General features: G+C 49.7%; 5 protein-coding genes and 1 pseudogene across 12 annotated transcripts; 1 reads left to right on the plus strand and 5 right to left on the minus strand.

Moving 5' to 3' along the window:
- Positions 1-3,905: 3,905 nt before the first annotated feature.
- APOBEC3F (apolipoprotein B mRNA editing enzyme catalytic subunit 3F) lies at positions 3,906-19,569 on the minus strand. Of its 5 annotated transcripts, none has more exons than XM_073006712.1 (7): positions 19,199-19,563; positions 16,745-16,898; positions 14,618-14,897; positions 14,296-14,410; positions 10,282-10,438; positions 7,472-7,751; positions 3,906-6,070 (listed from the first exon to the last, which is right to left on the minus strand). In XM_073006712.1, the coding sequence occupies exons 1-7, from the start codon at positions 19,213-19,215 to the stop codon at positions 5,361-5,363; spliced, it is 1,713 nt and encodes a 570-aa protein (XP_072862813.1). In that variant the 5' UTR covers positions 19,216-19,563; the 3' UTR covers positions 3,906-5,360. The 5 variants fall into 5 exon arrangements, with proteins under 5 accessions (XP_072862813.1, XP_072862815.1, XP_072862812.1 ...); XM_073006714.1 differs by having other exon boundaries at positions 3,906-7,248; positions 19,199-19,560; XM_073006711.1 differs by lacking the exon at positions 19,199-19,563 and adding an exon at positions 18,796-19,190.
- Positions 19,570-27,858: 8,289 nt separating this feature from the next.
- APOBEC3D (apolipoprotein B mRNA editing enzyme catalytic subunit 3D) lies at positions 27,859-40,056 on the minus strand. Of its 2 annotated transcripts, none has more exon segments than NM_001345951.1 (7): positions 27,859-28,307; positions 28,531-28,810; positions 30,865-31,021; positions 34,738-34,852; positions 35,060-35,327; positions 37,460-37,616; positions 38,912-39,160. In NM_001345951.1, coding segments are annotated over 7 exon segments (1,113 nt in total). In that variant the 5' UTR covers positions 38,929-39,160; the 3' UTR covers positions 27,859-28,188.
- A 19-nt stretch (positions 40,057-40,075) lies between these two features.
- APOBEC3C (apolipoprotein B mRNA editing enzyme catalytic subunit 3C) lies at positions 40,076-46,072 on the minus strand. Of its 2 annotated transcripts, XM_073006522.1 has the most exons (5): positions 45,873-46,072; positions 44,363-44,519; positions 42,389-42,668; positions 42,030-42,169; positions 40,076-40,608 (listed from the first exon to the last, which is right to left on the minus strand). In XM_073006522.1, exons 1-4 carry the CDS (start codon positions 45,887-45,889, stop codon positions 42,051-42,053), a joined length of 573 nt encoding a protein of 190 aa, XP_072862623.1. In that variant the 5' UTR covers positions 45,890-46,072; the 3' UTR covers positions 40,076-40,608; positions 42,030-42,050.
- A 2,109-nt stretch (positions 46,073-48,181) lies between these two features.
- On the plus strand, positions 48,182-88,257 carry LOC140709173 (uncharacterized; annotated as a pseudogene).
- Positions 68,015-78,882, minus strand: APOBEC3B (apolipoprotein B mRNA editing enzyme catalytic subunit 3B). 2 transcript variants are annotated; one of them, XM_073006523.1, is made up of 9 exons: positions 78,701-78,882; positions 78,443-78,521; positions 76,914-77,070; positions 75,077-75,356; positions 74,755-74,869; positions 70,040-70,193; positions 69,155-69,449; positions 68,626-68,741; positions 68,015-68,344 (listed from the first exon to the last, which is right to left on the minus strand). In XM_073006523.1, exons 2-9 carry the CDS (start codon positions 78,448-78,450, stop codon positions 68,330-68,332), a joined length of 1,140 nt encoding a protein of 379 aa, XP_072862624.1. In that variant the 5' UTR covers positions 78,451-78,521; positions 78,701-78,882; the 3' UTR covers positions 68,015-68,329.
- A 369-nt stretch (positions 88,258-88,626) lies between the features above and the next one.
- On the minus strand, positions 88,627-99,527 carry APOBEC3A (apolipoprotein B mRNA editing enzyme catalytic subunit 3A). Its single transcript, XM_073006715.1, has 6 exons — positions 99,425-99,527; positions 94,327-99,314; positions 91,759-91,912; positions 89,770-90,064; positions 89,239-89,354; positions 88,627-88,957 (listed from the first exon to the last, which is right to left on the minus strand). Exons 2-6 carry the CDS (start codon positions 94,353-94,355, stop codon positions 88,943-88,945), a joined length of 609 nt encoding a protein of 202 aa, XP_072862816.1. The 5' UTR covers positions 94,356-99,314; positions 99,425-99,527; the 3' UTR covers positions 88,627-88,942.
- Positions 99,528-140,223: the final 40,696 nt, after the last annotated feature.

The following is a 140,223-nucleotide window of genomic DNA, read 5'->3' on the forward strand; positions in this document are numbered from 1 at the left end:
CCCCTTCTACAAAACAACAACTTCTTTCCTTCCTAGGCATGGTCGGATACTTTCACCTTTGGATACCTGGTTTTGCCATCCTAACAAAACCATTATATAAATTCATAAAGAGAAACCTAGCTGACCCCATAGATCCTAAATCCTTTCCCCACTCCTCTTTCTGTTCCTTGAAGACAGCTTTAGAGACTGCTCCCACACTACTCTCCCTGACTCATCCCAACCATTTCCATGACACATAGCCTGAAGTGAAGGGCTGTGCAGTCGGAATTCTTACACAAGGACCGGGATTCTTATACAAAGCTACTGCGCCCTGTAGCCTTTTTGTCCAAACAACTTGACCTTACTGTTTTAGGCTGGCCATCATGTCTCTGTTCAGTGGCTGCTGCTGCCTTAACACTTTTAGAGGCCCTCAAAATCACAAACTATGCTCAACTCATTCTCTACAGTTCTCATAACTTACAAAATCTATTTTCTTCCTCACGCCTGATGCATATACTTTCTGCTCCCCGGCTCCTTCAGTTATATTCACTCTTTGCTGAGTCTCCGAAAATTACCATTGTTCCTGGCCCAGACTTCAATCTGGCCTCCCACATTATTCCTGATATCACACTTAACACCCATGACTGTATCTCTCTGATACACCTGGCATTCACTCCATTTCCCCATATTTCCTTCTTTCCCGTTCCTCACCCTGATCACACTTGGTTTATTGATGGCAGTTTCACCAGGCCTAATCACCACTCACTAGCAAAGGCAGGCTATGCTATAGTATCTTCCATATCTATCCTTGAGGCTACCACTCTGTCCTGCTCCACTACCTCTCAGCAAGCCAAACTCATTGCCTTAACTCAGGCCCTCACTCTTGCAAAGGGACTACACATCAATATTTATACTGACTCTAAATATGCCTTCCGTATCCTGCACCTCCATGCTGTTATATGGGCAGAAAGAGGTTTCCTCACTACGCAAGGACCCTCCATCATTAATGCCTCCTTAATAAAAACTCTCCTTAAAGCCACTTTACTTCCAAAGGAAGCTGGAGTCATTCACTGCAAGGGCCATCCAAAGGCATCAGATCCCATTGCTCAGGGCAATGCTAAAGAAGCAGCTAGAGTTCCAACTTCTGTCCCTCATGGCCAGTTTTTCTCCTTCTCATCAGTCACTCCCACCTACTTGCCCACTGAAACTTCCACCTATCAATCTCTTCCCACCCAAGGCAAATGGTTCTTGGACCAAGGAAAATATCTCCTTCCAGCCTCATAGGCCCATTCTATTCTGTCATCATTTCATAACCTCTTCCATGTAGGTTACAAGTCACTACCCCGCCTCTTAGAACTTCTCATTTCCTTTCCATTGTGGAAATCTATCCTCAAGGAAATCACTTCTGTGTTCCATCTGCTATTCCATTACTCCTCAGGCATTGTTCAGGCCCCCTCCCTTCCCTACACATCAAGCTCCAGGATTTGCCTCTGCCCAGGACTGGCAAGTTGACTTTACTGACATGCCCCAAATCAGAAATCTAAAATACCTCTTGGTCTGGGTAGACACTTTCACAGAATGGGTAGAGAGGCCTTTCCCACAGGGTCTGAGAAGGCCACCATGATCATTTCTTCCCTTCTGTTAGACAGAATTCCTCGGTTTGGCCTTCCCACCTCTATACAGTCTGGTAATGGACCAGACTTTATTAGTCAACTCACCCAAGTGGTTTATCAGGCTCTTGGTATTTAGTAGCTCCTGGTTTTACCTCAAATCACCACCCTTAAGTCTCTCTTGAAGTGGATGGAAGATCTTCAGGGGCAAGGTATCCTCCAATACTTTCACCCTGATGAAGTCCTACTCTTTATTTTTATACTCACTCTTATTCTGGTACCCATTCTTATGCTGCCCTCTACCTCTCCCCCGCTATCTCCACCACACCATCAATCTCACTCTCTCCTAGCCGTTGCTAATCCTTCTTTAACGAACAATTGCTGGCTTTGCATTTTTCTTTCCTCCAAAATCACCGAGGCATCGACTTACTCACTGCTAACAAAAGAAGACTATATATTTTTAAATGAAGAGTGTTGTTTTTACCTGAATCAATCCAGCCGGGTATATGACAACATAAAAAAACTCAAAGATAGAGCCCCAAAACTCACCAACCGAGCAAATAATTACATTGAATCCCCTTGGACACTGTCTAATTGGATGTAGTCCCAATTCCTAGTACTTTAATACCTATTTTTCTGGCCAGGTGCGGTGGCCCATGCCTCTAATCCCAGCACTTTGGTGCTGAGACCAGCTCAGTCAGGGAGACCCTAACCCAGCGGCACTAGAGGAATTAAAGACACACACACAGAAATATAGAGGTGTGAAGTGGGAAATCAGGGATCTCACAGCCTTCAGAGCTGAGAGCCCTGAACAGATATTTGCTCACATATTTATTAATAGCAAACCAGTCATTAGCATTGTTTCTATAGATATTAAATTAACTAAAAGTATCCCTTATGGGAAATGAAGGGATGGCCCGAATTAAAGAAATAGGTTGGGCTAGTTAACTGCAGCAGGAATATGCCTTTAAGGCACAGATCGCTCATGCCATTGTTTGTGGCTTAAGAATGCCTTTAAGCTGTTTTCTGCCCTGGGCAGGCCAGGTGTTCCTTGCCCTCATTCCCATACACCCACAACCTTCCAGCACAGGCATTGGGACCATTACGAACATATTACAGTGCTGCAGATGCCCCGTCTCTACTAAAAATACAAAAAAATTAGCCGGGCGTGGTGGCGGGTGCTTGTAGTCCCAGCTACTCGGGAGGCTGAGGCAGGAGAATTACCTGGACCAGGGAGGCGGAGATTGCAGTAAGCCGAGATTGTGCCACTGCACTCCAGCCTGGGCAACAGAGTGAGACTCTGTCTCAAAAAAAAAAAAAAAAAAAACAACTATTTTTCTCCTTATTTTATTCGGACCTTGTGTCTTCCATTTAGTTTCTCAATTCATACAAAACCACATCCAGACCATCATCAATAGTTCTATACAACAAATGCTCTGTCTAACAACCCCACAATATCACCCCTTACCCCAAAATATTTCTTCAGCTTAATCTCTCCCACCATAGGTTCCCACGCTGCCCTAATCCTGCTCAAAGCAGCCCTGAGAAACATCACCTATTATCTCTCCATACCACCCCCCAAAATTTTCACCACCCCAACACTGCAGCACTATTTTGTTTTGTTTTTCTTATTAACATAAGTAGACAGGAATGTCAGGCCTCTGAGCCCAAGCTCAGCCATTTCCTGTGACCTGCACGTTTACATCCAGATGGCCTGAAGCAACTGAAGATCCACAAAAGAAATGAAAATAGCTTTAACTGATGACATTCCACCATTGTGATTTGTTCCTGCCCCACCCTAACTGATACAATATAGTCTCCCTCGCCCTTAAGAATGTACTTTGTAATATTCTCCCCCACCCTTAAGAATGTACTTTGTACACCTAGCCCAAACCTATAAGAACTAATGATAATCCCACCATCCTTTGCTGACTCCTTTTTCGGACTCAGCCCACCTGCACCCGGGTGAAATAAACAGCCTTGTAGCTCACACAAAACGTGTGGTCTCTTCACATGAACGTGCGTGACACTGACCTCAAGTGATCTGCCCACCTCAGCCTCCCAAAGTGCTAGGATTACAGGCGTGAGCCACCAGGCCCGGCTGAGATGATTAATTTAAATGAGACTTGTAGTGTGGAGACAAGTTAACTTGGCTGGGGTCCATAAAGGAGGTTGACCAGGTGTCATGGCTCATGCCTTTAATCCCAGCACTTTGGGAGGCCAATGTGGGCAGTCAGGAATTTGAGACCAGCCTGGCCTCAAGTGTACATGGTGCTGTAGCAGGAACGGATGCAGACAAAACCTCTCAGACACCGGTTTTAGGAAGGAAGAGGCTTTAATCAGCTGGGAGCATCGACAGACTTGCATCTTAAGATCCAAGCTCCCTGAAGAAGTCTCTGGCCCTTTTAATGGCTTACAATTCTAAGGGGTCCACATGAAAAGGTTGTGATAGATTGTGCAAGTGTGGGCTGTGTGACTGGGGGCTACATGCATCAGCAGTGGGGGCTAGCAGAACAGAACAGAGAGTTTCACAACGCTTCCTCATATGGTCAGGTCAGGAGTTGATCTTTAACTACCAGGCCCAGGTAGCAGTGCCAAACAGTCTGGCCATTGATCTTACTTCTGCTTCTTTCTAACTTTTTGCTTCCTTCTGAAACAGGAGACAATGAGAGAGGTGGTCTCCTTCCTCAGTGAAACCTCATCTCAACTAAAAAATAGAAACATTAGCAGAGAGTGGTTCTGGGCATCTGTAATCCCAGCTACTCAGGAGGCTGAGGCAGGAGAATTGCTTGAACCCAGGAGGCAGACGTTGCAGTGAGCAGTGATCCTGCCATGGCACTCCAGCCTGGGCAACAGAGTGAAACTCCATCTCAGAAAAAAAAAGAGGTTGTGTATGGTGGCTCATATCTGTAATCCCAGCACTTTGGGAGGCTGAGGAGGGTGGATCACCTGAGCTCACGAGTTCAAGACCAGCCTGAACAACATGGAGAAACTCCATCTCTACTAAAATTACAAAATTTGCTGGGCATGGTGGCGCAAGCCTGTAGTCCCAGCTACTCAGGAGACTGAGGCAGGAGAATCACTTGAACTTGGAAGGCAGAGGTTGCAGTGAGCTGAGATTGTGCCATTGTACTCCAGCCTGGACAACAAAAGCAAAATTCTGTCTCAAAAAAAGAAGAAAAAAAAGTTGATATTTGGAAGCAGAGATCCCAGAGGTGCAGGTGCATAGAAGAAAGGCCACAGAGGACACAGCTGGAAGACTCCCTGCCAGCCAGGAGGAGCGGCCTCCAAGCAAACAACCCCACCCATCCCTCGAACTTGGACCTGCAGCCTCCAGATCTGCGAGAAAATAAATGCCTGCCGTGTGGACACCTGGCCCAGGGCATCTTCTATGGAGGCCACAGCACGAAGGGGTCATTTTTATAGAGTCTCATTCTCTAATAACTTACATCTGCCTTGAAAATGTCAAGTCAAATTTAAAGTGTGGAGAAGAGTCTCTAAATCTCACATTTCATTTGCAAAGAAAGAACTGTAATTTGGGACATACACGCAGTCCAGGTGGTGTTCAACCTTGTCGGGAGAACAGAGATGGCAACAGGTTTTATAAAAAGGAGAAATGGGCTAAGTGTTGTGACTCACACCAGCAATCGCAGCAATTTGGGAGGCCAAGGTGGGCAGATCACCTGAGGCCAGGAGTTTAAGACCAGCCTAAGCTGGGCCTGGTGGCTCATGCCTGTAATCCCAGCACTTTGGGTGTCCCAGAAGGCTGGATCATGAGGTCAGGAGTTCAAGACCAGCCTGGCCAAGATGCTGAAACCACACCTCTACTAAAAACACAAAAATTAGCCAGGCATGGTGGCACGTGCATGTAATCCCAGCTACTTGGGAGGCTGAGGCAGGAGAATAGCTTGAACCTGGGTGACAGAGGATATAGCGAGCTGAGATCACACCACTGCACCCCAGCCTGGACAACAGAGCAAGACTCTGTTTCAAAAAATAAAATAAAAATAAGACCAGCCTGCGCAACAAGATGAAACCCGTTTTTATGAAAAATACAAAAATTAGCCTGGCATGGTGGTGCACGCCTGTAATCCCAGCTACTCGGGAGGTTGAAACAGGAGAATCACTTGAACAAGGGAGGAGGAGGTTGCAGTGAGCCAAGACTGGTCCATTGCCCTTCAGCCTGGGCGACAAGGCGATACTCCATTTCAAAAAAAAAAAAGGAGAAACGTTCTCTTGCCCTTTGGGAAAGCCCGTGGGCACTAGGAAGGGTTGGGAGCTGGGAGGTTCCATTGCTGAGTCGCTGCTTTTGGAGCAAGGAGTCCAAGACTTACAGCCATTTATCGCAGAAGCTATGGATAAAGCTGGTTTCAGGGTACAACGCACAGTTTCAGGAGTCAGGCTTGCAGAGAAGTCCATTTCGGGAGCAATGGCGTGTGGCCTGACTGCTTTTCCTCCCTGGCTCCTGGCCTCTGTTTTAGCTGGGTAGGACATGAATGACCCAATTCATAGGATGAAATTTACAAAGGATGTTTCTCAAAACTTCTGGTATTCAATTTACATATATTCACGCCCATTTAGGTTGAGTTTATTTATGAATTTATTTTCAGGCAGGGTCTCAATCTGTCATGCAGACCAGAGTTCAGTGGCGCAATCTCAGTTCACTGTAGCCTCCACCTCCCCAGCTCAAGCAATCCTCCCACTTCAGCCTCCCAAGTCACTTAAACTACAGGTGCATGCAACCACACCTGGCTATTTATTTATTTATTTATTTATTTTTGTAGAGATGGGGTTTTGTCCTGTGGACCAGGCTGGTCTCGAACTCCTGGGCTCAAGCAATTCTCCCACCTCTACCTCCCAAATTGCTGGGGGATTACAGGCGTGAGTCACTGCAGCCAGCCTATGTTGAGTTTAATAAGATTTGTTTATGTGGCCGGGCGGGGTTGCTTATGCCTGTAATCCCAGCACTTTGGGAGGCCGAAATGAGCAGATCACCTGAGGTGAGGTGTTCAAGACCAGCCTGGCCAACATGGTGAAACCCAGTTACTACTAAAAATCCAAAAAAAAAAAAAAAAAAAAAAAAAAATTAGCTGGGCGTGGTGGCAGGCATCTGTAATCCCAGCTATTCGGGAGGTTGAGGCAGGAGAATCGCTTGAACCTGGTAGGCGGAGTTTGCAGTGAGCCAACATCAAGCCATTGTACTCCAGTCTGGGCGACAGAGCGACACTCCGTCTCAAAAAAAATAAAAAGTTGGTTATGCTGGGGAGATGGGAAAAGGCAGGTTAGGGGCACACAGGCTCAGGGAACGGGGTCTTAGTGGGTGGATGGGTAGCCATGGAGGCAGAAAGGGGCCTCTGAAGGAAGATCCTGGGAGAGCGGGGAGGAGGCGGTGAGGCAGGGGAGCACTGTGGAATGGCCCTGAGGGCAGGAGGGGCTCAGGGTGACCAGCCAGAAACAGAGCTGGTCCAGGGTGGAGGGGAGGCCCGCGCAGCATGAGCAGGAGGCTAGAGGAGACAGACCATGAGGCCTGGGGAGACCCCTCACTCGAGAATCTCCTGCAGCTTGCTGTCCAGGAATAGAAAGTTGTATTTTAGTCCCTTCCAAGGCTTGAACGGCTCATCACCATTGTACACAAAGTTTTCCCAACAACATTTAAAATCTAAGAAAAAACGAGGAGAAAGCAGTGAGGACCCAGCAGGCCTCTCTCCAGGCCCTGGTCCCTCCCCTCCCAGGCCAGGTTTCCTGGCTGCCAGTTACAGTGGACGCTGGCCCCATCCCTGCAGGCTTCCCGGGGACACTGCCCCGCCCCACAGCATTGCAGCCCCACCTGCCCCTCATGCTGTCCCTCCCGCACCCACTCTCCTCAGTCCCGCACATCTCACCTTCGTAGCCCATGATCTCCACGGAGGCCCCTTGCTCACTCAGGCTGCGGAGCCCCTGCTGGTAATCTGTATGCCAGAAGTAGTAGAGGCGGGCGGTATAGATGGTGAGCTTCACATTACTGTGCCGGGCCAGGAACTCGGCCACCTCCCCTGCACAATCTAGGCAAGGGCTCCAAGATGTGTACCAGGTGACCTGGTAGTCTGTGTTAGGAGACAGTATGTCCTCGCAGAACCAGGAGAGGAAGCACCTTTCTGCATGACAACGGCTCTCAGGATCAACCTGGGGAAGGAGGAGGAGGAGGGCAGGGGGAGCTCAGACCAGGAGCAGGAGGAGTGCAGGGGTGGGGCGATGGGAGCAGAGGGCGGGCCTGGAGCCCCAGGGCATTTCCTTATTTATTTATTTTTGAGACAGGGTCTCTCTCTGTTGCCCAGGCTGGGGTGCAGTGGTGCGATCTGGACTGACTGTAGCCTTCACCTCCCAGGCTCAAGGAATCTTCCCACCTCAGCCTCCTGATTAGCTGGGACTGCAGGTGCGTGCCGCCACGCCTGTCTAATCTTTTTGTAATTTTTGCAGAGACAGGATTTCACCATGTTGCCCAGGCTGATCTTGAACTCTTGGGCTCAGGCTGTCCTCCTGCCTCACCCTCCCAAAGCTCGGACTATGAGCGTAAACCACATGCACTGCCTTATTTTCTTTACTTTTCATTTTTCTGGGTACATAGTAGGCCCTAGGGCTTTTTATTCATAGAATTTCCCTTCTTCCATCCTTGTCCTTCCTTTTTCTTTATTCTTTTTTTTTTTTCCCGATACGGAGTCTTGCTCTGTCGCCCAGGCTGGAGTGCAGTGGCGTGATCTCCGCTCACTGCAAGCTCCACTTCCCGGGTTCATACCATTCTCCTGCCTCAGCCTCCCAAGTAGCTGGGACTACAGGCGCCCGCCACCTCGCCCGACTAATTTTTTGTATTTTTAGTAGAGACGGGGTTTCACTGACTTATCGAGCATGGTGTCAATCTCCTGATCTCGTGATCTGCCCGCCTCAGCCTCCCAAAGTGCTGGGATTACAGGCATGAGCCACCGCACCCGGTCCTTCCTCTTTATTTTTTTGAGAGATGGAGTCTTGCTCTGTCACCCAGGCTGGAGTGCAGTGGCAAGATCTCGGCTCACTGAAACCTCTGCCTCCCAGGTTCAAGCAATTCTCCTGCCTCAGTCTCCCGAGTAGCTGGGACTACACAGGCGCACCCCCACACCTGGCTAATTTTTGTAGTTCTAGTAGAGATGGGGTTTCACCATGTTAGCCAGGCTGGTCTCAAAGTCCCAACCTCATGATCCTGCCCCCTCAGCCTCCCAAAGTGCTGGGATTACAGGCGTGAGCCCCCGCACTCAGCCCCTTCCTTCTTTATTTTATTGAGTCTTTCCCTGTCTCGTCACAGGTCACGTGTGATTTCTGGCATCCTGTTCCCCAGGCATCCATTAACCAGGCATCCTCAGCCCCTGCTGTGGCCTGGCCCTATGGGGGTCGTCCTTGTTCCCTGTCTGCCTTCTGCTACGCAGGTCATTGGACCAGCATTGCTCATGGAGTTGAAGGTTGGCCAAAGGGGCTACTGAGCACTTGAAATGGGGCTCTGATTAGAAACGTTGGCCTGTGAACAATACACAGTTCATTTCAAAATCTCATTGGGAGAATAGACAAACTTTAACTCTCTCATGAGGCATTTTATATTAAGTATATGTTGAAATTGTATGTGAGATAATTGAGCTAATGTAGACATTAAAATGTCTTCCACCAGTTCTTGCCGCCTTTTTAGCGTGTGGGGACTTCACTTGTGCTTCACTCCTGAGTCCGGGGCGTTTCTGAGGCCAGCACTGCTGTAGGCCAGGCCTGCCCAGAACACAGGCGGCTCCCTCCCTGAACACACTCTGAAAAGTCTCCTGCCTGGGCAGTGGGGGCTGCAGGGGTGGGTGGGACATGACAGGGTGGGTGGGAGGTCAGTGGCCCCTGTGGGGGCGGCACGGTGAGGAGCAAGGGTTCACCATCCTGTGATGATGTGTCCTTGACATCGAGGAATCAGGGCAGAGGCGGGGGCGGCCCCACCAGCCCAGCAGTGACTGGCCCAGACACAGTGCCAGACACCACAGCCCCCGCTTCCCACAGCTGCTGTTTCCCGAGGACTGCCAGACGCACAGCTCCATGACAAGATTTTGGGAAAGGAAGTCAAGAGTGAGGGTGCTGGGCTCTAAGCAAAGCCTTTTGGGAAGAGACAAACCCCCTCCACCATCCGATCCCAGGAGAGACAGGGAGGAAGATCTGGGCCACGGACATAAAAATGTGGGAGGAGGTTGGGCGCGGTAGCTCATGCCTGTAATCTCAGCACTTTGGGAGGCCGAGGGGGGTGGATCCCGTGAGGTCAGGAGTTCGAAACCAGCCTGGCCACCGTGGTGAAACCCCATCTCTTCTAAAAATAGAATAAAAATTAGCCGGGTGTGGTGGCGGGCACCTGTAATCCCAGCTACTCAGGAGGCTGAGGCAGGAGAATTGCTTGAACACAAGAGGCAGAGGTTGCAGTGAGCCAAGATCGCACCATTGCACTCCAGCCTGGGCAATTGAGCGAGACTGTCTCAAAAAAAAAAAAAAGAAAAAAGAAAAGAAAAGAAAAAAGAAAGAAAAAAGAAAAGAAAAAGAGAAAGAAAAAAAGAAATGTAAAAGGAAAGTACACACAGGAGAGCCCGTGCCGGGCATGTCACTTCTTGTGGTTTCTGCGTTCCCAGCTACTTAGCTCCTATTTGGGGTGTAACTAGGACTTTGGTGCTACCTGGTTTCGGAAGACGCCCCTCTTCCAGGAGACAGTTGAACACTGCTTTATAATTTCCATGGTGAAGCACAGCCAGCTTTCGTTCCGACCATAGGCTTTCCGTAGGTTTTTAAAGTGGAAGTAGAATATGTGTGGATACATTGCCTCCATTGGGTTTCTGAAGGCACAAGACAGAAACCCCAATGCAGAGACCCCCCCCCCCCGGAGTCCTGGGGGCTGATGCCCACTGAACACCACTCCCTGGACTGCCCTGGGCTCTGGGCCTCCCCCATCCCTCCACAACCCTGAGAATGTCTGCTGCTTTCCCAGGCAGGAAGACTGGGACAGAGAAAGAGGAGGGGATGATGGCAGGGGCAACAGGGCCGGAGTGACCTCTCCCAGCTGGAACCCCAGCTCTGGGGCTACCAATGGACACCCTTAACCTCTCCATTTTTCTGCCACACTTCTCCCAACCCATTAGGAAAATGCAACAGACAATAAAACTCTTCAACCTCAAATAGTTGCTTGAACATTTCAGCTCAATTCCTTCCTCATATTTCACCTGTCCAATGATGATTATTATTTTTACATTGGGATCACACCAAATACTCTCTTTTTTTTTTTTGAGATGGAATCCCGCTGGCATCCAGGATGGAGTGCAGTGGCGCGATCTCGGCTCACTGCAACCTGCACCTCCCGGGTTGAAGTGATTCTCCCGCCTCAGCCTCCTGAGTAGCTGGGATTATAGGCTTGTGTCACCACGCCTGGCTGATTTTTGTATTTTTATTTATTTATTTTTACACGGGGTCTCACTCTTTTCACCAGGCTGGAGAAGAGTGACGCAATCTCGGCTCACTGCAACCTCTGCCTCCTGGTTTCAAGCGATTCTCCTGCCTCAGCCTCCCAAGTAGCTGGGACTACAGGCACGTGCCACCATGTCCGGCTAACTTTTTGTATTTTTAGTAGAGACAGCGTTTTACCATGTTAGCCAGGATGGTCTTGAACTGCTGACCTTGTGATCTGCCCACCTCGGCCTCCCAAAGTGCTGGGATTAGAAGCGTGAGCCACCGTGCCCAGTACTAGTTTTTGTATGTTTAGTAGCGACCGGTTTTCATCATGTTGGCCAGGCTGGTCTTGAACTCCTGACCTCGTGATCTGCCCACCTCAGCCTCCCAAAGTTCTGGGATGACAGGCGTGAGCCACTGTGCCCCGCAGGCCCAGGCCACTCTCGTAAGTGCTGCATATGTCTGAGCTCATGGCACGTGCCTGAGGCCTGCAGGGGCCATCCCTATTTTACAGAAGTGCCAGAGGCACAGAGAGGCAGGGTAACCTGCCCAGGCCACAGAGCTGGGGATGGATGGAGCTGGGGCCCCTTTTCATGGCAGCCCTGTCCAGCCTCTGCATCACAGGCCCTGTAGCAGGGAGCTGTCGGGAACCGGGTTCTCTTCTTACTAAACTTTAAAATAAGAGCATTACTCCTGATCATCATATTTTTTCCTACATTCCATGTTACAGGGGTCATTCTAAAAGGCGAATGGTGCTTACGGAGGAGGAGCCTGTGTCTGGGGTCATGTGCATCCTCCTCTGCTCACACTGGAGGCATCTTTGGAAGAAATGACATATTTTCTGGTACGGAGACCATTCCCACCCCCACACCCTCTCCTAAGACTTTGTGTTGAAACAAAGTAAATCTTACAGAAATTTCATCAAAGTGCTGAGAACAAAATGCCGGATTGCTCCAATCATCCTTTGGTTCAATTCTCCCAGTTCCTGAGCTCAGGAATGGTGGGAAGCACACAGAGGGAGCACCCTCCCAGGGTGGGGAGCACCAGCCCGGTAGTGATTTTCTGGGGAGAGTCTCAGCAGGGGGCCTGGGCTGGGGCAGGTGGGGGAGGCAGCCCATTCAGAAGCTGCAGACGGGTGGGCACATAGCAGGGCAAATAGCATGGCTGGGAGTGGGAGCAAAAGAGGAAGCAGAGGGCAGAGAGCCTAGGGCTGGGGCTGGGGCAGGGGGAGGCCAGGGCTGAGGCCCAGCAGGGCCACCATGCGGGAAGGGGCAGCAGAGGCCCCGCGGGCAGAGCGGACAGTGGTCCCTGATCTGGGGCTTCATATGCAGCCTCCTTGGCAGGCTTGTCCTGGCCCTGATGTTAGTCCTGGGCTTGGGTTCTATTTCTATCTTCCAGGGCCCTTGTTCCAGGAGGCACCTGCGCTGTGAGTGACCTCCCAGGCCCATCTGAGTGCCGGCCTCACTCCATGCTGCCTTCTCACCTGGATGGGAGGACCTCCAGAGGGACCCCTGGATCTTGCCCTCAGGAATCATCCCAGGGACGCCCCCCACCCAGCAGCTATGTGGTAGGGAGGGAGAGTGAGGGGCAGGTGTCTGCCTCCCCCCATGCCCTCACACTCAGAGGCCGCCATTGGAGGGAGGAATAGCTGGTGGGGGGGCCTCAGATGTCCCCCCAGGATGTCATGCGTGTTCCCACACTGAGCTCCCTCCTTCCACATCTCCTGCCCAGAGTTGTTTCCTGGCTGGCTGAGCTCTTTTCTATATGTGATGAAAGGGCAGAGCCTGGTGTCCCTGGCCACCTTGTCTAGCAGTTTGCTCTTCCGGTCTAAGACCCAGGTGCTTAGTTCCCGTCTCTCCCAAGGGCCTTAGATCATCTCTTTCTATGGCCTCTCTGGTCCCTGGTTGCCTTTTTCTATTGTGCTTCCTGGAAAGCTCCTGGCATCTCAAGCCTCCCATTATCCAAGCCTACTCTTTTGTAAAATCTCACTCAACACCTGGCCAACATTGCAAAATCCCATCTCTACTAAAGATACAAATATTAGCCAGTGTGGTGACCTGGGAGGTTGAGACAAGAGAATTGCTAGAACCTGGGAAGCAGAGGTTGCAGTGAGCTGAGATCGCACCACAGCACTCCAGCCTGGGCGACTGAGGGAGAGGCTGTCTCAAAAAAAAAAAAAAAATTTATTCACATGGGACCTTGATCACTGAGTGTTTGGCTCTTTCTGCATCTCCATCCTGTGGGGGGGATTTGAGAAGTGATAGGTGTGAGAAGGAGGCCGGGCTGCGTGCTGTTGGGTGGGGAAGCCATGGGGTGCGGCCCAGGGTGCAGCAAGGTCTGAAGGGAGGTGCTGTGAGGGTCAGGACAGGACTCCTGGGAGACAGACACACAGAACGGGGATCCCTGCACACACCACCCAAGCTTGACCCAAAGCCCCCTGGGTCGTTGTCATGGGCTAAATTGTATCTTCCCAACATTGATATGTTGAAGTCCTCATCCCACCTCCTCACAGGATAACTGTATTTGGAGACAGGTCCACCAAAGTGGTGATTAAATTAACTCATGGTCCTTAGGGTGGGCCCTAATCCTGTCTGACTGGGGACCATAAACAAGGAGGACATTTAGAGGCAGATAGACCCCAGAGTTGCAGGTGCACAGAGGAACGGCCAGAGAGGACAGGGCCAGGAGGAGCGGCTGCAGAGGACACAGCCCCGCCCACCCCTCCACCCTGGACTTGCAGCCTCCAGATCTGTGAGAAAATAAATGCCTGCCTTGTGGGCGCCCGGCCCGGGCCATCTTCTATGGCAGCCGAAGCCTGAAGCTCTGTTTCCACAGTGGCGGCTCCTTCTCAGGGGCTCAGGTCAGCCTTGAAGGATGTTGCTCAAAGCTTCTGGCTGTCGGGCTTGTGAATATTCATGCCCACTTATGTCCAGTGTTATGACAACTTCGGTTATGCCAGGGAGATGGAAGGAGCCAGGTTGGGGATCCCAGGCTGTGGGGAGGGCGGCCTCGGGGGTGGATGGAGGTCGCTCTGGAGGCCGAAGGGGCCTCTCACTCACAGGAGGGGCACAGGAAAGCAGTGGGGAGGCAGGGAGGTGGAGGAAACACGAGGAGTTGGGGTGAGGGGGTGTGACCATGAGGGCAGGCAGGGGGCAGAAGGGAGAGCAGGAGGGCCTGGCCAGGGGAGGCCTCAGGAGGATGAGCAGGAGGTGAGAGGAGAGAGACCATGAGGCCAGAGGGAGACCCTCACCTGAGAATCTCCTTTAGCTTGTGGTGCAGGAATGCATAATTGTCATCGAATTTGTCCCAAGGCATGAATGGCTGACCTTCATTGTACACAAAGTTTTCCCAGCAGTATGCAAATTCTGACATGAAGAGGCGGGAAGCAGTCAGGCTCTCCCCTGACCCTGGTCCTGCCCTCCCAGGCCTTGTCTCCTGGCTGTCAGTTGTGGTGAGCACCGGCCCTGACCCTGCAGGCTGCCCTGGGACACCCCCAGCCATGGCATTGCAGATCCATCCATCTCTCATGCTGTTCCTCCCGCTCACACTCCCCTGACCCCACCTCCTCTCACCTTCATCGTCCATGATCTTCACGCGAGCCCCTGCCTGACGCAGCCTGCAGAGCGCCCTGCGATAATCTGTTTCCCAGTAGTAGTAGAGGCGGGCGGCGGAGATGGTCAGGGTGACATTGGGGTGCTCAGCTAGGAATTCGGTCACCTTCACCACACAGTCCGGGCAGGGGTTCCAGGATACAAACCAGGTGATCTGGAAGTGCTTGTAAGCAGGCAGCTGGTTGCCACAGAACCAAGAGAGGAAGCACATTTCTGCGTGGTACTGAGGCTGGAAATACACCTGGGAGAGGAGCAGGGGCAGGGGATGCTCTGAGAGGGGGAGCAGGAGGAGAGGGCAGGGTTGGGGCAGTGGGAGGAGGGGCCAGCACAGGAGTCCAGGGGATCTTGCCATTGAAGCTCCTTTCCTCCATCCCCCTGTTTAGTTTGAGTGATTGTCTGCTCCAAAGCTCATGTTCAGTGTTAATTGCTATGGTAATGGCCTTAAGAGGTGGCACCTACAAGCGGCTATGAGGCTGTGGGGACTGCACCTTTGTGGGTGCCACTGCTGTGGTTATTCAAGGGCGACTTTAGCCCCACTTTCTGTCTCTTGCCCTCTAGCTGGAGGGGCAGTGGGTCAGACTAAACTCCTGCTTCCTCTTGTCCCCGTGGCATGGAGCAGCAGTGACCCGACATCCCAGGCCACTCTATCTGGAGCATTCCCTGAGCTTCTGGCAACCACCTTCACCCCCAGGTGACTGTGCAGCTCGCAGGCCCTGGAAAGTCGCTGGTGCCTTGACAGTGGACTTCCCAGCGTCCAGAACTCGAGCCGGCACATTTCTATTCATTGTGAACGTCCCTGTCTCAATCCTGCTGTTGAAGCAACACAAGGTGCACCAAGACATGTGCTTCCCTTCGTTTGGAAGTTTTCCCAGCCCTGTTCACGGCCTTGTGCGTGAATTCTGGCATCCATTCTCCCAGGCATCCATTCACCAGGCATCCTCAGCCCCTGCTGTGGCCTGGCCCTCTGGGGTCGGCCTTGTTCCCTCCCTGCCATCTGCTGGGGAGGCCACTGGACTTGCGCTCTCCCATGTGTTGGGGGGCACTGGCCAAGGGGGTTACTGAGCACTTGAAATGGGACTCTGATGAGAGACCTGGGCACCTGAAAAATACATCATACACCGCTCATTTCTCTTTTTGTTGTTGTTGTTGAGACATGGTTTCACTCTTGTTGCCCAGGCTGAAGCGCAGTGATGCAATTTCAACTCACCATAACCTCTGCCTCATGGGTTCAAGCGATTCTCCTGCCTCAGCCTCCCAAGTAGCTGGGATTACAGGCGACTGCCACCACGCTTGGCTAATTTGTTTGTATTTTTAGTAGAGATGGGATTTCACCGTGTTGGCCATGCTGGTTTTTGAACATCTGGCCTCTGGTGATCCACCGGCCTCAGCCTCCGAAAGTGCTGGGATACAGGCGCCAGCCACCCCGCTAGCACGGCTTACACGGCTCATTTCAAAGACTCAGCATGACAAGAAAAAGAAACTTCATTAGCTTGTTAAGAATTTTATGTTAAATAATGTTGAAGTAATGTTAGCTACATTGGATTAAATAAAATATTAAAATTAGGCCGGCAGTGTGGCTCACACCTGTAATCCCAACACTTTGGGAGGCTGAGGCAGGTGGATCACCTGAGGTCTGGAGTTCAAGACCAACCTGGCCAACATGGTAAAATCTGGTCTCTACTAATAATACAGAAAAAAAAAAAAAAAAAAATTACCCGCGCATGGTGGTGGGCACCTGTAATACCAGCTACTCAGGAGTCTGAGGCGACAGAATTGCTTGAACCCAGGAGTCAGAGGTTGCAGTGAGCTGAGATTGCGTCATTGCACTCCAGCCTGAGCAACAAGAGAGAAACTCTGTCTCAAAAAAAAAACAAACAAAAAACAAAGCCTTTTGTGCAGAGGCAAACCCCCTCCACCATCCGATCCCAGGACAGTCCAGCGGGAAGGTCAGGGCCACGGACTTGGAAAGTGTGGGAGAGAAGGGCACCCTGGACAGCCCGCCGCCGGGCATTTCACTCGTCAGTGCGTGGTTTGCTTTCCCAGCTGGCTTAGCTCCTGCCTGCAAAGTGATTGGAGTCCGAGTGGTACCTGGCCTCGAAAGATCTTTGCGCCCCAAGTGGGCATTGAGGGGCCCCTTGTTTTCACTTCGTAGCACAGCCAGACGGTATTCCGACGAGAAAGGATGGGTCTGTTATTAAAGTTGTAGAAGAATGTGCCTCGATACATTCGCTCCACTGTGTTTCTGAAGACACAAGAGAGAAACCAGCCAATGCAGAGAGCGCTCCCAGGAGCCCTCCGTGCTGATGTCCGCTAAACACAGCTCCCTGGACGGCTCTGGGCCTCCCCCATCTCTCCACAGCCCTGAGAATTTCTGCTTCCTTCCCAGGCAGGAAGACCGGGGAGAGAGCAAGAAAAGGGGGTGCTGGCAGGGGCAGCAGGACCGGGGTGACCTCTTCCCGCTCAGGGCCCAGCTCTGGTCATTCCAGGGGTACATTCCCCCCTCCCCCCGTATTTCTCCCACCCACTCTCCAATGCATTAGTAAAATGCAAAAGAGAATAAAGTTATTGGCTGGACATTATGGCTCATAACTGTAATCCCAGCCTTTTGGGAGGCCGAGGTGGGCCGATCATTGAGGTCAGGAGTCTGAGACCAGTCTCACCAACATGGTGAAACCCAGTCTCTACTAAAAACACAAAAGTTAGCCAAGCATGGTGGCGGGTACATGTAATCCCAGCCACTCAGGAGGCTGAGGCAGGAGAATCACTTGAACGTGGGAGGCAGAGGTTGTAGTGAGCTGAGATCGTGCCATTGCACTCCAGCCTGGGCAACAAGAGCGAAAATTCATCTCAAAAAAAAAAAAAAAAAGATGAAAAAATATTTTTTTAATAATAATATTTTTAGGCCGGGCGCGGTGGCTCAAGCCTGTAATCCCAGCACTTTGGGAGGCCGAGACGGGCGGATCACGAGGTCAGGAGATCGAGACCATCCTGGCTAACAAGGTGAAACCCTATCTCTACTAAATATACAAAAAACTAGCCGGGCGAGGTGGTGGGCGCCTGTAGTCCCAGCTACTCGGGAGGCTGAGGTAGGAGAATGGCGTGAACCCGGGAGGCGGAGCTTGCAGTGAGCTGAGATCTGGCCACTGCACTCCAGCCTGCGCGACAGAGCAAGACTCCGTCTCAAAAAAAAAAAAAATAATAATAATAATAATAATAATAATATTTTTAAAAAATCATAGATTTTAACCTTTCAGCCAGTTCCTTCCTGACATTTCACCTCAGTATATCACTATTTTTAAATCACGGTAGAACTGAATTCTGAGGCCCAGGCCACTCTTCTAAGTGCTGCGTGGGTATGAGCTCATGTGAGGCTGCCCTAGGCCTGCAGGGGCCATTCCCATCTTACAGAGGAGGGGCCAGAGGCGCAGAGAGGTGGGGTAACCTGCCCAGGCCACAGAGCTGGGGATGGATGGGGCTGGGCCTCTTATCAGACGAGCCCTGTCCAGTCTCTGTATCACTGGCCCTGCAGGAGGGAGTCATTGGGGACCGGGCTCTCTTCTTACTAATTTAAAATAAAAGCATTTCTCCTGATCATGGAGGCTTTTTTCCCCCATATATTCCACGTTTTTTGTTTTGTTTTTGTTTTTGTTTTCTTTTGAGACTAAATTTCGCTCTTGTTGCCCAGGCTGGAGTGCAATGGCATGATCTCGGCTCACTGCAACCTCCGCCTCCTGGGTTCAAGCGATTCTCCTGTCTCAGCCTCCAGAGTAGCTGGGATTACAGGCATTCACCACCGCACCTGGCTAATTATGTATTTCTAGTAGAGACAGGGTTTATCCATGTTTGTCAGGCTGGTCTCGAACTCCCGACCTCAGGAGATCCACCTGACTCGGCTTCCCAAAGTGCTGGGATGACAGGCTTGAGCCACCGTGCCCGGTCACTATATTCCATGTTACTAGTGTCATTATAAATGGTGAATGCTGATTGTAGAGGAAGAGTGTGTGTTTGGGGTCATCTGCATCCTCCTCTGCCCACAATGGAGACATCCTTGGAAGACATGATTTATCTTGTGCTTCAGAGACCATTCCCTCCCCACACCCTCTCCTAAGACTTGGTATTTAAAGCAAAGTAAATCTTACAGAAAATCCATCGAAGCTCTGTGAACAAAATTCCACATTGCTCCCATCATCCTTTGGTTCAATTCTCCCAGTTCCAGAGTTCAGGAATGGCGGGAAGCACACAGAGGGAGCACCCTCCCAGGGCAGGGAGCACCACCCCTGCCATGACTTTTGGGGAGAGTCTCAGTAGGGGGCCTGGGCTGGGGCAGGTGGAGGAGGCGGCCCATTCAGAAGTAGCAGTGGGGCGACCACAGAGCAGGACAAAGAGCCTGGCTGGGAGTGGCGGGGGCAGGGGAGTCAGAAGGGAGGGAGCCCAGGGTTGGGGCTGGGGCCGGGTGGCGGCGGGGCAAGGTTGAGGCCCAGCAGGGCCACCAGGGAGGAAGGGGCAGCAGAGAGGCCCAGCGAGTCGAGCAGGCAGCGGTACCTGAACTGAGGCTTCATCTTTGGCTGGCCAGTCCCGACTATGATCTTTGTCTGGAGCAGGAAGGTTTCACTTTCTGCTACAGGCTCCCGGTTTTAGGACAGCCCTCCTTTAAGTGACCTCCCAGGGTCTCGTAGTTATGGCCCCTCCCTCTTCCTGCTCTGGCGCTGGAGTGGGAGGCCCTGGGATGCTTTATCTTCCTCAGGCTCTCATCCTCTTTCTGTTTTTCTCTGGGGTCCTCCCCCTGGCAGAGGGACCTCTGATAAAGACAGGCCGCTCTGTGTGGCAGGACCCAAGGTAACTGCAAAGGGAAAGAGAAAGTCTTTGCAGCCAGAGACTGGGAGGTGGGTCCACACCAGGCTGAGCTAGCAGAGCACAAGCCCCTCCCCTGGTGGTCCCGCCCAGCTGGAGCCACTTCTCCACCCTCAAGACAGACAGGCTGATGCCTCTGCAGGGACTCCTGGATCCTGCCCTCAGGGATCGTCCCAGAGATGGTCTCCATCCAGCAGCCATGGGGACAAGGAGGAAGAGTGAAGGGTCAGGCGTCTGCCTACCCCCAGGCCTTCACACTCGGAGGCCACCATGGGAGGGAGGGACAGCAGGTGGGTGTGGGCCTCAGATGTCCCACCAGGATGCCATGTGCGTCCCCGCACTGAGCTCTTTCCTTCCTGCTTCTCCTTCTTCCCCATCTCCTGCCCGGAGTTGCTCCCTGGTAGGCTGAGCTCTGGCCTCCTCTTGTCCCCATGCCATGGAAGGGCAGCAGCTGGTGTCCCAGGCCAGCCTGTCTGGAGCCTCCCTGTGGGTCTCACAGCTCCCTTCCCCTGGTAGTGTCCTCCCATGGTGCAGAGACCTAAAAATTACACAAAGTATACATTTGGATTTTTATTTGCTTGCTTTTGTTTTTTGTGGTTGTTTTGTTTGTTTGTTTGTTTTTTGAGACGGAGTCTTGTTCTGTTTACCCATGCTGGAGTGCAGTGGCATGATCTCAGCTCACCGCAACCTCCGCCTGCCAGGTTGAAGCGATTCTCTTGCCTCAGCCTCCCATGTAACTGGGATTACAGACCGCCACCCCTATGCCTGGCTAATTTTTGTATTCTTAGTAGAGACAGTGTTTCTCCTTGTTGGTCAGGCTTACAGGCGCCCACCATTATGCCTGGCTAATTTTTGTGTTTCTGGTAGAGACAGGGTTTCTCCATGTTGTTCAGCTGGTCTTGAACTCCCAGTCTGAGGAGATCCACACACCTCGGCCTCCCAAAGTGCTGGGATTACAGACGTGAACCACCGTGCCTGGCCACAGTGTATAAATTTGGAAAGGAGACTTTATTTCTTGTTAAGAGTGACCTGCAGGTGGCCATCCTGCAGCCTGGGAAGAACAGCCTCTGGGAAACAGCAGAGACAGACATTTAGAAGCAGGAGGGGTTGGGGCAGGAGCTTTATGCTGAAGGTGTTGGCTAAACATACATATTCAACAGGCTACAGGAGGAGCTATGAATATTCATGTAGATGGCTGCAGTCCGTGCTTGTTGAACAAACATGTGTGTAACACATGATCCCAGGCGGGCATGGTGGCTCACACCTGTAATCCCAGCACTTTGGGAGGCCGAGGGAGGTGGATCATCTGAGGTCAGTGTCAGGCCTCTGAGTCGGAGCTAAGCCATTGTTACCCCTGTGAACTGCACATATACATCCAGACGACCTGCAGCAGCCAAGAAGTCTGGAGCAGTCGAAAAACCACAAAAGAAGTGAAACAGTCAGTTTCTGCCTTAACTGATTAAACAACCTTGAGACATTCCACCGTTATGACTTGCTCCTGCCCTGCCCAACTGATCAATCGACCTTATGACACTTTTCCTGGACAATGGGTCTCATGGTCTCCCCACCATGCACCTTGTTACCCCCTCCCCTGCTGTCAACAGATGACCACCTTCGACTGTAACTTTCCGCTGCCTACCCAAGTCCTATAAAGCTGCCCCGTCCTATCTCCCTTCGCTGACTCTCTTTTCGGACTCAGCCCTCTTACACCCAAGTGAATAAACGGCCTTATTGCTTACACAAAGCCTGTTTAGGTGGTCTTCTATATGGACACGTGTGACAGTCAGGAGTTCGAGACCAATCTGGCCAATATGGTAAGACCTCGTCTCTCTTAAAACTACAAAAATTAGCCAGGCATGGTGGCGGGTGCCTGTAATTCCAGCTACTCAGGAGGCTGAGGCAGGAGAATCACTTGAACCTGGGAGGTGGAGGTTTCAGTGAGCCGAGATCGCGCCACTGTCCTCCAGCCTGGGAGACAGAGTAAGAGTCCATCTCAAAACAAAAAACAAAAAAACGAACAAAACAAACAAACAAAAATCTAAAAAAAAAAAAAAAAAAAAAAGCCACCGTAAATCCCTCCTCACATTGTGGTGGAGACAACATTTAAATGTACTACAATTAAGCCTGTATGTCAAAAGGTCCTTTCAGAACATGGAGGCACCGAGATTTGCCAGGTCTGTAAACCACGCAGAACCAGTCCGTGGTCCATGGTCTGTGTCCATGGTTTCTGATCTGGAGAAAGTCACTGAAATCAGTCTCTTGTGCAGGGAAAGCAGGAATGAGGGCTGTGGAGCAGGGGCTCTGTGGCTCCGTGTCAGGACGCTGGATGAGCTGTGATTGTTTTCATCTTTATCTGGAGGCAGTGCTTGTTTAGCTGCTAGAGCAAAAGAAAAACTCTGTGGCAGGCAGAACAGAGTTTACTGTTGAAGTGTGGGCTGTGTGACCTCACCCTTGCCTGGCACGGCCTGAGGTCCTGGTTGTGATTTGGTATCTTTTTGCCATGAAGAGTCTGTTCTGGTTCTGCCCGTCTTACGATTCTGTTTTAACATTACCGCTGGTCAGTTTTTTCTAAACTGCAAAAGGGCGGGGTGATAATGAGGCGTGCCTGACCTCCCCTCCCATCACACCCAGGAACTCAGTTTTAAGGTTTTTCTGAGATACCCTTGGCCACTAGGGACCAAAGCTAGTGGGGGGATTGGGGGGGCCAAAGATTTTAGTTTTACTTCATAGGCCTGAAGACTAAGCTCTGATTTGTTTGTATTTAATCTTGCCCAGAATCCTATCTAAGGGATCTGGGGACTCATGCCTTACAAACCACACATCCTCGTCAGATGGGTTCTATTTTTATTTTATTGTATTGTATTTTAATTGAGGCTGAGTTTTGCTCTTCTTGCCCAGGCTGGAGTGCAATGGTGCAGTCTCGGCTCACTGCAACCTCCGCCTCCCGGGTTCAAGCGATTCTCCTGTCTCAGCCTCCCAAGTAGCTGTCATTATAGGTGCCCGCCACCACGCCTGGCTAATTTTTGTATTTTTAGTCGAGACAGGGTTTCACCATGTTGGCCAGGCTGGTCTCAAACTCCTGACCTCAGGTGATCCACCTGCCTCAGCCTCCCAAAGTGCTGGGATTACAGACATGAACCACCGCGCCTGGCACAGATGGGTTTTATTTAACCCTGTATATTGTGAGTTACTTTCCAATCTGACTCAGGCACAACATTATGTGACAAAGAAAAAAGAGAAAATATTTTACCCCAAAACATGTTTCTTTGCCATATCGTGAAAAGGCCCTGCAAAGTGGTCCTTCGTGGGGGAAAGTTTGCATCTGTGAAGAGTCTCTATTAATATAGCTGGATCTTTTCTTCTAGGCCCTCCCAGTCCTAAACAGATTAATTAATTGCACCTTTTTTTTTTTTTTTTTTTTTTTTTTTTGAGACGGAGTCTCGCTCTGTCGCCCGGGCTGGAGTGCAGTGGCCGGATCTCAGCTCACTGCAAGCTCCGCCTCCCGGGTTCACGCCATTCTCCTGCCTCAGCCTCCCGAGTAGCTGGGACTACAGGCGCCCGCCACCTCGCCCGGCTAGTTTTTTGTATTTTTTAGTAGAGATGAGGTTTCACCATGTTCGCCAGGATGGTCTCGATCTCCTGACCTCGTGATCCGCCCGTCTCGGCCTCCCAAAGTGCTGGGATTACAGGCTTGAGCCACCGCGCCCGGCAATTGCAACTTTTAAAGACCTGAATGGGACACATTTGTCATCTATTGTCTCTAAGGGCAGCCACTATGAGACTTCAAAAGAACCTTGGTCTCCACAGTCTTTTATCTTAACCTGAACATTTCCTTTCTGTGGATGCCAGGTCTCTAGACAAACTCACCCAATCGTCAACCAGAAAATGTTTCAATTTATCTGTAGCCTGGAAGAGCCCCAGCCCTCCTCCCCTCACTTTGAGTTGTACGACCTTTCTGGACCAAACCAATGTATTTCTTTTCTTGTCTTTATTTTGAGACGGAGTCTTGCTCTGTCACCCAGACTGGAGTACAGTGGCGTGGTCTTGGCTCACTGCAACCTCTGCCTCCTGGGTTCAAGTGATTCTCCTGCCTCAGTCTCCCAAGTAGCTGGGATTAAATGTGCCCGCCACCACACCTAACTAATTTTTTGTATTTTTAGTAGAGACGGGGTTTCACCACGTTGGCCAGGCTGGTCTTGAACTCCTGACCTCGTGATCCACCTGCCTCGGCCTCCCAAAGTGCTGGGATTACAGGCATGGGTCACCGTGCCCAGCTTCTGTATTTCTTAAATGTATTTGATTGATATCTCATGCTTCTCTAAAATATATAAAACCAAATTCTTATCTAAGGGGTCTGGGGAGTCATGCCGCACCCCTACCACCTTGGATACATGTTCTCAGGGCCTCCTGAGCGCTGTGTCACGGCCCATGGTCACTGGTATTTGGCTCAGAACACATCTCTTCAAATATTTTACAGAGTTTGACTCTTTTCGTTGACAGGCCCAAGACCCAGGTGCCTACTCCCTGTCTCCTCTGAGGGCTCGAGCTTCCGGTTCTCTAGCCCCTCTGGTTCCTGGTTGCCCTTCTACTTTCTGTTCTGCTTTCTCGAAAAGCTCTGGGCATCTCAAGCCTCCATGTGGTACCCAATTCTACTTTTTACTGAAAATCTTACTTAAACACCAACTTGATCACTGATCAAGTTTTCTTGGCTCTTTCTCTTTCACATTCCCTAGGCTGTGTCCTAGCCCAGTGGTGCACTGTTGGGAGGGATTTGACAAAGGAGGGGCATGAGCAGGAGGGAGGGCTGGGTGCTCTTGGGTGCAGGAGGGTGGGCTGGGTGGAGCACCAAGGAAGATCTGGGTGGAGGGGCTGTGAGGGTCAGGTCGAGACTCCCCTGGGAGACAGACACACAGGACAGGAACCCCTGCACTCCCCACTCAGGCCCACCCACATGACTGCAGCTTGTTGCCGTGTTGCCCTGTTTCTCCCAAAAATCAGTATATTGAAGCCCTAACCCCTCTACCTCAATGTGTGCTTGTATTTGGAGACAGGTCCTTTTCAACAGATGATTGATTAATTAATTAATTAATTAATTTTTTTGGAGACGGAGTCTTACTCTGTCACCCAATCTGGAGTGCAGTGGCACCATCTCGGCTCACTGCAACCTGTGCCTCCCTGGTTCAAGCGATTCAAGCCTCAGCCTCCGGAGTTGCTGGGATTCCAGGTGTCCACCACCACACCCAACTACTTTTGGAATTTCAGTAGAGATGGGGTTTCACCATGTTGGCCAGGCTGACCTCCATCTCCGCCACCTTGGCCTCGCAAAGTGCTGGGATTACAGGCATGCGCCACCACACCCAACCCAAATTAATTAATTAATTATTATTATTATTTTTTATATGCAGTCTCACTCTGTCTTCCAGGTTGGAGTGCAATGGCACGATCTCGGCTCACTGCAACCTCTGCCTTCCAGGTTCCAGCGATTCTCCGGCCTCAGCCTCCCGAGTAGCTGAGATTACAGGCGTCCACTATCACGCCCAGCTAATTTTTTGCATTTTTAGTAGAGACAGGGTTTCACCATGTTGACCAGGCTTGTTTCAAACTCCTGACCTCAAGTGATCTGCTGGCCTCAGCCTCCCAAAGTGGTAGGATTACATGTAGGCATGAGCCACCACGCCCGGCCGAGATGATTAATTTAAATGAGACCTCTACTGTGAGCACAAATTCATTTGGCTGGTGTCCATAAAGGAGGAGGTCTGCCGGGTGCTGTGGCTCTTGCCTTTAATCTCAGCACTTTGGGAGGCCGAGGTGGGCAGTCAGGAATTCGACACCAGCCTGGCCAACATGCTGAAACCCCATCTCTACTTAAAAATACAAGAATTAGTGGAGAGTGGTTCGGGGCGCCTGTAATCCCAGCGACTCAGGAGGATGAGGCAGGAGAATTGCTTGAACTTGGGAGGTAGAGGCTGCAGTGAGCAGTGATTGTGCCATTGCACTCCAACCTGGGCAACAGAGTAAAACTCCGTCTCAAAAAAAAATAAAAGATCAGGTACGGTGGCTCATACCTGTAATCCCAGCACTTTGGGAGGCCAGGGAGGGTGGATCACCTAAGCTCACGAGTTCGAGACGAGCCTGAGAAAAATGGAGAAACCCCCTTTCCTACCAAAACTACAAAAGTAGCCAGGCGTGGTGGTGCATACCTGTACTCCCAGCTACTCAGGAGGCTGAGGCACAAGAATCGCTTGAACACTGAAGGTGGAGGTTGCAGTGAGCCAAGATTGTGCCATTGCACTCCAGCCAGGGCAACGAGAGTAAAACTCAGTCTCAAAAAAAAAAAAAAAAAAGATGATATTTGGAGGCAGAGAGACTCCAGTGGTGCAGGTGCACAGAGGAAAGGCCACAGAGGACACAGCCAGAAGGAGGAGCAGCCTCAGAGCAAACAACCCCACCCACCCCTCAAACTAGGACCTGCAGCCTCCAGATCTGCGTGAAAATAAATGCCTGCCGTGTGGACACCTGGCCCGGGGCATCTTCTATGGAGGCCAGAGCATGAAGGGTCATTTTTATAGTCATTCTCTAATAACTTACATCTGCCTTGAAAATGTCAAGTCAAATTTAAAGTGTGGAGAAGAGCCTCTAAATTTCACATTTCATTTGCAAAGAAATAATTGTAATTTGGGACATACACGCAGTCCGGGTGGTGTTCACCGGAGGTTGCCGGAGAACAAAGAGACGGCAACACGTTTTATGAAAAGGAGAAATGGGCTAGGCGCTGTGGCTCATACCAGCAATCCCAGCAATTTGGGAGGCCAAGGAGGGCGGATCACCTGAGGTCAGGACATTAAGACCAGCCTAAGCCAGGCCTGGTGGCTCACACCTGTAATCCCAGCACTTTGGGTGTCCCAGACGTCTGGATCACCAGGTGAGGAGTTCAAGACCAGCCTGACCAAAATGCTGAAACCCCATCTCTACTAAAAACACAAAAATTAGCCAGGTGTGGTGGCATGCACATGTAATCCCAGTTACTCGGGAGGCTGAGGTAGGAGAATAGCTTGAACCTGGGCGACAGAGGTTGCAGTGAGCCCAGTTCACACCACTGCACTCCAGCCTGGGTGACAGAGCAAGACTTCGTCTCAAAAAAATAAAATAAAAATAAGACTGGCCTGGGCAACATGATGAAACCTGTTTTTACTAAAAATACAAAAATTAGCCCGGCATGATGGTGCGCACCTGTAATCCCAGCTACTCGGGAGGCTGAGACAGGAGAATCACTTGAACAAGGGAGGCAGAGGTTGCAGTGAGCCGAGACTGCGCCATTGCACTCCAGCCTGGGTGACAGGGCGAGACACCGTTTCAAAAAAAAAAAAAAAAAAAAAAGGAGAAACGTTCTCTTGCCCTTTGGGAAAGTCCATGGGCACTAGGAAGGGTTGGGAGCTGGGAGGTTCCATTGCTGAGTCGCTGCTTTTGGAGCAAGGAGTCCAAGACTTACAGCCATTTATCGCAGAAGCTATGGATAAAGCTGGTTTCAGGGTACAACGCACAGTTTCAGGAGTCAGGCTTGCAGAGAAGTCCATTTCGGGAGCAATGGCGTGTGGCCTGACTGCTTTTCCTCCCTGGCTCCTGGCCTCTGTTTTAGCTGGGTAGGACATGAATGACCCAATTCATAGGATGAAATTTACAAAGGATGTTTCTCAAAACTTCTGATATTCAATTTACATATATTCACGCCCATTTAGGTTGAGTTTATTTATTGATTTATTTTCAGATGGGGTCTCAATCTGTTGCTCAGACTGGAGTTCTGTGGTGTGATCTCAGTTCACTCCAGCCTCCACCTCCCCGGCTCAAGCAATCCTCCCACTTCAGCCTCCCAAGTAGCTTAAACTACAGGTGCATGGAACCACACCTAGCTTTTTTTTTTTTTCTGTATTTCTTTTGTAGAGATGGGGCTTTGTCATGTGGCCCAGGCTGGTCTCAAATTCCTGGGCTCAAGCAATTCTCCCAACTCTGCCTGCCAAAGGCATGAGTCACTGCGGCCAGCCTAGACTGAGTTTAATAAGATTTGGTTATGTAGCCGGGTGGGGTGGCTCACGCCTGTAACCCCAGCACTTTGGGAGGCAGAGATGGGCAGATCACCTGAGGTCAGGAGTTCAAGACCAGTCTGGCCAATGTGGTGAAATCCAGTCACTATTAAAAATACAAAAAAAAAAAAAAATTAGCTGGACGTGGTGGCAGGCACCTGTTATTCCAGCTACTCAGAGGCTGAGACAGGAGAATCACTTGAACCAGCTAGGTGGAGTTTGCAGTGAGCCGAGATTCAGCCATTGTACTCCAGTCTGGGTGACATAGCGAAACTCCGTCTCAAAAAAAAAAAAAAAAAAAAAAAAATTTTTTTTTTATTATGCTGGGGAGATGGGAAGAGACAGGTTAGGAGCACCCAGGCTGGGGAAACAGGACTGGGGAGGTGGATGGGTAGCCATGGAGGCAGAAAGGGGCCTCTGAAGGAAGAGCCTGGGAGAGCGGGGAGGAGGTGATGAGGCAGGGGAGCACAGTGGAATGGCCCTGAGGGCAGGAGGGGCTCAGGATGACCAGACAAAAGCAGAGCTGGTCCAGGGTGGAGGGGAGGCCCGCGAAGCATGAGCAGGAGGCTAGAGGAGACAGACCATGAGGCCCGGGGAGACCCCTCACTGAAGAATCTTCCATAGGCGTCTTTCCAGAAATTGAAAGTTGGTGTTTATTCCCTTCCAAGGCTTGAACGGCTTATTACCATTGTACACAAACTTTTCCCAACAATATTCAAAATCTGAGAAAAAATGAGGAGAAAGCAGTGAGGACCCAGCAGGCCTCTCTCCAGGCCCTGGTCCCTCCCCTCCCAGGCCAGGTCTCCTGACTGCCAGTTACAGTGGACGCTGGCCCCATCCCTGCAGGCTTCCCGGGGACACTGTCCCGCCCCACGGCATTGCAGCCCCACCTGCCCCTCATGCTGTCCCTCCCGCACCCGCTCCCCTCAGCCCCCCACATCTCACCTTCGTAGCCCATGATCTCCACGGAGGCCCCTTCCTCACTCAGGCTGCGGAGCCCCTGCTGGTAATGTGTACGCCAGAAGTAGTAGAGGCGGGCGGTATAGATGGTGAGCTTCACGTTGCTGTGTGTGGCCAGGAACTCGGCCACCTCCCCTGCACACTCTGGACAAGGGCTCCAAGATGTGTACCAGGTGACCTGGTAGTTTTTCTTAGGAGACAGTGTGTTGCCGCGGAACCAAGACAGGAAGCACCTTTCTGCATGACAATGGGTCTCAGGATCAACCTGGGGAAGGAGGAGGAGGAGAGCAGGGGGAGCTCAGACCAGGAGCAGGAGGAGTGCAGGGGTGGGGCGATGGGAGCAGAGGGCAGGCCTGGAGCCCCAGGGTGTTTCCTTATTTATTTATTTTTGGGATGTGGTCTCTCTCTGTTGCCCAGGCTGGGGTGCAGTGGTGCCATCTGGACTGACTGCAGCCTCGACCTCCCAAGTACAAGGAATCTTCCCACCTCAGCCTCCCGATTAGCTGAGGTTGCAGGTGTGTGCTGCCACGCCTGTCTAAATTTTTTTTTGTAATTTTTGTGGAGACAGAGTTTCGCCATGTTGCCTTGGCTGTTCTTGAATTCTTGGGCTCAAGCGATCCTCCTGCCTCAGCCTAGCAAATTTCTAGGACTATGAGCATAAACCACACGCACAACCTTATTTTATTTCTTTACTTTTCATTTTTCTGGGTACGTAGTAGGCCCCAGGGCGTTTTATTCATTGAGTTTCCCTTATTCCATTCTTCTCCTTCCTTTTTATTTTTTTGTTTTTATTTTTTACGAGATGGAGCCTTGCTCTGTCATGCAGGCGGGAGAGCAGTGGCGTGATTTCAGCTCATTGCAACTTCTACCTCCTGGGTTTTTTTTTTTTTTTTTTTTTTTGAGACAGACTCTCACTCTGTCGCTTAGGCTGGAGTGCAGTGGCGCAATCTCAGTTCACTGCAACCTCCACTTCCTGGGTTCTCCTGCCTCAGGCACCCAAGTAGCTGGGACTACAGGCGCCCGCCACCACGCCTGGCTAATTTTTATAGTATTAGTAGAGATGGGGTTTCACCATGTTAGCCAGGCTGGTCTCAAACTCCTGACCTCATGATCCGCCGGCCTCAGCCTCCCAAAGTGCTGGGATTACAGGCATGAGCCACTGGGCTCGGCCCCTTCCTTCTTTATTTTATTGAGTCTTTCCCTGTTTCATCATGCCCTCAAGCGTAAATTCTGGCATCCTTTCCCCCAGGCATCCACTAACCAGGCATCCTCAGCCCCTGCTGTGGCCTGGCCGTGTGGGGTCTGTCTTGTTCCCTGTCTGCCTTCTGCTATGGAGCTCACTGGACCAGCATTGCTCATGGAGTTGAAGGTTGGCCAAAGGGGCTACTGAGCACTTGAAATGGGGCTCTGATTAGAAACGTTGGTCTGTGAACAATACACAGCTCATTTCAAAATCTCATTGTGAGAATAGACAAACTTTAACTCCCTCATGAGGCATTTTATATTAAGTATATGTTGAAATCATATGTGAGATAATGGAGCTAATGCAGACATTAAAATGTCTTCCACCAGTTCTTGCCGCCTTTTAAGCGTGTGGGGACTGGAAGCACTTGTGCTTCACTCCTGAGTCCTGGGTGTTTCTGAGGCCAGCACTGCTGTAGGCCAGGCCTGCCCAGCACACAGACAACTCCCAACGCAAACATACTCTGAAAAGTCTCCTGCCAGGGCGGAGGGGACTGCAGGGGTGGGTGGGACACGACAGGGTAGGTGAGAGGTCAGTGGCCCGTGTGGACAAGATTTTGGGAAAGAAAGTCAAGAGTGAGGGTGCTGGGCTCTAAGCAAGGCCTTTTGGGAAGAGACAAACCCCCTCCACCATCCGATCCCAGGAGAGTCAGGGAGGAAGATCTGGGCCATGGACTTAAAAAATGTGGGAGGAGGTTGGGCACAGTGGCTTATGCCTGTAATCCTAGCACTTTGGAAGGCCAAGGGGGGCGGTTCACGTGAGGTCAGGAGTTCGAAACCAGCCTGGCCACCATGGTGAAACCGTGTCTCTACTAAAAGTAGAATAAAAATTAGCCGGGTGTGGTGGCGGGCACCTGTAATCCCAGCTACTCAGGAGGCTGAGGCAGGAGAATCGCTCGAACCCAAGAGGCGGAGGTTGCCTGGGAGAGACTCTGTCTCAAAAAAAAGAAAAAAAGAAAGACATGTAAGAGGAAAATATACACAGGAGAGCCAATGCCAGGCACGTCACTTATTGTGTTTTCTGCATTCCCAGCTGCTTAGCTCCTATTTGGGGTGTAACTAGGACTTTGGTGCTACCTGGTTTCGGAAGACGCCTGTCTTCCAGGGGACAGTTGAGCGCTGCTTTATAATTTCCACGGCGAAGCACAGCCAGGTTTCATTCCGACCATAGGCTTTCCGTAGGTTTTTAAAGTGGAAGTAGAATGTGTGTGGATACATTGCCTCCATCGGGTTTCTGAGGGCACAAGAGAGAAACCCCAATGCAGAGACTCCCCTCCTCGGAGTCCTGGGGGCTGATGCCCACTGAACACCACTTCCTGGACGGCCCTGGGCTCTGGGCCTCCCCCATCCCTCCGCAGCCCTGAGAATGTCCGCTGCTTTCCCAGGCAGGAAGATTGGGAGAGAGAAAGAGGAGGGAATACTGGGGATACTGGCAGGGGCAGCAGGGCCAGGGTGTCCTCTTCCAGCTGGAACCCCAGCTCTGGGGCTACCAATGGACACCCTCAACCTCCCAGTTTTTCTGCCACACATCTCCCAACCCATTAGGAAAACGCAACAGAGAATAAAACTCTTCACCCTAAAATAATTGCTTGAACATTTCAGCTCAGTTCCTTCCCCACATTTTACCTTCTGATGATGATGATGATTTTTACATTGGGATCACACCAAATTTATTCTTTTTTTTTTTTACATAGGGTCTCACTCTTTCACCCAGGCTGGAGTGCAGTGGCACAATCTCGGCTCACTGCACTCTCCGGCTCCTGGTTTCAAATGATTCTCCTGCCTCAGCCTCCCAAGTAGCTGGGAATATAGGCGCCCACCACCACACCTGTCTAATTTTTTGTATTTTTAGTAGAGATGGGGTTTTACCATGTTAGCCAGGATGGTCTTGAACTCCTGACCTTGTGATCCACCCACCTCGGCCTCCCAAAGTGCTGATGACAAGCGTGAGCCACTGTGCCCTGCCCTAATTTTTGTATTTTTAGTAGAGATCAGGTTTCACCATGTTGGCCAGGCTGGTCTTGAACTCCTGATTTCGTGATCTGCCTGCCTCGGCCTCCCAAAGTGCTGGGATGAGAGGCATGAGTCACTGTGCCCAGCCGGCCGAGGCCACTCTCCCAACTGCTGCATATGAGCTCATGGCATGTGCCTGAGGCCTGCAGGGACCATCCCTATTTTACAGAGGAGGTGCCAGAGGCGTACAGAGGCCAGGTAATCTGCCCGAGCCACAGAGCTGGGGCAGCAGATCGAGCTGGGGCCCCTTTCCATGCCAGCCCTGTCCAGCCTCTGCATCACGGGCCTGCAGCGGGGAGCTGTCGGGAACTGGGCTCTCTTCTTACTAAACTTTAAAATAAGAGCATTACTCCTGATCATCATATTTTTTCCTACATTCCATGTTACAGGGGTCATTCTAAAAGGCGAATGGTGCTTACAGAGGAGGAGCCTGTGTCTGGGGTCATGTGCATCCTCCTCTGCTCACACTGGAGGCATCTTTGGAAGAAATGGCTTATTTTCTAGTAGGAGACCATTCCCTCCCCCACACCCTCTCCTAAGACTTTGTATTGAAACAAAGTAAATCTTACAGAAATTCCATCAAAGCACTGAGAACAAAATGCCTGATTGCCCCAATCATCCTTTGGTTCAATTCTCCCAGTTCCAGAGCTCAGGAATGGTGGGAAGCACACAGAGGGAGCACCCTCCCAGGGTGGGGAGCACCAGCCCGGCGGTGCCTTTGACTTTCCGGGAGAGTCTCAGCAGGGGGCCTGGGCTGGGGCAGGTGGGGGAGGCGGCCCATTCAGAAGCAGCAGTGGGGCGACAACATAGCAGGGCAAAGAGCCTGGCTGGGAGTGGGAGCAGCAGAGGAAGCAGAGAGTAGAGAGCCCAGAGCTAGGGCTGGGGCGGGGGGAGGCCAGGGCTGAGGTCCAGCAGGGCCACCAGACAAGATGAGGCAGCAGAGGCCCTGTGGGCAGAGCACGAAGTGGTCCCTGATCTGGGGCTTCATATGCAGCCTCCTTGGCAGGCTTGTCCTGGCCCTGATGTTAGTCCTGGGCTTGGGTTCTATTTCTATCTTCCAGGGCCCTTGTTCCAGGAGGCACCTGCGCTGTGAGTGACCTCCCAGGCGCATCTGAGTGCCGGCCTCACTCCATGCTGCCTTCTCACCTGGATGGGAGGACCTCCAGAGGGACCCCTGGATCCTGGCCTCAGGAATCATCCCAGGGACGCCCCCACCCAGCAGCTATGTGGTAGGGAGGGAGAGTGAGGGGCAGGTGTCTGCCTCCCCCCATGCCCTCACACTCAGAGGCCGCCATTGGAGGGAGGAATAGCGGGTGGGAGGTGACCCTCAGATGTCCCCCCACGATGCCACGCGTGCTCCCACACTGAGCTCCTTCCTTCCACATCTTCTGCCCAGAGTTGTTCCCTGGCAGGCTGAGCTCTTGTCCCTATGTCATGGAAGGGCGGATGCTGGTGTCCCCGCCACCCTGTCTTGCAGTTTTCTCCTCTGGTCCAAGCCCCAGGTACTCAGTTCCTGTCTCTCTCAAGGGCCTGAGCTCCCTTTCTATGGCCTCTGGAGTCCCTGGTTGCCCTTTTCTATTGTGTTTCCTGGAAAGCTCCTGGCATCTCAAATCTCCCATTATCCAAGCCTACGCTTTTGTAAAATCTCACTCAACACCCTGGCCAAGATTGCAAAACCCCGTCTCTACTAAAAATACAAAAATTAGCCGGCTTGGTGGCATGCACCTGTAATCCCAGATACTTGGGCGGCTGAGACAGGAGAATTGCTAGAACCTGGGAGGCAGAGGTTGCAGTGAGCCGAGATCGCACCACAGCACTCCAGCCTGGGCGACTGAGGGAGAGGCTGTCTCAAAAAAAAAAAAAAAAAATTTATTCACATGGGACCTTGATCACTGAGTGTTTGGCTCTTTCTGCATCTGCATCCCTGTGGTGGGGATTTGAGAAGTGATAGGCATGAGCAGGGGCCAGGCTGGGTGCTGTTGGGTGGGGAAGCCATGGGGTGCGGCCCAGGGTGCAGCAAGGTCTGGAGGGAGGGGCTGTGAGGGTCAGGGCAGGACTCCTGGGAGGCAGACACACAGAACGGGGATCCCTGCACACACCATCCAAGCTTGACCCAAAGTCCCCCTGGGTCATTGTCATGGGCTAAATTGTATCTTCCCAACATTGATATGTTGAAGTCCTCATCCCACCTCCTCACAGGATAACTGTATTTGGAGACAGGTCCACTAAAGTGGTGGTTAAATTAACTCATGGTCCTTAGGGTGGGCCCTAATCCTGTCTGACTGGGGACCATTAACAAGGAGGACATTTAGAGGCAGATAGACCCCAGGGTTGCAGGTGCACAGAGGAACGGCCAGAGAGGACAGGGCCAGGAGGAGCGGCTGCAGAGGACACAGCCCCGCCCACCCCTCCACCCTGGACTTGCAGCCTCCAGATCTGTGAGAAAATAAATGCCTGCCCTATAGGCACCCGGCCCGGGCCATCTTCTACGGCAGCCGAAGCCTGAAGCTCTGTTTCCACGGTGGCAGCTCCTTCTCAGGGGCTCAGGTCAGCCTTGAAGGATGTTGCTCAAAGCTTCTGGCTGTCGGGCTTGTGAATATTCATGCCCACTTACGTCCAGTGTTATGACAACTTCCGATATGCCAGGGAGATGGAAGGAGCCAGGTTGGGGATCCCAGGCTGTGGGGAGGGCAGCCTCGGGGGTGGATGGAGGTCGCTCTGGAGGCCGAAGGGGCCTCTCACTCACAGGAGGGGCCCAGGAAAGCAGTGGGGAGGCAGGGAGGTGGAGGAAACACGAGGAGTTGGGGTGAGGGGGTGTGACCATGAGGGCAGGCAGGGGGCAGAAGGGAGGGCAGGAGGGCCTGGCCAGGGGAGGCCTCAGGAGGATGAGCAGGAGGTGAGAGGAGAGAGACCATGAGGCCAGAGGGAGACCCTCACCTGAGAATCTCCTTTAGCTTGAGGTGCAGGAATGCATAATTGTCATCGAATTTGTCCCAAGGCATGAATGGCTGACCTCCATTGTACACACAGTTTTCCCAGCAGTATGCAAATTCTGACATGAAGAGGCGGGAAGCAGTCAGGCTCTTCCCTGACCCTGGTCCTGCCCTCCCAGGCCTTGTCTCCTGGCTGTCAGTTGTGGTGAGCACCGGCCCTGACCCTGCAGGCTGCCCTGGGACACCCCCAGCCATGGCATTGCAGATCCATCCATCTCTCATGCTGTTCCTCCCCATCACACTCCCCTGACCCCACCTCCTCTCACCTTCATCGTCCATGATCTTCACGCGAGCCCCTGCCTGATGCAGCCTGCAGAGCGCCCTCCGCCAATCTTTACCCCAGTAGTAGTAGAGGCGGGCGGCGGAGATGGTCAGGGTGACATTGCGGTGCTCAGCCAGGAATTCGGTCACCTTTGCCACACAGTCCGGGCAGGGGTTCCAGGATACAAACCAGGTGATCTGGAAGTGCTTGTAAGCAGGCAGCTGGTTGCCACAGAACCAAGAGAGGAAGTACATTTCTGGGTGGTACTGAGGCTGGAAATACACGTGGGAGAGGAGCAGGGGCAGGGGATGCTCTGAGAGGGGGAGCAGGAGGAGAGGGCAGGGTTGGGGCAGTGGGAGGAGGGGCCAGCACAGGAGTCCAGGGGATCTTGCCATTGAAGCTCCTTTCCTCCATCCCCCTGTTTAGTTTGAGTGATTGTCTGCTCCAAAGCTCATGTTCAGTGTTAATTGCTATGGTAATGGCCTTAAGAGGTGGCACCTACAAGCGGCTGTGAGGCTGTGGGGACTGCACCTTTGTGGGTGCCACTGCTGTGGTTATTTAAGGGCAACTTTAGCCCCACTTTCTGTCTCTTGCCCTCTAGCTGGAGGGGCAGTGGGTCAGACTAAACTCCTGCTTCCTCTTGTCCTGGTGTCATGGAGCAGCAGTGACTCGACATCCCAGGCCACTCTATCTGGAGCATCCCCTGAGCTTCTGGCAATAACCTTCACCACCAGGTGACTGTGTAGCTCGCAGGCCCTGGAAAGTCGCTGGTGCCTTGACAGTGGACTTCCCAGCATCCAGAACTCGAGCCAGCACATTTCTATTCATTGTCAATGTCCCCGTCTCAATCCTGCTGTTGAAGCATCACAAGGTGCACCAAGACATGTGCTTCCCTTCGTTTGGGAGTTTTCCCAGCCCTGTTCACGGCCTTGTGCGTGAATTCTGGCATCCATTCTCCCAGGCATCCATTCACCAGGCATCCTCAGCCCCTGCTGTAGCCTGGCCCTCTGGGGTTGGCCTTGTTCCCTCCCTGCCATCTGCTGGAGAAGCCACTGGACCTGCGCTGTCCCACGTTGGGGGGCACTGGCCAAGGGGGCTACTGTGCACCTGAAACGGGGCTCTGATGAGAGACCTCAGCACATGAAAAATACACCATACACTGCTCATTTCAGTGTGAGAAGAAAAAGAAACTTCACTATCTCACAAATAATTTTATGTTAATCAGTGTTGAAGTAATATGTTAGCTACATTGGATTAAATTAAATATTAAAATTACTTTTACCAGTTTTTGTCACCTTTTTAGCGTGTGGGGACTGGAAACACTTGTGCTTCACTCTTGAGTCCTGGGTGTTTCCGTGGCCAGCACCGCTGTAGGTCAGGCCTGCCCAGCACACAGACGGCTCCCTCCCCAAACACACTCTGAAAGGTTTCCTGCCTGGGCGGAGGGGGCCGTACGGATGGGTGGGACAAGGCGAGGAACTTAGTGTCCTGAGTCAGGGTGGCAGGGTGAGGAGTGAGGGTTCACCATCCTGTGATGATGCATCTTTGCCATGGAGGAATCAGGGCAGTGGCCGGGGCAGTCAAGCAGGAAGGTCTGGGCCACGGACTTAAGATATGTGGGAAGTGGAGGCCGGGCGCGGTGGCTCACACCTGTGTTCCCAGCACTTTGGGAGGCCGAGGTGAGCGGATCACCTGAGGTCAGGAGTTCAAGGCCAGCCTGGCCAACATGATGAAATCCCGTCTCTATTAAAAATACAAAAAATTCGCTGGGCATGGTGGCAGGCACCTGTAATCCCAGCTATTAAGGCAGCTGAGGCAGGATAATCGCTTGAACCCAGGAGGCGGAAGTTGAATGAGCCAAGATTGAGCCATTGCACTCTAGCCTGGACAACAAGAGCAAAACTCTGTCTCAAAAAAAAAGAAAGAAAGAAAAGAAAAAAAGAAATGTGGGATGTGGCCAGGCACACTGGCTCACGCCTGTAATCCCAGAACTTTGGGAGGCCAAGGCAGGTGAATCACCTGAGATTAGGTGTTCGAGACCAGCCTGCTCAACATGGTGAAAACCCATCTCTACTGAAAATAGTAAAATTAGCCTGGCGTGGTGGCGGGTGCCTGTAGTCCCAGCTACTCAGGACGCTGAGGCAGGAGAATCGCTTGAACCCAGGAGACAGAGGTTGCAGTAAGCAATCTCAGGAGACAGAGATCGCACCACTGCACTTCAGCCTGGGCAACAGATGGAGACTCTGTCTCAAAATAAATAAATAAATAAGAAAGAAAGAAAAAAAAATAAATGTGGGAAAAAATATACAATTGAGAGCCCGCCACCGGGCATTTTACTTACGTGTTTCCTGCATTCCCAGCTGCTTAGTTCGTACCTACGATTCGACTGAAATTTGGGTCGTACCTGGCCTGGAAAGACCCCTGTGTCCCAAGGGAGCTTTGAGGGGTCCTTCTTTATTTTCACTTCGTAGCACAGCCAGGTGTAGCGCCGACCATAGAGGATGGGTTCATTTTCAAAGTTGTAGTAGAATGTGCGTCGATACATCCGCTCCATCGGATTTCTGAAGGCACAAGAGAGAAATCGGCCATGCAGAGAGCCCTCCCTGGAGTCCTCGGGGCTCATGTCCACTGAACACAGCTCCTGGGATGGCCCTGGGCCTCCCCCACACCTCCACAGCCCTGAGGATTTCTGCTACCTTCCCAGGCAGGAAGACTGAGGGGAGAGGAAGAGGAGGGGATGCTGGCAGGGGCGCCAGGGCCGGGGTGATCTCTCCCAACTCGGGCCCAACTCTGGCCTTTCCAGGGGTACATTTCCCACCCTCTCAGTATTTCTGCCAACCCACTGCCCAACTCATTAAGAAAATGCAAAAGATAATAAAACTCTTCACCCTTAAAAAATGGCTTTTAACCTTTCAGCTCAATACCTTCCTGATGCTTCACTTTGCATGTTAACATTATTTTAAAATCATGGTTGAACCGATTTCTGAGGCCCAGGCCACTCTTCTAAGTGCTGCGTGGGTATGAGCTCATGTAAGGCTGCCCTAGGCCTGCCGGGGCCATTCCCATCTTACAGAGGAGGGGCCAGAGGTGTAGAGAGGTGGGGTAACCTGCCCAGGCCACAGAGCTGGGGACAGATGGAGCTGGGGCCCCTTTCCAGGCCAGCCCTGTCCAGTCTCTGCATCACGGGGCCCTGCAGGAGAAAGCTGTTGGGGACTGGGCTCTCTTTTCACTAAATTTTAAAATCAGAACATTTCTCCTGATCATTGCGTTCTTTCTCACATTCCATGTTACTGGTCATGTTCTAAAAGATGAAGAGTGACCTTGGAGTGGAACCTGTCTGGGGCCACCTGCTGACTGTGGAGTCATCCTTGGACGATATGATTCATCTTGTGCTTCAGAGATCATTCCCTCCCCACACCCTCTCCTAAGACTTTGTATTTAAACAAAGTAAATCTTACAGAAAGTCCAATAAAGCGCTGTAAACAAAATACCTGATTGCCCCAATCATCCTTTAGTTCAATTCTCCCAGTTCCTGAGCTCAGGAATGGCGAGAAGCACACAGAGGGAGCACCCTCTCAGGGTGGGGAGCACCAGCCTGGCGATGACTTTCAGTGGACAGTCTCAGCAGGGGGCCTGGGCTGTGGCAGGTGGGGAAGGTTGCCCATTCAGAAACAGCAGTGGGGCAACCACACGGCAGGGCAAGTAGCGTGGCTGGGAGTGGGGATAGCAGGGAAGCCAGAGGGAAGGAAGTCTGGGGCTGGGGCTGGGGCAGAGGGAGGCCAGGGCTGAGGCCCAGCAGGACCACCAGACAGGAAGGGGCCGGAGAGACCCGGGCGGACTGAGCGGGTAGCGGTACCTGATCTGTGGATTCATGTTCAGCCTCTTAGATACGCTTGTCCCAGTCCCGCTCTTTTTTTTGAAGCGCTGTGGTTTCACTTCCTGCTTACAGCGCCCTTGCAGTTGGGCAGCCCTCCTTAAAATGACCTCCCAGCCAGGCACGGTGTCTCATGCCTGTAATCCCAGCACTTTGGGAGGCTGAGGCAGGCGGATCACGAGGTCAGGAGTTCCAGACCAGCCTGACCAAAATGCAGAAACCCCGTCTCTACTAAAAATACAAAAATTAGCCGGGTGTGGTGGTGGGCACCTGTAATCCCAGCTACTCAGGAGGCTCGCTTGAACCCGGGAGGCGGAGGTTGCAGAGAGTCAAGATCGTGCCACTGTACTCCAGCCTCGGTGAGAGAGCGAGACTCTGTCTCAAAAAAAAAAGTGATCTCCCAAGGCCTTGTGAGTCTTGGCCCCTCCCCCTTCCTGTTCTGGCGCTGGTGTGGGAGGCCATGGGATGCTTATCTTACTCAGTCTTTCACCCTGTTTCTGGTTTTCTCTGGGGCCCTCCCCTGTGTAGAGGGACCTGTGACAAAGACAGGCTGCTCCTTGAGGCAGGACCCAAGGCCATTGCAAAGTGAAAGAGAAAGTCATTGCAGCCAGAGGCCTGGAGGTGGGTCCACACTAGGCTGAGCCAGCAGAGCAGACGTCCCTCCCCTGGTGGTCCCACCCAGCTGGAGCCTCCTCTGCACCATCAAGACAGACAGGCTGATGTCTCTGCAGGGACTCCCAGATCCCGCTCTCAGGTATCAACCCAGAGATGCCCCCCACCCAGAAGCCATGGGGACAGGGAGGGAGAGTGAAGGGCATGGCATCTGCCTCCCCCCAGGCCTTCACACTAGGAGGCCACCATGGGAGTCAGGGACAGCAGGTGGGTGTGGGCCTCAGATGTCCCACCAAGATGTCATGTGCACCCCCAAACTGAGCTCTTTCCTTCCTGCTTCTCCTCCTTCCCCATCTCCTGCCCGGAGTTGCTCCCTGGTAGGATGAACTTTTACCCTCTCTTGTCCCCATGTCATGGAAGGGCAGCGACTGGTGTCCCAGGCCAGCCTGTCTGGAGCCTCCCTGTGGGTCTCACAGCTCCCTTCCCGTGGTAGCGTGCTCCCATAGTGCAGAGACCTAAAAATTACACAAGGTGTACATTTACAAAGAACACTTTATTTCTTGATAAGGGTGATAGCCTGCAAGGTGGCCATCCCACAGCGTGGGAAAAGCAGCCTCTGGGAAACACCAGATACAGACATTTAGAAGCAGGAGGGGTTGGGGCAGGAGCTTTATGCTGAAGAGATTGGCTAAACATACATATTCAACAGGCTACAGGAGGAGCTATGAATATTCATGTAAGTGGTTGCAGTCCAGGTTTATTGAACAAATATACGTGTAACATATGATCCCAGGCGGGCACAGTGGCTCACACCTGTAATCCCAGCACTTCGGGAGGCCAAGACAGGCAGATCACCTGAGGTCAGGAGTTCGAGACCAAGCATGGCCAACATGGTGAGATCCCTTCTCTACTAAAACTACAAAATTAATCAGGTGTGGTGACGCATGCCTTTAGTCCCAGGTACTTGGGAGGCTGAAGCAGAAGAATCGCTTGAACTCGGGAGGCAGAGGTTGCAGTGAGCCGAGATTGTGCCGTTGCACTCCAGCCTGGACAACAAGAGCAAAACTCTGTCTCAAAAGAAAAAACAAAGGTTGATATTTGATATTTGGAGGCAGAGAGACCCCAGAGGTGCAGGTGCATAGAGGAAAAGCCACAGAGGACATGGCTGGAAGAGACTCCCTGCCAGCCAGGAGAATTGACCTCAGAGAAAACAACTCCACCCACCCCTCGAACTTGGACCTGCAGCCTCCAGATCTGCGAGAAAATAAATGCCTGCCGTGTGGACACCTGGCCTGGGGCATCTTCTATGGAGGCCACGGCATGAAGGGGTCATTTTTATAGAGTCTCATTCTCTAATAACTTACATCTGCCTTGAAAATGTCAAGTCAAATTTAAAGTGTGGAGAAGAGCCTCTAAATTTCATATTTCATTAGCAAAGAAAGAATTGTAATTTGGGACATACACGCAGTCCGAATGGTGTTCACCATGTCGGGAGAACAAAGAGACGGCAATTATAGGAGAAGAAACGTTCTCTTGCCCTTTGGGAAAGTCCATGGGCACCAGGAAGGGTTGGGAGCTGGGAGGTTCCATTGCTGAGTCGCTGCTTTTGGAGCAAGGAGTCCAAGACTTATAGCCATTTATCGCAGAAGCTATGGATAAAGCTGGTTTCAGGGTACAACGCACAGTTTCAGGAGTCAGGCTTGCAGAAAAGTCCATTTCGGGAGCAATGTGTGTGGCCTGACTGCTTTTCCTCCCTGGCTCCTGGCCTCTGTTTTAGCTGGGTAGGACATGAATGACCCAATTCGTAGGACGAAATTTACAAAGGATGTTTCTCAAAACTTCTGGTATTCAATTTACATATATTCACGCCCATTTAGGTTGAGTTTATTTATTGATTTATTTTCAGGCAGGGTCTCGATCTACTCTGCCCAGACCGGAGTTCAGTGGTGCGATCTCTGTTCACTCCAGCCTCCACCTCCAGGGCTCAAGTAATCCTCCCATTTCAGCCTTCCAAGTAGCTTGGACTATAGGTGCATGCCACCACATCTAGCTTTTTTTTTTTTTTTTTTTTTTTTTTGGTAAAGATGGGGCTTTGTCATGTGACCTAGGCTGGTCTTGAACTCCTGGGCTCAAGCAATTCTCCCACCTTTGCCTCCCAAAGTGCTGGGGAATTACAGGCGTGAGTCACCATGCCCAGCCTAGGTTGAGTTTAGTAAGATTTGGTTATGCTGGGGAGATGTGAAGAGCCAGGTTAGGGGCACGCAGGCTGGAGGAACAGGGTCTGAGGGGGTGGATGGGTAGCCATGGAGGCAGAAAGGGGCCTCTGAAGGAAGAGCCTGGGAGAGCGGGGAGGAGGTGATGAGGCAGGGGAGCACTGTGAAATGGCCCTGAGGGCAGGAGGGGCTCAGGATGACCAGACAAAAGCAGAGCTGGTTCAGGGTGGAGGGGAGGCCCACGTAGCATGAGCAGGAGGCTAGAGGAGACAGACCATGAGGCCCGGGGAGACCCCTCACTGAAGAATCTCCCGCAGGCATCTTTTCAGAAATCGAAAGCTGGTTTTTAGTCCCTTCCAAGGCTTGAATGGCTCACCATCATCGTACACAAAGTTTTGCCAACAATATTTAAAATCTGAGAAAAAACGAGGAGAAAGCAGTGAGGACCCAGCAGGCCCCTCTCCAGGCCCTGGGCCCTCCCAGGCCAGGTCTCCTGACTGCCAGTTGCAGTGGGCACCAGCTCCGTCCCCACAGACTCCCAGGGGACACTGCCCCGCCCCATGGCATTGGAGACCCACCTGCCCCTCATGCTGTCCCTCCCGAACCCGCTTACCTCAGCCACCCCACATCTCACCTTCGTAGTCCATAATCTCCACAGAGACCCCTTTCTCACTCAGGCTGCGGAGCCCCTGCTGGTAATTCGGACACTGGGAGTAGTAGAGGCGGGCGGTATAGATGGTGAGCATCACATTGTTGTGCCTGGCCAGGAACTTGGCCACCTCCCTGGCACACTCTGGGCAAGGGCTCCACGATGTGTACCAGGTGACCTGGTAGTCTGTGTTAGGAGACAGTATGTTCTTGCAGAACCAGGAGAGGAAGCACTTTTCTGCATGACAATGGGTCTCAAGATCGACCTGGGGAAGGAGGAGGAGGAGAGCAGGGGAGCTCAGACCAGGAGCAGGAGAAGTGTAGGGGTGAGGCAATGGGAGCAGAAGGTGGGCCAGAGCCCGGGGGCGTTTCCTTATTTATTTATTTTTGAGGCAGGGTGTCTCTCTGTTGCCTAGGCTGGAGTGCGGTGGTGCAATCTGGGCTGACTGCAGTCTTGACCTCCCAGGCACAAGAAATCTTCCCACCTCAGCCTCCCAATTAACTGGGACTGCAAGTGTGTGCCGCCACACCTGCCTAATTTTTTTGTAATTTTTGTAGAGACGGGGTTTCACCATGTTGCCCAGGCTCATCTCAAACTCTTGGGCTCAAGCGATCCTCCTGCCTCAGCCTCCCAAAGCTCTGGGACTATGAGGGTAAACCACATGCATGGCCTAATTTTATTTCTTTACTTTTCATTTTTCTGGGTACATAGTAGGCCCCAGGGTGTTTTATTCATTGAGTTTCCCTTGTTCTATCCTTCTCCTTCCTTCTTTATTCTTTTATTTTTATTTTTTTCTGAGATGGAGTCTTGCTCTGCCACCCAGGCTGGAGTGCAGTGGCACAGTCTTGGCTCACTGCAACCTCTGCCTCCCAGGTTCAAGCGATTCTCCTGCCTCAGCCTCCTAAGTAGCTGGGATTATAGGCATGCACCCCCACACCTGGCTAATCTTTGTATTTTTAGTAGAGATGGGGTTTCATCATGTTAGCCAGGCTGGTCTCGAACCCCTGACCTCATGATCTGCCTGCCTCAGCCTCCCAAAGTGCTGGGATTACAGGCATGAGCCACTGCACCGTGCCCGGCCCCTTCCTTCTTTATTTTATTGAGTCTTTCCCTGTCTCATAGACTCATGTGTGAATTCTGCCATCTTTTCTCCCAGCTATCCATTCACCAGGCATCCTCAGCCCCTGCTATGGCCTGGCCCTCTGGGGTCTGCCTTGTTCCCTGCCTGCCTTCTGCTGAGGAATCAGGGCAGTGGCAGGGGCGGCCCCACGAGCCCAGCAGTGACTGGCCCAGACACAGAGCTGGACACCACACCCCCTGCTTCCCACAGCTGCTGTTTCCCGAGGACTACTGGATGTACAGCTCCATGACAAGATTTTGGGGAACAAAGTCAAGAGTGAGGGTGCTGGGTGCTAAACAAGGCCTTTCGGGAAGTAGCAAAACCCCTCCACAATCTGATCACAGGAGAGTCAGGGAGGAAGATCTGGGCCACGGACTTAAAAAATGTGGGGAGGAGGCCAGACATGGTGTCTCACGCCTGTAATCCTAGCACTTTGGGAGGCCAAGGCTGGTGGATCACTTGAGGTCAGGAGTTCGAAACCAGCCTGGCCAACATGGTGAAATCCCATTTGTACTAAAAATACAAAAAAATTAGCTGGGTGTGGTGGCAGGCACCTGTAATCCCAGCTACTCGGGAGACTAAGGCAGGAGACTCGCTTGAACCCGGGAAGCAGAGGTTGCTGTGAGCTGAGATCGCGCCACTGCATTCCAGTCTGGGTAACAGAGCGAGACTCCATCTCAAAAAAAAAGAAAAAAAAAAAAGAAAAAAGAAAAAAAAAAAAGACATGTGGCAAGAAAGTACACACAGGAGAGCCCGTACCGGGCACGTCACTTCTTGTGTTTTCTGAATTCCCAGCTGCTTAGCTCCTATTTGGGGTGTAACTAGGACTTTGGTGCTACCTGGTTTCGGAAGACGCCCGTCTTCCAGGAGACAGTTAAGTGGTGCCTTATACCTTCCACGGTGAAGCACAGCCAGGTTTCGTTCCGATTGTTGGCTTCCCGTAGGTTTTTAAATTGGAAGTAGAATGTGCCTGGATACATTGCCTTCATCGGGTTTCTGAGGGCACAAGAGAGAAACTCCAATGCAGAGACCCCCCGCCCGGAGTCCTGGGGACTGATGCCCACTGAACACCACTCCCTGGACGGCCCTGGGCTCTGGGCCTCCCCCATCCCTCCGCAGCCCTGAGAATGTCCGCTGCTTTCCCAGGCAGGAGACTGGGACAGAGAAAGAGGCGGGGATACTGGTAGGGCAAGCAGGGTCGCAGTGACCTCTCCCAGCTGGAACCCCAGCTCTGGGGCTACTAATGGGACACCCTCACCCTCCCAGTTTTTCTGCCACACATCTCCCAACCCATTAGGAAAATGCAACAGAGAATAAAACTCTTCACCCTGAAATAATTGCTTGAACATTTCAGCTCAGTTCCTTCCTCACATTTCACCTGTCCAATGATGATATCACACCGAATTCCCCAGGCCAAGGCTACCTTTATTTATTTATTTTTTTTAAGATGGCATCTCGCTCTGTCCCCCAGGCTGGAGTGTAGTGGCACAATCTCGGCTCACTGCAACCTCCGGTCCCCGGGTTCAGGGATTTTCCTGCCTCAGCCTCCCAAGTAGCTCCCAAGTAGCTGGGATTACAGGCGCCTGCCACCACGCCTGGCTAATTTTTCGTATTTTCAGTAGAGACGGGCTTTCACCTTGTTAGCCAGGCTGGTCTCGAACTCCTGACCACAAGTGATCCACCCGCCTCAGCCTCCCAAAGTGCTAGGATTACAGGCATAAGCCACCGTGCCCTGCGTAAAATAAGAGCATTTCTCCTGATCATCATATTTTTTCTACATTCCATGTTACAGGGGTCATTTTAAAAGGGGAATGGTGCTCACGAAGGAGGAGCCTGTGTCTGGGGTCATGTGCATCATCCTCTGCTCACACTGGAGGCATCTTTGGAAGAAATGACTTATTTTCTGGTACAGAGACCATTCCCTCCCCCACACCCTCTCCTAAGACTTTGTATTGAAACAAAGTAAATCTTACAGAAATTTCATCAAAGTGCTGAGAACAAAATGCCGGATTGACCCAATCATCCTTTGGTTCAATTTTCCCAGTTCCAGAGCTCAGGAATGGTGGGAAGCGTATAGAGGGAGCACCCTCCCAGGGTGGGGAGCACCAGCCCGGCGGTGACTTTCTGGGGAGAGTCTCAGCAGGGGGCCTGGGCTGGTGCAGGTGGGCAGCAGTGGGGCGACCACACAGCAGGGCACGGAGCCTGGCTGGGAGTGTCGGCGGCAGGGAGACAGAGGGGAGGGAGCCCAGAGGTGGGGCTAGGACAGGGGGAGGCCAGGGCTGAGACCCAGCAGGACCACCAGGCAGGAAGGGGCAGGAGGGGCCTGGCAGACAGAGCGGGCAGAGGTACCTGATCTGTGGATTCATGTTCAGCCTCTTAGATACGCTTGTCCAGTCCCGCTCTTTTCTGAAGTGCTGTGGCTTCTCTTCCTGTTTACAGAGTCCTTGCAGTTGGGCAGCCCTCTTTAAAGTGACCTCCCAGGGCCTTGTGAGTCATGGCCCCTCCCCGTTCCTGCTCAGGCACTGGTGTGGGAGCCCCTGGGGTGCTTTACGTTTCTCTGACTCTGGCCCTTTTTCTGGTTTTCTTCTGGCCCCTCCCACTGGCAGAGGAACCTCAGACAAAGACAGGCTGCTCTGTCTTTATCTGTCTTGGGCAGGACCCAACGGAATTGCAAAGAGAAAGAAAGAGAAAGAGAAAGGCATTGCAGCCAGAGCCTGGGAGGCGGGTCCAGACCAGGCTGAGAGAGGGGCAGGTGCCCCCTTGCCTGGTGGACGGACAGGCTGGAGCCCCCTCTCCACCGCCCCCTCCCCAGCCCTAATGTGCGCCCAGAACTTTGAGCAGCACCTCCCTGTTGAGTGAGGGAGGTTTGGAGACTCCAGTGGGGAAGGAGGTGTGGACTCCGCACAGCACAAGTGAAGGCTTAGGTGTGCCTCAAGTTCCCAGCTGTGTGCTGGGTCCATTGCACGCCTTCCCTCTTCCAACCTCCCAGCTTCCAGAAGGTGGGGCGCAGGTCAGCCCCTCAGAGGTGTGGGCGGAGGCTTACCCAGGTGCTGAGGCAAGAGACTGAAGGCACAAACTGTTTCAGTATAGTAAAGAATATACTTACAAGGCCGGGCGCGGTGGCTCAAGCCTGTAATCCCAGCACTTTGGGAGGCCGAGACAGGCGGATCACGAGGTCAGGAGATGGAGACCATTGTGGCTAACACGGTGAAACCCCGTCTCTACTAAAAAATACAAAAAACTAGCCGGGCGAGGTGGCGGGCGCCTGTAGTCCCAGCTACTCAGGAGTCTGAGGCAGGAGAATGGCGTAAACCCGGGAGGCGGAGCTTGCAGTGAGCTGAGATCCGGCCACTGCACTCCAGCCTGGGCGACAGAGTGAGACTCCGTCTCAAAAAAAAAAAAAAAAAAAAAGAATATACTTACAATAAGAATAGTTATAATACAAATTAGATGTAGAGATCATCATGGACATTATCAATCATTAGTATAGACATTAATCATTAGCTTTTAATATTACTCTTTAATATTACACTCCTTTATTAAGAGTAATATCAATATTATTATGTAACTGGTGGGTATATGGTCAAGTGCTGAAGGGATGTTGTGAGAAGTGACCGAGAATACAAGAGGTGAGCCCTCTGTCCCACCTGCGTAAGGGCCGCTTGAAGGCTCCTTGGTCAAGCGGTGACGCCCCTGCCAAGAGAGCACCCGTTACTTAGCAGACCGGGAAAGGGAGTCTCCCTTTTCTTGGAGGAGTCAGGGAACGCTCTGCTCCACCCGTTTCTTGTGGGAGGCTGGATCTTATCCAGGCCTGCCCACAGTCATCCGGAGGCCTAAACCCCTCCCTGTAGTGCTGTGCTTTAATGGTCATGCCCCTTGTCCACTTTCATGTTCCTCACGTACTCCTGGTTCCTCTTTGAAGTTCTTAGAAGATAGTGGTAGAAGAAATAGTGAAAGCCTTGAAGTCTTTGATCTTTCTGATAAGTGCATAGAAGAAAACGCTGACGTATGCTGCCTTCCCTCTCTGCTTTGACTACCTGTAGGGAAGGGCCCCCTGTTCTATGATGACGTTACTTGCTTGACCTTATCAATCACTTAGACGATTCACCCTCCTTACCCTGCCCCCTTGTTTTGTGTGCAATAAATAACAGTGCGTCCAACCATTTGGGGCCACTACAGGTCTCCACGTCTTGGTGGTAGTGGTCCCCCGGGCCCAGCTGTTTTCTCTTTATCTCTTTGTTTTGTGTCTTTATTTCCTGCAATCACTCGTCTCCACACACGGGGAGAATACCTGCTAAGCCCCATAGGGCCAGACCCTACATCAGGGACTGCTGACCCCCTCCCCACTATTAGCTTATAGTCCTGCCACGTCCCCCTCACCAAGATGGTAGAGACAGTGATCAATAAATACTAAGGGAACTCAGAGACCAGTGCTGGTGCCGGTCCTCCGTATGCTGAGCGCCCGTCCCCTGGGCCCACTTTTCTTCCTCTGTACTTTGTCTCTGTGTCTTATTTCCTTTCTCAGTCTCTCATCTCCACCTTTGGAGAAATACCCACAGGTGTGGAGGGGCAGGCCCCCTTCAGTCCAGCTGGAGAAGTTGTGCTCTCTGTAGAGGCTCTGAACTCCTCTGGCTGCCACCCGAAGGCAGATAGGGAGGATGCCTGGGTGGGAGGGGGTGCAGCAGCGCCCCTACCTGCATGGAAGCTTGTCCTACCTCTGCACAAAGCGGACTCCTAGTGGTTGTTTTTGGAAGGTGAAGTTTTCTTTCTTTCTTTTCTCTCTCTCTCTCTCTCTCTCTCTCTCGCTCTCTCTCGCTCGCTCTCTCTCTCTCTCTTTACCCAATATAAATATTTTAATTTAAAAGTACATTTTACTATCGAAAATGAAAACTTGGGGAGGGCAGAAAGATCACACACAGGGCTGCCACTTCACAGCTAGAGGGTTGCTCCGCAGCCGTCCAGAGGCGCTCCTCATTTCCCAGACGGTGCAGCAGCCGGGTAGAGGCGCTCCTCCCTTCCCAGACGGTGTCGGGGCCGGGCAGAGGCGCTTCTCACTTCCCAGACTGTGCAGCGGCCGGGTAGAGGCGCTCCTCACTTCCCAGACGGTGGAGCAGCCGGGTAGAGGCGCTCCTCACTTCCCAGACGGTGTGGGGGCCGGGCAGAGGCGCTCCTCACTTCCCAGACGGTGCCGGGGCCGTCCAGAGGCGAGGCGCTCCTCACTTCCCAGATGGTGGGGCAGCCGGGCAGAGGCGCTCCTCGCTTCCCAGACGGTGGGGCAGCCGGGCAGAGGCGCTCCTCGCTTCCCAGACGGTGCCGCGGCGGGGCAGAGGCGCTCCTCACTGCCCAGACGATGAGCGGCCGACCAGAGGCGCACCTTACTTTTCAGACGGTGCGGCGGTGGGCAGAGGCGCACCCCTTGAAGGTGAAGTTTCCTCTTGCCATCAGAAAGAGATGGACAAAGGACCATCGGTGGAAAATAATCAATTCTGTTTATCAGAAACACACTTCGTAGAAGAAAATGGAATAATAACCCTAGACCAGAGAGGCATCCTTAAACCCAGCTGAAAGGCAGCAGTTAAGGCACAGTGGGGAAGGGACGTCAGCTTTGCAGCCAGGCAACTCTGAGATCCGCCCCTTCCTTACTGTGTGACCTTGGGTGGTTTACTTAATGTCTCCAGGCCTCTAACTGCAGGCGTGAGCCACTTGCCCAGCCCATTTTATTATTTTGAAAACATTTTTGGGCAAGGTGTGGTAGCGCATACCAGTAATCCCAGCACTGTGGGAGGCCGAGGCAGGCGGATCACTTGATATCAGAAGTTCAAGACCAGCCTGGCGAACATGGTGAAACCCCGTCTCTACAAAAACAAAAACAAATTAGCCAGATGTGGTGGTGCACACCTGTAATTCCAGCTACTAGGGAGGTTGTGGGGGGAGGATCACTTGAGCCATGATTGCATCACCGCACACCAGCCTGGGCGACAGAGTGAGATCCTGTCTCAAAAAAAAAAAAGAAAAAGAAAAGAAAAACTTTTTCCACCTGTGTAATTTTATTTGAAGAAGGTTAAAAATGGCTGATTGCGGTAGCTCATACCTGTAATACCAGCACTTTGGAAGGTGAGGCGGGCAGATCACCTGAGGTCAGGAGATCAAGACCTGCCTGACCAACATGGTGAAACGCCGTCACCACTAAAAAAAAAAAAAAAAAAAAAAATTAGCCAGGCATGGTGGCACGCACCTGTAGTCCCAGCTACCTGAGAGGCTGAGGCGGGAAAATAGCTGGAACCTGGGAAGTGGATGTTGCAGTGAGTGGAGATCTCATCACTGTACTCCAACCTAGGTGACAGGGCAAGACTCCATCTCAAAAAAAAAAAATAGACCGGGTGCAGTAACTCACACCTGTAATCTCAGCACTTTGGGAGGCTGAGGCGGGGGGGATCTCCTAAGTTTGGGAGTTCGAGACCATCCTGAACAACATGGAGAAACCCCGTCTCTACTAAAAAAGAATACAAAATTAGCCAGGTGTGGTGGTGCTTGCCTGTAATCCCAGCTACTCGGGAGGCTGAGGCAGGAAAATTACTTGAACCCGGGAGACAGAGGTTGCCGTGAGCCCAGATCACGCCATTGCACTCAAACCTGGGCAACAAGAATGAAACACCATCTCAAAATAACATAAAATAAAATAATAAAAATAAATATAAAAAAGAAGGTTATATATATGGGATCTTCAGTATATGATTATATGGAATATATATCTAGAATATATATGGGATCTTTTGATATGATTTCTTTTGATATATATGGAATCATCAGTATATGATTATACATGGAATGTGTGTATGGAATCGTTCGTCATTGACGTTTTTCACTCAGCATAATACCCTTGAGGTTCATCTGAATTGTTGCTGGTTTCCATAGGTTATTTGTTTCCATTGCAGGGCACAATTCATGGCATGGATGTACCACAGCAGGTTGAACCATTTGCCCACTGGACGTTTATATTGGTTGCTGTTTTTGGCTATTGTGAACAAAGCTGCAATGAACACAGGTTTTTGTAGTTTTTTTAAAAATGTGAACATAAGTTTTCATTTCTCTGGAATAAATGCCCAGTAGTGCAATTGCTGGACTGTATGTTAAGTACATGTTTAGTTTTATAAGAAACTACTGGCCGGGCGCGGTGACTCACGCCTGTAATCCCAGGAGGTCAGGAGATCGAGACCATCCTGGCAAACACGGTGAAATCCAGTCTCTACTAAAAATACAAAAAAATTAGCCGGGCGTGGTGGCAGGCGCCTGTAGTCCCAGCTTCTAGGGAGGCTGAGGCAGGAGAATGGCATGAACCCGGGAGGTGGCGGAGCTTGCAGTGAGCAGAGATCGTGCCACTGCACTCCAGCCTGGGCGACAGGGCGAGACTTCGTCTCAAAAAAAAAAAAAAAAAAAAGAAAGAAACTACTTGGCCGGTTGCAGTGGCTCACTCTTGTAATCCCAGCACGTTGGGAGGCTGAGGCGGGCAGATCATGAGGTCAAGAGATAGGGACCTTCCTGGTCAACATGATGAAACCCCGTCTCTACTAAAAATACAAAAATTAGCTGGGCTTGGTGGTGCGCACTTGTAGTCCCAGCTACTTAGGAAGCTGAGGTAGGAGAATGACTTGAACCCGCGAGGCGGAGGTTGCAGTGAGCTGAGATCGTGCCACTGCGCTGCAGCCTAGGTGACAGAGCGAGAAACTATCTCAAGAAAGAAAGAAGGAAAGAAGGAAGGAAGGAAGGAAGGAAGGAAGGAAGGAAAGAAGGAAAAAGAAAGAAAGAAACTGCTAAACTAAATTGGAGAATAGCTGTACTATTTTATATTCTCACCAGCAATGTATAAATAGCTGTACTATTTTATATTCTCACCAGCAATGTATAAATGATCCAGTTTCTCCAGCATTTGGCGCTGCCACTGTGTTATTTTAGCCATTGATAAGTCTGATAGGTCCGTGGTAATATTGTGGTTTTAATGTTCACTTCTCTAATGGCTAATGATGTCGAATGTCTTTTTCATGTGCCTGTCATCTACTTATTGCTGTGGTAAAATTTTTGCTCCTGGTTGTCTTTTTTACCAATTTTAAAAATGTTGTGGTAATTTATACATAACATAAAATCTACCATCTTGACCATTTTTAAGTACAGAGTTTAGCGGTATTAAACATATTACACATATTCTTAATGTTGTGCAACCACCACCACCATCCCTCTCCATGGCTCTTTTCTTTTTTTTTTCCTTTTTTTTTTCTTTCTTTTTTTTGAGACAGAGTCTCACTCTGTCGTCCAGGCTGGAGTGCTGGTGGCATGATCACTGTTCATCACAACTTCAGCCTCCTGGGATCAAGCAATTCTCCTGCTTCAGTCTCCCAAGTTGCTGGTATTACAGGCAGGCGCCACCACACCCAGCTAATTTTTGTATTTTTAGTAGAGACAGGCTTTCACCATGTTGGCCAGGCTGCTCTTGAACTCCTGACCTCAAATGATCCACCTGCCTCGGCCCCCCAAAATGCTGGGATTACAGATGTGAGCCCCCGCGCCGAGCAGGCTCTTTTTATCTTGTAAGACTGAAACTCTGCACCCATTAAACGCAAACTCCTCATTCCCTCCTCCCCATTCTCTCTTCTGTCAGCCCTGGCACCCACCATTCTACTTTCTGTCTTTACCATTTTGAATACTCTTTGTTTGTTTGTTTGTTTGTTTTTGTTTTGAGATGGAGTCTCGCTCTGTCACCCAGGCTAGAGTGCAGTGGCACGATCTTGGCTCATTGCAACCTCCGCCTCCCAGATTCAAGTGATTCTTCGTGCCTTAGCCTCCCAAGTAGCTGGGATTACAGGCATATCCCAACATGCCTGGCTATTTTTGTATTTTTAGTAGAGACGTGGTTTCGGCATGTTGGCCAGGCTGATCTTGAAGTCCTGACGCTGCTGGGCAAAGTGGCTCACGCCTGTAATGTCAGCACTTTGGGAGGCCAAAGCAGATGGATCATAAGGTCAGGAGTTTGAGACCAGCCTGGCCAACATGGTGAAACCTTGTCTCTACTAAAAATACAAAAATTGTCCAGCCATGGTGGCTCATGCCTGTAATCCCAGCACTTCGGGAGGCCGAGGGGGGCAGATCACAAGGTCAGGAGATCAAGACCATCCTGGCCAACACGGTGAAACCCTGTTTCTACTAAAAATACAAAAAAAAAAAAAAAAAAAATTAGCTGGGTGTGGTGGCGGGCGCTTGTAGTCTCAGCTACTCAGGAGGCTGAGGCAGAAGAATTGCTTGAACCCAGGAGGTGGAGGTTGCAGTGAGCCGAGATCGTGCCATTTCACCCCAGCCTAAGAGACAGAGCAAGACTCTGTCTCAAAATTAAATAAATAAATAAATAAATAAATAAATAAATAAATTAGCCGGGCATGGTAGCGGGCCCCTGTAATCCCAGCAACTCGGGAGACTGAGGCAGAAGAATTGCTTCAGCCCAGGAGGTGGAGGCTGCAGTGAACTGAGATCATGCCACTGCACTCCAGCCTGGGTGACACAGCCTGTCTCAAAACAAACAAACAAACAAACAAACAAACAAAAACTCCTGACCTCAGGTGATCCGCTCACCTGGGCTCCCAAAGTGCTGGGATTACAGGTATGAGTCACTGCACTGGGCTGGCCATTCTGAATATTCTAAGTGCGTCATATAAGTGGAATCATTCAGTGTTTCTCTTTATGTGATTGGCTTATTTTACTCAGCATAACATCCTCAAGGTTCATCCATGTTGTAGCATGGGTCAGAATTTCCTTCCTTTTCTAGGCTGAATAACACTCCATTGTATGTGTAGACCACATTTTGCCTCTCCATTCACGTATTGATGAAAACCTGGGTTGCTTCCGTGGGTGTACAAATAACTCTTTGAGACTCTGCTTTCAGTGTTTTTGAGTGTACACCCGGCAGTGGAATTGCTGGATCATCTGGCCATTCTATTTTTAATTTTTTGAGGAACTGCCATGCTGTTTTCCGCAGTGGCTGTCTGCTGTTACTGGGTGAAGTGTTCTGTATATGTCTGTTAGATCTAGTTGGCTTATTGTGTTGAGTTCTCTATTTCCTTCCTTTTTTTCTGTCTGGTTGTTCTGTCCATTATTGAGCATCGAGCACTGAAGTCTCCAATTATTGTAGAACTTTAATTCTCCCTCGATTCTGTTAATTTTTGCCTCATATATTTTGATGATCTGTTATTAAGTGTGTACATCTTTCTTTTTTTTTCTTTTGATACAGTCTCGCTCTGTCGGCCAGGCTGGAGTGCAATGGCGAGATCTTGGCTCACTGCAACCTCCACCTCCTGGGTTCAAGCGATTCTCCTGCCTCAGCCTTCCGAGCAGCTGGGATTACAGGCATGCGCCACCATGTCTGGCTAATTTTGTATTTTTAGTAGAGACGAGGTTTCTCCATGTTGGTCAGGCTGGTCTCGAACTCTTGACCTCAGGTGATCAGCTCACCTCTGCCTCCCAAAGTGCTGGGATTATAGGCATGAGCCAATACGCCCAGCCTTGGTGTGTAAATTTGTATAACTTATACTTCTTGATGCATTAAAACTTTTATTAATATATAATGTCCAGCTGGGCACAATGGCTCACAGCTGTAATCCAAGCACTTTGGGAGGCCAAGGCGAGAGGATCACTTGAGGTCAGGAGTTTGAGACCAGCCTGGCCAATATGGTGAAACCTTATCTCTACTAAAAATACAAAAAATTAGCTGTGCGTACTGGTGCACGCCCGTAATCCCCGTTATTTGGGAGACAGAGGCAGGAGAATCACTTGCACCTGGGAGGCGGAGATTGCAGTGAGCCGAGCTCGCGGCATTGCACTCTAGCCTGAGCAACAAGAGTGAATCTCTGTCAAAAAAAAAAAAAAAAAAAAGTATTTCTTCGTGTCTTATAACCTTTCTTCATTTAAACTCAATTTTTTAAAGAGATAGGGTCTCACTATGTTGCCCAGGCTGGTCTTGAACTCCTGGGCTTGAGCAATCCTCCCACCTCAGCCTCCTGAGTAGTTGGAATTACAGGCGTGAGCCACTACATCTGGTTAAAATGTATTTTATCTGATATCAGCATAGCCACTGCTGCTCTCTTTTGGTTACTATTTGCATTACGTTTTATTTTCATTCATTTGGGTGAGCCCGCCCTTACATCTGCCACACTCTCCAAAGTGATATTCCCAGTTGATATTCCCACCAGTGTTTACCCGTGTATTAATAAGGCTGTTCAATTTTGCATATTTTATTGCTTATTTCATTTCTTCTATAAATTGCCTATGCATATCCTTTGCCCATTTTTGTGTTATTTGTAGTAGACGAACCTTTTATCTAGAAACCTTTTATGAGATTAAGAAAGCTCGCTAAGAGTTTTGTTGAACTGGGAATGCTTTCTTTGGCATGGCAGCACGCTTCAAGCTCTTAAGATAGCTTCTAAGCTGTCTTTGCATATTCTAAGATACTATTTTGTTTTGTTTTGTTTTATTTTATTGTATTTTATTTTTTGAGATGGAGTCTTGCTCTGTTGCCCAGACTGGAGTACAGTGGCGCGATCTCAGCTCACTGCAACCTCCCCCTCCTGGATTCTAGCTATTCTCCTGCCTCAGCCTCCCAAGTAGCTGGGATTACAGGTGTTCACCTTCACATCCAGCCAATTTTTATATTTTTAATCAACTGATATAGTTGTAACATGATTCTGTTTGACAAGTAGTACTAGTTTGTGGTTTGGATTCACTATCAAAAGAGACATGATAGTCTTCACCCAGTATGCATTTCCTTGGCTTTAAGAAAAGATACAGGACAGATGGGACAATGTGTGTAGCAGCACAGAGTGGAAGTCTCAGGACTTCCACATGTAGCTTCTGAGGCCCCTTGTCACTCAAACACACGGATACTTGGTCCTGAGGCTGAGGGAGTGTGGACCTGCCCAGCTCTGGGAAGCCATCAGCTCTGGGGCCTTCAGATTTCATGTCTTTTTTTTTTTCTTGAGACTGAGTCTCACTCTATCACCCAGCCTGGAGTGCAGTGGCGTGATCTTGGCTCACTGCAATCTCTGCCTCCTGGGTTCAAGTGATTCTCCTGCCTCAACCTCCCCAGTAGCTGGGATTACAGGTGCCTGCCAACACACCTGGCTAATTTTTGTTTTCTGTTTTTGTTTTTGTTTTTTTTGAAATGGAGTCTCGCCCTGTCACCCAGGCTAGAGTGCAGTGGTGCAATCTTGGCTCACCGCAACCTCCGCCTCCCCAGTTTAAGCGATTCTCCTGCCGCAGCCTCCCTAGTAGCTGGGATTACAGGCACATGCCACCATGCCCAGCTAAATTTTTGTATCTTTAGTAGACACGAGGTTTCACCATGTTGACCAGGCTGGTCTGGAACTCAGATGATTTGCCAACCTTGGCCTCCCAAAGTGCTGGGATTACAGGCATGCACCACCATGCCTGGCCAATTTTTGTGTCTTTACTAGAGAGGGGGGTTTCACCATGTTGGCCAGGCTGGTCTTGAACTCCTTACCTCAGGCAATCCGCCCACCTCAGTCTCCCAAAGTACTGGGATTACAGGCGTGAGTCACCGCGCCCAGCTGGATTTAATGCCTTTTTAGTCAGGGATTCTTCAGATCCTGGGCTGCCACGTCTCTTTGATTGAAGTTACTCATGAATTACAGTTTTTTAAAAATTGTGTTCTATTTTTGCCCAGTTGTAGCATCAGGGTTGTGATAATCCTGGGTCATGATTTGGGAAACTTCCCATCATTTTCTTTTCTCTGGAATAGTTTCTATAATGTAGAATGATTTGTTCATTGACAATTTGGTATAAATTGCCAGTAAAACCATCAAGGCCTGAGGTTAGGTAAGGATTGGTTACCTTTTCAGTGTCCTCATTGATGATCGACCTCATGGAGTGATTTTTTTTTTTTTTTCATTTTGAGTCAATTTTGGTGATTCTTACTTTTACACTTTTTTTTTCTGTCTTTTTTTTTTCTTCCTTTTTGTGGAGAACAAGGTCTCGCTATATTGCCCAGGCAGGTCTCCAACTCCTGGGTTCAAGCTGTCCTCCTGCCTCTGGCCTCCCTGAGAGCTGGGATTACAGGCGTGAGCCACCGCACCCGGCGTGATTCTTACTTTTATGGAATATTTATGTAAGTGTGCTAGAAGGCCAAGCAAGACTTTTCCATCTGCCCTAGAATGGGTGACCGGGAGTTAAAACCATGGTCAAAGAGAGAGATTATGGACCTAAAATCCTGAAGAAAGCTTCAGATGGGTCAGGGTCAGACAGACACACCAGAAAAAGGCTCTGGCAAGGTCTTGTGAAGAGGGTTTCAGCTTTGGCAGGGAGACCTCAGCAATAAGCAACAAGCAACGGCCGGGAATTAAGAGGGCGTGGGAAACGGAGTGTGTAGAAAAACACAAACTCAAGCCATATTTTTCCTCTGTTCTCGCACCAACACAACAACAATCAACACAGAAGACTTCTGTGACCAAATGTGGGGGATTTCTTCCCACCAACAGATAAGCAATCCATTCTTCAGCAGACACCAGCCGGTGTCCTCTCAGTCACATCCAGCACTACCTTGAGATGGTGTCAGCTCTCACAGGTTGAGGGCACAGTCCCCAGAACTGCCCCTGCTTTAGACACCAGTAGAAACCCCAGACCCCTGGAGTGCCTGACCAACAGGTTTCAAGTTGCGGTTCTCGTGACCCACTCTTTGGGTTCAGTTCATTTGCTAGAGCACTACTCCAGAGGCTGCGGTAGGAGAACTGCTTGAATCCAGGAGGCAGAGGTTTCAGTGAGCTGCGATCGTGCCACTGCACTTCAGCCTGGGCAACAGAGCGAGACTCCATCTCAAAGAAAAAAAGAAAAAAAAGATCAATGAGTTCTAAGTGTGCCTAATTCACACTATGATTTTGTCTTTAACATATGAATGATTTAGGAGCAATAACATGTTACTATAGCAAGAACAGGAATCTAGCTCAAATACTGACACCACGGTGTCTAGCAGCACAGCCTACCCTGAATTCATTGGAAATCAATATCCATTTGTCCCTTAAAATAGTTTAAGTAATTTTGGAGAGATGTAGGAGAATAATGCTTTTTTCTTTCTTTCTTTTTTTTTGAGACAGAGTTTCAATGTTATCACCTAGGCTGGGGTGCAATGGCACGATCTTGGCTCAGTGCAACCTCCCACTCTGGGGCTGAAGCAATTCTCCTGTCTCAGCCTCCTGAGTAGCTGAGGTTACAGGTGTGTGCCACCACGCCCAGCTAATCTTTGTATTTTTAGTAGAGATGGGGTTTCACCATGTTGGCCAGGCTGGTCTCCAACTCCTGACCTCAAGTGATATGCCCATCTTGGCCTCCCAGAGTGCTGGGATTACAGGTGTGAGCCACCGAGCCCAGCAGAGAATAATGCTTTTTAAACATTTTTAAATTTTTTAAAATATTAATTAATTAAATTTAATGTTTTAATTTTTTAGAGACAGGATCTTGCTCTGTTGCCCAGTCTAGACTGCAGAGATGGCTTACTGCAACCTCAAACTCCCCGGCTCAAGCAATCCTCCCAACTTTGGCTTTTTTTTTTTTTTTTTTTTGAGATGGAGTCTTGCTCTGTTGCCCAGGCTGGAGTGCAGTGGCATGATCTCAGCTCACTGCAAGCTCCTCTTCCCAGGTTCACGCCATTCTCCTGCCTCAGCCTCCCGAGTAGCTGGGCCTACAGGCACCCGCCGTCATGCCCTGCTAATTTTTGTTTTTTGTTTTTTTGTTTTTTTTTTTAGTAGAGATGTGTTTCACTGTGTTAGCCAGGATGGTCTCGATCTCCTGACCTTGTGATCCACCCGCCTCAGCCTCCCAAAGTGCTGGGATTACAGGTGTGAGCCTCCGTGCCCGGCTCCAACTTTGCCTCTTAAAATGCTTGAATTACAGGCATGAGCCACTGTACCCTTCCACGGTAATGCTTTTTAGGGGTGTATTAGTTGGGGTTCAGCCAATAAACAGAACCACTAAGATGTATATATTTCTTTTACAAATTTTAAAACATATGAATCTGACCTTACCCAGTTGCAGGCTGGTTAAGCAACCCCCATAAAGTGTTGTCTTCGCCGCCTCTGATGCTGGAGCTTGAAGTCTGCGGCGGGGTGGTGCAAGGGGCCGTCACAAAGGGATGAGGGACACTAGGTGTGGGAGAGTAAGAACCAGCTGGAACCCACAGGACTGAGCTGTGGAATCCACAAGGAGAGACAGAACCCATGTCATCGTTCTTGCCTCTGACTTTAATCGTGTCCTACTGGGGCACTTCCTCAAGGAACTAAAGACACACACTTGGCTCAGGATCAGAGACACTCAGGGACCATCTAGGACCACTCCTGGCAGCGGCAGGCCCAGGTGCTGCTTCACACCAAGGAGACGTGAGCATGCCAGAAAAGGGCTACAGCCTAGCTTCCTCCCAGCAGACTTGCCAGGGTGGTCCTTCTGTGGCTCACCTTGAAATCTGACTACCGGGAAGGGGGGCATCCTGACTTGGTGCACACATTACAGAGCTTCCACAAGGGGGCAGAAGAGCTGCCCCCAAACCCTGAGAATTTGAGTAGGATTGCATCAAATCTGTAGATTTAACTTTGTTTTTTGAGATGGAGTCTCGCTCTGTCACCCAAGCTGAAGTGCAGTGGCTTGATCTCGGCTGACTGCAACCTCCACCTCCCGGGTTTAAGCAATTCTTCTGCCTCAGCCTCCCGAGTAGCTAGGATTACAGGCACACACTACCATGCCTGGCTAATTTTTTGTATTTTTAGTAGAGACCGGGTTTCACCATGTTGGCCAGGGTCTCAAATTCTTGATCTCAAGTGATCTGTCTGCCTCAGCCTCCCAAAGTGCTGAGATATCAGGCATGAGCAACCACACTCGGCCGATTTAACCTCTTGATATTAAGTTTTTCAATCCCCAAACATGGTATATCTCACCATTGATTTAGGTATTTTTAAAAACTTTCTCTTAGTTCTTAGTAGAGTTTTGTAGTTTTCTGTGTATGGGTCTTATGCAACTTAAAAATTTTTTTTTTTTTTTGAGATACAGTCTTGCCCTGTCACCCAGGCTGGAGTGCAGTGGCTCAATCACAGCTCACTGCAATCTTGAGCTCCCCAGGCTCAGGTGATCCTCTTGTCTCAGCCTCCCAAGTAGTTGAGACTACAGGTGCACACCTCCACATCCAGCTAATTTTTGTATTTTTTGTAGAGACAGGGTTTCACTATGTTGCCCAGGCTGGTCTTCAACTCTTAGACTTAAGCAATCCACCCACCTCGGCCTCCCAAAGTGCTGGGATTACATGCGTGAGCCACTGCACCTTGCCTGCAAGAAGATTTTTTTTTTTTTTTTTTTTTTTTGAGACGGAGTCTCACTCTGTCACCCAGGCTGGAGTGCAGTGGCGCAATCTCAGTTCACTTCAACCTTCACCTCCCGGGTTCAAGCAATTCTCCTGCCTCAGCCTCCCGAGTAGCTGGGATTACAGACACACCCCACCACGCCCAGCTACTGTCCATATTTTTAGTAGAGATGGGGTTTCACCATGTTAGTCAGACTGATCTCAAACTCCTGACCTTAGGTGATTCACCTGCCTGCCTCCCCTCCCAAAGTGCTGGGATTACTGGCATCATCCACTGTGCCCGACCATCAAAATGATTTTTAACGCTTTGTTTACGGGGACAGATTTCTGGTGATAGAGAACAACCAATATTCTAAATGGCTCACTATGGGCCAGGTGCTTTTTATAATATATGTAGCTATAATATGAACAAACTCATTTAAGCCTCACAGCCCACAATGTGGAAGTCCTATTATCATCTCCATTTCATATGACAGAATTGAAGCACAGAGGTGCTAAGTAACTTGCTAAATGCCACAGTCCAGTAAGTGGCAGAAGCAGGATGAAACCCAGGCAGCCGGCTCCAGAGTTGCCACTCACATTGCTCCCCTCTGCTGCTTGGTGACAGCTACAGGTGTTCCTACCAGTATCCAATAGCACAGAAAATCAGGACTGATGCTCTGTCAATATCAGACTTGACTTTTTTTTTTTTTTTTTTTTTTTTTTGGGGACGGAGTCTTGCCCTGTCACCCACTGTGTCTGGCTAATTTCTGTGTTTTTAGTAGACCATGTTGGCCTGGCCGCTCTCTAACTCCTGACCTCAGGTGATCAAAGTGCTGGAGTTACGTTATAGGCATGAGCCACCGCACCAGGCCAGACTTTACTCTTACATTCAGATTTATTGAACTCGTTCTGTAAAAGCAAGATGTCCCCCCTCAGTTGCTGCAGGGGAGAGGGGATGTTTTCATCTCTATCTTATAGTATTTTGTATATACAAATACATGCACAATTTTTAGAATGAGGCTATGGAACTTCGTTCATTAGCAGGAAAGCCAATAGCAGGCTAGTAGAGCTACATGTTACAGGATGAAAGGGAGTAAGAGTGGATAGAATTTTCCTTAAAAACAGTTTAAAACAGGCTGGGCGTGGTGGCTCACGCCTGTAATCCCAACACTTTGGGAGTCTGAGGCGGGCGGATCACGAGGTCAGGAGTTCAACAGCAGCCCAGCCAACATGGTGAAACCCCGTCTCTACTAAAAATACAAATTTAACTGGGCACGGTGGTGGGCGTCTGTAGTCCCAGCTACTTGGGAGGCTGAGACAGGAGAATTGCTGGAACTCAGGAGGTAGAGCTTGCAGTGAGCCAAGATCATGCCACTGAACTCCAGCCTGGGCAATAGAGCAAGACTCTGTCTCAAGAAAAAAAAAAGAAAAGAAAAAGAAAACCACCACCAATAAACAAACAAAACAGTTTAAAACAACAAACACATCACTGTAATCTCCTGCTAGTAACCACTGAAATACAATACAGTAGCCCATTCTCATACCAGATGGGAAAAGATCAAAGAGACTGAGTAGATAAATGAACAATGTTCTGCAGAGAGAACACAGTCCTGGCGAAGCCAGGTCCCAGTGTTCCCCAGCCCCCTCGCTCCCCTCGCGTCCTCCTCCACTCTGCCACGGTCATCACACCCAAAGCCAAATGCCCATCAACAACAGCCTCCCGAGTAGCTGGGATTACAGGTGTTCACCTTCACACCTGGCCAATTTTTATATTTTTAATAGAGATGGAGTTTCACCATGTTGGCCAGGCTGATCATGAACTCCTGACCTCAAGTGATCCACCTGCCTCAGCCTCCCAAAATGCTGGGATTACAGGAAAAATTCTGGGATTAGTGCCTGGCCCTAAGATGCTATTTTAATAGCAAATACTTTCTACTTTTTATCATTGAGATGGTCATGTGGCTTTTCTCCTTTAATCTATTGATATAGTTGCAACATCTTTCTGTTTGACAAGGAGTATTGGCTTGTGGTTTGGATTCACTATCAAAAGAGACATGATAGTCTTCACCCAGTGTGCATTTCCTTGGCTTTAAGAAAAGATATAGGATAGATGGGACAGTGCGTATAGCAGCACAGAGTGGAAGTCTCAGGACTCCCATATGTAGCTTCTGAGGCCCCTTGTCACTCAAACACTTGGTCCTGAGGCTGAGGGAGTGTGGACCTGCCCAGCTCTTGGAAGCCATCAGCTCTGAGGCCTTCAGATTTAATGCCTTCTTTGTTTCTTTCTTTCTTCTTCTTCTTCTTTTTTTTTCTGGAAACTGAGTCTTGCTCTATCACCCAGGCTGGAGTGTAGTGGTGTGATCTCAGCTCACGATAACCTCTGCCTCCTCGCTAGAACTCAGAAGGTGGAGGTTGCAGTGAGCCAAGATTGCACCATTGCACTCCAGCCTGGGAAACAGAACGAGACTCCATTTCAAGAAAACAAAGCAAAACAACAAAAATTCTATATTTAAAATTTAATTAACTTTTTTTTTTTTTTTCAGATGAGTCTCGCTCTGTCTCCCAGGCTGGAGTGCAGTGGCACGATCTTGGCTCACTGCAAGCTCCGCCTCCCAGGTTCAAGACATTCTGCTGCCTCAGCCTCTCAAGTAGCTGGGATTATAGGCATGTGCCACCATGCCCGGCTAATTTTTGTATTTTTCAGTAGAGATGGGATTTCACTGTGTTGGCCAGGCTGGTCTTGAACTCCTGACCTCAAGCGATCTGACCGCCTCAGCCTCCCAAAGAGCTGAGATTACAGGCGTGAGCCACTCCGTCCAGCCCAGATTTTTTTTTTTAAATGAAACATTGTATCCGAACTAAGGAAGTTGCATGTAAAGTTAGGTAAATGGTAAAATACAAAAAAGAAAGAAAGAATCTTTGTAACTGATTTCAAGACTTGTTTCAATTGTCTCAGCCAGGTTTGCACACCTGGATAGAGACCTACCTGGCTGGATCAACCTCAGCTCCGCTTTGCAACCTCTAACTGCAATAGTCAGTTTCCTCATCTGAACAGAGAAGGTGAAAATGATGGCTCCTCACTGTAGGGCTGGGCGCAAGGGTTCAGTGAGCTGCTCCCCTTCAGACATAAGGAACGGAGACTGGTGGGTGGTCAGCACTCAGTAGATGTTGCTTATTTCTGCTTCTGTTTGAGTTGTTAAAATTTACAGCAAGGGGAGTCATAACACCCAGTGCCAGCTCCCAGTTTGGGGCTATGCACACTCAAGGACCATAGCACTCGACAAACATGGGCTAACAGCCTGCATGTCCTCCCAAAGGCAGAAACAGCAGAGCTTAGGAACGGGGGAGGAAGGGCTGGGAGCACCAGGGGTAACTGCAGAGTCCAGCCCAGGAGACTGGGGGTGTCCAGCTGAAGAATCCAATTTGGTGTCATAAGTGACCAACATTGAGACCCGGGACGCAGCCAGAGGGAGGACGGGGCCAGAGCAGAAGGCCCAGGGAGAGGAGGTACCGTTCAGTTGGGAGGAGGACGCTCACAGTCACAGGAGCCCCCAGAGGAGGGGGTCAGAGTAGAAAAGTGACCACAGTGTGCACGGCCTTGGCCTGGCCTCTGTATTTCTTCTCCTCAAGTTCTGTTTCTCTTATCTTTACCATTTGAGGCCTCACCTGGCATGATGCTCTTCAGGGTCTCTGTCCATGGAGCACCCGACCAGAAGGCAGAACTGGGGAAGCCAGCCCCATCCTTCCCTGGTTCCAGCACATGGGAGGTGCAGATCTGGGTTCTGCCCAGAAGCCACGAAAGCCCATCTGATACTAGCCTTGGTGTCCTGGACTGGGACGGACTCACGTACATCCCTGCAGCCTTAGGGCAGGTCATCCAGGTGATGCCACACTGGGTGGCAAAGACAAAACCCAAAAAGGCCGGGCAGGCCGGGCGTGGTGGCTCATGCTTGTAATCCCAGCACTCTGGGAGGCCGAGGTGGGCAGGTCACTTGAAGTCAGGAGTTTGAGACCAGCCTGGCCAACAAGGTGAAACCCAGTCTCTACCAAAAATATAAAATATTAGTTGGGTGTGGTGGCACGCACCTGTAATCCCAGCTACTCAGGAGGCTTGAACCCAGGAGGCCGAGGTGGCAGTGAGCCGAGATGGCACCACTGCACTCCAACCTGAGTGACAGAGCAAGACTCCGTCTCAAAAAAGACAAAAAACAAAAACTAAGACAAGCAAGGGCAGGTGCAGGCCAGCCCCATCCCCGTGTTTCCCAGCACCTGGCCCAGGTTCTGTAGGTCTCAGACTCCTGGGTGTCCAAGCGGAGCTGCAGGGTCTTCTCCAGTGTGGCCCGGGGGTCCTGCGACCTGTCACCGGACTCTGCTGAGGCGAGGGACGAAGGGTTATGCCGCACGTCTCTGCTGCATGGTCGCCCTCTAGAGGGTGGGACCTGAACAGCACACTTGAGAAGTCACATTTTTCTCACCTGCTTACAGTTGACGAGGGGGTCTGTTAAGGAAAAGCAGGCTGGGTGGCCACAGCAGGCTTTGGTAAAAAGGTCCTGTCTGCCCCAGAGCCTGGGTCCAGGCTCTATTCTGGTGTTACCGAGGGCTGCAGCAGGGTGTGCTGGGAGGCCAACATGGATGGGTTTACAAACCAGAAATGTTAGACTACACACAACAGTTTTGCATCTGTAAACCATTTCATCTGATGACAAACATGGCCTCAGACTCAAATATTTACAGCACACTGGGGCAAAAGTGCTGTCTGGAGTTAAATTCTCAGTAGCAAATTGTACAAGCCAGAGAGCAGGGCAGCGTCTCCACAGAGGAGAGAAGACAGGGTGGGTGGGGCCCCCCACCAGCACAGAGGGAGGCCGGGACCCTCCCTGGCCAATGGTGGACAGGGGGAGCCACTGTCTGGGCTTCTGACTCCCACGAGCCAGCCCACGGTAGGTTAGATGTGAGTGGGAATGATTTTACTCCAGCCCCTGGACCCAGGATCTTCCATAAGAGCCACAACCTGAAACAGCAGGGAGGGATCCCCTGGGACTGCTGTGCCCCCCGCCAGTGCCGCCGCCCTGCACACCCACTTTCCTCTGGGCACTGGAGCCTGACTCTCTCAGGGCAGCAAAAACCCAGTGGGAACTGGCCCCTTCCTGGTCCTCTTGAGGTCAGGTCAGGGCAGAATTTGTAAGGACGGAGGGCAGGTCTCCCTGGGGGTGACTCTGGGCTCATGTCAGTGCTGCAGTCCTTAGAGTGACTGGGATAAGAGTGTGCACCGTCCCTGGGCCAGCTGGAGGGAAGGAAGGAGATTGTGCCCTTTCCTGGGGAGTGACAGCACCTTCCCATTTCGGCCTCTGCGACACTGAGGGAAAATGAAAGACCCCACATCCCGCTGGAGTTTCCACCAGAGCCCAGGACAAGTCCCCGGGGACAGGAAGGAGCTGGTTCCGCATGTGGGCGGCAGGGATGGGAGCAGGGAGAATGGCCTCCTTCACAGATACAGGCTTTGCCCGAGATTCACCCTGGTCCCCTGTAAGTGGAGACAAGGCAGGTACCCAGCAGGGGTCCAGAATATTGAGGGACAGAGCAGGGCAGAGGGACCCTGGGCAGGTGCTGGACTGTGCAGCCCAGGTCACCCTGGGACCAGAATGGAGGTCCCGCTTGGGTCTGGAGTTCATGCTGCTGTGTACGAGGTCCTGGCTCTGCCACCACTGTGGGGCCCCGTCTCCCTACACCCCAGAGGGACCACAGGCTCTCAGTTCCCAGCCCAGGTCCCAGCAGTGTCATGAGGCTGTGTCCAGTCACCTCACCAGGACTCACAGGGCTCCCAGGTCATGGGCAAAGCTGTGACTTGAGGCCCAGGGGACAGGGAGCCTGGGCCCTTGGAAGGTGGGGTTCTGAGACGGGGGGCGGGTCTCCCTGGGACCTGCCCTGTGACATGACTAACTGTGGGGTTCTTTCACCAGCTGAGCCCCTCTGGCCTCCCCTACACTGGCCCCTTTCCCAGAATGACTGCACATTTTTCATCACTTGCTTCCAACAAGTGGAGTTCGGGCGGTTGTCAAACCCAGAGACACAAGCAAAGGGCAGCTTGGACAACCCGGTCCCTCCCGCACCCGCCCCTTCGTGGGAAACACCGAAGTCCTCTGCTCAGGGAGGGGCTGGGGTGTGCCCTGGAGTGCTCTGGGGCACCTGGAGGAGGTTTCTTTTTGTCGAGTCTCTGTCACTGTGTGTGTGCGCATGTGTTGTGTGTGCATGTGTTGTGTGTATGTGTGTCTTGTGCATGTTTGTGTGTTGTGTGTGCATGTGTTGTGTGTGCATGTGTTGTGTGTGTCTTGTACATGTTTGTGTGTTGTGTGTGTGTTGTGTGTGTCTTGTGCATGTTTGTGTGTTGTGTGTGTGTTTGTGTGTGTGTGTTGTGTGTGTATGTGTTGTGTGTTGTGTGTGTGCGTGTTGTGCGTGTTTGTGTGTTGTGTGTGTGTGTCTTGTGCAGGTTTGTGTGTTGTGTGTGTCTTGTGCATGTTTGTGTGTTGTGTGTATGTGTTGTGTGTGTCTTTTGTGTGTGTGTGTTGTGTGTTGTGTGTGTGTTGTGTGTGTGTGTTGTGTGTTGTGTGTTTGTGTTGTGTGTGTGTTTGTGTGTTGTGTGTGTTTGTGTGTTGTGTGTGTTGTGTGTTGTGTGTGTGTTTGTGTGTTGTGTGTGTGTGTTGTGTGTGTTGTGTGTGTTGTGCGTGTTTGTGTGTTGTGTGTGTGTCTAGGCCAGGGAAGCAGTGAGTTGTTTCTGCCCAGGAGCAGCTGCGTGCGAGGCCAGTTCTTGGTCTTTTACGCGGCTTCTGAGGACTTTCCAGAACTTGTGAGGTGGGAGCCGCCTGCTGTAATCAGGCACATAAGTCACATATCCCAGAGCTGGGAACCAGCACAGAAAGCCCAGGACAGATCCCAAGCTGAAGCCACAGCCCTGACACCTGCCACCCTAGCCCTGGGCTCCGTCTCTGCCTCTGGAGCCTCCTGACTCCAGGGCTCAGCTCCCCTCCCCTCTGTGACTGGGCTCTGCCTCCTGGGCTGCTCCTCTCCCCAGCCCTCTCTCTGGGCCCAGCCTGGACACCTGCCCCCTTCCTGGGCTCCTTTCCCTGACTGGCCCTGTCCTGGGTCTCAGCCACAGCCTCCCCTGGGCTCCCTCTCTAGGGGGTGGAATCAGGAAGGGGTGGACACAGGGCTGCTCCGGAGGGCCCCTGCCTGCACCTGTGTGGCTCCTTTCCAACAGGGAGACCGGCTGCTGGCTGTCCTCTTACTGCTGGGCCTGGCCCTTCCAATCAGCGCCCGGAGCTCTGTGAGTGAGGGTGGGGTCTGCATTTAGGTTCCTCTCCTGTGAGGTTTAGCTGAGTTTTCTGACTCCAGAGGGATGTCGTGTGACCTTTGCCCTGCTACAGGTCCACTACACAAGGAAAGACATCTACACATTTGCTAACGTTTTTTGTTGTTGTTTTTGTTTTTGTTTTTCCTTCCTTCCTTCCTTCCTTCCTTCCTTCCTTCCTTCCTTCCTTCCTTCCTTCCTTCCTTCCCTCCCTCCCTCCCTCCCTTCTTCCTTTCCTTTCCTTCCCTTTCCCTTTCCCTTTCCCTTTCCCTTTCCCTTTCCCTTTCCCTTTCCCTTTCCCTTTCCCTTTCCCTTTCCCTTTCCCTTTTTCTCTTTCTTTCTTTCTCTCTCTCTCTCTCTCTCTCTCTCTCTCTCTCTCTCTCTCTCTCTCTCTCTCTCTCTCTCTCTCTCTCTCTCTCTCTCTCTTTCTTTCTTTCTTTCTTTCTTTCTTTCTTTCTTTTCTTTCTTTCTTTCTTTCTTTCCTTTCTTTCTTTCTTTCTTTCTTTCTTTCTTTCTTTCTTTCTTTCTTTCTTTCTTTCTTTCTTTCTTTCTTTCTTGATACAGTCTTGCTCTGTCACCCAGGCTGGTGTGCAGTGGCGCAATCTCGGCTCACTGCAAGCTCCGCTTCCCGGGTTCACGCCATCCTCCTGCCTCAGCCTCCTGAGTAGCTGGGACTACAGGCACCCGCCACCTCACCCGGCTAATTTTTTGTATTTGTTAGTGTTTATGTAAACACTTGCAATTCATGATACAATTGCTGAGCCAAAGCAATTATGGAAGATTCTTAATGTTTTATTAGTCTAGATATGAAGCCAGTTAATAATTTCATTATTAAATTGAAAACTATTCTGAGAATATTGAGCACAATCTTACTATTATATACTTAGAACATAAGAGAAATTTTCAATTAAAATTAATTCACTCTGATTTTTAAAATATCTACTTGTCAGGAGCGCCTTGCTTTGCTGGTGTCTGTGAGCGGCTGGAGATGGTGGTGAACTGCCTGTTTGCATTTCTTGGAAGAAGATCTTTTATTCTGAGGCTCAACCCAGGTCTCTGCCTTCCTTAGAGACTGAGGCCCATCCTTCAGTTTCCCTGATTCTGGAAGAGCAGTGGAGTTGAATGGAGCAGGAGGTGAGATAGTGGAAAGAGGGCACAGGGAGAAGGCCTGGGGACAGTGACAATGACAGGAGAGGAGGGAGGGATGCGGGAGGTTGGAGAGAGAGGGAGGCTGTGAGAAGGAAAGGGAGGGACAGAGCTGGGCGCCCTGGGGGGAGCAGGGAACCCAGAGGAGGCTCTGAGCAGAGGGGAAGGCAAGGCCCAGGGGAGAGGGGAGGAGGGGGAGGCCGATGGGGCACCAGGCAGAGGGAGGAAGCCATCACCTGGAGAATGGCCCGAAGCCTCCCACTCAGGGCTTGGCTGTGCTCATCTAGTCCATCCCAGGGCTGGAAGGGACATCCCTGGCGGTCCACAAAGGTGTCCCAGCAGTACTCAAATTCTGAAAAGTGACAGGGGAGATAAGTCACGCTCCGGCTGTGGGGACGGGGTGGCACCAAGAGCCCGTGACTCTCAGGACAGACTTCCCACATCCTGGTTTCGGTCCCTCCTTTCCCTCTCCCTCCCCTAGGGACTGAGCTCCTTCATCAGGCCCTTCCCACTGGGATCTGGGCCAGCCCAGTTCTCATTCTTTCGGGAAGCCCCAAGTTCTGCTTCCACTTCCAGCCACCTTCCTTTCCCTCCCCGGGGCCACATCTCCTGGCCTGGCCTCTCTCTTCCCATAGACCGCAAAGTCGGGTCCCAGAGTGCAGCCATCGTCTCTGCAGGCAGCAGACCAAGACCTTTCTCCTTTTCTTCCCAGGGACCTCTCCTGCCCCCACCCACCCCCACACCACCCAAACCCTCCATTCTTACCCTCGTAGGTCATGATGGAGACTTGGGCCCCAGCATCCCGCAGCATTCGCAGTGCCTCCTGATACAGGGGGTCGTAATTATAGATGCGGGCAGCGAAGATACACAGTCTCACGTGTGTGTTCTCCTGAAGGAACGCACGCACTTGCTCGGCACAGCCCCCGCTGAAGCAGGGGCTCCAGGAGATGAACCAAGTGACCCTGTATGTTTGGGCTGGGTCCAACTGCCAAGAAGAAACCTGGCTCAGGAAGCACAGCTCCACGTGGCAGCTGTCAACGCCATGGAGAGGATTCCTAGCCTAGAAAAGGAAACAGAGTGTGAGGTGATGTGTGGTGAACAGGGAGGAAGGGCCTGGATCTTGTGGGGCTGGGGAGGCGGGGGCCTCTAGCACAAAATTAGAGGGGTCGCCAAAACGCCAGTTATTAGGATGCATGATTTTCTCTGCAGTATTAAAAATATCAAATGTTATGCAGAAATCCCAAGATAAGCAAAATATTGTCCACTAAATACAAACAGATCAGGAGCAATGAGGTTTGATTTCGCCCCAGCTCCAATATACACGGGATAGCACTCTCCTGTCAGTCTTTGTTAAAATCTTCGGTTTTATTCACTGTGGTCTATTTGCATTATTTTGCATTTTAAAATATTGCATTAATTATTAAATTAAATTGCATTTTCTCTAATTACTGACTCAACCCAACTGGCCATGGAGAGTCACTGAAGCCAAAGTTTCCCCCCCCCAACCCCAGGGCCAAGCAGCAGCAGCTGCAGGAAGCGCAGGTGACAGACACTCTGCAGAACACCACAGGTACCACAAAGAACCTTCTGCCCATGCATGTCCCTGGATTGGGAGGACCCTGCCTGGATGCAGGTGGCTGTGTTGGTCACCTGGTTGCATAGAAATCCCCAGTGCTGGTCCATCGGGACCCAGGTGCCATTGTCCAGGCGCTCCACCTCGTAGCACAAGTAGGTCTGGCGCCGTCCAAGGACCGAAAGGTCATTGTTAAAGTTGAAAGTGAACGTGTCTGGATCCATCAGGTGTCTGTGGACAAAGGTGGGGGAAACCAAAAGACCTAAGACTCCTCCTGGGACTACCCCTTGCTCCTCTCTTGCACCCCCCAATCCTTCCCTGCTCCCCATATACTGAGACACCTGTCAGAGGAGGGGCTTCCACTCACTTTGTGGGGCCACTGATCTTCTCTCTCTGACCCCTTCTGGGGGATTATCAGGAAGTCAGCACAGTCCTGGAGCCTGTTTAGGCCTTTTCAGGGCCTCCCCAGGGTCAGCTCAGTGTGTTCAGGCCCTCCGGGGAGGACCCTGCTCCTCTTCCTGAGGTAGAGCTGGGTCTCATTCCCTGGCCTCACCATGCACCCCTGTCCTGGCTCTGCTTATTCACAGCCCCTGCTGGAGATGGACCCGCTGGGGCTACCTCCTGCCTGCAGGGTTAACTCCTACCACACCCAGCATCAGGGCAGGTACACTCCTGAGGGGGATCACTGGGGAGAGGAGCCTGGCAGGGACCTCTTTTCATATAATTCATAGCATTTTCCACATCCCTTAGGATGCCATGAGGTCTCCCAAACGTGTTTCTCAGGCCAGACGGGGCAGCTCAGGACTCCCGGGTTGGAAACACCAGCCCCACCTTGAAGGCCTCTCCCAGCCCCTCTCTATGCATCCTGACATAACCAGAATTAGAAAAATCGGTGTTTGGAGGTAGCAGCAAAAGAAGAGAGGAGAGGAGAGGAGAGGAGAGGAGAGGAGAGGAGAGGGAAAGAAAGAAAAGAAAGAAAGAAAAAGTAAAATAAAATAAAATAAAATAAATAAATAAATAAATAAATAAATCTCTGTTCGCCATCATTTTGAGTGGACCTGGGTATGAATCTGGGCTCTACCACTCACTCACTTTGTGTTCTCAAGAAAAGGAAACAAAGTTTCCTCAAAGAAAAGTGGTCCTACAAGCAACCCCCTTTCGTTAATATTAGGGAGAACGAGACGACACTGAACATAAAAGGGCTTAGGCCAGGTCCAGAGACATGGAACATTTGTAAGAAATAGCAGATGCTCATTTAAAGACAAGTGAGGAGAATCCCCTCTCCAACCATCTTCACTGGCTGGGGCACAGCACCATTATCCACTGGGATTTTCAGGCTCCCTGTGCACCTGCCCTAGGAGGGGGAAGACCTGGAATTGGCACCATCAGAGGAGAGACCAGCGCTGGGACCAAAACTGAGAACCTAGAGAGGGAAGCCAGGTCTAGAGAGAGGGTCAGGAGGAAAAGAGAGCCCCCGGGGTTTGAGGGTGGGAGGTGAGTGCTCATCAGAAAAGCTCGAAGAGGAGTTCTTGTCACCTTTTTAGCATGTGGGAACTGGAAACACTTGTGCTTCAGTCCTGAGTCCTGGCTGTTTCTGTGGCCAGCACTGCTGTAGGCCAGGCCTGCCCAAAACACAGGCGGCTCCCTCCCCAAACACACTCTGAAAAGTCTCCTGCCTGGGCAGTGGGGGCCGCAGGGGTGGGTGGGACATGACAGGGTGGGTGGGAGGTCAGTGGCCCGTGTGGGAGCAGCAGGGTGAGGAGCGAGGGTTCACCATCCTGTGATGATGTGTCCTTGACATCGAGGAATCAGGGCAGTGGCGGGGGCGGCCCCACCAGCCCAGCAGTGACTGGCCCAGACACAGTGCCGGACACCACAGTCCCCGCTTCCCACAGCAGCTGTTTCCCGAGGACTGCCGGACGCACAGCTCCATGACAAGATTTTGGGAAAGAAAGTCAAGAGTGAGGGTGCTGGGCCCTAAGCAAAGCCTTTTGGGAAGAGGTAAACCCCCTCCACCATCCGATCCCAGGAGAGTCAGGGAGGAAGATCTGGGCCATGGACTTAATGTGGGAGGAGGTTGGGCGCGGTGGCTCATGCCTGTAATCCTAGCACTTTGGGAGGCCAAGGGGGGCGGATCCCGTGAGGACAGGAGTTTGAAACCAGCCTGGCCAACATGATGAAATCCTATTTCTACTAAAAATACAAAAAAAATTAGCTGGGCATGGTGGTGGGCGCCTGTAATCCCAGCTACTTGGGAGACTAAGGCAGGAGAATCTCTTGAACCCAGGAAGCAGAGGTTGCAGTGACCCAAGATCACACCACTGCACTCTAGCCTGGGTGACTGAGCAAGACTATCTCAAAAAAAAAGACATGTGGCAGGAAAGTACACACAGGAGAGCCCGCACCGGGCACGTCACTCATTGTTGTGTTTTCGGCATCCCCAGCTGCTTAGCTCCTATTTGGGGTGTAACTAGGACTTTGGTGCTACCTGGTTTCGGAAGACGCCCGTCTTCCAGGAGACAGTTAAGTGGTGCTTTATAACTTTCATGGTGAAGCACAGCCAGGTTTCATTCTGATCTGTGGCTTTCAGTAGGTTTTTAAAGTGGAAGTAGAATATGTGTGGATACGTTGCCTCCATCGGGTTTCTGAAGGCACGAGGGAGAAACCCGCCAATGCAGAGATAACCCCCAGAGTCCTGGGGGCTGATGCCCGCTGAACACCACTCCCTGGACGGCCCTGGGCTCTGGGCCTCCCCCATCCCTCCACAGCCCTGAGAATGTCTGCTGCTTTCCCAGGCAGGAGACTGGGACAGAGAAAGAGGAGGGGATACTGGTAGGGCCAGCAGGGTCGCAGTGACCTCTCCCAGCTGGAACCCCAGCTCTGGGGCTACCAATGGGACACCCTCAACCTCCCAGTTTTTCTGCCACACATCACCCAACCCATTAGGAAAATGCAACAGAGAATAAAACTCTTCACCTTGAAACAACTGCTTGAACATTTCAGCTCAATTCCTTCCTCACATTTCACCTGTCCAGTAATGATGATTATTATTTTTACATTGGGATCACACCGAATTTCCAGGCCACGGCTACTCTTCATTTTTTTTTTTTCTAAGACAGAGTCTTACTGTGTCGCCCAGCCTGGAGTGCAATGGCATGATTTTGGCTCACTGCAGCCTGCGCCTCCCAGGTTCAACCAATTCTCCTGCCTCAGCCTCCAAAGTAGCTGGGATTACAGGCGCCCACCACCACGCCTGGCTAATTTTTTGTATTTTCAGTAGACATGAGGTTTCACCATGCTGGTCAGGCAGGTCTTGAACTCCTAACCTCAAGTGATCCACCCACCTCAGCCTCCCAAAGTGCTAGGATTACAGGCGTGAGCCACCATGCCCAGCCTAAAATAAGAGCATTTCTCCTGATCATCATATTTTTTCCTACATTCCATGTTACACGGGTCATTCTAAAAGGCGAATGGTGCTCACGGAGGAGGAGCCTGTGTCTGGGGTCATGTGCATCCTCCTCTGTTCACACTGGAGGCATCTTTGGAAGAAATGACTTATTTTCTGGTACAGAGACCATTCCCTCCCCTGCACCCTCTCCTAAGACTTTGTATTAAAACAAAGTAAATCTCACAGAAATTCCATCAAAGCGCCAAGAACACAATTCCACATTGCTCCAATTATCCTTTGGTTCAATTCTCCCAGTTCCAGAGTTCAGGAATGGTGGGAAACACACAGAGGGAGCACCCTCCCAAGGAGGGGAGCACCAGCCCAGCCATGGCTTTCAGGGGAGAGTCTCAGCAGGGGGCCTGGGCTGGGGCAGGTTGGGGAGGCGGCCCATTCAGAAGCAACAGTGGGGTGACCACACAGCAGGGCAAAGAGCCTGGCTGGGAGTGGGGGTGGCAGAGGAAGCAGAGGTGAGAGAGCCTAGGTCTGGGGCTGGGGCGGGGGAAGCCAGGGCTGAGGCCCAGCAGGGCCACCAGGCAGGAAGGGGCAGCAGAGGCCTCTCGGGCAGAGCGGACAGTGGTCCCTGATCTGGGGCTTCACATGCAGCCTCCTTGGCAGGCTTGTCCTGGCCCTGATGTTAGTCCTGGGCTTGGGTTCTATTTCTATCTTCCAGGGCCCTTGTTCCAGGAGGCACCTGCGCTGTGAGTGACCTCCCAGGCCCATCTGAGTGCCGGCCTCACTCCATGCTGCCTTCTCACCTGGATGGGAGGACCTCCAGAGGGACCCCTGGATCCTGGCCTCAGGAATCATCCCAGGGATGCGCCTCACCCAGCAGCTATGTGGTAGGGAGGGAGAGTGAGGGGCAGGTGTCTGCCTCCCCCCATGCCCTCACACTCAAAGGCCACCACTGGAGGGAGGAATAGCGGGTGGGGATGGCCCTCAGATGTCCCCCCAGGATGCCACGTGTGCCGCCACACTGAGCTCCTTCCTTCCACATCTCCTGCCCAGAGTTGTTCCCTGGCAGGCTGAGTTCTTGCCTCCTCTTGCCCCCATGTCACAGAAGGGCAGCGGCTGGTGTCTCAGGCCACCCTGTCCTGCTGTTTGTTCCTCCAGTCCAAGACCCTGGTGCCTTGGAGGCAGAAGGGGCCTCTCACTCACAGGAGGGGCCCAGGAAAGCAGGGAGGAGGCGGTGTGGAGGGAGCACCAGGAGTTAAGGGAAGGCGGTGTGACCATGAGGGCAGGCAGTGGGTCAGGAGGGAGGGCAGGAGGGCCTGGCCAAGGGAGGCCTTAGGAGGATGAGCAGGAGGTGAGAGGAGAGAGACCATGAGGCCAGAGAGAGAGTCTCACCTGAGAATCTCCTTTAGCTTGTGGTGCAGGAATGCATAATTGTCATCGAATTTGTACCAAGGCATGAATGGCTGACCTCCATTGTACACACAGTTTTCCCAGCAGTATGCAAATTCTGAGATGAAGAGGCGGGACATAGTCAGGCTCTCCCCTGACCCTGGTCCTGCCCTCCCAGGCCTGCTCTCCTGGCTGTCAGTTGCGGTCAGTGCCGGCCCTGCCCCTGCAGGCTGCCCTGGGACACCCCCAGCCATGGCATTGCAGATCCATCCATCTCTCATGCTGTTCCTCCCGCTCACACTCCCCTGACCCCTCCTCCTCTCACCTTCATAGTCCATGATCTTCACTCGGGCCCCTGCCTGACGCAGCCTGCAGAGCGCCCTGCGATAATCTGTTTCCCAGTAGTAGTAGAGGCGGGCGGCGGAGATGGTCAGGGTGACATTGGGGTACTCAGCCAGGAATTCGGCCACCTTCGCCACACAGTCCGGGCAGGGGGTCCAGGATACAAACCAGGTGATCTGGAAGCGCTTGTGAGCAGGCAGCTGGTTGCCACAGAACCAAGAGAGGAAGCACATTTCTGCATGGTGCTCAGGCTTGGAATACATCTAGGAGAGGAGCAGGGGCAGGGAATGATCTGAGAGGGGGAGCAGGAGGAGAGCAGGGTTGGGGCAGTGGGAGGAGGGGCCAGGACAGGAGTCCAGGGGATCTTGCCATTGAAGCTCCTTTCCTCCATCCCCCTGATTAGTTTGAGTGATTGTCTGCTCCAAAGCTCATGTTCAGTGTTAATTGCTATGGTAATGGCCTTAAGAGGTGGCACCTACAAGCGGCTATGAGGCTGTGGGGACTGCACCTTTGTGGGTGCCACTGCTGTGGTTATTCAAGGGTGATGTCAGCCCCTCTTTCTGTCCCTTGCCTTCTATCTGGAAGGGCAGCGTGTCAGACTAAACTCCTGCTTCCTCTTGTCCTCATGGCATGGAGCAGTAGTGACCCGACATCCCAGGCCACTCTGTCTGGAGCATCCCCTGAGCTTCTGGCAACAACCTTCACCCCCACATGACTGTGCAGCTCGCACGCTGAGGCAGGAGAATCGCTTGAACCCGGCAGGTGGAAGTTGAGTGAGCCATTGCACTCCAGCCCCAGACAACAAGAGCGAAACTTGGTGTCAAAAAAAAAAAAAAAAAGAAAAAAGAAAGAAAAGAAATCTGGGAAGTGGCCAGGCATGATGACTCATGCTTGTAAACCCAGCACTTTGGGAGGCCAAGGCAGGTGAATTCCCCGAGGTCAGGAATTCCCCAGCCTGGCCAACAAGGTGAAACTCTGTTTCTACTAAAAATAGAAAAAATTTACTGGGTGTGGTGGTGGACTTCTGTAATCCCAGCTATTCAGGAGGCTGAGGCAGAAGAATCGCTTGAATCTAAGAAGTGGAGGTTGCAGTGAGCTGAGATTGTGCAATTGCACTCCAGCCTGGGCGCCAGAGCAAGACTCCATCTCAAAAAAAAAAAAAAAAAAAAAAAAAGTGGGAAAAAATACACAATTGAGAGCCCACCCCTGGGCATTTTACTTATTGTTGTGTTTTCTGCATTCCCAGCTGCTTAGGTCCTGCCGTAGCACGGGTTAAAAAGAAAAGAAGAACTAGTTTTCCTCTGCCTAGCCAGCTCACTGTAAGGACAGTTATAAGGTAACACTGCCTGAAAAGTCAAGGCCAAAGGAATGGGCTCCAGACACCACCCTCACACCCCTCCAGAGCAAGGTTGAAGAAAATAAAAAAAAATTTAAAAAAAGACAAATTCCTTTACTGTCTCTCCTTTCCAGAACCATTAATTATAACTATAGTTTACAAATGTCTGTATTTAGCCAGCTCCTGTTTTTCTTTAGACATAGCTTCTAGGCCACCAGGTATACAAGGCCACAAGTTATGCCAAGTCATCAGTTATGCTACACATTATGTGAACTGTCACTGTTTGATTAATTGCCTTTGTTCTGCTTCTGTAAATTTGCCTATAAATACCTCAATCTGTCTTTGTTAAGGGCTCAGCCTTTTTGGATGTGAGTCTACTGAGCCGGTGCACCTAAATAAATCCTCCGGTCTCACCCATATCAGTCTCTCCAGTCCTCTAATTCCTGCAACACTGCCTGTGATTTGATTGAAGTTTGGGTTGTACCTGGCCTCGAAAGACCCCTGTGTCCCAAGGGAGCTTTGAGGGGTCCTTCCTTATTTTCACTTCGTAGCACAGCCAGGTGTAGCTCCGACCATAGAGGATGGGTTCATTTTCAAAGTGGTAGTAGAATGTGCGTTGATACATCCGCTCCATCGGATTTCTGAAGGCACAAGAGAGAAACTGGCCCATGCAGAGAGCCCTCCCTGGAGTCCTCAGGGCTCATGTCCACTGAACACAGCTCCTGGGATGGCCCTGGGCTTCCCCCACGCCTCCACAGCCCTGAGAATTTCTGCTGTCTTCCCAGGCAGGAAGACTGAGGGGAGAGGAAGAGGAGGGGATGCTGGCAGGGGCGCCAGGGCTGGGGCAATCTCTCCCAACTGGGGTGATCTCTCCCAGCTCGGGCCCAACTCTGGCCTTTCCAGGGGTACATTCCCCACTCTCCTAGTATTTCTGCCAACCCACTCCCCAACCCATTAGGAAAATGCAAAAGAGAATAAAACTCTTCACCCGTAAAAAAATAGCTTTTAACCTTTCAGCTCAATTCCTTCCTGATGTTTCACTTTGCATGTTAACATTATTTTAAAGTCATGGTAGAACTGAATTCTGAGGCCCAGGCCACTCTTCTAAGTGCTGCAAAGGGTGTGAGCTCATGTGATGCTGCCCTAGGCCGGCAGGGGCCATTCCCATCTTACAGAGGAGGTGCCAGAGGCACAGAGAGGCAGGGTAACCTGCCCAGGCCACAGAGCTGTGGACAGATGGAGGTGGGGCCCCTTTCCAGGCCACCCTGTCCAGCCTCTGCCTCTGCATCACAGGCCCTGCAGGGGAAAGCTGTTGAGGACTGGGCTCTCTTTTCACTAAATTTTAAAAGAACATTTCTCCTGATTATTGCATTTTTTTCTCACATTCCATGTTACTGGTCATGTTCTTTTTTTTTTTTTTTTCTTGAGATGAAGTCTCACTCTGTCACCCAGGCTGGAGTGCAGCGACGAGATCTTAGCTCACTGCAACCTCCGCCTCCTGGGTTCAAGTGATTCTCCTGCCTCAACTTTCTGAGTATCTGGGACTACAGATGCGCCACCATGCCTGGCTAATTTTCGTATTTTTTTTAGTAGAGATAGGGTTTTACCATATTGGCCAGGTTGGTCTCAAACTCCTGACCTCATGATCCGCCCACCTTGGCCTACCAAAGTGTTGGGATTACATGTGTGAGCCACCGCGCTGGGCCACTGGTCATGTTCTAGAAGATGAAGAGTGACCTTGGAGTGGAACCTGTCTGGGGACATCTGCTCACCATGGAGTCATCCTTGGATGACATGATTTATCATGTGCTTCAGAGACCATTCCTGCCCCCACACCCTCTCCTAAGACTTTGTATTTAAGCAAAGTAAATCTTACAGAAATTTCATCAAAGTGCTGAGGACAAAATGCCTGATTGCTCCAATCATCCTTTGGTTCAATTCTCCCAGTTCCTGAGCTCAGGAATGGTGGGAAGCACACAGAGGGAGCACCCTCCCAGGGCGGGAAGCACCAACCTGGCCATGACTTTAAGGGAGAATCTCAGCAGGGGGCCTGGGCTGGTGCAGGTGGGGGAGGCGGCACATTCAGAAGCAGCTGTAGGGCGACCACACAGCAGGGCAAAGAGCCTGGCTGGGATTTAGGTAGCAGGGAAGCCAGAGGGGAGGGAGCCCAGGGCTGGGGCAGGGGCAGGGGGAGGCCAGGGTTGAGGCCCAGCAGGACCACCAGGCAGGAAGGGGCAGGAGGGGCCCAGGGGACACAGAGGGCAGCAGTACCTGATCTGTGGATTCATGTTCAGCCTCTTAGATATGCTTGTCCCAGTCCCGCTCTTTTTTTGAAGCGCGGCAGCCTCTTAGATATGCTTCTCCCAATCCCGCTCTTTTTTTGAAGCGTGGTGGTTTCACTTCCTGCTTACAGAGTACCTGCAGTTGGGCAGCCCTCCTTAAAGTGACCTCCCAGGGCCTTGTATGTCATGGCCCCTCCCCATTCCTGCTCAGGCATTGGTGTAGGAGGCCCTGGGGTGGTTTACGTTTCTCTGGCTCTGCCTCTTTCTCTGGTTTTCCCTGGGCCCCTCCCGCTGGCAGAGGAACCTCCAATAAAGACAGGCTGCTCTGTCTTTATCTGTCTTGGGCAGGACCCAAAGGAATTGCAAAGAGAAAGAGAAAGGCATTGCAGCCAGAGCCCGGGAGTCGGGTCCAGACCAGGCTGAGAGAGGGGCAGGTGCCCCCTTGCCTGGTGGATGGGCAGGCTGGAGCCCCCTCCATACTACCCGGTCCCCAGCCCTAATGTGTGCCCAGAGCTTTGAGCAGCACCTCCCTATTGAGCGAGGGGAGGTTTGGAGACTCCAGTGGGGAAGGAAGTGTGGACTTCGCACAGCACAAGTGAAGGCTTAGGTGTGCCTCGAGTTCCCAGCTGTGTGCTGGGTCCGTCGTATGAATTCCCTCTTCCAACCTCCCAGCTTCCAGAAGGTTGGGGGCAGGTCAGCCCCTCAGAGGGACTGTGATGTCTGCGACACCTAGGAGTGGAGGAGGGTGTCTACAAACAGGCTCGCTGCCCACAGGGACCTCTCAAGGGGTTCCGTGTGGACCAAGAAGATGGGAAACAATTACACACACAGCTTTCTGCTTATTTAAGTCCATCTAAACGTATTTTGGAGGAATGAATGTACATTGAAATAATCTTTCTAAATAGATTCCTTTAAGGGGAGTTTGCTCCAGCTGGAGAAGTTGTGCTCTCTGTAGAGGCTCTGAACTCCTCTGGCTGCCACCCGAAGGCAGATAGGGAGGAGGATGCGTGGGTGGGAGGGGGTGCAGCAGCGCCCCTACCTGCATGGAAGCTTGTCCTACCTCTGCACAAAGCGGACTCCTAGTGGTTGTTTTTGGAAGGTGAAGTTTTCTTTTCTTTTTTTTATAAATCTTTTAATTTAAAAGTCAGTTTTACTGTCAAAAATGCAAACTTAGGGAGGGCAGAAAGATCACACACAGAGCTGCCACTTCACACCTGGAGGGTTGCTCGGTGGCCGTCCAGAGGCCCTCCTCACTTCCCAGACGGTGTGGGGGCTGGGCAGAGACGCTCCTCACTTCCCTGAGGGTGCGGCGGCGGGCAGAGGCGCTCCTCTTTTCCCAGATGGTGCGGCGGTGGGCAGAGGCGCTCCTCTGGAAGGTGAAGTTTTCTGTTGCCATCAGAAAGAGATGGACAAAGGATAAGACCATTGGTGGAAAATAAACAGTTCCGTGTATCAGAAACATACTTTGTAGAAGAAAATGGAATAATAACCCTAGACCAGGGAGGCATCGTCCAACCCAGCTGTAAGGCAGCAGTTAAGGCACAGTGGGGAAGGGACTCCAACTTTGCAGCCAGGCAACTCTGAGATCTGCCCCTTCCTTACTGTGTGACCTTGGGTGGTTTACTTAAAGTCTCCAGGCCTCTAACTGCAGGCGTGAGCCACTTGCCCAACCCATTTTATTTTTTCAAAAACGTTTTCAGGCCAGGTGTGGTGTCTCGTGCCAGTAATCCCAGCACTGTGGGAGGCTGAGGCAGACGGATGACTTGAGGTCAGGAGTTCGAGACCAGCCTGGGCAAGGTGCTGAAACCCCATCTCTACAAAAACAAAAACAAAACAGATTAGCCAGATGTGGTGGTGCACACCTGTAATTCCCGCTACTAGGGAGGTTGAGTGGGGAGGATCACTTGAGCCATGACTGCATCACTGCACACCAGCCTGGGCGACAGAGTGAGACCTTGTCTCAAAAAAAAAAAAAAAAAAAAAAAAAAAAAAGAAAGAAAAGAAAAAAGAAAAAGAAAAACCTTTTTCCATCTGTGTGATTTTATTTGAAGAAGGTTATATATGGCTGACTTCTGTGGCTCATACCTGTAATACCAGCACTTTGGGAGATTGAGGCAGGCAGATCACCTGAGGTCAGGAGATCAAGACCAGCCTGACCAACATGGTGAAAACCTGTCACAACAAAAACAAAAACAAAAACAAAATTAGCCAGGCATGGTGGCACACACTTGTAGTCCCAACTACCTGGGAGACTGAGGCAGGAGAATAGCTGGAACCCAGGAAGTGGACGTTGCAGTGAGCCGAGATCTCATCACTGTACTCCAGCCTAGGCGACAGAGCAAGACTCCATCTCAAAAAGTTAAAAAATAGGCCAGGCTCAGTGACTCACATCTGTAATCCCAGAACTTTGGAAGGCCGAGGCAGGTGGATCTCCTAAGGTCAGGAGTTCGAGACCATCCTGACCAACATGGAGAAACTCCATCTCTACTAAAAAAGAATGCAAAATTTGCCAGGTGTGGTGGTGCATGCCTGTAATCCCAGCTACTCGGGAGGCTAGGCAGGAGAATCACTTGAACCCGGGAGACAGAGGTTGCAGTGAGCCCAGATCGTGCCATTGCACTCAAGCCCGGGCAACAAGAATGAAACACCATCTCAAAATAACATAAAATAAAATAACAAAAATAAATATAAAACAGAAGGTTATATATATGGGATCTTTAGTATATGATTATATGGAATATATATCTAGAATATATATGGGACCTTTTGATATGATTTCTTTTGATATATATAGAATCATCAGTATATGATTAGATATGGAATGTATGTATGGAATCATTCGTGATTGACGTTTTTCACTCAGCATAATATCCTTGAGGTTCATCTGAATTGTTGCTGGTTTCCACAGGTTGTTTGTTTCCATTGCAGGGCATGATTCATGGCATGGATGTACCACAGCAGGTTGAACCATTTGCCCACTGGACGTTTAGATTGGTTGCTGTTTTTGGCTATTGTGAACACAGCCGCTATAAACACAGGTTTTTGTTTTTGTTTTTAAAATGTGAACGTAAGTTTTCATTTCTCCAGAATAAATGCCCAATAGTGCAATTGCTGAACTGTATGTTAAGTACATGTTTAGTTTTATAAGAAACTATTTGGCCAGGCGTGGTGGCTCACACCTGTAATCAGTGCTCCTAAAGCACTTTAGGAGGCTGAGGTGGGCGGATCATGAGTCAAGAGATAGAGACCATCCTGGTCAACATGATGAAACCCTGTCTGTACTAAAAATACAAAAATTAGCTGGGCATGGTGGTGCGCACCTGTAGTCCCAGCTACTTAGGAGGCTGAGGCAGGAGAATCGCTTGAACCCAGGAGGCGGAGGTTGCAATGAGCTGAGATCATGCCACTACATTGCAGCCTAGGCGACAGAGTGAGAAACTATCTGGAAAAAAAGAAAAATAAAATAAAATAAAATAAAATAAAATAAAGAAAGAAACTGTTAAATTAAATTAGAGATTAGCTGTACTATTTTATATTCTCACCAGCAATGTATAAATGATCCAGTTTCTCCAGCATTTGGCGCTGCCACTGTGTTTTATTTTAGCCATTGATAAGTCTGTGGTAACGTTCTGATAGGTCTGTGATAATATTGTGGTTTTAATGTTCACTTCCCTAATGGCTAATGATGTCATATGTCTTTTTCATGTGCTTGTCATCTACGTATTGCTTTGGTAAAAACTTTGCTCCTGGTTTTCTATTTTTTCAATTTTAAAAATATTGTGGTAAATTATATATAACATAAACTCTACCATCTAGACCATTTTTAAGCACAGAGTTAAGCGGTATTAAACATATTAAACGTATTTGTAATGTTGTGCAACCACCACCACCATCCTTTTCCACAGCTCTTCTTTTTTTTTTTTTCTTTTTCTTTTTCTTTTCTTTTCTTTTTTCTTTTTTTTTTTTTTGAGACAGAGTCTCACTCTGTTGCCCAGGCTGGAGTGCAGTGGCACGATCACAGCTCACTACAACCTCCACCTCCCGGGTTCAAGCAATTCTCCTGCCTCAGCCTCCCAAGTAGATGGGATTAGAGGCGCGCACTACCACACCCAGTCAATTTTTGTATTTTTAGTTTAGACAGGGTTTCACCATGTTGACCAAGCTGGTCTTGAACTCCTGACTTCAGATGATCCACCTACCTCAGCCTCCCAAAGTGCTGGGATTACAGACGTGAGCTGCTGCGCCAAGCCGGCTCTTTTTATGTTGTAAGACTGAAACTCTGTACCCGTTAAACGCAAACTCCTCATTCCCTTCTCCCCATTCCCTCCTCCCCATTCCCTCCTTCCCATTCTCTCCTCTGCCAGCCACTGGCAACCACCATGCTACTTTCTGTCTTTAACATTTCGAATATTCTCTTTTTCTGTTTTTTGTTTGTTTGTTTATTTGTTTGTTTTGAGATGAAGCCTCGCTCTGTCACCCAGGCTGGAGTGCAGTGGCACAATCTCGGCTCACTGCAACCTCTGCCTCCCGGGTTCAAGCGATTCTTCATGCCTTAGCCTCCCAAGTAGCTGGGATTACAGGCATATCCCAACATGCCTGGCTAATTTTTGTATTTTCAGTAGAAACATGGTTTCGGCATGTTGGTCAGGCTGATCTTGAAGTCCTGACCCTGACGGGTGAGGTGGCTCCCGCCTGTAATCTCAGCAATTTGGAAGGCCGAGGCGGATGGATCACGAGGTCAGGAGTTCGAGACCAGCCTGGCCAACATGGTGAAACTTTGTCTCTATTAAAAATACAAAAATTGGCCAGGGATGGTGGCTCACCCCTGTAATCCCAGCACTTTGGGAGGCTGAGGTGGGAGAATTACGAGGTCAGGAGATTGAGACCATCCTGGCCAACATGGTGACACCCCATCTCTACTAAAAACACACCCAGAACATGGCCGGGAGTGGTGGCGGGCGCTTGTAATCTCAGTTACTCAGGAGGCTGAGGCAGAAGAATCACTGGAACCCAGGAGGCAGAGGTTGCAATAAGCCGAGATCATACCACTACACTCCAGCTTGGGCAACAGAGCAAGACTCTGTCAAAAAAAAAAAAAAAAAAAAAAAAAATTAGCTGGGCATGGTAGCGGGCCCCTATAACCCCAGCCACTCAGGAGACTGAGGCAGGAGAATTGCTTCAGCCAGGGAGGCAGAGGCTGCAGTGAACCAAGATCACACCACTGTACTCCTGCCTGGATGACACAGCCTGTCAAAAAAAAAAAAAAAAAAAAAAAAAAAAAAAAAAAACTAACTCCTGACCTCAGGTGATCCGCTCACCTGGGCCTCCAAAGTGCTGGGATTACAGGCATGAGCCACTGCACTGGGCTGGCCATTCTGAATATTCTAAGTGCATCATATAAGTGGAATCATTCAGTGTTTCTCTTTATGTGATTGGCTTATTTTACTCAGCATAATATCTTCAAGGTTCATCCATGTTGTAGCATGGGTCAGAATTTCCTTCCTTTTCTAGGCTGAATAATACTCCATTGTATGTGTAGACCACATTTTGCCTCTCCATTCACGTATTGATGAAAACCTGGGTTGCTTCCATGGGTGTACAAATATCTCTTTGAGACTCTGCTTTCAATGTTTTTGAGTGTACACCCGGCAGTGGAATTGCTGGATCATCTGGCCATTCTATTTTTAATTTTTTGAGGAACTGCCATGCTGTTTTCCACAGTGGCTGGCTGCTGTTATTGGGTGAAGTGTTCTGTATATGTCTGTTAGATCTAGTTGGCTTATTGTGTTGAGTTCTCTATTTCCTTCTTTTTTTTCTATCTGGTTGTTCTGTTCATTATTGAGCATTGAGCACTGAAGTCTCCAATTATTGTAGAACTTTAATTCTCCCTCGATTCTGTTAATTTTTGCCTCATATATTTTGATGATCTATTATTAAGTGTGTAATTTTTTTTTTTTTTTTTTTTTTTTTTTTTGATACAGAGTCTCTGTCAGTCAGGCTGGAGTGCAATGGCAAGATCTTGGCTTACTGCAACCTCCGCCTCCTGGGTTCAAGCGATTCTCCTGCCTCAGCCTTCCAAGTAGCGGGGATTATAGGCTTGGGCCACCATGCCCAGCTAATTTTGTATTTTTAGTAGAGACAGGGTTTCACCACGTTGGTCAGGCTGGTCTCAAACTCTTGACCTCAGGTGATCAGCACACCTCGGCCTCCCAAAGTGCTGGGATTACAGACATGAGTCAATACCCCGGCCTTGGTGTGTAAATTTTTAGAACTGTTATACTTCTTGATGCCTTAAAACTTTTATTAATATATAATGTCCAGCTGGGCACGGTGGCTCACACCTCTATTCCCAGCACTTTGGGAGGCCAAGGTGGGAGAATCACTTGAGGTTGGGAGTTTGAGACCAGCCTGGCCAATATGGTGAAGCCTCATATCTACTAAAAATACAAAAAATTAGCTGGGTGTGGTGGTGCATGCCTGTAATCCCAGCTACTTGGGAGACAGAAGCAGGAGAATCGCTTGAACCTGGGAGACGGAGGTTGCGGTGAGCCAAGATCGCGGCATTGCACTCTCGCCTGGGCAAAAAGAGAGAAATTCCGACCAAAAAAAAAAAAAAAGTCTTTCTTCATGTCTTATAACATTTCATCACTTAAACTCTAAATTTTTTTAAGAGATAGAGGTCTCACTATGTTGTCCAGGCTAGTCTTGAACTCCTGGGCTCAAGCAATCCTCCCACCTCAGCCTCCTGAGTAGCTGGGATTACAGGCGTGAACCACTATATCTGGTTAAAATCTGTTTTATCTGATATCAGCATAGCCACTGCTGCTCTCTTTTGGTTACTATTTGCATTACGTTTTATTTTCATTCATTTGAGTGAGCCCGCCCTTACATCTGCCACACTCTCCAAAGTGATATTCCCAGTTGATATTCGCACTAGTGTTTATCCGTGTATTAATAAGGCTGTTCAATTTTGCATATTTTATTACTTATTTCATTTCTTCTATACATTGCCTGTGCATATCCTTTGCCCATTTTTCTGTTGGCAGAAGCCTCTAACCCAATGCTGGATTGGGGTTTCGGGAGCCAGCCTTTTTTCTTGACTTCGATTTCACCATCTAGCAGATATTTGTAGTAGACAAACCTTTTATCTAGAAACCTTTTATGAGATTAAGAAAGCTCGCTAAGAGTTTGTTGAACTGGGAATGCTTTCTTTGGCATGGCAGCATGCTTCAAGCTCTTAAGATAGCTTCTAAGCTGTCTTTGCATCTTCTAAGATGCTGTTTTGTTTTGTTTTGTTTTGTTTTTTGAGACGGAGTCTTGCTCTGTTGCCCAGGCTGGAGTGCAATGGTGTGATCTCAGCTCACTGCAACCTCCGCCTCCTCCATGGGAATGATTTTACTCCAGCGCCTGGACCCAGGATCTTCCATAAGTGCCACAACCTGAAACAGCAGGGAGGGCTCCTCTAGGACTGCTGTGCCCCCCTGCCAGTGCCACCACCCTGCACACCCACGTTCCTCTGTGCACTGGAGCCTGACTCTCTCAGGGCAGCAAAAACCCAGTGGGAACTGGTCCCTTTCTGGCCCTCTTGAGGTCAGGTCAGGAAAGAGTGTGTAAGGCATCCATAGAACCTGGCGGTGACTCTGGCTCATAGCAGCGCTGCAGTCCTCAGGGTGACTGGGATAAGAGTGTGCACCGTCCCTGGGCCAGCTGAAGGGAAGGAAAGAGATTGTGCCCTTTTCTGGGGACTGAAAGCCCCTCCCCATTTCAGCCTCTGCAGCACTGAGGGAAAATGAAAGACCCCACATCCTGCTGGAGTTTCCACCAGAGCCCAGGACAAGTCCCCGGGGACAGGAAGGAGCTGGTTCCGCATGTGGGTGGCAGGGATGGGAGCAGGGAGAATGGCCTCCTTCACAGATACAGGTTTTGCCTGAGATTCACCCTGGTCCCCTGTAAGTGGAGACAAGGCAGGTACCTAGCAGGGGTCCAGAATATTGAGGGACAGAGCAGGGCAGAGGGACCCTGGGCAGGTGCTGAGCTGTGCAGTCCAGGTCACCCTGGGACCAGAATGGAGGTCCCGCTTGGGTCTGGAGTTCATGCTGCTGTGTACGAGGTCCTGGCTCTGCCACCACTGTGGGGCCCTGTCTCCCTACACCCCAGAGGGACCACAGGCTCTCAGTTCCCAGCCCAGGTCCCAGCAGTGTCATAAGGCTGTGTCCAGTCACCTCACCAGGACTCACAGGGCTCCCAGGTCATGGGCAAAGCTGTGAGTTGAGGCCCAGGGGACAGGGAGCCTGGGCCCTTGGAAGGTGGGGTTCTGGGGGACGGGGGCGGGCCTCTCTGGGACTTGCCCTGTGACATGACTAACTGTGGGGTTCTTTCACCAGCTGAGCCCCTCTGCCCTCCCCTACACTGGCCCCTTTCCCAGAATGACTGCACATTTTTCATCACTTGCTTCCAACAAGTGGAGTTCGGGCGGTTGTCAAACCCAGAGACACAAGCAAAGGGCAGCTTGGACAACCCGGTCCCTCCTGCACCCACCCCTGCGTGGGAAACACCGAAGTCCTCTGCTCAGGGAGGGGCTGGGGTGTGCCCTGGAGTGCTCTGGGTCACCTGGAGGAGGTTTCTTTTTGTCAAGTCGCTGTCACTGTGTGTGTGTGCATGTGTTGTGTGTGCATGTGTTGTGTGTGCATGTGTTGTGTGTGTTTGTGTGTTGTGTGTGTGTCTTGTGTGTGTTTGTGTGTTGTGTGTGTGGTGTGTGTATGTGTGTCTTGTGCATGTTTGTGTGTTGTGTGTGTGTTTGTGTGTTGTGTGTTGTGTGTTGTGTGTGTGTGTTGTGTGTGTGTTTGTGTGTTGTGTACATGTGTTGTGTGTGTGTTTGTGTGTTGTGTGCGTGTGTGTTGTGTGCGTGTTTGTGTGTTGTGTGTGTTTGTGTGTTGTGTGTGTCTAGGCCAGGGAAGCAGTGAGTCGTTTCTGCCCAGGAGCAGCTGCGTGCGAGGCCAGTTCTTGGTCTTTTACGCGGCTTCTGCGGACTTTCCAGAAATCGTGAGGTGGGAGCCGCCTGCTGTAATCAGGCACATAAGTCACACATCCCCGAGCTGGGAACCAGCACAGAAGGCCCGGGACAGACCCCAAGCTGAAGCCACAGCCCTGACACCTGCCACCCTAGCCCTGGGCTCCGTCTCTGCCTCTGGAGCCTCCTGTCTCCAGGGCTCAGCTCCCCTCCCCTCTGTGGCTGGGCTTTGCCTCCTGGGCTGCTCCTCTCCCCAGCCCTCTCTCTGGGCCCAGCCTGGACACCTGCCCCCTTCCTGGGCTGCTTCTGCTGACTGGCCCTGTCCTGGGTCTTAGCCACAGCCTCCCCTGGTCTCCCTCTCTAGGGGGTGGAATCAGGAAGGGGTGGACACAGGGCTGCTCCGGAGGGCCCCTGCCTGCACCTGTGTGGCTCCTTTCCAACAGGGAGACCGGCTGCTGGCTGTCCTCTTACTGCTGGGCCTGGCCCTTCCAATCAGCGCCCGGGGCTCTGTGAGTGAGGATGGGGTCTGCATTTAGGTTCCTCTCCTGTGAGGTTTAGCTGAGTTCTCTGGCTCCAGAGGGATGTCGTGTGAGCTTTGCCCTGCTACAGGTCCACTACACAAGGAAAGACATCTACACATTTGCTAACTTTTGTTGTTGTTGTTGTTGTTTTGAGACACAGTCTTGCTCTGTCGCCCACGCTGGTGTGCAGTGGCGTGATCTCAGCTCACTGCAAGCTCCGCCTCCCGTGTTCACGCCATCCTCCGGTTCACGCCATCCTCCTGCCTCAGCCTCCTGAGTAGCTGGGACTATAGGCACCCGCCACCTCACCCGGCTAATTTTTTGTATTTGCTAGTGTTTATGTAAACACTTGCAATTCATGATACAATTGCTGAGCCAAAGCAATTATGGAAGATTCTTAATGTTTTATTAGTCTAGATACAAAGCCAATTAATCATTTCATTAATAAATTGAAAACTATTCTGAGAATATTGAGCACAATCTTACTATTATATACTTAGAACATAAGAGAAATTTTCAATTAAAATTAATTCACTTTGATTTTTAAAAAATCTACTTGGTCAGGAGCGCCTTGCTTTGCTGGTGTCTGTGAGCGGCTGGAGATGGTGGTGAACAGCCTGTTTGCATTTCTTGGAAGAAGATCTTTTATTCTGAGGCTCAACCCAGGTCTCGGCCTTCCTTAGAGACTGAGGCCCATCCTTCAGTTTCCCTGATTCTGGAAGAGCAGTGGGGTTGAATGGAGCAGGAGGTGACAGAGTGGAAAGAGGGCACAGGGAGGAGGCCTGGGGACAGTGATAATGACAGGAGAGGAGGGAGGGATAGGGGAGGTTGGAGAGAGAGGGAGGCTGTGAGAAGGAAAGGGAGGGATGAAGCTGGGCGCCCTGGGGGGATCAGGGAACCCAGAGGAGGCTCTGAGCAGAGGGGAAGGCAAGGCCCAGGGGAGAGGGGAGGAGGGGGAGGCCGATGGGGCACCAGGCAGAGGGAGGAAGCCGTCACCTGGAGAATGGCGCGAAGCCTCCCACTCAGGGCTTGGCTGTGCTCATCTAGTCCATCCCAGGGCTGGAAGGGACGTCCCTGGTGGTCCACAAAGGTGTCCCAACAGTGCTTAAATTCTGAAAAGTGACAGGGGAGATAAGTCACGCTCCGGTTGTGGGGACGGGGTGGCACCAAGAGCCCGTGACTCTCAGGACAGACTTCCCACATCCTGGTTTCAGTCCCTCCTTTCCCTCTCCCTCCCCTAGGGACTTAGCTCCTTCATCAGGAACTTCCCACTGGGATCTGGGCCAGCCCAGTTCTCATTCTTTCGGGAAGCCCCAAGTTCTGCTTCCACTTCCAGCCACCTTCCTTTCCCTCCCTGGGGCCACATCTCCCGGCCTCCTGGCCTCTCTCTTCCCATAGACCCCAAAGTCGGGTCCCAGAGTGCAGCCATCGTCTCTGCAGGCAGCAGACCAAGGCTTTTCTCCTTTTCTTCCCAGGGACCTCTCCTGCCCCCACCCACCCCACCCCACCCAAACCTTCCATTCTTACCCTCGTAGGTCATGATGGAGACTTGGGCCCCAGCATCCCGCAGCGTCCTCAGTGCCTCCTGATACAGGAAATCGTAATCATAGATGCGGGCAGCGAAGATGCGCAGTTTCATGTGTGTGTTCTGCTGAAGGAACGCACACACTTGCCCGGCACAGCCCCTGCTGAAGCAGGGGCTCCAGGAGATGAACCAAGTGACCCTGTACGTCTGGGCTGGGTCCAACTGCCAAGAAGGAACCTCGCCCAGGAAGCACAGCTCCGCGTGGCAGCCGTAATCACCATGGGGACGATTCTTAGCCTAGAAAAGGAAACAGAGTGTGAGGTGATGTGTGGTGAACAGGGAGGGAGGGCCAGGACCAGGTGGGGCTGGGGAGGCGGGGGCTTCCAGCACAAAATTAGAGGAGTCGCCAAAACCCGTTATTAGGATGCATGATTTTCTCTGCAGTATTAAAAATATCAAGTGTTATGCAGAAATCCCAAGATAAGCAAAATATTGTCTGTTAAATACAAACAGATCAGGAGCAATGAGGTTTGATTTTGCCCCAGCTCCGGTATACACGTGACAGCACTCTCCTGTCAGTCTTTATTAGAATCTTCGGTTTTATTTGTCATGATCCATTTGTATTAAATTTGCCTTTTTAAAATATTGCATTAATTATTAAATTAGAATGTGTTTTCTCTAATTACTGAGCATTTGGAGCCCCCTTCAATTTTGTACCCAAGGTCAGAGCCTTCATGACCCTCACCCCAGGCCCAGCCTTGCAGGGAGAGGCTATAGAGATGGGAGGGAGACGAGGAGCCGGCGGAGCCCCAGGGTCATTGGCCTGATGCCCCTGAGTGAGTGTGGTTCTTTCAAGGAGAGATTGACCTGCTCTACTTATCAACTCCCCTACTGCCATCCCATCTCAGGCCCATAATTCTAGAAGCTTCCATTCTGTGCCACAACCTGTGCTGAGCCCAGAAGTGATATAGACTTAGGCCAAAAGGCCACCAAAAGTAGTGGGGAAGGGAAGACCAGCAAGACTCACTCCAACATGGGAAGGTCCCTGGGACATGGGATAATTGTCATTATCATGACTTATAGAAATATGGTATTTTCTCCAAACTTCAGAGAAAAGGATTTTCCACTAAGACTAGGAACTGGTCAAACTGGGGATAGCAGGGCAGCAAAGACTGTGATTGTGATGGGGACAAGAACAGGGAGGGACTCCATTCAGAGGGATCGCATGGTGGAGTGGATGACACGGTTTGTGCTGAGAAGGAGCTGTGGGTCATTCCTGGGGGAGTCCCACTGCTTAGGCAGTGATGGAGACTGGCACCCTTCAAAGGATGTTCTAAGCAGTGTGTGTGGGTCCAGCAAGGCCCACACTGAGTTCACAGAGCTCAGAGAAGCCCCCAGTTTCCAGCACCAGAGCCAAGCAGAACCTGGCCTCTCCAGACAGAGGCTGTGCTGGGTAGGGTCCAGGGAAGAAGGTCCCGCGGGCTCAGGGCCCCTCAGCCTGGCCTGGCCCAGCTCCTCCCCAAATGCTGGACATCCCTGCATCCTGACATGAGGCCTGTTCTGGCCTTGCTGTGGACTCCACCCTGGGCAGGACAGAACCCCTGATCGGCCTCTCCTGCCTCAGTCTCTCTCCCTGCAGGATGAGGCCAAAGAGCAGGCACAGGGGCATCCCGGCCTTGTGAATCAGGTAGGCCCTGAGTCCACAAATCCCACAGTTCCGAATCGCTCCTGGTGGGAGCTGCGTCCGTGAGGGGATCCTGGGAGGCTCCTCAGGAAGCACTTTGCTGTCAGGCAGACTCCACCCTACCTGGCCATGGAGAGTCACTGAAGCCGAAGTCTCCCCCAACCCCAGGGCCAAGCAGCAGCAGCTGCAGGAAGCACAGGTGACAGACACTCTGTGGGACACCACAGGTACCACCCAGAACCTTCTGCCCATGCGTGTCCCTGGATTGGGACGGCCCAGCCTGGATGCAGGTGGCTGGGTTGGTCACCTTGTTGCGTAGAAAGCCCCTGCGCTCGTCCATCGGGACCCAGGTGCCATTGTCCAGGCGCTCCACCTCGTAGCACAAGTAGGTCTGGCGCCGTCCAAGGACCGAAAGGTCATTGTTAAAGTTGAAAGTGAACGTGTCTGGATCCATCAGGTGTCTGTGGACAAAGGTGGGGGAAACCAAAAGACCTAAGACTCCTCCTGGGACTACCCCTTGCTCCTCTCTTGCACCCCCCAATCCTTCCCTGCTCCCCATATACTGAGACACCTGTCGGAGGAGGGGCTTCCACTCATTTTGTGGGGGCCACTGATCTTCTCTCTCTGACCCCTTCTGGGGGATTATCAGGAAGTCAGCACAGTCCTGGAGCCTGTTTAGGCCTTTTGAGGGCCTCCCCAGGGTCAGCTCAGTGTGTTCAGGCCCTCCGGGGAGGACCCTGCTCCTCTTCCTGAGGTAGAGCTGGGTCTCATTCCCTGGCCTCACCATGCACCCCTGTCCTGGCTCTGCTTACCCACAGCCCCTGCTGGAGATGGACCCGCTGGGGCTTCCTCCTGCCTGCAGGGTTAACTCCTACCACACCCAGCATCAGGACAGTGACACTCCTGAGGGGAGTGGAACCTGCTGGGACTTCTTTTTGGATAATTCATAGGATTTTCCACATCCCTTAGGGTGCCCTGAGGTCTCCCAAATGTGCTTCTCAGGCAGTTGAGATGGGACAGTTCAGGACTCTTGGGCTTGAAACACCAGCCCCATCTTGAAGGCCTCTCCCAGCCCCTCACTATGCATCCTGACATAACCAGAATTAGAAAAATCTCTGTTGAGGCAGCAGCAAAAGAAAGAAAGAGAGAGAGAGAGAGAAAGAGAGAGAGAGAAATAGAGAGGGAGGGAGGGAGGGAGGGAGGAAGGAAGGAAAGAAAGAAAGAGGCCGGGTGCAGTGGCTCACGCCTGTAATCCCAGCACTTTGGGAGGCCGAGGCAGGTGGATCATGAGGTCAGGAGATCAAGACCATCCTGGCTAACACGGTGAAACCCCGTCTCTATTAAAAATACAAAAAATTAGCTGAGCGTGGTGGCAGGCGCCTGTAGTCTCAGCTACTCGGGAGGCTGAGGCAGGAGAATAGCATGAACCCGGGAGGCGGAGGTTGCAGTGAGTCGAGATGGTGCCACTGCACTCTAGCCTGGGCAACAGAGTGAGACTCCGTCTCAAAAAAAAAAAAAAAAAAAAAAAGAAAAAAGAAAGAAAGAAAGAGGAGGGGAGGGGAGGGAAGGGCAGGGGAGGGGAGGGGAGGGAAGGGCAGGGGAGGGGAGGGGAAGGGAAGGCAGAAGGAAAGGAAAGGGGAGGGGATGGAAGGGAAGGGAAGAAGGAAGGGAGGAAGGAAGGAAGGAAGGAGGGAAAAGGGGAAGGGGAAGAAAGAAAGAAAGAAAGAAAGAGGAAAGGAAGGAAGGAAAAGAAAGAAGGAAAGAAGCAGGGAAGGGAAAGAAAGAAGGAAAGAAGAAAGAAAGAAGAAAGAGAAAGAAAGAAAGAGGAAGGAAGGAGGAAAAGAAAGAAGGAAAGGGAAGAAAGAGAGAGGAAGAAAGAAAGAGAAGGGAGGAATGAAAGAAAGAAAGAAGAGGGAAAGGAAGGAAGGGAAAGAAGGAACGAAGGAAAAGAAAGAAGGAAAGAAGAAAGAAAGAAGGAAGGAAGGAAAAGAAAGAAAGGAAAGGAAAGGAGAGAAAGAAAGAAAGACAAGAAAGAAGGAAGGAAGAAAGAGAAAGAAAGAAAGAAAAAACTGAAGGAGGAAAGAAAGAAGGAAGGAAAGGAAAGGAAAGAAAGACAGGAAGGAAGGAAGAGAAAGAAAGAAGGAAAGAAAGGAAGGAAGGAAGGAAAAAGAAAGAGAGACAGGAAGGAAGGAAAAGAAAGAAAGAAGGAAAGAGAAAAGAAAGAAAGAGGGAGGAAAACAGAAAGGGAGAAAGAGAGGAAGGAAGGAAGGAAGGAAGGAAGGAAGGAAGGAAGGAAGGAAGGAGAAGAGAAAGAAGGAAGGAAGGAAGGAAGGGAAAAATCTCTGTTCACTACCATTTTGAGTGGACCTAGGTATGAATCTGGGCTCTGCCAGTCACTTGCTTTGTGTTCTCAAGAAAAGGAAACAAGGCTTCCTCATAGCAAAATGGTCCTACAAGAAATCCCCTTTTCTTAATATTAGGGAGAACGAGATGACACTGAACATAAAAGGGCTTAGGCCAAGTCCAGAGACATGGAACATTTGCAAGAAATAGCAGATGCTCATTTAAAGACAAGTGAGGAGAATCCCCTCTCCAACCATCTTCACTGGCTGGGGCACAGCACCATTATCTACCGGGATTTTCAGGCTCCCTGTGCACCTGCCCCAGGAGCTGAAAGGAGACCTGGAATTGGTACCGTTGGAGGATAGACCAGCGCTGGGACCAAAACTGGGAACCTAGAGCAAGAGGCCAAGTCCAGAGAGAGGGTCAGGAGGAAAAGAGAGGCCCCAGGGGTTTGAGGATGAGAGGTGAGTGCTCATCAGAAAAGCTCGAAGAGGAGGTGAGGAACAGAGGTGCTCGGAGGGGCTTCCCATACCTGGGCCTGGATGCTGGGCTGCCGTCCATGTGCTTGTCTCTTCTCGGTTCCTGGTCTATGTCCTCCCGCTCCTGCGACTTGCTCAAGGCGTGGTGTTGAGATCTTCACCAACATTCTCTTAGGATTCGAGAGCCTTAATATATCATCAAAGTGACCTGGAAGCTGCTGAGTCAGTGATGTCCTGCCCCACCCCTTCTCCAACTCAGGTCACGCATGTCACCCACGTCAGCATCAGAACAAGGAAGTTCTCTGCCATGCCTTCGGGCAAGCTTTGGTTTTGATGTGCCCACTCTGACAGTTGACCCACCGGACGCTGTGGAGTGACAATGGGGATGTAGACCCGGCCCCACTTTGCTCCCTTTGGGCTTCAGGAGTCTGGAAGGCGGGAGACCAGGGGGCAGGTGAGAGGACAGGTATCCACACCCTGGAGAAAGGTCCTGAATAACACTCAGATAACCCAGAGAGCAGGCTCAAGGGCAGCCACCCCTATGTCCTCCCCTGCGACCAGTGCAGGATGTGCCCGGTCCAGGCTCCCTGGCACCTGCTGCACCCTGGGCTGTCTGTTAGCATCCTGCGTCTTCCCTGGCTGTGGAGATGGGAGATCAGCAGGTCCTGCATCCTCGTACGCATCAGTGTACCTAATAATTGTAAACTAGAGTGAGGAGTGTTTTCATCCCCATTATCCAGAGGAGATGCTAAAGGCTCTGAAAGGTACCTGGAGGTCCAGCCCCTCCCAGCAAACAGAGTCCCCAGCAGGGACACATCCCCCCTCAGAAGGGCCACCCTGTGCCCTTTCTCCCACCTCTGGGTCCTGCAGAAATGTGAGGGACACTGTGCTCCTGCCCCAAGTGAGCCCCCGAGTCCCGGCGGCAGGTCTGGTGCCATCCTTTCCCAGGTCCACCTGCTGCACGCAGCACAGCTGCCCCTAGAAGGTGCTGGCCCTGTGGGCCCGGGGGCTGCCTCTGTCCTGCCTAATCCCCTGTCCTGGCTCTCACTAGACCCCCCTGTCCTTGGCCAGCTGTCCCATGCAGGGGAGTCCACGTCCTGGGGACAGTCCCACCCTGGCCACCCAGACCGAGCACAGCTCCTCACCCTCCCACGCTGGCCGGTGCTCACTGAGGTGGAAACCTCAGAGGAAGGTGGGAGCGATCCTCCCTCCTCAGCAGTGTCCCTGTCATCTTGGTGGGCGCCACTCCTCATGGACAGACCAGAGGAGGCCCTGTTGTCTGCCGTGAGGACCCCTCCAATTCTGTCTCCCGATGTTGGACTCCTCTAGTCAAGAAGATGTCCCCTGGGGGCTGTCAACTGCCATTTGAGTGTCGGGTGGTTCCGGTGTGAGCTCATCTTGGTGTGTTGTGTGAATCTGACCACAGACCACCCTTCCCAGTTCACACTCGAGGCACACAGAGCAGGATGCCCCACGGTACCCACAGCCCACCTGGGCAGAGACCGCACCTGTACCAAGTTTGGGGTTCCCAGACATAGATGGGCTGTGGTCCTTGCTCATGTTCCCCCACAGGCTTGTCCTTCCTCGGGGGTGTCAATCCAGCCAGCTCTGCTCTCAGCCCCAATTACTTCCTGTGCCCTGCAGGACTGTGGGAGGACCCAACCCTACCCCAACCCTTTCTGGTGGCTCCTGCTGCCCAGAGCGATGGCCTTTCCCCTGGCTTAACCTGCATCAAATGCCCCTGGAGCAAATACAGCCCTGGATCCACAGCCAGGACAGCCCACACATGAGCTTTCAACGGGGAGACCCGGGACAGTGGCATCACGGGACAACGCTTTGCTCAGCATCCCTGGGGCGTCTCCTGCGTCTCCTGCCTCTGGGTCCTCAGCCTTGGGTTCCAGGGTCTCCCCAGCTCACCCACCCTGGGCACATCCTCCTCCCTGCTGCTCCTGCCAGCCCAGGCCCCACTGGACTCACGACTGCCCCATGCCTGCTCCCCTCTCTGATCCAGACAGGTCTGGATCTTCCAGAATGTCTCCAAATCTGTAAAATCCACTTTACAGCCCATCATAGAAACAGGCACATTGTCTGTTTCTCCTTCTAGTTTTACAAACCAGAAAGGTTGGACTATCAGCACACCTGCACATCTGTGAACCTTCTCATTTGATGACAAAGATGGCCTCAGACTAAAATGTTCAAAGCACATTGGGGCCCAGGTACTGTCCAGAGTTCAATTCTCAGTAACTCACTGTACAAGCCATGCACCCAGGCAGGGCTCCAGAGAGGAGAGAAGAGAGGGTGCTGGGGGGGTCCCCACCAACAGAGAGGGAGGCCAGGACCCTCCCTGGCCAAGGGTGGACAGAGGGAGCCACTGGTTGGGCATCTACTGCCCAGACATGAGTGGGGAACAGTCTCACTCTAGCCCCCGGACCCAGGAACTTCCATAAGGGCTACAACCTGGAACCTCTCAGTGAGCTCCCCAGAGACTTATGTGCCCCACCCCCTGTCAGTGCCTGCACCGACCACACCCACATCCTTCTGTGCACTAGGGCCTGACCCTCTCTGGGCAGGAATGTCCCAGACACAACTGGCCCCTTCCTGGTCCCCCTGTAGCCGGGGCAGGGCGGGTCTGTAAGGCGACAGGGGAACCCAGGGGTGGTTAAGAGTTTGCACCTTTCCTAGGCCAACTGTGAGGAAGATGGAAGGAGGCTCCACCCTTTCCTGGGGAAGGACAGCCCCTCCCCCATTTCTGTCCCTGGAACGCTGGCTGAACAATCAATGTGATCAATGTGAAAATGTGATAAAATACCAGGTCTTGCTGGAGTTTCCACAGGAGCCTGGGGAAGTTCCAAGGGGAGAGGAAGAAGCTGGATCCCCAAGGGAGAGGCAGGAGAACGGCCTCCTTAATAGGCGCAAGCTTCCCTGGGATTTGCCCAGGTCCCCTGTAAGGAAAACTGGGGACAGGGCAAGTGCCCCACAGGGGTCCAGACTGGGTGAGAGGGACAGACCAGGGCAGAGGGACCCTGAAGCAGCCCCTGATGGCTGGGCCACTCAGCTCATGTCACCCTGGGACGAGAACAGAGGTCCCGCTCGGGTCTGGAGTCCATGCTGCTGTGTACGAGGTCCCGGCTCTGCCACCACTGTGGGGCCCCGACCCCTACAGCCCAGAGGAACCACAGGCTGCCAGTTCCTAGTCCAGGTCTCGGCAGTCTCATGGGGCTGTGTCCAGTCCCCTTCCCTGGACCCACAGGGCTCCCAGGTCATAGGCAAAGCTCTGAGATGAGACCCAGGGAAGCTGGGAGTCTGAGGAGCTCGGGACAGAAAGGACTCCCTGCTTCTGTGTACCACCCCCAACAGAGTGACATGACAAAAAGACCCTTCCTTGGGATACCCCAGACACACCCAGATGCCCACTTCAACACTGTCCATGGAGCAGGGTGAAGGGACAACCTCAGTGTCCACCTGCTCCTCTGGCTTTGATTCTGGGCTCTGACAACAGCCCTGCCCTCCTCATCCTAGAAGCAAGTGATCAAAACAGCCAAAGGATCTCTCCAGGCAAAGGGGCCAAACTGGGGGCAGACAGAGGGTGGGGGGAAGGGAGGTGGAGGGGTGGCTGCACCTGCCCTGGGACAGGGGACAGTGCTCTCCTCCCAGGGTGGGGCCCTCTGTCCCCCGTACCCCCACTGGGGTGGCCTCTTTGACCAGAGTGACTACATGCTGTCCATTTTTCGGCCACTTGCTTCAAGGGGTGGAGCTGGGGCTGTTGTCAGAACCCAGAAATGTAAACGAAACGATCGGGGTTGATGACGTGGCTTCCCCATTACTCTTCCCGGTAAGAATTGCTGCAATCCTCTGACTTGGGGCAGAGCTGAGGTAGACATCTGGGCGTGTCTGGGAAACCCTGGGGAAGGTTCCTTTCTGTCCCGTCGCTCTCTGTGTGTGCTTGTGTGTCTGCGTCTTTGCCACCAGAAGGGGTTGGGCCTGTTTGCTCATGAGCAGCTGTCGAGGAGGCCCACTGTGTGCCACATACGCGGCTCCTGAGGTCCTGAGGTGGAAGCCCCGCTGTATCCACCACCCCGCGGGGCAGAGAAGGAGCCCAGAGAAGGAGGAGGGGTGTCCCGCCTCGTGGAAGGCCAGGAAGTAGAGACACCAGTGTCCCTTGCGCTGGGGCAGCACAGTGGGGTCCCTCTCTCCCTCCCCCACACCCATGCTCCTGGTCAGCCTCCTCCTGCTCCAGCCCTGGCTGCCAGAGCCAGCCCCCCACCTTCTCTATGGGGTGGGACGCTGGTGAGCCACATATTCCCGGGAGGACCCTCAGCACAGAGTGAGCCCTGGACGGTAGATACATGTGATTGACATCACTCACTTCACCAGCCCATCTGCTCCCTCCCTTCCTGATGCAGGCAGCCGGAGAGGGGCAGAGACACAGACATTCCAGGAGGGAAAACCTTCTAGAAGAACCTACTTGACATGCCTGGTATCCTTGGCTCCCAGACAAGTCTGGACTACCGTTCCCTCATGGTAGAAAGGGCCCTTCCATGAGATACTCCCAGACACAACCAGATGCCCCATAGAGAAGGCGGTGGGCAGGTCCTCGTGGTCCTGGCCCCACCCAGTCCTCTGAGGGAAGCACCCACAGCTGTTTCTGGTCCTTGGCCACCAACACCCCAGTGGCATCCCCAGAGGGCCTGGGCTGCCCCTGCACGGTGAGCTCCGGGCCAGTGACAGCCGGGGGCCCTGCTCTCGGCACCACCCTCCTCCAGGGATGGAGACCCAGGCCTTGGCTCTGTGAGCTCCTAGATCTGTTTCTGGACGCAGCTCAGCTCCCTCTGCTGTGCACACAGTAAGTGCCCAGCATGTGCGCCATGGCTCAAGTTGGGGATGTAGGAGTCTGAGCTGGGAGGAAGGGCCTGGCTTACACCTCTGGCTCTGGATGGAGAGGGCACCAAGCTCATAGTGTCACTCGTGTCACTTGGCCGTTCATTCATGCTGGGCAGAGGTTCTCTCGCAGTCTCCTGTGTGTACCGCATGGTGTCTTCTGCTGTGCAGAAATTTCAAATATAACCCAGTCAAATATATCAGGTTGTCTTCCCTGGGGCTCACACCTAAGGTCATGGCTGCTCCGCCCTTTCTAAGTGTAAAAATTCTTACCTGTCTCTCCACCGTATGTCGCTTCTCCAGGGAAGACTCCATGCCCGCCTCGTGGAAACACCTGGAGCAGAAAAAGCAGCATCCCCGTGGCAGGGAGGCCTGAGGGCCGTAGTGTTTGGCATTGTGTGCCTTGTTTATGCCAGTTTTCTCAACCACAAGATTACAAAAGTGTTTTCCTGTATTTCGTCCTATCCTCTTGCATATGTAAATATGCATGTGTGAGACACACATGTACACACACACGCACACACGCACACACACACATGCACATGCACACACACATGCACACATATACACGCACACACATATGCACACACGCACACACACACGCACATGCACACACACGGACATGCACACATACATGCACACATGCACAGACACATGCGCACACACGCACACACACACATGCACACACATGCACAGACATGCACACACGCACACACGCACACACACATGCACACACACATGCACACACAGAATGCACACACACGCACACACACAGGCACACACCACCACACATTTGTTGAGCCAAGTGGGTGATGTTCCGTCAAGTGCACCAAGCTGGCTTCTTCCTCAGGGCTTTTGTGCCTGTGAATGGGAGCCTTTTCATGGGCTGAGCTCAGCTTCTCCCATGAGAGCCCATGTGTCTGCCTCCCTCCCGGGCACAGAGCAGGAGCAGCAGCCCTGCCCTTCTCACTGGGCAAGCGTGCTGTGCACAGGTAGGTGTTCAACATTGGATGAATAATTCATACTAACATTCCCTGTTCAACCCACCAAGTGTAAACTGCTGGGGTCTCCCAGTATTCCTTGGGAGACACTTTAGAATTCACGGGTCACCCAGGGCGGCTGAAAGCTTGCTTTTCTTTGTCCTCTTCAGCCACTGTCCTTGCCGATGCCCACTCTTCCAATGCCAGCATGAAGGCCCCAGTGAGTGCCCTAGAGGGGCAGGACACCAGTTGAAGCTCTTTTTTGTAAAGTCTGTTTACACTGCAGCAATCCACAACCGTGAGCTTCACCCGATTCTCCTCCTTGTTAGTGAGGAAGTACACAGGTGGCCCAGAAATAAAGAATTTACACAGGCACTCTCTAATGAGATTTTATAAATTGCTACTCTTAGGCAATGTGACCTTCCTCGATGACTCCCTAGTGGGCAAGAATGTCACCACCTTGCATTGTGTAATTTGCCAGAACACAGCCCATGTCCAGTCCAAAGGGGTGAAATTTTTCCCTGTGGCTTTAGAGCTTCCTTCTGAGCACCCGTCCACCCTCCTACACACACTCTTCTGAATGTTATAGCTTTATAATTGTATCGAGACTTTGTACAGCCCGTGCACACTCTTCTGATTGCTATAGCTTTAAGATAGTATTGACTTCTTTTTTTGAGACAGAGTCTTGTTCTGTCACCCAGGCTGAAGGGCAGTGGTGTGATCTCAGCTCACTGCAACCTCTGCCTCCTGGGTTCAAACAATTCTCCTGCCTCAGCCTCGTGAGTAGCTTGGACTACAGGCGTGTGCTACCACACCCAGCTAATTTTTGTATCTTTAGTAGAGATGGGGTTTCACCATGTTCACCAGGCTGGTCTTGAACTCCTGACCTCAGGTGATCTGCCTGCCTCAGCCTCCCAAAGTGCTGGCATTACAGGTGTGAGCCACAGTGCCCAGCCATGTATTGACATTTTCTACCTCAACTCTCCTTATCTTTCGTAGTTTTCGAAATCAGATGAGTGGATCCAAGTCCTATGAATGCAATGACCAGCTTGTCAGGTTCCAGTAAAGTCCTATCAACATTTTTAATGTGATTGCACTCATTTATAGATTAGTGGGGTAGATGATTGATACTGGCAACCTCAAGCCTACATTTATAATCACATTGAGACTTCCATCAAAGGCTGGGCACACTGTGGGAGCTTAAGGAAGGACGGTGTGCTTCCTATCCTGGCACATCATGGCAGCCAGGCTTAGAGGGTCCCCAGAGTAGCCTTCACCACCCCCACGTGACGCCCTGCCCTTTGCTTGTGACTCTGGGTTTGACAACAGTCCTGACTCCACTCATTGGAAGTAAGTGATGAAAATTGTACGGTCATTCTGGGCAAAGAGGCCAGTGTAGGGGAGGCAAGAGGGGCTTACCCTGGTCAAAGAACCCCACAGTTAGTCATGCCACAGGGCAGGTCCCAGGGAGACCTGACCACTGTCCCCTAGAACCCCACCTTCCAAGGGCCCAGGCCTCCTGTCCCCTGGGGCTTCACTCACAGCTCGGCTACAACCTCTTTCTTCCTCCTTGGGATGAGGTCCAGTGCCTGGAGATGGCCAGCCATCCCTCTGGGGGCCACCAGGTGACCAGCAGGAGAGCCGCGTCTGCAGGAGCAGATATGGGGGCAAAGCCTGGATCCTGAGCATGGCCACGGGCCTGAGTCTTGTTGTGTGTAGTGACGGGACCCTACTCTCAGTCCCTCGGGCAGCTCTGATGGTCCTCACAGTCACAGACCTCCCTCCAGCGCCCTCTGTTCCCACGCCCCTGTCCTCCTGGCTCCTTCGTGTCCTCCGCCTCCTGTCCTCCCGCAGTTGCCTGCAGCCCTGCCCCGCGCCTATCCTCCCTCCTCTCTTCTCCTTTCCTTCCGTGTCTCCATGGATCTCAGAGTCTGCTAGCTCTTCCCTTCGGGCCTACATGGCTGCGAGACTTCTTCCTGCCCTCCTGCGCCATCCCCTCTCCCTGCTTCTCCTAATCCCCTCCACTAAATAATTATTTTCCTCCAGGCCCATACAGTCACTGTCAACATTGTGGCACAGTTTGGCCCCAGATATGTGAGCAGAAGTTTGCTGAGGGGTGACCTGGGGAAGGCTGCCCTTTCTGGACAATCTTGTCTTCCAGGGTGACCAGGGCCGGGAGGCTAGACCCAGGGGCTTCAGGCTCTGCAGATGGAAAAGCAAGAGAGCGCCAGTGCCCGCCATGGCTGAGATTGGGAGGAGGGAGCTGCTGTCCAGGGGCAGAGTCCATCCTCCATGTGGAACTCCTCCCTCCTGGGCTCTCTCTCTAGAGGGTGGAATCGGGAAGGGGGTGGGGACAGGGTTGCTCCCAAGGCCCCGTGACTACACATGTCTGGCTCCTTTCCAACAGGGAGACTCGCTGCTGGCTCTCCTATTGCCTGGCCTGTCCCTTCGACCAGGGCTGCCAGCAGGAAGGAGCTCTGCAAGTGAGGCCAGAGTTTGAATTCAGGTGCTTGTCCCGGAAGGGTTAGCTGTGTTTTCTCATCCCAGAAGGAGTTAGTGTGACTCTTGCCCTACATGAAGGTCCACTCCAAAAGGAATGACATTTATTCATTTCCTACTGTTTATTTACACACTTGCAATTCGTGGTGCAATTACCTAACAAATTATTCTTTGTTAGGTAGAATTCTTCACATTTTATTTTAGAAGTGTAGCTTTGAAGCCAATTAAAATAATCATTTCATTAATAAATTGAAAACTATTCCCAGAGTATTAACCATAATCTTATAATTTAATTATTGAAATATAATATAATTTTTTTTTGAGACAAAGTCCCGCTCTGTCGCCCAGGCTGGAGTACAGTGGCACGATCTCAGCTCACTGCAACCTCCACCTCCCAGGTTCAAGTGATTCTCCTGCCTCAGCTTCCTGAGTAGCTGGGATTACAGGCACATGCCACCACGCCTGGCTGATTTTCGTATTTTTAGTAGAGATGGGGTTTCATCATGTTGGTCAGGCTGGTCTTGAACTTCTGACCTCAGGTGATCCACCTGCCTTGGCCTCTCAAAGTGCTGGGATTACAGGAATGAGCCACCGTGCCCGGCCAAAACGTAAGATACTTTTTTTTTTTTTTTTTTTTTTTTAGACGGAGTCTCGCTCTGTCGCCCAGGCTGGAGTGCAGTGGCTGGATCTCAGCTCGCTGCAAGCTCCGCCTCCGAGTTTACGCCATTCTCCTGCCTCAGTCTCCCGAGTAGCTGGGACTACAGGCGCCTGCCACCTCGCCCGGCTAGTTTTTTGTATTTTTTAGTAGAGACGGGGTTTCACTGTGTTAGCCAGGATGGTCTCGATCTCCTGACCTCGTGATCCGCCCATCTCAGCCTCCCAAAGTGCTGGGATTACAGGCTTGAGCCACCGCGCCCAGCCAAGACACATTTTTAATTAAAAGTAATTCACTCTGATTTTTTAAAAAATCTACTTGTCAGGAGCGCCTTGCTTCGCTGGTGTCTGTGAGCTGCTGGAGATGGTGGTGAACGGCCCGTTTGCATTTCTTGGAAGAAGATCTTTTATTCTGCTGCTCAACCCAGGTCTTTGCCTTCCTTAGAGACTGAGGCCCATCCTTCAGTTTCCCTGATTCTGGAAGAGCAGGGGAGTTGAATGGAACAGGAGGTGAAAGAGTGGAAAGAGGGCACAGGGAGGAGGCCTGGGGACAGTGACAATGATGGGAGAGGATGGAGGGACGCAGGAAGTGGGAGAGAGAGGGAGGTTGTGAGGAGTTGGGGGCACACCCAGGGACCTTGCTGGCAGAATCTTGTTTAATTTCACCCCATCCCCCTAGGTGAGCAACTCTCAATACCCCCAACTTCCAGATGTGGATGCGGAGGCTCAGGCAGGGTATGTCCCCTGGCTAAGGACACACAGGAGGAAGTGGCAAGAGGCATGGTAGGCCCCTCACCCACCTCTGGGCTCCCTCTCTAGGGGGGTGGGATCAGGAAGGGGTGGGGACAGGGCTGTTCCCAAGTTCCCCTGACTGCACATGTGTGGCCCTTTCCACCAGGGAGACTCACTGCTGGCTCTCCTCTTATTGCCTGGCCTGTCCCTTCTGACCAGGGCTGGCCAGCAGCGGGGAGCTCTGTGAGTGATGTCAGAGTTTGAATTCAGGCGCTTGTCCTTCAGCTGCACCCTCAGCCCCTTCTGTGCAGCTTCCCGGATAGATGCCTGTCTGGGCAGCCCCAGCGCCTCCCTCCCAGGCTCTGTCCTCCCTGACTGTGCTGTCAGGTGATGCGTTTGCCCTGTCAAGATCTTTCTGGCAATTGATCATTTCTAGCCTCATACCTTGCCTGCGAAGTAGGGTCACTGTGGCATTTTTCATCTGAACCAGGACCCTTTCAAGAGTGACAGGGGTGCTGTCACCCATGGCAGGGACAGCAGGCTAGAGCAGCCCGATCCAGGGCGAAAGGGACACAGGTTCACCCTATTCAGAGGGAGTCTGTCAATTGCTATTACATGGACCGGGAGGTTGAGGCTCTGAGATGTCCCGAATATGGATCTGGGCAAACCACCTAACCTTAACTCCCTCCCCCGCACCAGGAGAACCCCTTGCCCACGTGGGTGCCGTGAGGCTTAAGCGAGAAAGTGCCACTCATGTGCAGCAGCAGAAGTGGCTCCTTTATTTCTCTTACCCTCACCCCCACTTCTCACCCCCACATCTGTGAAGTCTCATCACTGATAAGCAATGAGTTGAAGTGCTGACCCTGAGTTCACTGGTATCGGGGCACCTGACTCATTTGGCACCTTTGTGATAGTCAGAAAAAAGTACCCCCGCTCTGCTCAGACACATTTCCCTACGTGCCAGCCTCTACTCATCCTCCTTGCGCAGTGCAAGGCTGAGCAACTGTACGTGGCAGCCCTGATTGGCTGACAGTGATCCCGGCAGTTAACATCAGCACTTCAGCCCCTAGCATCCCCAGGACCAACGTCTCTCTCCTCCACCTATGACATGTCCCTGCTCCCACCTGCTGCTGACCTCTCTGGCCAACGGCCCTCTCCCTGGGACTCTCCCTTTCACCTGCTCAGCTTGGAACATCTCCCCCAACTCTCTAGGAAACATCAATCCAGGAAGACCCTGGGGGAAAGTGAGTAGACAGAGGCGGGCGTGGCTGTTGGACTTTCCACCTGTTTTCTCCACTGGGTTGTGGCTCCTGTAAGAGCAGGGCAGGGTCATCTCTGCATCGTCAGCGGCAGGTACTCGGCTTATGAGCATTGAGTGAATGAGGATCAAGTGACTCAGTGATAGAGACTTTCAAAGACTGTATTAGGTATCACTTCCTAATCCCGCTGACCAACTCCACCAGAGGTTGAGAGCTCAAGCGATCTGGTAGGCTGGGTGCTGGTGAAGTAAGAGGCACTGCATAGGGAACAAATAAACCCCGAAACTGCAGTGGTTTAATAGAAAAGATGTCCATTTCTTTCTTTCTTTTTTTTTTTTTTTTTTGAGATGGAGTCTCGCTGTCTCCCAGGCTGGAGTGCAGTGGCACAATCTCAGCTCACTGCAACCTCCGCCTCCCAGGTTCATGCCATTCTCCTGCCTCAGCCTCCCGAGTAGCTGGGACTATAGGCACCCGCCACCACACCCGGCTAACTTTTTGTATTTTTAGTAGAAACGGGGTTTCACTATGTTAGCCAGGACGGTCTCGATCTCCTGACCTTGTGATCCTCTAGCCTCGGCCTCCCAAAGTGCTGGGATTACAGGCGTGAGCCACAGCGCCCAGCCAGATGTCTATTTCTCTCTCACACAAGAGTGTCATGCAGGCATTCCTCCGAGCACATGGGCAATTTCCCCAGGTCGAAAATCAAGGTCCGGGCTCCTCGGAGGCCTCTGCACACAGGGATAGAAGGGGAAGGAGACTGGGAAGTCCTGCCAGCTTCTTATGTCTTCACTTCTGCTGGCAAGAACCAATGCAAAGTGTTGGGGATGATGGGAAATGGGATCCGAGCGTGGCAACTCTCCCCAGAACTACCCTCACTGGGCAGGGGGAGCTGCCAGCCACTCTGCCCCAAATGCAAACCCAGCCAACATAAGCCTTTCCCCAGCAGCAGCTGGGGGCATTCCTGCTGCAGTAGCAGAGGTCCACTCTGCCATTCCTCCTCCAGGAAGCCTTCCTTGGATTCTCCCAGGCCAGGCAGTTCTGTTCCAGTAGTCCCCAGTGCTCTCATTTCCCTGCTGTGAGCCACACATTTTGAAAGTATCTCCCATTTGACTAAAATCACCGCTCCTTTTTGGTTTTGAACTCCTAGCACATGGTCAGTGCTTATTCAATGTTTGGGGAAAACTCAGTGAAAGAACGTGTTGGGACTCAGAAAACAGTATCTCAAAATGAAGGCCTGAGAAGCAGCCTCAGAAGCAATAGTTTTTCTCTGACCTTTGCCTGCCCTTTTGTCCTCAGTCTCACTCTCTTGCTAAGCTGGCCATAGGAACTAGAACCCCCTTTCTACTCCCACCCTGCAAACAGCCATAAAACCTAAAAATATTACTTCTCTCCCCAAACCAGCCAAAATATTATTGTAACTTTCTCTCTGCCTTTCTGTATAAAAACTATTCATAAAGAAATTCTCTGGACCGGGCACGGTGGCTCACAGCTGTAATCCCAGCACTTTGGGAGGCCAAGGTGGGCGAATCATCTGACGTCAGGAGTTCGAGATCAGCCTGGCCAACATGGCAGAACTCCGTCTCTACTAAAAATATCTAAATTAGCCAGGCATGGTGGTGGGTGCCTGTCATCCCAGCTACTCAGGAGGCTGAGGCAGGAGAATTGCTTGAACCTGGGAGGTGGAGGTTGCAGTGAGCCAAGATCGTGCCACTGCACTCCAGTCTGGGCAACAGAGCAAGACCCTGTCTCAAAAGAAAGGGAAGGGATGGGAAGGGTGTAGGAGGGAAGGAAGGAAGGAAGGAAGGAAGGAAGGAAGGAAGGAAGGAAGGGAGCGAGGGAGGGAGGGAGGGAGGGAAGGAAGGGAGGGAAGGAAGGAAGGAAAGAAGGAAGGAAAAAAGGAAGGAAGAGAGAGAGAGAGAGAAGGAAAGAAAAAAGAAATTCTCTGACCTACTTTGACTGTAAGTCATGTGACTCCCAGTCCAGAGAGGGCCCTAACCCACACCCAGAAGGAAGGAACGCCGCTCAGAGAGGCCAAGAAGAATCTAGAGAGACAAGCCCTGCCGGATTTCCCCCTTGGTCTGTTAGCATTCAATCAAACCCTTTTTGTCCAATTATATTTCTACACGGCTGCCCAAAACTGGTTGAAACTAAGCATTAAAATGGATGACTTCCCCTGTACCCTTTGGTCTTCATTCTGAAGGCTCCATCATAGACGATAAGTAAAATGTGCATGCCTTTTCTCCAATTTGTCTGTTTTTTTGTTGTCGTCGTTTTTTTGTTTTTGTTTTTGGAGAAGTCTCGCTCTGTTGCCCAGGCTGGAATGCTATGGTGCAGTCTCAGCTCACTGCAACCTCCACCTCCCTTGTTCAAGCAATTCTCCTGCCTCAGCCTCCCGAGTAACTGAGATTACAGGAGCCTGCCACTACACCTGGCTAGTTTTTTGTATTTTTAGTAGAGAGGGGGTTTCACCATGTTGGCCAGGCTGGTCTCGAACTCCTAACCTCAGGTGATCCACCCGCCTTGGCCTCACAAAGCACTGGGATTACAGGGGTGAGCCACCGCACCCGGCCAATTTGTCTGCCTTTCGTGAGCTTCTCTTTCAGCAAAACTTCAGAGGACGAAGGGGAAGTTTTTTCTTCACTCCCTACAGATCAATAGCCACCAACTCTGTCCTCAAGACACTGAGAGTTTCATCCCTGGGCACAACGGGTAGCCACCACACGATGAGGGGAATGTGCTGGGGAGGTGGGGGTGCTTAGAGGTGGCACGTTTCACACAACCCAGAGGGGACAGGGCTAGCTAAGAAGGCTTCCCTGAGGAGGTGGTCCCTGAAATGAATCCTAACGGCAGATAGGAGTCAGCCAGGTTGGAGGGCGATGAATGGCTGAGACAATCATGACACAAAGGGTCTCATATGCAGAGGCGTCTGAGTGCATGATATTGAACGAGTCACAGTCAATTCTGTTCACCCACAGGTGAGCCCAGAGACAGGGGCGTGTATTTGCCACCTGTGTGACCTTCAGGAGACTGACGGCACAGCAGACAGTGTTCTAAAGAGAGTCGAGGTTGCCCCACCCCCATGCTTTCAGAGTCAAACCTGAACCAGCTGCCGAAGGGCACCTTCCCGCACCCTTCCTGAGTCGTCTCCAGGAGGTCTCCTCATGAGATGCAGAATCGGTGCTTCCATGAGCTCTCCAATCCCAGGAGAAGGGAAGGAGGGCAAAAGGGAAGCATGGGCAGTAAGCAGCCCCTGTGAGTGGGACATTGATTGCACAAGAGGATCGACCTAAACGGGGCTTAATTCTTCGAGATCCTTGAGCTTTAAGACCAAGGTGTCAAGAGGCTGGACCCCCTTCGAGAACGACAGACAGAAAAGGTTGAAGAGTTAACACCTTTCCACATTCTACAGCCATGGTCCAAGGAGGAGGCCAACAAGATCACGGCATGATTGTAAGCATCATTGGCGGAAAATCAAAAAGGCAGAACCATTTGCAGGCCACACGAAGAAGATTTTTTTTGGAACAGCATTAAGACAGAAAGGTCCAGGAGAGGGAAGTCATCATGGCCGAGGTTGGTGAGATGCAAGTTCCTATAATTACAGTGACGGAAACCTCAAAGACTGGGTTTTCAACATTTAGATTCAATCTATAGACAGGACACGGGAGGCTGAGATATGTTCACAAAATGAACATAAACATTCTCAACCTTAATCATGTGAAGGCAAAAGTGAAAGAGGTCAGAAGATGGGATGAGGAGGAAGGCTGGAAGAGGAGTGAGGGAAGTGTCAGCGGCTGATTCACAAGGTTGAGTCAAGTGATTCTGCTTCTGGTTGAGTTTCAGCAAGCTTTTGAAGCTGCGGGCGTTTGCCCACGGGGGACCTGAGGACAGTGATGCAGCTACATGGGGAGGGGAGAGAAGAGGAGGGGAAGTTCTGGAGAATCATAAGAGCGAAACTCTCATATTCGTGGAGGGAAGGCAGTAGATACCATCAAGAGCTAATAAATCAAGAAATAGTGGTTCCTGGAGGAAACCACTCAAGGAACTAAAACCAGAGGGTCAATATGATTGACTCCGAAAACTGGAAGCAGCCTAGAGGAGAAAATCCCCCACGCCGCGTTCCCCTCTCCACAATGTTGTCTTAACTAGTGTGTGTTATATTAACAACTTTTAACCTCATCCACAATGTGAAATAAAACAATACATGATAACCAGGAATCAGTAAGAAAAGCACAGACTCTCATCAGAAAGCACAATGAAGGGAGTGAAAAGGCCTGTCATAGACTGGGAAAAGATGTCTGCACTACACCTACCTAAAAAAGGGTTTATCTCCCAAATACATAAGGTGCTCCAGAAAATCAGTAAGAAAAAGAGCCCATTATAAAATGGGCCAACATCTTGAAGAAGCAGCTTACAAAACTGAATATCAAAATGGCCTGTGAGCCCATGAAAATGTGGTCAATGTCATTAATCATCAGAGAAATGTAAAGTAAAGCCACAGTGAGATACCACTACCCCCTCCCCACCAGGATGGCTCAAATCCAAAAGACTGACAACACCAAATGTTGTCAAGGATGGAACTCTCTTACACTGCTGATGGCAGCATAAAAGGGGCAGCACAGAATGTTTGGTTGCAGCTACTAAAGCGAAACAAGCGTCTACTCCATGACTTAGCAATGCCACTCCTAGGTGTTATAATATCCAACTGAAATGGATGCTATGTCCACCAAAGGCTGCATAAGAATGTTCACAGGCTGGGTGCGGTGGCTCACGCCTGTAATTCCAGCACTTTGGGACGCTGAGGCAGGTGGATCACCTGAGGTCAGGAGTTTGAGACCAGCCTGGCCAACACGGCAAAACTCCATCTCTACTAAAAAAAAATACAAAAATTAGGTGTGTTGGCACGCACCTGTAATTCCAGCCACTTGAGAGGCTGAGTCAGGAGAATCCCTTGAACCTGAGAGGTGGAGGTTGCAATGTGCGGAGATGGTGCCACTCCACTCCAGCCTGGGCAACAGAGCAAGACTCTCAAAAAAAAAAAAAAAAAAGAACGTTCATGGTGCTTTATTCATGACAGCCAAAAACTCAAAATAACAGTCTGTCCAGCAACAATGGTATATATTAAAATATATTATAATATATAAAATTATTTAAATATATGAATTATATATAATGCAATTTTAATATATTATAATTTAAGATATATGTTAAAATCTATTGTGAATATGTTATACATGGTAAATATATCGTACTCTCTCCATCAATGGAATACTACACAGCAACAAAAATGAATGAACTCCTAGCATATAAAGCATCAGCGCACCCCATGAAAGTAATATTGAACAAAAGAAGTCAGACATAAAATAATTCATACTGTATTATTTATATGAAGTTCAAGAACAGGCAAAATCAATCTATGATAATAGAAGTCAGAACACCGGTTTCCCGTGGAGGGGGAACAAGTCGAATGACATGCAGGAGCCACCTGAGATTCTGGAGAGAGCCTCCACCCCATCTGGCCAATGGTTACATCAGCTGCAAACCTAAGCTTTTGCAGTTAACTCTAAGTTATACTCCACTGTAAACATTTTTGAAAGAAAACAAAGTTTCAAAGCCTGTATTTTTTAAGAAGGGAACAGTTTTACTAACGGACATACAATATCCCAAATACGTTGATAGACAGAAATACAGCACAAATGCAAATAGAATCAGCATGATTGCTCTTAGCTTTCTTTCTTTTTAAAAAATAGTAAGTGGGTTATTTAAGTCCAAGTGACAGAATAATTGTGATTGAAGGAAATGAGGGGGTGCTTACAATATATCAGAAACTAGGAAAGCTGACCGGGCATGGTGGCTCACACCTGTGATCCCAGCACTTTGAGAGGCCGAGGCAGGGGAATCACCTGAGGTCAGGAGTTTGAGACCAGCCTGGCCAACATGGTGAAACCCTGTCTCTACTACAAATACAAAAATTAGCCAGGCATGCTGGCGTGCACCTGTAATCCCAGCTACTAGGGAGGCTAAGGCAGGAGAATGGCTTGAACCCGGGAGGCAGAGGTTTCGGTGAGCCGAGATTGTGCCACTGCACTCGGGTCTGGGCAACAGAGTGAGACACCATCTCAAAAAAAAAAAAAAAAAAAAAAAAAAAAAAGAAACTAGGAAAGCTATAAATCTACTGTAATCAAAAGACCAGTATATGCACTAGTCGCAGAAATAGAGATGAGGAAAATGCCACACACAAATAAAATCAAGGATATTTGGGAAACTGGTATATAATCAAGGTGGAGCTGCAATTCAGGGGTGGAAAGATGGGCCTCGATTCAGCTAGTGGTGTCCAGTGGATGAGAAATGAATCCTTCTGGCATTCCTGGGGCACGGTGAGCACAGCTCCTCTCCTGCACGGCTGCTCCCGCCACCACCCATTCCCAGCCCATCGCCTCCTAGTCCTCGGCCCATGACCCCACCTCAGCCGTCACTGAGCACCAAAAAGCAGAAAGGATCACACTCACCTTCACTCCACCTCTAAAACCCTGCCTCCTTCCGTGTCCATATTCATTCATGCAACATTGTTTTTACTGAGTAGCTACAATGTGACAGGTACTATTCTAGGAGGTGGATACAGACTCAAACAAAAACAGACACAATTCCTGACTCCACGGTCTGCCATAGTCTGTGCCCTGTCAAAGCCCAGCCTTCTGCTCCTGCTCAGGGCTCGGCCTCTCCTTCAGTGGGTTTCTCTCTGTAGCTTTCCACACCATCTCCCCTACTGGAGGCTCCTTTCCATCAGCAAGCCACATGGACTGCAATCTCCACTCTGTGTAGTCACATTTTCCTCCATTCTTGGCATCCCTTCATAGAAAAAAAATTATATATGATTTATAGATATAAAATCTTTCTACATGTTCCGTCCCAGTTTCCTGCCTCCTGTTCACTTTCATCCCCCTGCAATCTGGCTCCTGTCCACAACCCTCCAAGAAAACTGTTCTTGGCCACAACACCAGTGACCTCCAGGTTGCCAGGAGAAAGGGATAGTTTTCAGTTCTCATCTTGCCCCTCCACCAGCAGCAGATGACCCGGCTGAACACACTTTCTTCCTGAGCTGCCTCCTCTCTCACTGTTGGTGACACCCCCGTCCCGTGGCTTTCTCTCTTCTGCTCACCCAGTAGCTCCTCCTCTTCTCCAGGATCTGTAGACACCAGTACCAGACTTGAAGGTCCTCCCCCTTGTGTCTCCCACCTTCTCCCTGGAGACCTCAGCCGGCCCCACGTGCACACCATTCACCTCTCCAGTCCTGGAGTTCGCCTGAGCCTGAGACTCAGACCCCGCTTCCTACTGGGCATCCACCCTCGACATCTGATGGGTGTCATAATTCACATTCCTGACTCCTTGTGGGTTCCCCCCCCAAAAATGTATTTTTCCTCAGACTTCACTAACTTTACATAGGACACCAGCATTCACCCAGCGAGCAGTGAGCTTAACCCTGAGCCCAAGGTGTTACCAGGATTCTTCTTTCTCCTGACATCCAGTTCATCAGCAAGTCCAGCCAATGCCACCTCCAAACTTACCCCTATTCACCTGCTAATCTCTGTCCCCACAGCCTGCAGCATTACCTCTCACTGGGATGGTGAAGAACCTTTTGATTCTCAATCTTCTCCCTACAATCAGTGTCTACAGAGGTGCTGCAGGGAGCCTTTCAACAGAACCAGGACATATCCCCACCTTGACTAGACTTCCCAGGCCCTCAATACATGCCTACACCCACATGCACACACATGCACACACATGCATGCACACATGCAACACACATTCACACATGCACACACTCACATGCACACACACACACATGCACACACACATGCACACACACATATGCACACACGTGCACACACACATGCACACACCCACATGCACACACATGCACACACCCATATGCACACATACACTCACACCCATGCACACACCCACGTGCACACACATGCACTCACACCCATGCACACACCCACATGCACACACATGCACTCACACCCATGCACACACCCACATGGACACACATGCACTCACACCCATGCACACACCCACATGCACACACATGCACTCACATGCACTCACATGCACTCACATGCATACACACATACACACATGCATACATACACTCACACACACGCACACATGCACACACATGCACACATGCATGCACACCCACATACACATATGCATACATACACTCACACACACGCACACATGCACACACATGCACACATGCATGCACACCCACATACACACATGCATACATACACTCACACATGCCCACATGCACACACATGCACACACCCATGCACACATGCACACCCACATGCACACACCCATGCACACATGCACACCCACATGCACACATGCACACCCACATGCACACACTCATCATGACCTCACCTCTCAGTGGAACTGCTTCCTCCTCTCTTCAACGGGGATAAAACCACCTCGCAGCATGATGGCATCTACGATTGAGTGGGAGACTCGGTCCAGGGCCCGAAATGGGGGAGTTCAATGTTCCTGTCCTTCCCTCCATAGGTCCAGGAAAGAAAGCCGGGTGGTCGATTCCCAGGCCAGCGTCTTTTCTCTCCCCGCACCTTGTGAAGTCCACCTGACCCGGTTCACCCATGCCGTGGGAAGCCCTGGGCTGGGGCTCTGTCGGGTGCAAATCAGTCCAGGCTGGCCCCTGCCCTCTGGAAGCACTAGATGGACACCAGGCCTTCACTCACTGGCCTGTGCCTTTCCACCGGGATTTGGTCCCTGCTGCCCAGACTGACCATACCTGAGCCTGAGCACTCCTTGTCACATGCTAGACCCCTGCTTCTGGGAATGACAGCGCGTGGGGAGCAAAGGCCTCCTGGAGAGGGCTGAGATACCCCGACTTTGGGTGGTACAAGATGCGACACCCAGGGGAGTCTGGGGTGAGCTATGGGCAGGATCCTTTTCTGATTCTGCATGTGTGCATGCGTGTGTGCGTGTGCGTTCATACATGCATGCACGTGTGCGTGTGTGTCTGTGTGCCTGCACATGCAGGTGTGTGTGCGTTTATGCATGTGTGTGCATGTGCATGCACACATGTGTACATGTGAGTGTGACCAAGCCACAGAAGCGGTAGGCCCAGCCATGTGGCAGCAGGGTCTGCTGTCTACAGATACACCAAAGAGAGCTTCCTGGGACAGAAAATGCAAACGAAACTGGGAATGGGAGCAGGAAGACGCAGAGGCCAGACTCAGAGACAGAGGCAAAGGGTGATGGACTCAAAGGCAGAGCTGAGACCCAGGTACTCCTGACCCCTGCAGCAGTGGGTCAGTGTCCCCTTTTCTCTGCTTCCTGGGACCTCCAGGTGGTGAACTCGGCTCCTTCCCCTAAAGTCTCCTCATCTCCTCATGGCGTCTTTCTAGGTCTTCTCTAGCCCAGCCCTGACCATCCGCCCTTTCTCTGGGCTCCTTCCCTCCAGGAGCTGGCTCTGCCCTTCACCCCAGCCATGACAGCTCTGCTGCAGTCCTCAAATCCGCTTCTCCAGCCTGACTCCGGGAGGCACACCGGCTTTTCAGCTCTGTAAGTTTCAGGAAACCTCTGGAATGTTCTTTTCAGAATGCTGATTCAGGTGGAAGTGAAACTATGTCAAAATGGGTTTTCAACCACTTCAGCAAACTTTACAAAAATGTACGGAAAATGTCCTTATTTCAGATTTTATGACTCAAAAAGCAGATACCTCAGCCAACGTTCTACCGTTTCCTCTGAGTATACTGTCCACTGTGAGAAGAGTGTTCTACTAACCCTTAAGTCCAACTTACTGATCGTTGCTATTCTAACTGCCATCTAATTTAGAAATGCTTAAAATATTATAACTTGGTCATTAAAGTGATGCATCCATGGAATCTCTGATGATGTAGAACATGAGTAAAGTAGAACAAGTCTGAAGAAATTGTATCCACAACGTTGCTGAAAAAGCTAAAAAGAAAGAATACTCAACTTCCATATTTTCAGGAGGATTCCATTCCTAAGGAACTAAAAGTGTCTCAAAATCTCTGGTTATATCTTCCCTTTTAGATACAATTGTTGGCCATTTGGTTTCAGCATTTAAAACCTGTCTTAAAACATGGTTTCCGGCCAAGTGCAGTGGCTCAGGCCTGTAATCCCAGCACTTTAGGAGGCTGAGGCAGGCGGATCACCTGAGGTCAGGAGTTCAAGACCAGCCTGGCCAACATGGTGAAACCCTGTCTCTACTAAAAATACAAAAATTAGCCGGGCATGGTGGTGCACCCCTGTAATCCCAGCTACTCGGGACGCTGAGGCAGGAGAATCGCTTGAACCCAGGAGGTGGAGTTTGCAGCGAGCCGAGATTACAGGAGACTGAGGCCACTGTACTCCAGCCTGGCAACAGAGCAAGACTCTGTCTCAAACAAATAAAAAACAAACAAACAACAACAACAAAACAAAACAAATAAACAAACAAAAACATGGCTTCTTTCATCAGTGAAAATACACCTTTCTTTGGGCCTGGTGATGCCCAGATCTACCTGAACCAAACTATTTTATTCACATCTCCTTCATTTCCCATGCTGCTACCTGCACTTTCCTTGCCTAACGCCTTTATCTTACAAGGTCACAAGGACAGAAGGCATGAACAGTGAAGCCCTGGTGCACGCCCTGCTATAAAGGTGGAACCTGCAGTCTTGTTGGCAGGCTGCCCACAGCCCTGGCATGGCCACACCTGACTTTGGCATGGCACGGTGCCCGGGAGCTGGGGATGATCACCCCCATGGTGCAAATGAGGGCTAGGCTGGGACCTGGGGTGCAGCCAGGGACACAGTGGCCAGGCCCGTTCTGTCACATAATTGTGGTCAAACACCAAAGAGACCAAAGCTGAGGAACACCAGAATACAGCAAAGTGTCAATTTTATAATCCAAATGAGAAATACATGATTGACAGAACAAACACAAGGTTAAAGCAAACCGGGGAAATGTCCACAGCTGATGAATCTGGGTAAAGGGTATACGGATCCTCTTTTTGTGCAATTTTCTGTCAATTTGAAATGAAATTCAAAGTTTAAACAAAAAATTCAAATATTCACCATCTCTAGGTGGTAATAGGGATCACTTCCTTTTGTAATTTTTCACTGCTTTTCAAATTGCCTATGACGAGTGACTGTTGTTTTTATTATCAGAAAACATTATTAAGGGCTGGGCACGGTGGCTCACCGCTGTAATCCCAGCACTTTGGGAGGCTGAGGTGGGCGGATCACCTGAGGTCAGGAGTTCAAGACCAGCCTCGCTAACATGGTGAATCCCCATCACTACTAAAAATACAAAAAAAAATTAGCTGGGCGTGGTGGTGGGCACCTGTAATCCCAGCTACTCGGGAGGGTAAGGCAGAGAGAATCGCTTGAACCCAGGAGGCAGAGGTTGCAGTGAGCCAAGATCACGCCACTGCACTCCAGCCTGAGCGGGGCGTCAAGAGCGAGACTATCTCAAAAGAAAGAAAAAAAAAGAAAAGAAAAGAAAAAGAAAAAAAAAAGGAAAGGAAAGAAAAGAAATGCTCTTGGGTGGTGTGGGGCAGGGGATGGGGCTCCCAACAAGGGTGGAGTTTGCATCAAAGCTGCTGGGGCCAAGCCAAGGTAAATGTCAGTAATTAATTCCAGGGTCTCCAGATCCTGCCCTGTGCCTTTTGACTTAATGGCTACTTGGCTGCAAATGAAAAGGAAAGAGAGGGGAAGGGCTGAGAGTGTCTATGACTCCCACAGCTGGTTTTCATTAGGCATGTGATTCCCAAATGTTCAGTTCCTAAGTCAGAAAGATGGGAGTGGAATGAGCAGGTGAAGAGGAAGAGGAGGGCAGGGCAGGCAGGAAGCAGAGCCGAGCAGAGGTGAGAGGCGAATAGAGAAGCCAGGTGAGGGAGAGGAGAGGCCAGAAACTACACACTGCTGGTGCTACAGGGAGGTGACCTTAGGGCCAAGAGGAGCAGAAACAGGGCTGAGCAGGCAGCAGAATCAGCACACAGAAGGCCTTTTTAAAAAGTACGGTACTTTTTAAAGTACGGGCCAGGCGCGGTGGCTCACGCTGTAATCCCAGCACTTTGGGAAGCCAAGCGAGTGGATCACCTGAGGTCAGGAGTTTGAGACCAGCCTGGCCAACATGGTGAAACCCTGTCTGTACTAATAATACAAAAATTAGCCAGATGTGGCGTCATGTGCTTGTAATCCCAGTTACTCAGGAGACTGAGGCAGGAGAATCACTTGAACCCGGGAGCCAGAGGTTGCAGTGAGCCGAGATTGTACCACTGCACTCCAGCCTGGGTGACAGAGTGAGACTCAGTCTCAAAAAAAAAAAAAAAAAATGCGTGGTAAGATACACACATCAAATTCACCATTAAGTACATTCACAGTGTTGTGCAACCATCTCCATAACTTTTTCATCATCGTAAATGGAAACTCTGTAGCCATTAAACACCAACTTTCCATTTCCTCCTACCTCCGCCCTTGGTAAAATGTCACCTGTTTACAAAACACGCAGGATAGTGTCTACCTCAAGCCTGCAAATATGAGTTTATAATCACTAATTGTCTGTTTTGTTTTTTTCTTTTTTTTAATTTGGAAGGCACGTAGGATTGTAAAGGTTAGCTGCCCAGGTTTGTCCAACCATCACTCAGAGAGCACAAATGGTAGTCCCGGCATTGCAACTGTGGGAGGCTTGGATAGTAGACACTGTTTGTTATCTATATAGGGTTGACTGTGGTAGCCTGAAATGTTTGACTCATTTTCTTAAAAAAAAGAACTAAATCTCCTTAGGGTCTTTCCTCTAATTATGCTCAAGTGGGCTCCAGAATCAAATTAAATAACCACAAATTCAAAGTGTGACAACCGTTTCCTGTTTCATTATACGAACAGAAGTCCTGGGAAGTGTGCAAGTTGCCTAGAATACAAACACTAGGCAAATTCAGATAGTTTGCAAGGTTAGGGTCCAATCCTGTGGTCATTGGTAGACAGGCAAATTTAATTGAAGAGGTGTCACTAAATTCAAAAACTGAAAATACTTAAAAAAAATAACATTGAAGCAAACAGGTTTCAAAATTATTCCATGCAAAGGGAGATTATGGATAAAGGCGTTGGCAACTGAGCATGCTAAATCAAATACAACTTTCATGATAAAATGGATTTACTATTCGCATTTGTTTAACAATGCCTCCCTAAACGTCACCAGCTTCAAGAGTTACACACTGTATTGAAACGAATCTTAACTTATTAGAGGAAATAGTCATAACAGGTAGCCAGTAGCCAGTGACAAAATACCAGCTGTGAAAATTGAGACAAATTGAGAAACTAGAAGCTTTTCCACTAAGATCAGGAACAAACCAAGGATGCCCTCCCGTCTCACACTGCTTTTCAACATCATACTGGAAGTCCTAACTAATGCAATAAGACAGGAAAAGAAATAAAAGTATACAGATCAGGAGCAAGGAAATAAAGCTGTCTTTGTCTGCAGATAACATGACAATTGTCTTAGTCCATTGAGGCTGCTATAACAAAATAACTTAAACTAAGTAATTTATAAACAATAGAAATGCATTGCTCACAGAGATAGAGCCTGGGAAGTCCAAGATCAAGGTGCCTGCAGATTTGGTATCTGGTGAGAGCTCATTCCTCACTGATGGTGGAAGGGGCAAGCATGCTCCCTCTGGCCTCTTTTATAACAGCACTGATCCCATGTATGAGAGTGGAGCCCTCATGATCTAATCACCTCCCAAAAGCCTCACCTCTTCATACTATTGTATTGGGGATCAGTTTCTAACATATAAATTTTGAGAGAATCCAAACATTCATACCACATAGCATTTGTCTACATAGAAAATCTGAAAGAATTGTCCAAAAGAAAGTTCTGGAACTAATAAGCATTATAGCAAGGTTGCCAGATACAAGGTTAACATACAAAAGTCAATAGCTTTCCTTTATACCAGCAATGAGCAAGTGAATTTGAAATTAAGAGCACAATACCATTTACATTAGCACTCAAAAGAAAGAAATACTTTGATATAAATATAGCAAAATATGTACAAGACAGATATAAGGAAAACCATAAAACTGATGAAAGAAATAAAAAACTAAATAGGCCGGGCGTAGTGGCTCAGCCTGTAATCCCAGCACTTTGGGAGGCTGAGGCAGGCAGATCACAAGGTCAGGAGATTGAGACCATCCTGGCTAACTTGGTGAAACCCCATCTCTACTAAAAATACAAAAAATTGGCCGGGCGTGGTAGGGGGCACCTGTAATCCCAGCTACTCAAGAGGCTAAGGCAGGAGAATGGCGTGAACCCGGGAGGCGGAGCTTGCAGTGAGCCAAGATCGCACCCCTGCACTCCAGCCTGGGCGACAGAGTGAGACTCCGTCTAAAATTAAAAAATAACTAAATAAATGAAAAGATATGGCTGGGCGTGGTGGCTCACGCCTGTAATCCCAGCACTTTGGGAGGCTGAGGTGGGTGGATCACAAGGTCAGGAGTTCCAGACCAGCCTGACCAACATGGTAATACCCCGTCTCCACTAAAAATATAAAAATTAACCAGGTGTGGTGGTGTGTGCCTGTAATCCCAGCTACTCAGGAGGCTGAGGCAGGAGAATCACTTGAACCCAAGAGGCGGAGGTTGCAGTGAGCCAAGATGGCACCATTGCACTCCAGCCTGGGCAACAGAGTGAGACTCTGTCTCAAAAAAAAAAAAAAGAAAAAAAAAGAAAGAAAGAAAAAAGAAAAAACAGAAAAGAAAAGATATTCCATGTTTAAGGATAGGAAAGCTTGATATTGTCAAGATGTCTATTCTTTCCAATTTGATCTATGGATTCCATGCAATCTCAATCAAAATGTCAACAAGTTATTTTGTGGATATCAAGAAACATTCTGAAGCTTATATGGAGAGGCCAAAGACCCAGAATAGCAACACAACACTGAAGGAGAGGAACAAAGTTGGAGGCCCGACTTTAGCTGATTTTAAGACTAACTTAAAAGCTATAGTAATCAAGACCATGTGGTATTGGTGAAATAGACAAACAGATAATGGAACAGAATAGAAAGCCCTGAAATAGACCCACATAAACAGTCAACTGATCTTTGACAAAAAACCTAAGGCAATACAATGTAGCCCAATGCTACAGTTTGCTTGGTCTCCTGCCAAGTTTTATGTTGAAAGCCAAGTCTCATGTTGAAGTTGGATCCCCGATATTGGAGTTGGGGCCTAGTGCCAGGTGTTTGGGTCATGGGAGTAGATCCCTCCTCAAAAGCCTGCAGCTGTCCTTGAGGTAATGAATAAGTTCTTGTTCTACTCATTCCTCGAGAGGTGATTGTTAAAAAGAGCCTGGCACCTCCCTCCCCTCTCTCTGTTCCTTCCCCTCTTGCCATGTGATACCTGCTCCCATTTGCCTTCTGCCATGAGTGGAAGCAGCCTGAGGCCCTCTCCGGATGCAGATGCTGGCACCATGCTTACTGTATAGCCTGCAGACTGCAGAACCATGAGCCAAATAAATGTCTTTTCTTTATAAATTACCCTGCCTCAAGAATTATTTTATAGCAATACAAATGGACTAAGACACAAAGATTATCTTTTTTTTTTTTTTTTTTTTTGAGACAGGGTCTTACTCTGTCACCCAGGCTGGAGTGCAGTGGCGTGATCTTGCCTCACTGCAAACTTCGCCTCCCAGGTTCAAGCAATTCTCCCACCTTAACCTCACCAGTAAGTGGAATTACAGGTGCCCACCACCGCGCCTGGATAATTTTTGTATTTTTAGTAGAGACAGGGTTTCACCATGTTGGCCAGGCTGGTCTTGAACTCCTGACTTCAGGTGACCTGCCTGCCTCAGCCTCCCAAAGTGCTGGGATTTCAGGTGTAAGCCACCGTACCTGGCCCAATAAGTGGTGATGGAACAACTGGACATCCATATGTTAAAAAAAAAAAAAAAAAGGATTCTAGATACAGACCTTACACCATTGATAAAAACTAACTCAAAAAGAATCATAGGGCTGGGCGCGGTGGCTCACGCCTGTAATCCCAGCACTTTGGGAGGCCGAGGCAGGTGGATCACGAGGTCAGGAGATCGAGACTATTCTGGTTAACACGGTGAAACCCCGTCTCTACTAAAAGTATAAAAAAATTAGCCAGGCGTGGTGGCGGGCGCCTGTAGTCCCAGCTCCTCAGGAGGCTGAGGCAGGAGAATGGCGTGAACCCAGGAGGTGGAGCTTGCAGTGAGCTGAGATTGCGCCACTGCACTCCAGCCTGGGCGACAGAGCGAGACTCTGTCTCAAAAAAAAAAAAAAAAAAAAAAAGGAAAAGAATCATAGATCTAATTGTAAAATGCAAAAGTATAAAACTCCTCAAAGATAACATAGAAGGAAACCTAAATGAATTTGGGTGTGACAATGACATTGTAAATACAATACCAAAGGCCTGACCAATGAAAGGAATAGTTGATGAGCTGGACTTGATTAAAATTAAGAACTGTTGCTCTGCATGTGTGGGGCAGGGAACATATGGGAAATCTCTGTACCTTCTTCCCAAATTTTTCTGCGTACCTAAAACTGCTTTTGAAAAAAAGTCTTTAATTAAAAAAAAAAAAAACTTTTAAAGAAAAAAATGAGACAAATGAGTTCCTAAGAAAAGCAAAGTAAATCGTTTGTCAAAATAATTATTAGACAATACAAAACTAGCCCAAATCTGAAATTTATAATTAAAATTATGATGACATAAAACAAGTTTTGGAATGGATGTAAAATTTCTTTGGGTCCATGAATGATCCTTTTCACCAGTTCCCACTATTCAGATGTTGTTAAACGCATCAGCGCCGTGAAAGAAAAAGTAAGTTACAGGGGAAAATATCTCATGAGTAAGTGGATCTGACTTTTTTTTTTTTTTTTTTAAGATGGAATCTCACTCTGTTGCCAGGCCTCCAGCTCTCTGGTTCAAGCGATTCTCCTGCCTCAGCCTCCTGAGTAGTGTGAGCCACCGCAGCCAGCCTTGTGTAGGTTTTTATTTTAATTTATTTTGAGACAGAGTCTTGCTCTGTCACCCGGGCTGGAGTGCAGTGGTGTGATCTCGGCTCCCTGCAACCTCTGCCTCCCAGGTTCAAGCAATTCTTCTACCTCAACCCCTCGAGTAGCTGGGATTACAGGCACGTGCCACCACGCCCAGCTAATTTTTGTATTTTTAGTAGAGACAGGGTTTCACCATGTTGGTCAAACTGGTCTACCATCTCCTGACCTTGTGATCTGCCTGCCTCAGCCTCCCAAAGTGCTGGGATTACAGACGTGAGCCACTGTGCCTGGCCTCTTGTACACTTTTTAAAAAGAGGATTTCAAAGCATCTGGAAAACATGCCTGTTGTTGGAAACCCCACATGGCAAATTGAGTTTGCAACAGTCATTCAGATGTTGGCCGAGGACAATACACCCGCCTCTCGGACTGAGCGGTTGTGCCTTGTTGGGTCCTTTTTCTCTCACTCGATGACACCCCAAATTCTGTGCAGTTCTTGGTACAGACAAGGCATGGCTTGGAGGGAAGGGACAATGGTATTTGCATTGCTTGGGGAACAACTCAGCTAGCGTTTTCCATATACTCTGCATATACTATCCAGTTTATGACACTGGAGAATTTTGTGTCTTCTGCTGGGAATCATTGACTCTTCCTCCCCATATTCACGGAATCTTGCCAGTCTTCGAACAGGTCGGGGTCAGTGACTGTAAGAACAGGCACCCCAGCCCTGGCTTTGAGTCTTGGTTCTGCTCCAATCTGCCCAGGCGCCTCCTTTCACTACCATCTGCTGAATAACCTCCCCTCTGACAGCTCAGCCAAGGCGACTCACGGCGCCCCCTGCCCTGCAGCTGGTGATCTACTCCGATGCTCACTCCCGGGGATCTCCCACCTCCAGCGCTGGTGCTGCCACCTGCTCTAGCTGCAGCCCGCCAGGGGACGCAGGGCCCAGGGCGGGTAATGAGGGGTGCCGCCCTCCCCAAACCCCTCCGCGGCAGCCCCCCACCGCCCTCCGGGAGCCTGAATCCCACCCAGCCTGGGCCGCGACACCCCCACTGCCGCCCGGGTGGAACCGGGCTCGCGCCATGAGCCCGGGTTGTGAGAACTCAGCGACTCTAGCAGCGCCACGCACCGGAAATCTTTGAATAGTGCATTGTGTTTTAATTACCACTGTGGCCCTTAGACCCAACACTCTCATTTGTTTTTAAAAACGAGAGTGTTTTTAAACACTCCTCTTGGGAGGCTGGGCGCGGTGGCTCATGCCTGTAATCCCAACCCTTTGGAAGACCGAGTGGGTGGATCACCTGAGTTCAGGAGTTCGAGACCAGCCTGGCCAACATGGTGAAATGCCGTCTCTACTAAAAATACAAAAATTAGCCAGATGTGGTGGTACACGTCTGTAATTCCCGCTACTTGGGAGGCTGAGGCAGGAGAATCACTTGAACCTGGGAGTCGGAGGTTGCAGTGAGCTGAGATCACACCATTGCACTCCAGCCTGGGCGACAAGAGCGAAAATCTGTCTTAAAAAAAAAAAAAAATTCTATTGAGAGTATTTTGTTGTTGTTGTTAATTGAAAATCTGTACCAATATTGAGAAAATCTCTCATTTTTGGCATGTTACTGGCAAAGAGAAAATGCAAGAATGGCAACTAGAAGAATAAAACTTGAACACAGATGAGTGTCTATAAACGAGGGCCCTGGGCTGGGGGCTGAGGCTGGGTGCCAGTCAGTGTCAGCTCTCAGGAAGGGAACCGGGCAAAGGGATTTGTGTCCGTTTCGGATTTGTACCCGCTTGTTTTGGACAGAAGACGCTAGGTTATGCTGCAGAAACAAACCTCCATGATCTCAGTGGCCTAAGCTCATGAAGCCTTTTTCTTGCTTAAGTTAAATATCCATGAAGTGGGGAGGGGCAGTCTATACCCAGTCCTCACTAAGGCACACAGGCTGACACAGACCCCTGTCTGGAGCATTGACCACAGGGTCAAGACAATGATGATGCACGTTGTTCCCTGGTCCTTAAAGCTTGTGCCTGGGAGGGATATGTCACTTTCACTCCCATTTCATTGACCAAAGCAAATCACATGTTCACACCTAACCTCAATGATGCAGGAAAGCCTGACTCCACCAGGGACCCAAAAAGGGAGAAAGGGACGTTTGCCACCAGCCATGATGGCCAGCACATCATCCTGTCACTGCACTTAATCAACTTCTCTGTGAAGGTCTGAACCAATAAGTAAGCCAAGGAAAAGGGAAGAGGTGTGATCATTGAAAAGAAGTCACATTTGTCATCGTTTCTAGGTTATTTTTCTATCCTCTGTCCACTTAAGAGGGCCACACCTGGCAGAAGTTTGCATCAGTGCCCAGCCCACAGAGGCATGAGTAGGCCTGGGCACGCAGTACACAGTTACCCAGTATGCTCCTTACCTACCTGGCACCACCTGGCTGACAGAAAAGCAAAAGGCTTCAATAGGTGAGAACCGGAGGAAAGAGACTTAAGACAAAGTATTAATGACTCATATTCACATAGGGCTTCTAGCTTGCAAGTTATAGTTTATATTTGTTATTTTTAAATTTCATGGTTATTGTAGTAGATATGTTACACTGTATCTCTAATTCACCAAAATGGATCAATGACTCAAAAGGGGTTCTATGAAATGCAAAGTAATGATGAAAATGGCAGCATAAATCCTCAGAAGGGTACCATAAACATAATGAGTAAATAGTTCTGCAATATAACTATGAAATACAAAACTATATATTCAAGGACAAACCAAATTCTTGGGTGGTGATTTTACACACGCAACCATAAATGAAAATGGTGAGTCTAAGTTCAGTGAAGAATACTTGAACATTTCATTTATTGGTCAAGCAATCCATTTGCCCCTAGTCCTCGACATATTACTGTTAACATGAAAATGCTGATATAGAGCAGTCTGGAGCCATAAAACATGTTTCTCATTATCTTTAGGAAAAGCAACCAATTCCGTTTTTCCAGAACAAGCACAAAATAACTTTCTAATGTAAGATTGATTATCCTTCTTATGAAAGGTGCAGAGGAGACTGAAGCTACAGAAATATCATTCTAAATTGCTGTCCTCTTAGCAAATGCACCTAGCTGTCAGTCGTAAAATTGCCGAGAAACCCGTAAATCAGCTCAGAGATCATAACGAAGACTACGCTTGGAGAGACACCCAAAGGATACGACAAAGCTCCTCTATCAGATAACAGAGCACACAAAGCGGAAACAGAATTACTAGCGCGCACACATGTTAGCCAACATTTTGCTTTTGAGCAACCCGAACTCATGTGCAAGGCATAAAGCAGCCCTTGGTGCATGTGGGGTTCAAACATGAAAAATGCTGCCTGGCCTGTCGCCTTGTTTTTCGTGCCAAAAGTATGATAAGAGGCTTTTCATTTACAGATTATTTACTTTGTGAGTCATGTGCTAGAAATGGCACTTCAGGACCCGTGCCAGAGTTGAAGCCGCTGTGGCTGAACAGGGAAGAGCTTTGCTCTGCGAATAAAAGATGTTGTTCCTCACGCTGCTTTATTCACAGAGAAGAGTTAGTGGTCAACAAAATGCTTCTGGACCCTGATTCAGGGTTAGCGGAAGTTATAAAAAGAATACACACTTCGTCTAATTCTGGATGAGCTCAATATTGGCACAGCTTTCCAGCCTGCTGTGAGGAAACACAGGTAGTATACAGGTCAGTACACTTCCAGTCGGGGATGACAGAAATTCAATTACAAGTGGATTAAACAATAAATGGAACCAATTAGAGCATTTGTGATGTCAGGGCTCTGGCTCTGGCTCGCTGCAGGTGCCTTGGCTCTGTTCTCTTCCTCGCGCTGCCTTCTTTCAGACCAGCGTCTTCTGTGGTAGAAAAATTGTTACAGCAGCGCCAAGCCCACAGCACACCCCGCCTATCCGGACCAACAGAGAGTGTCTGTGTCTCACAATTCCCGGGAAGGTCCTGAGGTTCGCGTGGAGTAGACTGGCTTAGGGCACAGTGTCCACTCCTGAGCCAATCATGGTGTGGCTGGGGGTGGAACCCACTTATTGTTCCACGCCTGCCCTGATGGTGACAAATAGCAAAGCAGCAGCAAAAAGGACAGAAGGGAGGAAGGGAAGAAAGATGGAGGGAGCAGAGGAAGGGAAGGAGAGAAGGGAGGGAGGGAAGAAAGGAGGAGGGAGGGAAGAAAGGAGGAGGGAGGAGAGGAAGGAGGAAGGGAGGGAGAGAGAGAGGAAGAAAGGCATGAAGATTTCATGGATATGAGATCATTATTAATGTTTCAAACACTGTCTTTAAACTTAAAATCATTGATGAAACTCTACTTTTTTTTTTTTTTTTTTTTTTTTTTTACTACAAATTGATGATCTATGAATGTGCCAAATGCCCATTCAGTGGTCTGTGGTGTGAAAACTTTGAGAAAGGATGCCTCGAGATGCTTCTAACACCTAAAAATACCCCTTGCAGGCCAGGTGTGGTGGCTCACACCTGTAATCCCAACACTTTGGGAGGCCGAGGCGGGCAGATCACTTGAGGTCAGAAGTTCGAGACCAGCCTGGCCAACATGGTGAAACCCCCGTCTCTACTAAAATACAAAAATTAGCCGGGCATGGTGGTGTGCCCCTGTAATCCCAGCTACTTGGGAGGCTGAGGCATGAGAATCACTTGAACCTGGGAGGCGGAGGTTGCAGTGAGCTGAGGTCGCGCCATTGCACTGTAACCTGGGCAACAAGAGCGAAACTCTGTCTCAAATAAATAAATACCCTTTGCAGATCCATGTTCTCCTAAGTAGCAAATACTTAGGCAATTATTACAAATGAATTCCCCTAATAAAACTCTCCTCCCATCTCCTCCTCACAGGGCATGGAGTCAGTGCATGGCAGGGAGAGAGCTGGGAGGGTCAGGCCAGACTTTCCACTGTGGTGTCTTTCTGGGTGTCAGCTGCGCCACTGTCCTGAACTCTGTGCTGACCGGGCACTAGTCCGGTGTTTGAGACCACAGTGGGGACAGCACCAGCCCCACATTATCGTCACTGCCTACAGGCTGTCCCCACCAAGGCAGCCCCTCTCTTTGCCTGGTCCTCTGTGGCTCTGCTTCTCCTTCAGGTCCTTCATCCCACCCCCTTGTCAGTCTGGTTTCTCTGTTTGTACAAGGACTTGACACCTGTCCCAAAAGGTCACCCTCAGCCCCAGGTCTCCTGACCTTCCAGGTCTGACAGCCACAGCTAACCTATGAGAACCATTGGCTCTCGATTGTAAATCTCCAGAAGGGAGAATCTGATTTGTGCAACCTGCATCAGGCATCCACCTCCGGACCAACCGGGAAGCCTGCGGGGCCCACCAGTGTGGGTAGTACGAGAAACACACTCACCTGTCCAAACCCAAAGGATGAACTTAGAGACACAGAGAACTGCAGAAGTGAGGCTTTTGTTGTTGTTGTTGTTGTTTTGTTTTGTGACAGAGTTTCACTCTTGTCATTCAGGCTGGAGTGCAATGGTGCGATCTCAGCTCACCGCAATCTCCGCCTCCCGGGTTCAAGTGATTCTCCTGTCTCAGCCTCCCGAGTAGCTGGGATTACAGGCATGCACCACCATGCCCAGCTAATTTTGTAGTTTGTTTTTTTTTTGTTTGTTTGTTTGTTTTGTTTTTCAGTAGAGACAGGGTTTCTCCATGTTGGTCAGGCTGGTCTCGAACTCCCGACCTCAGGTGATCTGCCTGCCTTGGCTTCCCAAAATGCTGGGATTATAGGCATGAGCCACTGCGCCCAGCCAGAAGTGAGACTTTTAATGACAGTCTTGCAAGATCTGGTGTCTGGTAGGCAGGCACACCCAGTACAGTTACAACAAGCAATTTATCCCCTAGTGGGTAAGTCCCTCCCCTGGTTCCTCATAGGCTGAGTACTATGGGGTCACTATCTTCCCAGACGTCACCTATTGGTCGTTGGGTTGGGGCTTTTAGGTGTTTACTTTAGGGTTGTCTCGCTGCAGTTTGCTGTGGCCCATAATGCACTGCAATCATAGTCAGCTAAGGTGCTCTTCAAGTATTTGACTTATGACCCAGGTGGTCAGGCAAGCTGATAAGAATAGATAAAGCGAGCTATTTTGCAGGCTAGTAAACTTTCATTCTAGACTAAACTCTGCTTCGAGTGAGTGTAACTAAGGGGCCTCCAACAAGCAGGGGCCTTGTCCTTCCTGTATATCCTGTCCTTCCTCAGGTTGTGGACCCAAGCCTATTCGAGACACTTTGCCTTGGAAATTGACCACCATATACACTATTTCCTACAGCAGGAGAGAAGCTTGAAGCCAAGGGGACATTGGCTCCATAGGTACTTCAAAGCATGTCTACAGATCCTTTGGAAGACATCCTGACATCCTCCCAACGTACCTTGTGAAGACGGCTCATAAGGGCAACGCAGCCTAGGCAGAGCGATAGGTGAAGAGTAGCACTCAAGCAGACCATGCAGAATTAGGAAAAGCCCCAGCAGACCAGAAAAATCTCCATTCCCTGGTGACATGGGGAGAAAGCTGACCTGACACGGCTCTAGAGCTGGCTGCACCTCTGGGTCCTGATAGAAGTCTGGGTGGCTGCCAAGCTGAGTCATCCAGGAGCTAAGGGAAATGACCTACCTGTAGCTAGTCTCGAGCCTCACACCCCATCACCTGGGCTGGATCTTGTTCTCCTGCCAGATCTGTCGTATCTTTATTGGCTCTCCGAATGGTGGCTTCTGTAGTTGGAAATCATTCATTACTTTTGCTGCCTAAAACTGAACCAAAATGAGGCACTGAGACAGGGGGAAAGCCTGGTCCATGTCGAGATCTGAGTTCAACCCTAGACCTAAGCTCTTGACTAGACTGAAGCTCCTACACCTAAGCTCCTAAGCTCTCCAACCCTAGACGTATGCTCCTGACTCCACACCCTGATTAGCAACAGCTGCCATCACAAAACAAACTTTTCTTTTTTCAGACAGAGTTTCACCCTTCTGGACCAAGCTGGAGTGCAACGGTGCAATCTGGGCTCACTGCAACCTCTGCTTCCCGAATTCAAGCTCTTCTCCTACCTCATCCTCCTGAGTATCTGGGATTACAAGCACATGACACCATGCCCAGCTAATTTTGTATTTTTAGTAGAGCCAGGGTTTCACCATGTTGGCCAGACTGGTCTTGAACTCCTGACTTCAGGTGATCCGCCCGCCTCGGCCTCCCAAAGTACTGGGATTACAGGCATGAGCCACCATGCCCAGCAGACAAAACCAACTTTCTAACCTTTTAACATGACCTCCAGACATTAATCAAGATACTTGTCTGGACTGCGAGCCCATTTTTCTCTTGTAGAATTTGCATTTCTCTCTTTGCATAAGAAGGAAGTATCCAGTGATAGTGAGAAAAACGGGATCAGCAAGACCTGGGTTTGAGCCCTAGATTCCCCACTTAGGAGCCGTAGAGTCTCACTCAGGAGGCTCACTTCTATGAGGCTGATTCTTGTTTGGGAAATTTGTGATAAATCTCCTATGAGAATTAAGTGAAAGACCCTAATATCAAATGCCTGACACATAGTTGGACCTCGAATTTGAGCCCTTTTCCTCTCCTTAGAGGAGGGATGAAAGCAAAACTTATCCTGAGTGCAGATGCACCTCATTTAATTGGGCTTCACTTTATTGAGCCACAGATGCTGTGTTTTTTTTACACATGGAAGGTTTTTGGCAACCCTGCATGGAGCAAGTGTACTGGCATGATTTTTCCAACAGTATATACTCACTTTGGGGTCTCTGTGTCACGTTTTGGTAATTCTCACAATATTTCAGACTTTTAAATTATTATTATATCTGTTACAGTGATCTGTGATCAGTGTCTTTGATGTTACCACTGTAATTGTTTTCGGGCACCGCAAACCACACCCACATAAGACAGCAAACTTAGTTGATAAATGTTGTGTGTGTTCTGACTGCTCCACCAACAGCTGTTCCCCATCTTTCTCCCTCTGCTCTGGCCTGTCTATTCTCTGAGATATAACCATATTGAATTTAGGCCAATGAATAACCCTACAATGGCCTCTCAGTGTTCAAGTGAAAGGAAGTGTCACATGTCTCTTGCTTTAAATCAAAAGCTAGAAATGATTAGGCTTAATGAGGAAAGCATGTCAAGGAACAAGATAGGCTGAAAGCTAGGCCTCTTCCACTATGCAGTTAGCCAAGTTGTGAATGCAAAGGAAAAGCTTTTGAAGGAAATTAAAAGCGCCACTCCAATGAGTACCTGAATGTTAAGAAAGTGAAACAGGCTTATTGCTGATATGGAGAAAGTTTGAGTGGTCTGGATAAAAGATCAAGCCAGCCATGACATTCCCCTAAGCCAAAGCCTAATGCAGAGAAAGGCCCCAGCTCTCTTCAATACTATGAAGGCTGAGAGAGGTGAGGAAGCTGCAGAGGAAAAGTCTGAAGCTAGCAGAGGTTGGTTCATGAGGTTTGAGGAAAGAAACTGTCTCCATAACATAAAAGTGCGAGGTGAAGCAGCAGGTGCTCATGGAGCAGCTGCAAGTTGTCCAGAAGATCTGGCTAAGATCATTGATTAAGGTGGCCACAGTGAACAACAGGTTTTCCATGTAGATGAAATAGCCTTCTATTGAAAGAAGATGCCATCTAGAACTTTCATAGCTAGAGAGGGGAAGGCAATGCCTGACTTTGAAGCTTCAAAGGAAAGAAGATGCCATCTAGAACATTCACAGCTAGAGAGGGGAAGACAATGCCTGGCTTTGAAGCTTCAAAGGACAGCCTGACTATCTTGTTAGGGGCTAGTGCAGCTGGTGACTTTAAGTTGAAGTCAACGCTCATGTACCATTCTGAAAATCCTAGGGCCCTTAAGAATGATGCTAAATTGGCTGGGCGCGGTGGCTCAAGCCTGTAATCCCAGCACTTTGGGAGGCCGAGACAGGCGGATCACGAGGTCAGGAGATCGAGACCATCCTGGCTAACACAGTGAATCCCCGTCTCTACTAAAAAATACAAAATAAATAGCCGGGCGAGGTGGCGGGCGCCTGTAGTCCCAGCTACTCGGGAGGCTGAGGCAGGAGAATGGCGAAAACCCGGGAGGCGGAGCTTGCAGGGAGCTGAGATCCGGCTACTGCACTCCAGCCTGGGCGACACAGCGAGACTCCGTCTCAAAAAAAAAAAAAAAAGAATGATGCTAAATCTACTCTGCCAGTGCTCTAGCCTAGATGACTGCACATCTGTTTACAGCATGGTTTGCTGAATATTTTAAGCCCACTGTTGATATCTACTGCTTGGAAAAAAATATTCTTTTCAAAATATTACTGCTCATTGACAATGGACCTAGGAACCCAAAAGCTCTGCTGGAGACACACAAGGAGATGAATGTTGCTTTCCTGCCTGCTAACACAATGTCCATTCTGCAGCCCATGGACCAAGGAGTCCTTTCAGCTTTCAAGTCTGGATCTGGACAAAATAAATTGAAACCTATTGGAAAGCATTTATCATTCTAAGTGCCATTATGAACATATCAAACTACCACGAGTTTGAAAGGAGTTGAGTCCAACCTTTGTGGATGATTTTGAGGAGTTGAAGATTCAGTAAAAGAAAGAACTACAGATGTGGTGGAAATAGCTAGAGAACTAGAGGTAGAAGTGAAGCCTAAAGATGTGACTGCATTGCTGCAATCTCATGATCAAACTTGAGTGAATGATGAGTTGCTTCTTATGGATGAGCAAAGAAAGTGGTTTCTTGAGATGGAATCTACTCCTGATAAAGATGCTGTGAACATGTTGAAATAACAACAAAGCATTTTAAATATTATAGAAACTTAGTTGATAAAGCAGGTTTGAGAGAACTGACACCAATTTTGAAAGAAGTGCTACTATGGGTAAAATGCTATAAAACAGCATCACATGCTACAGATAAATCTTTCATGAAAGGAAGAGTCAATCAATGTGGCAAATTTCATTGTTGTCTTATTTATTTATTATTTATTTATATATATTTATATATTATATATATATTTATATAATTTATATTTTATAATATATATTATAAAATATATATTTTATAATATATTATAAAATATATATTTTATAATATATAATATATAAATATATATAAAATATATATTTTATAATTTTATATACTTTTAATATATATAATATATATTTATATATATATTCTATATTTATTTATTTATTTATTTATTATTTATTTTTTTTTGAGACGGAGTCTCACTCTGTCGCCCAGGCTGGAGTGCAGTGGCGCGATCTCGGCTCACTGCAAGCTCCGCCTCCCGGGCCCACGCCATTCTCCCGCCTCAGCCTCCTGAGTAGCTGGGACTACAGGCGCCCGCCACCTCGCCCGGCTAGTTTTTTTGTATTTTTAGTAGAGACGGGGTTTCACCGTGTTAGCCAGGATGGTCTCGATCTCCTGACCTCGTGATCCACCCGCCTCAGCCTCCCAAAGTGCTGGGATTACAGGCTTGAGCCACCGCGCCCAGCCTATATTTATATTTTATATATATTTATATATATTATTGAGATGGAGTTTCACTCTTGTCGCCCAGGCTGGAGTACAGTGGTGTGATCTTGACTCACTGCACCTCCACCTCCCAGATTCAAGTGATTCTCCTGCCTCAGCCTCCCAAGTAGCTGAGATTACAGGCACTTGCCACCATGCCTGACTAATTTTTGTATTTTTGGTAGAGACGAGGTTTCACCATGTTGACCAGCCTGGTTTTGAACTCCTGACCTCAGGTGATCCACCCACCTGGGCCTCCAAAAGGGCTGGGATTACAGCCATGAGCCACCACGCCCAGCCCATTGTTGTCTTATTTTAAGAAATTGCCACCACCAGCCCAGCCTTCAGCAACCACACCACCCTGATTGGTCAGCAGCCATTAACATCAAAGCAAGACCCTTCACCAGCAATAAGATTACAACTTACTGAAGGTTCAGATGATCATTAGCCTTTTTAGCAATAAAATATTTTTAAGGTATGTACTTTTTTAGACATAATGCTATTGCACACTTAATAGGCTACAGTATAGAGTAAACATAACTTTTATATGTATCAGAAACAAAAAAAAATTGCGTGCCTTGCTTTATTGCAATATTCATTTTATTGTGGTGGTCTGGAACCAAACTTACCATATCTCTGAAGTATTGCTGTACTTAGTCTCTTACACCCAACATCTCATCAGTTCAAACAACACTTATTGAATGCCTGCCTTGTACACTGGCAAGGGATACGGGAGTCCAATATGGACCCTGCACTCCAGGAATTCACAGTCCTGGATCTCCATCCCCTTCTATAAACTTACCAGCAGAGGGATATGGTGTAGTGTTGTCATGTGCTTCCCAGCTACTCAGAGGTCTTGAAAATTGTAAAACTTTGTCAAAGATGACCAAAAGAAAAAGTCTCATTTTCTTCTCCCTGGAAAGGTCTCAGCAGCAGTATTCTCCAAAGGATTCCAGCCATTTTCCCCTCTCCTCTCATGTCCTTGCTAATTTGATTCCCAATTCTTGGGAAGGGCTGAACTGAAGTCACCCCTGACTCTATGGAAAGTGGAAGGAGAGTGCAATAGAGACCAACAGCTGGGCTAGGTGCGGTGATTCACACCTGTAATCCCAGCACTTTGGCAGGTGGATCACCTGAGGTCAGGAGTTTGAGACCAGCCTGACCAACATGGTGAAACCTCATCTTTCCTAAAAATACAAAAATTAGCTGGGCGTGGTGGTGGGCACCTGTAATCCCAGCTACTCGGAAAGCTGAGGCAGAGAATCGTTTGAACCCAGAGGCGGAGGTTGCAGTGACTCAAGATCGTGCCACTGAACTCCAGCCTAAGCAACAGAGCAAGACTCCGTCTCAAAAAAAAAAAAAAAAAAAAAAAAAAGAGAGGGACCAGCAGCTGCAGTTCAGGACCATGAACAGCGCCAATGGGTGCCTCCTGTGCCAAACAGGTGAGTCCTATCAGCACAAGGTCTTCTCACCCTGTACAAGAGCCAGTCTGAGGGCACAACCCCTCTGCCTCTCACAGGTTGGGCTTTTGCTGCTGGAGTAACTGAATTTTGACCAGAACTCATGTTGTGAACTGTTACAACCCTCCTCTCCAGGCTGGAAGATGGGGCTGAGAACCAAAAATACCAAGGAACGCTTTCCACTTGGACCCATCAGTGAAGCTCCCACTGCTGGCTTCTGGGGAGAGTAGATGTAAAGAGACCAGGATCTATAGATTTGCCTAAGAGCAATTCCTAAACCAAGTTACACGGTGCTTTTCTGCTTTAAGCCTCGAAAGCCAGTCAATGCGATTGAGGCACAAGAGTTCACAGAGAATGGGTGCCCTAGCAAGGGATGCCCAGAGCCAAGCTCATCCTTCTCTGCTGGCTAACCTGTGGTGCCTGGAAGTGCTGACCCTCTCTCCTTGAGTTCTTCTTATGAGAACTCCTCTACTGACTCTTCTTCTCCCTCCTAACCCCTCACTCAAGGACATGAACAACACAAAGTCTGGGCCCCTCTGTGTGCCTTCTCTCTACGGTCCTCTTTTCTTTCTGTTTCAAGACTCAGGCCTCACCTCCCTGTCTTTGCATCCAAAATATGCTTTACCATACCAGATTTCTGGTTCGATAAGTGATCTCTCAAGAGAAAATCGTCCAGGGTGAAAGAAGAACTTGAAAGGATTTGACTTCTATTGTACGGGATGCAGTTTATACTTTGGATCACAAATCAGAATGTGGTGCTTTTTCTCTCATCACCAGAATATAGGATTCCAGATAGACGTGGGAGCAGCTCCTTTCACTGAACACCTAATAACATGCTTGCAGAATTTTTCTTCCCATCTCCACAGCTCTGAGCTCTGCAGGTTTGGAGGTCACGGTCATAGCTCCCAAGAGACGAATGCTTCCACCAGAGGACACAACTGCAGCTCCATTGAATTGGATGTTGAGACTGCTGTTGGCCATTGGGAGTCTTCATGCCACTGAACCAAGAGAAGAAAGGGATTACTCTACTGCCTGGAGCGACTGATCCCTATTACAAGGAGAAATTGGGTTGTCACATGGTGGAGGTAAGGAGGACCACATCTGAACCCCCAAGGATGCTCTAGGATGCCCCCCTTAGGACTTGCATGTCCAACCATAAAAATAAGTGAAAAAACCATGACAGTCAAAAAAGGCAGGACCACTAAGGACCCAGACACCTCAGGATGAATATTTAGGTCACTCCATCATGCAAAGAGCCCTAGCCAGTTGAGAGCAAAAGATATGTACAAGGAAGAGTGGAAGACAGAATTGAAATGTCAACCACAGCCACATGACCTATTACAGAAACAAGGACTGTAGCAGTTGTGAACCTTTTCTTCCTTGTTTGCTGTGTTTGTGTGTGTATATGTGTTTGTATATGTTAACCACTTTTTTTCCTTCTTTCTCCCCCTTCCTATTATCTATTTTTTGATAAGTTTTGTTGGAAGTTAACTTTCCAATTCAGTATCTAGATAATGGAATATTTAGCCGGCACTGTGACTGGATTTGAGGGGTTATTAACATTGTCCAGGGATGGATATAATGCTGTTGGAATCTTTGCATCTCTCCATTTTGGGGAGAGACTGAGAATGTCTTCATTTGTATGAAGGATAGTTGCATCCTGTTAAGTGTAAACATACAGTTGTCTTTTTTTTTTTTTTTTCTTCTTCTGGAGATGGAGTCTCTGTCTGTTGCCCAGGCTGAAGTGCAGTGGCACAGTCTTGGCTCACTGTAACCTCTGCCTCCTGGGTTCAAGCGATTCTCCTGACTCAGTCTTCCCAGTAGCTAGGATTACAGGTGTGTGCCACCACACCCAGATAATTTTTGTATTTTTGGTAGAGACAGGGTTTTGTCATGTTGGCCAGGCTGGTCTCAAACTCTTGGCCTCAAGTGATCTGCCCATGTCAACCTCCTAAAGTACTGGGATTACAGGCATGAGCCACCGCACCCAGCCTGTCCTCTTGTTTGAAAGTCAGATTTGTGTATACAAATGCTGAGAAGCCAGAAAGATGGATTGTGCCACTTACTAAGGTATTCTCTTTCTCTCTCTCTCTCTTTTTTTTTTTTTTTTTTTTTTTTTGAGACCAGATCTCACTCTGTCACCTAGGCTATAGTAGAGCAGTGCATTCATGGCTCACTGTAGCCTTGATCCCCATGCTTGAGCAATCCTCCCACCTCAGCCTCCCAAGTAGCTGGGACCACAGGCACACGCCACTATGCCTGGCTAATTTTTGTGGTTTTAGTAGAGATGGTGTTTTGCCATGTTGACCAGGCTGGTCTCCAACTCCTGCGCTCAAGTGATCCACCCACCTTGGTCTCTCAAAGTGCTGAGATTGCAGGTGTGAGCCACTGTACTTGGCCTACCCTTTATTATTTCTGTCTTAGTCTGTTCAGGCTGTTATAATAAAATACCGTAGACTGGACAGCTTATAAACACAGAAATTTATTTCTCACTGTTCCAGAGGCTGGGAAGTCCAAGATCAAGACTCTAACGGATTCAGTGTCTGATGAGGGCTCACTTTCGGGTTCGTAGAGGGTGCCTCCTGGCTATGCCCTCTCATGGCAGACACAGATCATTTCTTTTGTGCCTCTTCTTTTAAGAGGTACTAATCCCATTCATGAGGGCCCCACCCTGATGACCTACTCACCTCCAACTGCCCCATCTCCTGATACCATTGCATTGGAGGTTAGGATTTCAACACATAGTTCTGGGGGGAGACACAAACATTCAGACAATAGTAATTAGCTTCCTTCTCTTTCTTTTTATTTTGCTGCAGTTTTTTCCCTAACTTCTTGAGATAGATGGTTCGCTCATTAATTTTTAGTCTCCCTTGTTTTCCATTGTATGAAATTAAGGCTATCAATTTTTCTCTAAGTACTATTTTAATTGCATGCCACAAGTTTTAATATGTGCTATTGTCATTATCTTTCAGTTTAACATTTTTCTAATTTCCATTAGAATTTTGTCTTTGACTAATGGATTGTATAAAAAGTGAACATCTTCATTTCCAAATGTATTAATAATGTATTTTTTGTTGTTGATCTATAATTTACACAATATAATCACAGAGGGTGAACTGTATAATTTCAATCTTTGGTCTTTGTTGAGACTTGATTATGGTATAATATATGGTCATTTTTCACAAATGTTCCACAGGAGTTTGAAATGAATGTGTATTATCTAATTCTTATGCAAAACATTCTATAAATGAGCATTCAATCAAGCTGGTTAGCAGTATTATTCAAATCTTTTACACTCTTATGGGGTTTTTTTTCTGCGTGATCTACCAATGATAGAAATATGTTAGAATCTTCCATAATGGTGATGGATTTGTCAAGTTCTTCTTGGGTTTCTTTTCTTTCTTCTGTTGATTCTTGCTGTATTCATTTTAAGGCTATAAGATATGTACAAATTTTAAATCAGTTTATCATCTTGGTGAATTAAAATACTTTATGTACATACCCTCTTTATACTTATTAATGACTTTTTCTTAAAGAATATTTTTATCTGGACTGGGCACGGTGGCTCACGCCAGTAATCCCAGCACTTTGGGAGGCCTAGGCGGGCGGATCACAAGGTCAGGAGAAAAGGTCAGAAAAAGCTGAATGCAGTGAGATACAACAAAAGCTGAACTTTTGAGATATGAATCTGAGAAGTTTTCAAAAGAAACAGGTTATAGAATTAAAAAGCAAATTTTCTTGTAATTTCATTAAGAGCAAATCAATACCTTAAGAAAACCCCATTTAAACATAGGGGACTGTTCTTTAGAAAGACTATTATGAATAATTCCCTTTTAATCATAGCTAACTTAATCAAAATTCCTTTTATAGGCCTGGCATGGTGGCTCATGCCTGTAATCCCAGCATTTTGAGAGGCCGAGACAGGCAGATCACCTGAGGTCAAGAGTTTGAGACCAGCCTGGCCAACATGGTGAAACCCCGACTCTACTGAAAATACAAAAATTAGCTGGGTGTGGTGGCACATGCCCTTAATCCCAACTACTTGGGAGGCTGAGGCAGGAGAATCATTTGAACCTGGGAGGCAGAGGTAGCAGTGAGCCAAGATCACTCCACTGCACACCAGCCTGGGCGACAAAGCAGACTCCATCTCAAAAAAAAAAAAAAAAAAAAAAAACAACCCACAAAATTCCTTTTATAAATTCCCCTTCATGAGCATTTTGCGACTTACACAGACCATATATGACATGCTTGGCATTTCTGCCTAGTCCTATAATTCTCTCTTTCCTAAATAATCATTTTTCTTTAGGACAAAAATTTATCATATGAGACTATATTTTTATACAAAACCATTTTCTTTTCTTTATAACCTTTCTTACCAAAAATACATCTTCATAACCACAACTTTCTTAACATCTCTCTCCTACTTACTGGTCCTTTCTACCTTCTTTTAGAAGTAACTTTTAAATAACCCCCACATTACATAAAAGTATTGTGTTAGTTTTCAATAACACAACTTACAGGATCATGTATTAACTAGAATTTTTATTCTTGGTAACCTTAAATTTTAGTAAAAACCTATGAAGCAAGAAATCCTGAACTGTTTGTCAGATATTAGTATTTTATAGATGGAACAAACCATTCCATAATATTATAAACCATTCCATAATATTACATTTTCCCATATTATAACATTATAACATGTTTTCACACACATTATTTTTTTCTTAATTGGAAATGACACAGACATCCAAAACAGCATCTATTATTCAACTGAAAATAATGTTAAGATTTTAAATTATACAAGAATTCACTTACATGAATTTATCTCAATTTCATGTACTCAATTTTTTCCATTTTTAACAGTTTATCTAGATTACTTCTGAAAACTGAAGTGTTAAACATATCTAGTCATTATTTAAATTTATTTCACCCTCAGCAACATGGAGAAACTCCATTTCTACAAAAAAAATACAAAAATTAGCTGGTACCACGTGGTGGTACACACCTGTAGTTCAGCTAGTTGGGAGGCTGAGGTGGGATTATTATTATATTATTATTATTATTATCTATTATTAATAGATTATTATAATATTAGATTATTATAATAATCTTTTATTATATATAATAATTATATATAATATCTTTATATCTAATTATATATCTAATTATAGATACATTATATATCTAATTATATATAAAATCTTTTATTATATATAATAGTTATAATTATATATAATTAGTTATTATTTAATCTATTAATAGATTATATATAATATTAGATTATTATTTATAATAAATAATAAATAAAGTTATTTATTTATTAACCATTTAAAAAGTCTGAATAGCAGGTGAACACCCAAGAACCTTAAAGGTAAACACATTTTGCCAATAACTTAGAAGATTCAGCTGTTTTAATTAAACCAACAATCTAAATTAGTCTTTTTGTCGAAAAAAATTACACAAAGATAATTTTGGTTTTGTTTGGGTTTATAGTCCTATAACGTTTATGTTAAACTCTGACACCTTAATATGTAGACAGAGACAAATATAAAACTATTTGGTTAATAAACTCAGACAAAAATGTATGCTGACAATTCTGAAGACATTTCTATCAAAAATTTTAGTTTTATTTACCAAAGATTCACGTGAATTTGAAAAGCATCTGGACTTATTGAGTACTCATTTACTTATAATCCAATTTGGCAACATGCTAGACACAATATACAACATAATACATGTATGTACACACAAGCATATCTAAACATGTACACCTACATGCACAAAGATCTGATGGCTTTTACTTTGGTACTCCAGCCATAAGATAGCAGTACAGACTCACCACTTTATAAAAGATAGCTGGATCCAAATTACTTTTCCCATGAAATTGGAACCTGTTCACATGGCTAAGGAAAGCTGTTTACCCCAATTTAAGGAAAG

The sequence above is a fragment of the Chlorocebus sabaeus genome, chromosome 19 (assembly GCF_047675955.1).
Source record: "Chlorocebus sabaeus isolate Y175 chromosome 19, mChlSab1.0.hap1, whole genome shotgun sequence".
In the NCBI taxonomy this organism is placed as follows: Eukaryota; Metazoa; Chordata; class Mammalia; order Primates; family Cercopithecidae; genus Chlorocebus; species Chlorocebus sabaeus.

Bases quoted from the DNA above. Each gene is read 5' to 3' on its own strand.
- APOBEC3D (XM_073006521.1), bottom strand. The intron at 34,853-35,059 runs GTGAGAGGAGGT...TCTTCATGTCAG, and splicing joins GAAGATCATGGACGATGAAG to AATTTGCATACTGCTGGGAA. The intron at 31,022-34,737 runs GTGAGGGTCTCC...TTGTGCCCTCAG, and splicing joins AAGCTAAAGGAGATTCTCAG to AAACCCGATGGAGGCAATGT.
- APOBEC3C (XM_073006522.1), bottom strand. The intron at 42,669-44,362 runs GTAGCACCAAAG...CTCCTTCCCCAG, and splicing joins CGGGCGTCTTCCGAAACCAG to GTCGATCTTGAGACCCATTG. The intron at 42,170-42,388 runs GTGAGATGTGGG...GTTTTTTCTCAG, and splicing joins GGAGATTATGGACTACGAAG to ATTTTAAATATTGTTGGCAA.
- APOBEC3F (XM_073006711.1), bottom strand. From the start codon at position 18,845: ATGATGGGAGCAATGTGGAATTTTGTTCACAGAGCTTCGATGGATTTT. The intron at 14,898-16,744 runs GTACCACTCGGA...CTCCTCTCCCAG, and splicing joins CAAAGATCTTTCGAGGCCAG to GTGTATTTCCAGCCTCAGTA. The intron at 6,071-7,471 runs GTGAGATGTGCG...TGTCCTACCCAG, and splicing joins GGAGATCATGGGCTACGAAG to CTAAAACAGAGGCCAGGAGC.
- APOBEC3A (XM_073006715.1), bottom strand. From the start codon at position 94,355: ATGGACGGCAGCCCAGCATCCAGGCCCAG. The intron at 91,913-94,326 runs GTATGGGAAGCC...CTTTGTCCACAG, and splicing joins AGCCCAGCATCCAGGCCCAG to ACACCTGATGGATCCAGACA. The intron at 89,355-89,769 runs GTAAGAATGGAA...GTCACTTTTCAG, and splicing joins CTCCATCATGACCTACGAGG to AATTTAAGCACTGTTGGGAC.
- APOBEC3B (XM_073006523.1), bottom strand. The intron at 69,450-70,039 runs GTGACCAACACA...TTCCTTTTCTAG, and splicing joins GGGGATTTCTATGCAACCAG to GCTAGGAATCCTCTCCATGG. The intron at 68,742-69,154 runs GTAAGAATGGAG...GTCACTTTTCAG, and splicing joins CTCCATCATGACCTACGAGG to AATTTGAGTACTGCTGGGAC.